The 144179-nt window shown below is 39.3% G+C and overlaps 5 protein-coding genes and 3 long non-coding RNA genes across 11 annotated transcripts in view; 6 read left to right on the top strand and 2 right to left on the bottom strand.

Annotated features, from left to right (window-relative positions):
• LOC124287244 (myogenesis-regulating glycosidase-like) overlaps nt 1-1180 on the bottom strand; it is a 3076-nt gene extending 1896 nt beyond the window's left edge. Inside the window, exons 1-3 of the mRNA XM_046723744.1 lie at nt 1093-1180; nt 586-702; nt 1-78 (exon numbers count right to left, since the gene is read on the bottom strand). The exon at nt 1-78 is cut by the window's left edge and continues 1896 nt beyond it. The gene's annotated coding sequence lies outside the window, so the exon portion shown is untranslated. The remainder of the gene's footprint in view (nt 79-585; nt 703-1092) is intronic.
• Nucleotides 1181-1775: 595 nt separating this feature from the next.
• Nucleotides 1776-4980, top strand: LOC124287242 (myogenesis-regulating glycosidase-like). The gene is made up of 2 exons (XM_046723742.1): nt 1776-1852; nt 2313-4980. The coding sequence occupies exon 2, from the start codon at nt 2330-2332 to the stop codon at nt 4328-4330; it is 2001 nt and encodes a 666-aa protein (XP_046579698.1). The 5' UTR covers nt 1776-1852; nt 2313-2329; the 3' UTR covers nt 4331-4980.
• Nucleotides 4981-25471: 20491 nt separating this feature from the next.
• LOC124287247 lies at nt 25472-48640 on the bottom strand. The gene is made up of 13 exons (XM_046723746.1): nt 48501-48640; nt 46532-46616; nt 44890-44963; nt 44197-44256; nt 42612-42776; nt 39860-40045; nt 38686-38871; nt 35705-35803; nt 33775-33903; nt 33073-33174; nt 31387-31447; nt 27847-27941; nt 25472-26550 (listed from the first exon to the last, which is right to left on the bottom strand). The coding sequence occupies exons 1-13, from the start codon at nt 48636-48638 to the stop codon at nt 26422-26424; spliced, it is 1509 nt and encodes a 502-aa protein (XP_046579702.1). The 5' UTR covers nt 48639-48640; the 3' UTR covers nt 25472-26421.
• On the top strand, nt 27715-47046 carry LOC124287251. The gene is made up of 3 exons (XR_006901236.1): nt 27715-27782; nt 41748-41753; nt 47034-47046. It is a non-coding gene; the product is annotated as an uncharacterized LOC124287251 (long non-coding RNA).
• A 15063-nt stretch (nt 48641-63703) lies between the features above and the next one.
• On the top strand, nt 63704-76832 carry LOC124287250. Its single transcript, XR_006901235.1, has 3 exons — nt 63704-63713; nt 72922-72924; nt 76744-76832. It is a non-coding gene; the product is annotated as an uncharacterized LOC124287250 (long non-coding RNA).
• Nucleotides 76833-80660: 3828 nt separating this feature from the next.
• LOC124287246 (nucleolin-like) lies at nt 80661-90127 on the top strand. The gene is made up of 5 exons (XM_046723745.1): nt 80661-80818; nt 83091-83228; nt 84966-85130; nt 86173-86290; nt 87387-90127. The coding sequence occupies exons 1-5, from the start codon at nt 80762-80764 to the stop codon at nt 87629-87631; spliced, it is 723 nt and encodes a 240-aa protein (XP_046579701.1). The 5' UTR covers nt 80661-80761; the 3' UTR covers nt 87632-90127.
• A 5166-nt stretch (nt 90128-95293) lies between these two features.
• LOC124287241 (phosphatidylinositol 4,5-bisphosphate 3-kinase catalytic subunit delta isoform-like) lies at nt 95294-139103 on the top strand. Its single transcript, XM_046723741.1, is given in 26 exon segments — nt 95294-95385; nt 97132-97279; nt 106112-106207; nt 106749-106881; nt 108159-108259; nt 108956-109081; nt 109904-110080; nt 111278-111347; nt 112436-112596; nt 113326-113406; nt 113408-113512; nt 115273-115405; nt 116252-116355; nt 123858-123911; nt 125156-125347; nt 126391-126515; nt 127515-127664; nt 129013-129184; nt 129670-129788; nt 130743-130846; nt 131523-131601; nt 132432-132596; nt 132754-132871; nt 134404-134549; nt 138525-138717; nt 138719-139103. Coding segments are annotated over 25 exon segments (3108 nt in total). The 5' UTR covers nt 95294-95385; nt 97132-97141; the 3' UTR covers nt 138785-139103.
• A 2088-nt stretch (nt 139104-141191) lies between these two features.
• LOC124287248 lies at nt 141192-143657 on the top strand. 4 transcript variants are annotated; one of them, XR_006901232.1, is made up of 3 exons: nt 141192-142829; nt 143010-143234; nt 143272-143657. It is a non-coding gene; the product is annotated as an uncharacterized LOC124287248 (long non-coding RNA). The 4 variants fall into 4 exon arrangements; XR_006901231.1 differs by having other exon boundaries at nt 141192-142869; XR_006901230.1 differs by having other exon boundaries at nt 141192-143234; nt 143272-143466; nt 143505-143657.
• The last annotated feature ends 522 nt before the right edge of the window (nt 143658-144179 follow it).

Here is a 144179-nt window from a genome sequence, read left to right as displayed (position 1 = left end):
TCCAACGTCAACTGTAATTTTCCCAATATGAAACATTCGATTGTGGACATCAGACCAAGTTGATTCAAATATCTCGCCCTGAAAAAAACCCAAAACATTATGCTTGAATGCTACGTAATAGGTTTTTAGCAAAGACATTCTGTGAATTTATGTCAGTATTGTGTCAAAACAGTGACTGTTTAGCAACTCCACACCTTGGTTGCTGGAGACAAACAGACAATTGCTCTTAAATGCATATGTTATTACCTGCAAGCGTGAAAATGTGTATATACATCGCACTTCTTAAATCTAGAAAGAAGAGACCTTGTCTTGAATTGACATTACTTGTTCATCCTAATGGACCCGTTTTCCCTTGGCAGATCAGAATCCAAATAAATCACATTTGCAAACTGCCATTTACTTGGTGCAAGTCTACTCCAGATTTGTGACATCCTTAACGGACATGACGTCATGTATCCACATATTCATTGTAATACGTTTTTCTATATTCATAATCTTTTCCAATTTTTACTCTGATTTCCAATGCAAGTGGTTCTGTTTTACCATACTTTGCAATGTCCTGCTGTGTTTAAACTACAATTGTACCTTGGTTGCAGGTGAGGTCTCGTGGCCCGTTCCCCAAGCACCTGCTGCTAATGAGGACACAAGGACAAAAAGAATGCTGGGATGTTCAGTGAAGACCATCATGAATGCCAACAGCACCTGGACAAACAAAATAAATTGCAATGACTATCTAAGACATTTGTTTTTAGTTGTTTTATGTGTGTGTGTGTGTGTGCGTGTGCGTGCGTGCGTGCGTGCGTGCGTGTTTGTGTGAATATTAAACATAACTTTGATGCAGTTAAACTGGAAAATAGCTTGTCCCAGTACTTTCACAAAACACCTCAAGGAATGTTAAATGGTATGTACCTTACATTTTCTGACATTTTGACAATTCTTAATGTAAACGTCGTACACGTACAACTGAATCTCAAGATGGTTGTTGAAAAACACAGGTTCAATAGATCCCCATTAATGGAAAATTAATTGTAATTGTGTACTGCTGCATCTCTGTGTGTTAATGGTAATGTAAGTTGTTGGAAATGAACTGACCTTTCTCTGAGAGTTTACCCTTTCAGTTTGAACCAACTGTAGTCGATATATCTGTTGACCAAGCTAACAGTTTCCACCTACAATTTACTTGACTGACAAAGATAATGCTAGAGCACCTGTCAAGTAATCTACAAAGTGGGTTTATCAGAAAATATCCTTGTTAAACCCTGTTAACATTGTTTGCGGCGAAAATTGGATCAGGTGATGATACAAAAAATAATGTTAATTATCCACGCAAATAATTTGATGAATGCAAATATTGATGTTGCCAATTCACCAAAGGTATCCAATATCTTTCACAATGCAAAACCAGATTCTTCCAGAAACAAAAAAAAATGCGTTTTAGTTTTACTCACAGCAGCTTATATGAAAGAGTGGTCACAAATAGAATAATTAAGTAATTTTTTTCCTTGAGAAGAATAGGCTTCTCTTTGGCATCTGAAAAGGGACGTTCCGATCATCATGTATAGGTTATAGGTGTTTTATTTCGTAACATTTGAAATGTTTAAGTGAGATATTTTTCTTTACATGGCATCAACATCTGTCGCACTTCACAACGACGGAGTATAGGTATTTGTCGTTTATTTATCTTGAATGAAAATCTTAAAGGTACGACTTGAATAATTTTGAAGATTAGCAAAAGAGACGGCTTATCTTTGACATATTTGTGTAAAAAATGACCCATTTCTCAGTGACAAAACAGGTGTCACAGCTTGATCCGTTTGTCTTATCTCCTCGGGCGTCCATAAGACATAGGAACGTGAGTATAGCATTAAAGCTTTCATTTTGTGTGTGCTATTTGTGCATTAGACTCAAATAATAGTGAGAGAGTACTATGCCTTTTACGCAGCTCTGAACAATCTTCAAGATATAACTTAAAGAGAGAGACAAGACATCGTTGTCATACTTTGTACTAATGTGTTTGAATGAAACCGATGCTTTCAGCGTGATGATAACCCATAAAATCATTGTCTTGTCAGCTGACAGTTAATACATGTGTGTGTTTACCTTTGTGTACAGAATATAACATTACAAACACCCTATTAAACTCATAATCACACACGCTCAGTTGGCGATAGTGAATTGAAACCATGGCACAATTATATACGGTATCCTACAACCCCTGACTAGAAAGTTGTTTATTTGGCGTACTTTACTTGTTACTTGGCATTTCCTATTCACCATTAAATACCAGTTGGTTTGGGTTGTTTTAATTTCAGGGTAAGGTTGCCGTGATATGGATCGTTTAATGTTTCCCAAGACACCAAGTTTATCGTGCATACTTCTTCTGGCGGCTGCCATCATTCATGGAACCGTGGAATCAAACCAGCAAAGCCGTTTCACCAATCGCGATGACTCAGCCAACCCAGCATACAAATTTGGACATATTACCGTTGACGTTGCCGTTCAGCCTATGGAACTGACGTTGGAAAACACTCATGGCCGCAGTGCCCTTGTGACACAACTTGGAACTGACTTTCTATCAGTATCACCTACAATACAACGTCGTGGAAATGCTCTCAGCATTGAGGTCCCCAAGGCTGCAGATCTGACAATACGAGAATACCATTACAAGAACTCTGACTGTGTGGATGTGACGTGGTCAGCTACTAGCTGCGTCACAGAGGTCCTCACTGATTGCATTCAGCTGGGACAAAGTCACTGGTATGGTGGTTCCGAGCTCAGAGAACAACTCTGGCCACTGGAAAAGGTTGCCATGGCCATGAAACCCTACTTGGCGATGGATCACATCAACGAAGACAAGTACGGTCCTGTTCAGGAACGGATGTTCTTTAACTCAGATGGACATGGAATTTATGTTGAGGAAGACATTCCACTGTTTGTTAGCATCAACGCCACTGGGGACAATAAAATTTGTCTTCAGGCTAAGTATGATGAATATTGGTATTCAAGTGGTGGCGTCAATCTACCAGAGCTGAACTACACAGTGTGTACCGCTCCGGATGTGAGGAGTATCCATAAACTTATGTCAGACAGATACATCAAGAAGCCAGAAGGTACTCCAAGTCCCCTGCTATTTCGTGCACCGATTTGGTCAACGTGGGCAAAATATAAAACAAAAATCAACCAGTCATTAGTAGTGGAATTTGTCGATGATATCAGGAAGCATAACTTTCCTGTATCTCAAATTGAAATTGATGATGTATGGACCCCAAAATACGGTGACCTGGATTTCGACCCAGTTACATTCCCCGATCCAAAGGCCCTTGTGAATGCAATGCACAGTCAGAACATTTCCGTCACTTTGTGGGTTCATCCTTTCATCAACATCAACGCCAAAGCATTCCCCTATCTGGCCAGCAGAGGGTGGATGATCCAGGATCTACTTGAGGAGAGTCCTGCTCTGACATCTTGGTGGAATGGCCAAAATGCTGGGCATATTGACTTCAGTAACTCAGATGCTACACAGTGGTTCCTGAACGAAGTTTCTCATTTAAAGTCATCGTACGGAATTGATTCATTTAAATTTGATGCAGGTGATGTGAATTACTTGCCTCCGATCTTCAAAGCCAAGAAAGATTTTGTGAATCGCAATCACCTAACACGTCTGTATGCTACAGCTGCCTATCAGAGCGACACGACAGAGAAAAGGCAAGAAGTTCGAACAGGTATTAGAACTCAAAACCTCCCCGTCATGGTGAGAATGCTGGATAAGTACTCAACCTGGACATTCATAGCAGGGTTTAGATCCACCATAACGTCAGGCTTGATGTTTGGTTTACTTGGGTATCCATTTGTTCTTGCTGATTACATTGGAGGCAATAGCTACAACGCCTACCCAGACCCTGAGCTTTTTATTAGATGGGTGCAAGCCAATGCCCTCATGCCACTCATGCAGTTCTCTCTGGAACCCTGGGCATACAGCAACAGCACCGTGCTAGAAGTGGCTCAGGACATGGTTAAGCTGCATGGAAAGTATGCTGATAAGATCATAGGTCTAGCGAATGACTCTGTCACCACAGGGTACCCCATAATGAGGCCCCTATGGTGGATAGCGCCCACAGATGAAGCAGCCCTGACTGTGGATGATCAGTTTCTGCTCGGTGATGACGTATTGGTGGCACCTGTTGTGGAACAAGGGGCGACAATGAGAAGAATTTATCTTCCTGCCGGTAGATGGCGCGATGAACTAAAGGGACAGACACAAGATGGAGGGAAATGGATCGACTATCCTGTAACCTTGCGAGACCTTCCGTATTTCACTAAATTGCCTTAATGTTGGTATTCAGTTGTAACATAACAACCACTTTGTAATGAAATGAAAATGAAGCGATTTGTGAAATTCATTCTTAAACATATGGGTTGTCGGCTACCCTGCCAAAATGTCAAATTAATTCAGGAATTTATTAACCTAAATATAAAAATGAAAATGTAAGGTGAGCTCAGTCAAATGGATGGAAATAGAAACGTTGTTGAACCATTACAGCAAGGACATCTGTCTACCTGTGAAAGTCTCATCGTGTCTTCATTGATTAGAGAGAGCAATTCAAGGATACCCATTCTTTCGTAATTCTATAGTTACTTCAGATAATTATCCTTTAGTTTATGAAATAATATGTTGGTATTGTATGGTTTTTTGTTTTGTTTTTTGTCACTTTATTTCTTTTTGATTTGGGTACAGCATATCATGCACATTTAACAAGTCAGCATATTTGTTGCATTATATAGGAGTCAAATTACAAAGTCATTATCTATGTAAATAGATTGTGGTAAGACGACCAAAATGAAACAAAAGTGTCGTATTTGCAGTGAGAGTATGCATTAAATTTGTGTAATTGTAATTTAATTTTGGTTTCAGACCAGCGAGAGAAGGTACAATGTTTGCTACCTTTCTAGAATATACGTATTTTTTAGTTAATATGAAAATGAAATTCAGTACATCATTTCTTCTCTCTATGAATCCGAGAATAATAGTTTCTGTGTTTAATTTCAAATGGGTGTCTGTTTCATTTTCAATCCATTCTAGTAGATCTTGCCACAGCTTTTTGACATGTTTGCATTCATATAATAAATGAATGATAGATTCTATTTCAACATCGCAAAATGTACAAAGTGGTGATTCTATTAGTTTGTATTTATATAAATCTTTATTGGTTGTAAGGATCCTATGGAGAATACGGTATTGAAGCCATCTGTGCCTAGCACTATATGATCCTCGAAAGGGTATAAAATTATGTGTCTTCCATAGATTAAGAGTGATATTCATGTTCAATTCTTTTTCCCACTTACTTTGATAAAGCAGTTTTTGGTTTATAGCTTCCTTGTGAAGAAGCCTGTTGTAAAATATGCTACAACCTTTCTTAGCTTTGAGTAGTATTTCCAAATTAGGAGGAATAAAAGGTAAATCTTTCTGAATATTAATTTTGAACGAACTCTGTTTTGAATATGTTTTCAATGAAGATAATAATCCTGTATATTCAAGGAAATTTGTTTTAACCCCATACAGTTCTACTAATTCTTTATAAGAAAGAAATGTATTGTCATCTTTTAGGAAATCATTTATATATTTTACATTTGACTGTAGGTAGTGGTAATATACTACTGGTTTTCTCCCTATTGTTATCTTATCATTTGCCCATATGTACTGTCTGCTGAGATGGTCATTATCATATTTACTTTGTCCTTGTAATTCAGACCAGGCTTCAAATACGTCTTTCCAGAATGGGCTTATGAGTTTTGGAATATAATGTGTCTTCAGATACAATGGGGGGCGGTGGGGTAGCCTAATGGTTAAAGCGTTGGCTCGTCACGCCGAAGACCCGGTTTCGAATCCCCACATGGGCACAATGTGTGAAGTCCATTTCTGGTGTCCCCAGCCGTGATTTTGCTGGAATATTGCTAAAAGCGGCGTAAAACCAAACTCAGTCAGTCAGTCAGATACAATGGTGCCATTTCTATGGGGTTTTGTTTGCTCACTTATTGTGAAGTATATAAAAGATTATTTAATTTTGAGTCATGTACGAATAATCTTCTGATCCTTGATATTTTCTGGTACTTTTAGACCACCTTCTTGGTATGTTTTCTTGATATCAGACATCGTTTTATTCTATCAGGTTTACCTTTCCAAATAAAGGAAAAACATTTCTTTTGAAGGTTCTCTATTGTTTCTAATTTAGGGTTTGCTAGCGAGCTGAAAAGATGATTAAGTGTAGGTAAAATCAAGCTCATTAGAATAGTTATTCTTCCTAAAGGTGTAAGGTCTCTCAGAGTCCACATTTTCATTACTTTGTCAAAAAAGATTATTTTATCTTTATAATTCTTTTCCACCATTTCTGCTTTATTATGTTGAAATAGAATGCCTAAGAGTACAAATGGCTTTTGAGTCCAGTCAAGGTTGTATTCTCTGCAGTATTGCAAACTTGAATATTGTTTCGAACCTATCCAAATAAGTTTAGTTTTGTCAATATGTATTTTAAGTCCAGAGAAGGATGCGTATGTTTCAAGTACTTGTAATGTTTCCCTAAATGAGCGTCCAGACCCGTCTAAAATTATAGTTGTATCATCGGCAAAATGAGTTAGTGGGTATTCTAAATCAATCATCGTTATTCATTTTATCTTTTTGTTTTGTCGTAACATGTGGGCCAGGATTTCTGCTACTATGAGGAATATATACGGCGAGAGGGGATCACCTTATCTACAACCCCGAGTATTTTGAAAGAATTCCGATGGAAACCCGTTTACAAGAACACTAGAGTTTATGCTATTGTAGAATGTTTTTAGCCAAATTTTGATAGATGGTCCGAAATTAAAGAAGTCAAGACATTTCTCGCGATAAAGGACCATTCCACCGAATCGAATGCTTTTTCGAAGTCAATAAGTATCAAAAGTCCTGGTTTATTCGTATATTCTGTGTAATCCATAATGTCGTTAACCAGTCTTGTATATTTCTGCAATGTATCTGCCTTTCAACAATCCCTTTTAGTCTTCACTTATTATATTAGGAAGTATGTTTTTAATATTTGCTGATATCACGGCTGAGGCTAGTTATATCATATGTTTAATAGTGAAATGGGTCTGAAATTTTTCAGATGTTCCTTGATTTATCTCTTTTGGGGAAACATGTTATGAGCCCTTGTTTTTGACTTATAGATAGCTCACCCTTCCTATATGCTTCATTTAATGAATTGATTAGGTATTTATTGATGTCTTTCCAAAATAGTTTATAGAATTCAGATGTAAAACCAGATGGACCAGGGCTTTTTCATTTGTCATATTTTTCAATGCTGAAAGCACTTCATCGTATTGTATTTCGCCTTCAAGAATGGGCGTCGTTGTCAGATAATCTAGGTATTTCACTATCTTTGAATAAGAATTCTAGATCGACATCTTTGACATGCTTAGTGGTATATAAAGTTTCAAATTAGGTCTTTGCATGGTTGATAATATCCTTTGTTTCGCTTATTTGTCCGTCATCAGTTTCTAGCTTGGTTATTGCCCTGTTAAGAAATTCTGTTTTTCCAGAGATAAGAAGAATTTTGTTGGTTTTTCTCCTTTTTCATACCATTTTGCTTTTGATCTCAACATAATTCCTTCTGTTTTGTATTTATTTCATTCAAGTTGCTAATATTTTATTATATTAATTTCTTGTATCAATTTTGACTTAGTCTGTTCACTGTCAGTACTGTCTAATTTTATTCTTTCTATCTTTTTCTGAGATGAATATTTTATTGTGTGGCCTCGAATATTGCACATAAGTACTTCGAAAAACAATTGTTCATTTAACTTTAGTAATTTATGTCCATCTTCGTCTCGAGTGTGATATTGAAGTACAGTCTCATTAATAATACCTTTGATTTCTCGCACATATTTGGGATCATGTAACAAACTGTTGGTTAAATTTCCAGAAACCCTTTCCTTTCTCAAGAGATGTAAATTCAATATTTAACGATATTACTGAGTGATCTGATCTGTAACTATGTTCAATTTTAGAGCTAATGATAGATTTTTCCATATTTCTACTAACGAGAAAGAAATCTAAACGTGCTTGTTTCAAGGGTTTTCTCCAAGTATATCTTTTTACATCTAAATTTAATTCCCGCCAGGGATCATAACGGTTCAGTTCATCCATCATATCAAGTACAGCTTCTTTTGAATTGTTATTATTTATATGTAAATAATTGAAAGTATCTTTTGATTGATCTTGGACTAGATTGAAGTCACCACATATAATATTAGTTTCAGTTTCTAGACTTAGTATTTTATTTTTAATTTCATGATAAAAGTCGGGCGTATCTACATTTGGACCGTAAACATTTGTAATGCTTAATATCTCTTTCTCTGTTTTTATTTGAAGTATCAAAAAGTTGCCACTATCACTGTCTTGTATTTCTTTAAGAATTCCAAATTCAAAGTTATCTCTAAATAAGATAGCTACTCCTCTCGATTAACTGGTGTGCGAACTAAACCGGGCTTCTGAAGAGCCCCATTCTTATTTGATTTTTTTAGCAATATTTTCAGTAAAATGTGTATCCTGGATACAATAAATGTTACCTTTTCGTTGTTTCATATTTTCGAACACATCAATCCTCTTTTTTTCCATTATTCAAGCCTTGGCAATTTGCAGAGATGATGTCAAGTTTATGTGCCATAACGAGTCATTAAAAGTAAAGTGGCAAGTAACATAAATCTGATCAAAATAGGGTGGCATGCCAATAGCTGACCCAATTTTGGTGTGTCATAGAAACATTTTTTGAGAAATGAAAGTGAACATATATGATTTAACAACATAGATATAAAAAAATGAAAAAAAGACACACTGACCTCTGTCATTGTTCCAAGAAGAAATAGGGCACATTTACCCTCCCACATGATCATTCAAGTTTAAATGGAAATACAATATTCCTGCCATTATTGCAAAAAAAATCAGAAACAAAATTAATTTAAAAAAGAAACCATATTCTGTTGATTTGAGTTCACACATCAAAAGTAAAAAAACAATTCTGTATACAACGGTTTACCATAATATTCCTCAAAATAATAACCAAACCAAAACATGCTCACTGACCAGTGTTTAAAGTCAAAATCTATCTGGCACAGATCGCATAAAGTAACCCGCGGAAGAGCACTAATCGTAATACAACGCTTGCATTGCGTAATGTTCCAGTTACATGTAAAAAAAATGAGAAAAACACATATGGGTGTTTCGTTATATTCACATTATCAGACATGGAGGAGTGCCATGTTATTCGAAATAAAACGGTGGTATTATTCAAAATGATAACCAAACCAAAGCATACTCACTGAACAGAGTTCAAGGTAAAAATCTATCTGGCACAGATCGCATAAAGTAACCCGCGGAAGAGCACCAATCGTAATACAATGCTTGCATTGCGTACTGTTCAAATTACGACATGTCAAAAGTTTTTAAGAAAAACACATATGGGTGTTTCGTTATATTCACATTATCAGACATGGAGGAGTGCCATGTTATTCGAAATAAAACGGTGGTATTATTCAAAATGATAACCAAACCAAAGCATACTCACTGAACAGAGTTCAAGGTGAAAATCTATCTGGCACAGATCGCATAGAGTAACCCGCGAAAGAACACCAGTCGTAGTACAACGCATGCATTGCGTACTGTTCAAGTTACAACATGTCAAAAGTTTTAAGAAAAACACATATGGGTGTTTCGTTATGTTCACATAATTTCAGACATAGATGAGTGCTGTTACATGTTGTATAAAATCATAGTAATTCCAAAACACGTCGAAGTGTTTGAAAAGAAAATCCACACAGCACGGATGACAAAATAGTTCAGAAAGAACACCACTCATAATACAACGATTGCATTGCGTACTGTTCAGGTTACAACATTTCAAAAGTTTTAGAAAAAGAGTTTCGTTATATTCACATTTTTACAGACATAGATGAGTGCTCTACATGTTGTTTCTATTCGAAATAGGTGAGGTGAGGTGAAATTGGGTTTTACGTCGTGCTTGAGAATATTTCGCTCATATCACGACGTGCATGCGTGTGTATGTGTATGTGCGCCTGCTTGTACTAGCCCAGACTTAAGCTGGTTTTATAGTGCTAGCCCACTGAGATACCATGCCGCAGTGAAGCATGAATACCCCACTCAGACACATTATACTGACTCTGAGCCGACTAGTCCTTGTTGTACCCATTAATGCCGTGCGCCAGGCAGGGACCAACAAGTACCATATTTTAACGTCTTTTGGTATGACGCGGTTTGGGATCGAACCCTATTCGAAATAGAACGGCAGTATTTCGAAAGTAGCTATTCCAAAGCATACTCACTGAGTATAGTCCAAGTAGTCCAAGTGAAAATCCACGTATTGGTATTGTATGTTAAAGATTGCTAAAAATGTTTCAGTCAATTCTACTACACTACTGTCTAACCCAATACATGAATCAGGTTTCAAAATAGGTCAAGTCTGACATTTCATGCACTGGTACCTCTGCATCATTTGGTTTGGCTCCAGAACATACCTAAGGAACTCTTTATAACACAACATGCTTGTGTTCCGTGAAAATGGCAATAACTAGAAGTATCTCCTACCTCTCATAAACGTCTCCCAAATAATACTTTTGTTTAAAACAAGGGACATTTAACACTAATAGTACACAATTACAGATAATGCATTAGGATGTTTTTCTCAAAGTCGTCAAAACCTATATGTAAATTCTGTGGCTTTTTGTCGATTGGTTCAAGTGGTTTAGTCACGAAAATTTCAGTGAGTGAGTTTTACGCCGCTTTTAGCGGTATTCCAACAATATCACGGCGGGGGACACCAGAAATTGGCTTCACACATTGTACCCATGTGGGGAATCGAACCCGGGTCTTCAGCGTGACGAGCGAACACTTTAGCCACAAGGCTACCCCACCGCGCCTATATAGTTTTCCCAGAAATTATTGAGAAAATCTTTGTTACTTAATACTGATAATTTTAGCATAATACATTATGTACAAATTTACTCAACATGGGAGGCAAATCTTGTAGGCTTAAGAATGAACCTTACTACATCAAGAGTTATCTCCCATGGTATAGCAGACAGCTCCCTTTGTTGACATGGCAGATATGACAGCAGAAGATAAAAGAAAGCTGGTTCTAGATGATTTTGAAAGGGATGTGACTTCGGCGCGACGAGCGAACGCTTTAAGCACTCGGCTTCCCCACCGCCCCTTCTCACAAAAAAAGTATACTTTCAAAATTGTTATAACGTTGAACGTTACGTAACATTGTCTAGGATAGCATGATACGAACACTACACCCCTTTGCAACATAGCAACATAATATCTACTAATGATAACATCTTGTAACGTTCGCAGTTTTATGGAACCGAACAGAAGTTGGACAGTGAGGCATATTGCATAGATGGAATTATTAAGAAACTGAACACATGTACTTTTCTATGACTAACACAGAGTTCTAGTTATTACATTCACTTCAAGATCTTTATGTGTGTATTACTGAGTGTTTTCAAAACGATGTAAATAACCAATGACTCTTTCACGTTCTGAAGTTCATCAGATTGTCTATTTTCTATATATTATGAAAATCTCTCTGTCAAAAACATATTTTTGTGTTGTAGAATATTATAAAGTCTTCTCAAAATAATATGTCAATCTTTTTGTCTGTCTGTCTGTCTGTCTGTCTTAGTTCTACAACTCAGAACTCAGCAAAATTCTAGCCATATAAGGATGGGTTGTGCATAACCATTTGTGGAAAACTCGATTCAGCCGTTGGTATCATGCGCAACTAATTATGTGATCAACACACGAGTTTAGATTTTTAATATACTTAAATATTAGTTTTGTCACACACAAAAACATTGTTATGTGGACTTTGTTTGAAAAACGGGTCGTTTAGAAATGACAGTAAACCATGACACACAATGCATCATTTTGAAACTTGACATGAACCATATTAAATTCAATCCCATAAATCAGACGTGTGAATGCTAACTCAATTTTTGTTTCATAAAATTCACCATGACAATGAATCACACATTCAAAATATCATTTAATCCCAACTTCTTTTTCAAAATAAGTGCCTTCAGTAACATTGGAGAGACACAACACCTGGATATATTGCCTAACAATCCACAATTTTGTACTGTTGTGTTTTTTGTGTTACATTTCTAGATTCTTGCTGAAACAAGTCTGACTAATATCTGAATATTCCAGTAGAGGCAAATACATTGGAGTGAGGCTTGATGAATTGCTTCATTGACCCCTACCGTGCACCCACGGCGTGGGACGTTGCTAGTTACATTAACCATTGGTGTCTCAAGTCAGGTAGGATAACAGACGCTGTAGAACTAGAATAGTGATGTTTGTTGTTTAACACCGTTCTCGGCAATATTCCAGATATATGCTGGCGTTCTGTAAATAATCAAGTCTGTACCAGACAATCCAGTGATCAACAGCATGAGCATTGAACTACGCAATTGGGATACGATGACATGTGTCAACCAAGTCAGTGAGCCTAACCACCTGAACCCGTTAGTCACCCCTTACGACAAGCCAAAGGTGCGGAAGACCAATTCTACCCCGGATCTTCACGGGTCGGAATATTATGACCGTGGTGAAGAAGAATATCAACTGACCCGCTGGTGTTTATCCATCGTCGTGGTGTATGTCCAAGAAAACCAATTTTAGAAATAAGTCCATATCAACTTCCCAATATGTATTTTCCTGTCAGAACGAATTACTAGATTTCACTAATGCTTAAATAAATATTTAGACTTGTGGTTCGAGAACACCTTAACTTGAAGTACATGTATACGGTAAAGGAAATCGCCAAGAGTGCTGGACCTGCACTATCATTATTGATAACTAAGTATTAAAGATGTGGGGACATGGCTTACGACGTTTTCACAAAACTTTATGAAACAACTGTCCAGCCCATTCTATTCTATAGAGCTCCAATTTGGGGTCTTTACGGTCACCGAGAAATAAACAATATACAGAACAGAGCTTGCAGAATCTTCCTGGGAGTTTCACGTTGTACATCAAACTGCCCTGTTCGAGGAGAAATGGGATGGCAATCCTGTCTCACTAAACAGAGACTGGAAGCTTTAGCTTGGTTTGTGAAGATGAACAGAAATGAGACTAACGGATTATCACGCAGAATTTTAGTAACAAAAGTTACAAAAAGAAGAAAAATTATATTTTTAACATTGTTCTGAAAATCGGCAAGCAACTTGATATCGTCAACATACTTAACATGCCAGAAGCCATACATTGGGTCATGTTAAAGCTGAAGAAAGAAATACAATTACAAGAGGCATTTTTATGGTTAAAGGAGCTTTGGGACGATAAATCAAATCTTACAAATGGAAACAAGCTTCGTTGTTATAGACTTTTTAAAAAGGATCTCATCCCTGAAACACACGTCAGAACTATAATTTCAAGACACCTCAGGAAATACTTATCCAGATTGCGTTGTGGAAGCCTCCCCATCCATATTGAAACTGGACGCTACAACAGACCCTCCTCACCCTTGGAAAAAATAAAATAAAATTGAAAACGAAATTCACTTCCCCTCCAAATGTTCACTAAATGAAGACAACAAATACGACATTAAACAAACATATATTTACAGCAACCCCAAAGACCTATTTGTTAAAACCATGAGTGACAAAAAGTCCAAAAATATCAAAGGCACTGCAGTTAATGTCCGAGATATGTTTTTAGATTCATTTAACTCCCGCCACACCCCCTATATCCCCTTCTCGGGTATTATTTTACCCGTTTTATACCACACCTTTATTTTTTACCTATGTAATATAAATAAGTTTTAAATGCTAGTGTCTCTTAAGCCAGGATAATAATAATACAAACTAATTCTGTCTGTCTGTCATAACTTATGGTCTGTCTGTTTAATCATTGGCTGGTGCATCACATGAACACGCCCACAGCCAGTTAAGAACATTTAACACCATAGATCAAATTTCACCAGTATAAAAGTCAGTTACAGATCCTAATCCTGTTCTATATTCCTTCTGGCTGATGATTTGATTGTAGTGGATACAGATAATTTTTATCATGAGCCTTTCCGCAACAATATGGTCACGGTAAGTAAATGTATAGGGTGTAGGCAAACACATAGAGTATACTTGCCATTGTTATTGTTACCGCTTATGAGGGGCGGTGGCGTAACCTAGTGGTTAAAGCGTTCGCTTGTCACGCCGAAGCTCCGGGTTCGATGCCCCACATTGTTACAATGTGTCAAGCCCATTTCTCGTGTCCCCCGGTGTGATATTGCTGGAATATTGCTAAAAGCGGCGTAAAACCATACTCAAGCAGTCATATACCGCTTATACCAAGTCAGGGCCAATGGGGTAGCTCTGATCTTAAAGTGTTCAATCATCATGCTTAGTGTCTGGGATTTATTCCCGACATTTGCTACAATTCATGCAGACAGTTTCAGAATCCCTAACATCATATGGATGGATAATTGCTAAAAATATGGGAAAACACCCCAATTGTTTGGACATTTGCTCGTTTGATAGGAATCCTTATTGTAAATGCAATGTATATTCCGACAGGTATTTTTGACAAATTTACATTGAATTTGCAAATAGTATGTGGCAGTTTTAATCTACAAAATATGAGCGTTGTCCAGGTTGATTCCTGGACAAAATAGCCACTATCATCACTATTTTTTCTCCCTTTCGGTGCGTGCGTGCGTGCGTGCGTGTGTCTTCGTTTGTTGATGTTTTGGCATGTGTTACCAATTCTTCCGAGCTTTTAGCTATGCAGAGGCGTGTTTGAGGATGCTGCCATTTGCAATTGTTTTTGCGCTTGTTGTCTTGTCTCCCGAGCGCCGCTTATTGCTCAGGCGTTTGAGGATGCTATGTTCGTGGGTTCGAATCCCAAATTTGCTTTGATTTAAGGTTTTTCAACGCTGTAACCGTGCTCATTGAATTACCGAGTAAGTATGCGTTACATTGGACTTTTGTCCTTTTTTCAAGCCTACACGTGCACGACCTGGCTGAAAATACTTATCACAAGAGTCTTTAATCGTTATATTAAAACCTTCAAAATATGTGTCCAGGGTCCAGATCCACAAAGTGTTCGTAACATTACGACATGTCGTAACTCTATGGTTTATCATAGGCTTATGAACGCTTTGTGGATCGGCATCCTGATACTGAAGCTCCTTTCCCTAAGGAACCCGTGAAGATCGGGGTTAGAAGTGGTCTTCAACAACCCATGCTTGTCGTAAGAGGCGACTAACGAGATCGGGTGGTCAGACTCGCTGACTTGGTTGACACATGTCATCGTATCCCAAATTCATAGCTCGATGCTCATGATGTAGATCGCTGGATTGTCCGGTCCAAATTATTTACAGACCGCCGCCATATAGCTGGAATATTGTTGAGTGCGACGTAAAACTAAACTCACTCATTCACTCATGCTGATTATTTATAGACCTCCGCCATGTAGCGGGGCGGTGGGGTAGCCTAGTGGTTAAAGCGTTCGCTCGTCACGCCGAAGACCCGGGTTCGAATCCCCACATGGGCACAATGTGTTAAGCCCATTTCTGGTGTCCCCCGCCGTGATATTGCTGGAATATTGCTAAAAGCGGCGTAAAACTTAACTCAGTCAGTCAGTCAGTCCGCCATGTAGCTGGAATATTACTGAGAGCACCGTTAAACAACAAACAAACTCTCCTGAAGGCACAACGTGGTATTACTATGGTGGATTTCAATTTCTTCCAGGCTTACATCGCAAATACCCATGAGCAGAACTGCCATGTCCAAAACACGGACTGTTATAAAGTTGCCACATGGCTTGGCAAACAATGGTCTCGAACGTCGAACAAGTACGTGCACTTCATGCCACATTGCCTAGAATATACATGTATCTGTTACATACCCATTTACTCTTCCTTATTGCACTCCGATTTCTGCATTGCACGGCTAACGGATCTACTTCTTCCAATGTTCTCGGATCTTTTCTTACAAATGAAATCTTTGAAGATTATAGTTGTTAAATCGAATTTGTTTTAAGTCAGTTTTCTTTTCTTTTGTTGATCAGGTTGATCAGAACCTAGGCAGACAGACAGACAGACAGACAGATAGATAGATAGATACGATTAGATAGATAGACGAAATATCTTGGAGCAAGTACCGTTTGGCGGGGGTTGATTGACGGTGTGGGGGTGCCTCTCACGTGACTGTAAACTTGACCTTTTGACGATCTGACACAAACTGAATGGTCAACGGCACATCACTGACATCTTAGGTAGGAATGCTGTACCCCATTACGATGTCCATCCTCTAGACACAAGGCGTCTTCACTGACGACTTTGCTGATTTGGTTGACATGTGTCATCATATGCCAATTGTGTAGATCGATTCTCATGATGTTGATCACTGGATTGTATGGACTAGACTCGATTATTTACATACCGCCACCACATAGCTGGAATATTGCTTAGTGCAGCGTAAAACTAAACTCAATCGTGCCGTCAAGAGGCGGTAATAACTCTACCTTTGCCAGTCAGAATTCCAGATCTTAGATCCCCAACAGTATGTTGGGACTTTATGGGTCACAGAATACGTCAGAGAAATCCTCCAGTACACAATCTTGATGTACTGGCACAAACCTTCCATCAAAAATGGAAAGCAGTACCTCAACGTCAAATTCAAAGTATGATAGCCAACGAGGAGGGTCAAGGCTGTTTTTGGCCGATGTTACACCAGATATTGACATTGTACTCAAGATTCTTATACCTATATGATTTCTTGAGGACTGACCGCAGTTGCTAACGTCGTGTAACTGTGCGTTTTGAATCAGTGACGAAAAACGATTTAATATCTCCAATAAGAACTCCCACTTAAGCCTAGAAACCAAATTTAATAAAAATATAATATGAAATTATTCGCTCTTTTATTTTCTAGATTTGGTCAACCCTGTCGCAGTCCAAGAGACCATGTATCAAGGGAGAAAATATCTGATACACGAACCAGGAGAAGTAATGTTTTTAAACGTCGAGGAACTTGGAAGGAACAATTATTTGCGTCTTTTAACAGGAGAATTCAGTATCGCGAAAGAAATGTACAACCCAAGTCCCAAGTATCCAGCTGAGATTGAATTCTCACTGGCATCATTTACGAAGTCTTCTGCCATCTTTGATCTCTTGATGAGAACGCCTGGTATTTCCCATCCAATAGCTGTTGTCAAAGACAAGTCTGTACTTGTTTCTGGATCCTTAGCAGAGGTACTCCCTCTACCTGAAATTTGGAAAGAAAGATTTGGATCATTTTACAAGAAAGCAGACATTTGGTTCGAACCACTGTCAACTCCTTCCCCAATGATTTGTAGAGGTGCACAAGTTACACCATTTGTGCTCACAGTGCCAAAGAGAGATGAAGGCACGTACGGATACATTTTGACAACCATGCTCTTGCAGTACTGTCTGGATGCACTGGGGGATCATTTCTACAGGAATCAAATATCTTTTGAAGGAAACACGGAGTCATTCTTTCTGAAACATGCCTCCTACTATGTCCCCTCTTCCGCCAGACCCACAGATGTTCTGACAGTGGAATTATGGGATGACGACATCCATTCTGATGGGGTCTGTTTCAACATCGTCAAATCTGGAAAGAGTGTCTTCCAATCCCGCATTCAGTTCTACAGTTATGGAGATTTACAACTGCAAAGCAGCCAAGCTTAACATTACACATTTTGACGTTTTTTCCAACACCTATTTATGGCGAGCAGTAAAGAAAAGTCGAGGTATCGATACTGTTAAGCACTATGCATTCCTCTATGTTCCATTTATTGACAATATCAATAAATGTCATGCATTCACTTTGCATATGGGGCGGTGGGGTAGCCTAATGGTTAAAGCGTTCGCTCGTCACGCCGAAGACCCGGATTCCATTCACCACATGGGTACACTGTGTGAAGCCCATTTCTGGTGTCCCCAGCCGTGATATTACTGGATTATTGCTGAAAGCGCCGTAAAACACAACTCACTCACTCGCGCACTTTGCATACTTTCTATTTCAACACAATCTACATGTATTTCATGAGAAAGCCCAGACCTCAGGAATAGTATTGCACAACTGCAAGAAATGTTATAAGTTTACGTGCAGAACACTCAGTTCAACATTTCGGCTCAAGAAAAAGCACATTTGGCATTTTTGTGTGTATTGATGAGTCCGAGTGCTTATATCACTCAAAATGTCACTTTTTAAATATAATAGTAAATATATCCCAACTGGAGTTGGGTGATGGTGAAAGATGGATTTTGCAGTAAAGTGCTGATTCGGAGATCATGCTCACGTTGCTGCAAGGGGCCTTGTCTTGTCAATTGGCAGTTGATAAAGTAGTATATTCTCCTTTGCGTTCGGGCGGTGGGGTAGCCTAATGGTTAAAGCGTTTGCTCGTCACGCCAAAGACCCGGGTTCGATTCCCACATTGGTACAATGTGTGAAGACAATTTCTGGTGTCCCCCGTTGTGATGTTGCTGGAAAATTGCTAAAAGCGGCGTAAAACTAAACTCACCCACACACTAACTCACTCGCTTGACATCAAGATCATCGACAAACTCGTATTGTTATACGATGACATTAAGTCAGCGTGCCTGTTGTCCTACTTTGGACAAGCATGGGTTGCTGAAGACCAATTCAAACTGTTGACTCTCATTTACAAAACTATCCATCATCAAGCTCCCGGCTATCTCAACGATCTCATTGCTGTGTATGAACCTGCAAGAGATCTCAGATCTGCTCATCAACTACAGCTTAAATTGCTGCCATACCGTATGAAAACTTTTGGATCACGATCATTCCAAATTGCTGCTGCACGCAAATGGAATTGTCTGCCATTAAACCTCAGGACCGTCCCAACACTTGATGCATTTAAAGCAAGCCTCAAGACTAATTTGTTCGAGAATTAGACTTTTCATCATGATGTATATATATGTTTGTGTTAGCGCTTTGAGCATGATTTGTTGCGTGGAGATTAGCGCATTATAAGACTTCTCATTATTATTATTATTATTAATTCTAACCCGCACTTTCATGGGTCTTTGTCTTGACGGTGAGTGGCAAGGTATTCGTACATGTATTAGGGGAAACGGATAACCAGAACGCAAAAGAGAATAAAACACCGTTATAATGGTCTTACTTTTTGTTTTAGACTTTGTACTATACTTTCGACTTGTACCATACCCTTCGCGTCAGTCAACAAACACTAACTGTTTCAGGGGCGGTGGGTTAGCATTGTGGTTAAAGTGTTCGCTCGTCACGCCGAATAACCGGGTTCTATTCCCAACATGGGTACAATGTGTGAAGCCCATTTCTGGTGTCACCCGCCGTGACATTGCTGTAATATTGCTAAAAGCTAAGTAAAACTAACTAACTCACTCACTATATGTTTGAACGTGTGGGTGTTGGAAGATGTCGGTGGGGCCAGACATATGTACCCTGTTAACACTGATTTAAACTTGCATAGTTGCACAGTTTTTTCTTGCATTTTACACCCAATGGCATGTCCCTTGGCCGATAATCGAGGTTATTTTGACGCTGGTATTTACTTGAACTGTGGGCTGTCGGGTAGCCTTGTGGTTAAAGCGTTCGCTCGTCACGCCGAAGACCCGGGTTCGATTCCCTACATGGGTACAATGTGGTTGAAAAGTCCTCTTGTCACCTCGAAGTCTGGGTTTAATTCACCACTCCACATTGTTACAATATGCTAAACTCATTTCTGCTGTAACCTGCGGTGATCTTGCTGGAATATTGCTAAAAGCGGCATAAAACTAAACGCACTCACTCACTTTCTTGAACTGGGTCGATGTTATTGCCACCTGTACATCACCAGTGTATGAAATAAGGCCCGTCCGACGGCCCGGGCTAGATTTCTGACGGACGGTCTAAATTTACAGCTGTCTGAGTGGGGTATTCATGCTTCACTGCGGTATGGTATCTCAGTGGGCTAGCACCAACATGTGTGGAAACGTGGTTGAAAATCTGGTCTTAGGTCTTGGCTGCATTATCATCATGGCTTTGCTAATTCAAAGAGGGCAAACCTAGAAACACAGTGATAGGATTCTGGCATCCCATTTGGGGATGCAACTCTGGACTCGTTCCCCTTCAGTCAAATTAAAGAAGTGAAATTGGATTTTTAATTGCCAGGTGATGGCGTCAGTAATTCCTAAATCGTCATTCTTAACCTGTTCATTGAATTAATATATTGTATTGAAGTTTAATCCATAAAAATATCTTGGACATCAATGTACAACTTCTAAATGTCACTGAAAGACATGACAAGTAACTTGTTTCAATAGATCTGGTTACTTTAAGGCCACATTCAGCAACATTCTAGCTTTAGAAATGCAGCCTGAAAAAACTGACCAGGCAGTCAAATGATTGACGTCATGAACATTGATCCATGCAAATGGGATACAATGACAATTAACCAAGTCATAAATCCTGATGCCCCTATCCTTTTACATACACAGAGATGCCAACCCTGAATCAAAAGCAATTCCCGAGCCCTGAAGGTGCGTTGGGGGTGAGCGTGAGAGGGGGCTCAGGCCCCTTTTGACAGTGGGGGTCTCGGGGGCGTCCCCTATGAAAATCTTTAGATTTAGCCTGGAAATTTGCAATTTCTGGGCATACGTAACCAGAAAACTCTTAACTCAAACGAACATATTTACTAAAAGTCTTTCAAACATTCTAAATTTATAAAGATGTTTGTATTTTCTAAAAAATCGAAGTTTTTACAGATAAATCGGAGTGTGGATTTTGTATTTGAAAATCGGTGGTTGGCATCTCTGCATACAACATGCCCCCAAACAACATCAACATGATCCACTGGAACTACATTCATACCCAGAATCCCTCTGTGTGTTACCCATGAAGATCCAGGTTAGAACTGATCTTCAGTAACCCATGCTTGTCGTAGGAGGCGACTTACAGGATCAGGTGGTGAGACTCGCTGACTTTGCCAATTGCGTAAATCAATGCTTATGCTGTTGATCACTGGATTGTCTCGTCCAGACTTGATCACTTACAGATGCTGCCAAAATCCTGGCATGCTGCCGAGTTGGTGTTAAACAACAAACAAAATCCTCTGTGTGTATCCATTAAACCATTAACACTCTGCAGTATGCTGCTGCAATGGATATATATAATACTGGAGATTTGAACATGATGTGTCAACACATCACAGATCACAACTTATCACAGACCAAGTTCATATACATGATAAAGGTACCAGCTACACCTAATCTAAGAAATGCCCAGCACTAGTCATCATTTAAAAGACACTAAATCTTTCATAATAAATCGGGGCAGTGGGGCAGCCTAATGGTTAAAGCGTTGGCTCGTCATGCCGAAGACCCGGGTTCGAACCCCCACATGGGTACAATGTGTGAAGCCCATTTCTGGTGTCCCCCGCCATGATGTTGCTGGAATATTGCTAAAAGCGGCGTAAAACCAAACTCAGTCAGTCAGTCATAATAAATCTGGTTCCAGGGATGATAAAATCGAAATTTCGTATTCTGTTATTTTGCCCCCTGATGGGAGTTATATGAACATGAGCATTAATTAAACACCTTTTTTAGAATTTGCACTACAGTAAATAATTAATTGTTTGAAACACAACAAATGAGTAGTATTCAGGTGAAACTAACTACCATCCTACAATTAATAAACCTAACACTAGCAATCAGTACCGATGTATTGACATGATGGTTGAAGTCTAAAATATTTATTTCAACAACACTGAAAAGTATCAACAGTCCACAAATTGGACAGTCTCATTTTGCAATGAAAAGTGATAGTGGTTGACCTAGAAATCAGCATGAGCTCTGACGTCAGTATGTAAAGTATCCCCCTGCATGAATGACATTTACATCATGTCTCTTCATACTGAGTCTAACTGGAATTCAGATCTCATTGTTATCGTTACTGCATGCTTACACCCGTGAAGATCAGAGTTAGAATTGATCTTCAGTAGCCAATCCTTGTTGTAAGAGGCAACTAAGGGGATTGGGTGGTCAGGCTCGCTGACTTGGTTGACACATGTCATCGTAATCCAATTGCATAGATTGATACTCATGCTGTTGATCACTGGATTGTCTGGTCCAGACTCGATTATTTACAGACTGTGGCCATATAGCTGGAGTATTGTTGAGTGAGGCATAAAACGAAACTCACTCACTCACTACTGCATGCTTACTCTGTGTGCCAGACATATAATAATGTCTGATGTGTGTGCACAAGTGAGTTAGTGAGTGAGGTAGTTTAATTTTACGCCGCTTTTAGCAATATTCCAGCAATATCACAGCGGGGTACACCAGAAATGGGCTTAACACATTGTACCCATGTGGGGAATCGAACCCGGGTCTTCAGCTGTCAAGCAAACACTTTAACAACTAGGCTACCCCACCACCCCTATGTCCACAAGTAATTGTTCCATTAATTGTCATTGTTTTTTTAGATTGGATTTTGTATCAGGTGGTGATCAAAAAAGTCTGGGACTTATTAAGGATTCCACAAGCTGTTTGCATATAAATAAGGAAAAAATTGTGAATATGGTTCATTAAAATCAGATCTTAATGAGTGCTTGCTACAGCTCAGAAAGACATTTCACTAACTTTGACTCACCAACGATATAGAAAAGCAAGTTTCTTGAGCTTTATGGTTCCAGTCTCAAAATGGCAACTTCCATTCACAACCACATTTTCAACAAAATATTTCAACAAAATTCTTGATTCAAAATTTGAGAACTGAACTGAGGAATAATCTTGAATGTTTCATAGATGGCCCTAGATTGTTTGCCTCTTCCATTTTAAAAGGCTATCCTGAAATGCCCTGAGCTTGTATGATTTGAAAACACAGTTGTACCTTCTTTCACCTTTCAGCGATGAGGTCAAAGGTGAAGGGCATGAAATGTCAATCTGATGTGACCTGTTATACTATGTGCTGAGATTTCTAATCTTATCAGATTTGAATGAGATTGTCTTCTTTTTGGAGGACTGAATCCAAGACATCAGCAGCCCCTACTTCCTCTTCATAAAGGACATGAAATAGTTGGTCCCTTTAGTTCAGATGTACAAATCACTGTTGAGTGAAGATAGTTCAATATCAAGACTCATCTTGAATACTGTGATCATTTACAAACTTGATTCAATGATTTTATCCACTCATGGGTCTAAGTATATGTATAACCCTTTGAATAGTACAAAAATAGACCTTCAGCCCAAGGAAAAAATGTTCCTTGAAATGTTCTTTGCAGGATGTTCCTTAAAATGTTCCATCTGGATTTAATAATCCGACACAGTTTTTTCTTTACCTAGCTTCTCAGCAGCGAAGACAAGAAGATGGCTGTTGGAGAGTGTCATCTGCTCCCTGTCTCTATCAATTCCGGTTATTCTCCTGGAAGTAAAAACAATATTGCCATTTAATACCACGATGGTTGCCCATTCTGACTTCTGCTCAAGTCTTTCAGGTCAACGCCTAGAAAAATTAAAAAGCGATGATTGGAAAATGATAGAAAAAGAAGGATGGACAGATGATGGACCAAATGATCAATGGATGGACCCAGATCAGATATTGACAACTGGATGATGGATGACACAAAACAATCCTGATGAGACAGATTTTTCATATTTAGGCCAGACCAATTTTATTTCTTGTTTCACGGAGCAATTTCTGGGCATACTTAACCAGAAAACTCTTAACTCAAACGAACATATTTACTAAAAGTCTTTCAAACATTCTAAATTTATAAACATGTTTGTATTTTCTAAAAAAATCGAAGTTTTTACAGACAAATCGGAGTGTGGATTTTGTATTTGAAAATCGGTGGTTGGCATCTCTGCATACAACATGCCCCCAAACAACACCCAACATGATCCATTGGAACTACATTCATACCCAGAGATCCCTCTGTGTGTTACCCATGAAGATCCAGGTTAGAATTGATCTTCAGTAACCCATGCTTGTCGTAGGAGGCGACTTACAGGATCAGGTGGTGAGACTTCGCTGACTTTCCCAATTCTGCGTAAATCAATGCTTATGCTGTTGATCACTGGATTGTCTCGTCCAGACTTTATCACTTACAGATGCTGCCAAAATCCTGGCATGCTGCCGAGTTGGTGTTAAACAACAAACAAAATCCTCTGTGTGTATCCATTAAACCATTAACACTCTGCAGTATGCTGCTGCAATGGATATATATAATACTGGAGATTTGAACATGATGTGTCAACAAATCACAGATCACAACTTATCACAGATCAAGTTTATATACATGATAAAAATACCAGCTACACCTAATCTAAGAAATGCCCAGCACTAGTCATCATTTAAAAGACACTAAATCTTTCATAATAAATCGGGGCGGTGGGGCAGCCTAATGGTTAAAGCGTTGGCTCGTCATGCCGAAGACCCGGGTTCGAATCCCCACATGGGTACAATGTGTGAAGCCAATTTCTGGTGTCCCCGCCATGATGTTGCTGGAATATTGCTAAAAGCGTAAAACCAAACTCAGTCAGTCAGTCATAATAAATCTGGTTCCAGGGATGATAAAATCGAAATTTCGTATTCTGTTATTTTGCCCCCTGATGGGAGTTATATGAACATGAGCATTAATTAAACACCTTTTTTAGAATTTGCACTACAGTAAATAATTAATTGTTTGAAACACAACAAATGAGTAGTATTCAGGTGAAACTAACTACCATCCTACAATTAATAAACCTAACACTAGCAATCAGTACCGATGTATTGACATGATGGTTGAAGTCTAAAATATTTATTTCAACAACACTGAAAAGTATCAACAGTCCACAAATTGGACAGTCTCATTTTGCAATGAAAAGTGATAGTGGTTGACCTAGAAATCAGCATGAGCTCTGACGTCAGTATGTAAAGTATCCCCCTGCATGAATGACATTTACATCATGTCTCTTCATACTGAGTCTAACTGGAATTCAGATCTCATTGTTATCGTTACTGCATGCTTACACCCGTGAAGATCAGAGTTAGAATTGATCTTCAGTAGCCAATCCTTGTTGTAAGAGGCAACTAAGGGGATTGGGTGGTCAGGCTCGCTGACTTGGCTGACACATGTCATCGTAATCCAATTGCATAGATTGATGCTCATGCTGTTGATCACTGGATTGTCTGGTCCAGACTCGATTATTTACAGACCGTGGCCATATAGCTGGAGTATTGTTGAGTGAGGCATAAAACTAAAACTCACTCACTCACTACTGCATGCTTATTTCTGTGTGCCAGACATATAATAATGTCTGATGTGTGTGCACAAGTGAGTTAGTGAGTGAGGTAGTTTAATTTTACGCTACGCTTTTAGCAATATTCCAGCAATATCACAGCGGGTACACCAGAAATGGGCAACACATTGTACCCATGTGGGGAATCGAACCGGGTCTTCAGCTGTCAAGCAAACACTTTAACAACTAGGCTACCCCACCACCCCTATGTCCACAAGTAATGGTTCCATTAATTGTCATTTTTATTTTAGATTGGATTTTTGTATCAGGTGGTGATCAAAAGTCTGGGACTTATCAAGGATTCCACAAGCTGTTTGCATATAAATAAGGAAAAAATTGTGAATATGGTTCATTAAAATCAGATCTTAATGAGTGCCTACTACAGAGATGTGAGGACAGCTCAGAAAGACATTTCACTAACTTTGACTCACCAACGATATAGAAAAGCAAGTTTCTTGAGCTTTATGGTTCCAGTCTCAAAATGGCAACTTCCATTCACAACCACCACACTTACACATTTTTCAACAAAATTCTTGATTCAAAATTTGAGAACTGAACTGAGGAATATTCTTGAATGTTTCATAGATGGCCCTAGATTGTTTGCCTCTTCCATTTTAAAAGGCTATCCTGAAATGCCCTGAGCTTGTATGATTTGAAAACACAGTTGTACCTTCTTTCACCTTTCAGCGATGAGGTCAAAGGTGAAGGGCATGAAATGTCAATCTGATGTGACCTGTTATACTATGTGCTGAGATTTCTAATCTTATCAGATTTGAATGAGATTGTCTTCTTTTTGGAGGACTGAATCCAAGACATCAGCAGCCCCTACTTCCTCTTCATAAAGGACATGAAATAGTTGGTCCCTTTAGTTCAGATGTACAAATCACTGTTGAGTGAAGATAGTTCAATATCAAGACTCATCTTGAATACTGTGATCATTTACAAACTTCGATTCAATGATTTTATCCACTCATGGGTCTAAGTATATGTATAACCCCTTGAATAGTACAAAAATAGACCTTCAGCCCAAGGAAAAAAAAATGTTCCTTGAAATGTTCTTGCAGGATGTTCCTTAAAATGTTCCATCTGGATTTATCGTCACGACACAGTTTTCTTTATGAGCTTTCTCAGCAGCGAAGACAAGAAGATGGCTGTTGAGAGTGTCATCTGCTCCTGTCTCTATCAATTCCGGGTTATTCTCCTGGAAGTAAAACAATATTGCCATTTAATACACGATGGTTGCCCATTCTGACTTCTGCTCAAGTCTTTCAGGTCAACGCCTAGAAAAATTAAAACGATGATTGGAAAATGATAGAAAGAAGGATGGACAGATGATGGACAAATGATCAATGGATGGACAGATCAGATATTGACAACTGGATGATGGATGACAAAAAACAATCCTGATGAGACAGATTTTTCATATTTAGGCCAGACCAATTTTATTTCTTGTTTTACGGATTTTTGTCCTCAGAAAACCTAAAGGCAGGAGCAAAAAATAAATAAAATAAAATCACCAGTCAAAAAGTATTTTACTTTTGGCAATTTATGAAGTGTATATGGGGCAAAAAACATTAAAAAAACATTTTTCTTGTAAGTTTACATTTTTGACCAATAAAAACATCATAATTTTATTTTTTGAGCAGGGAAAATATAATTTTATTTTTTTTCTTATTCTTTAAAAGATATGACAGGTGCATCCGTAAAACAAGAAATAAAATTGGTCTGGCCTTATGAAACACATAAATGGAACAGTCTTACTATGGAATATACAAGAATATCTGGGACACTAGAGCAAGCAACTTTGGTGTTTAAATCCCCATTGAAGAGTAATCAGTTATATCAGGGCTTGTCAGCTCAAAGCAGGGGAAAATTAAAGCGAAAAGGTCAACTATGTATACAATCTGCTGAAACCCTTTCACCCTGGTATGGGTGCTGTAGCACAAATGAGGGAAATCCTTATGTTCAAACCCATGACCAGAAGTACTTGAATGGCTGAAACAGTAACCCACGGCAACTCAGACCATGTGGACCAGAGATGCCTACCCTGAATCTAAGGAAAACGGAGTCACGACTGAAAACCAGGCCTGAGCACCAAAGGTGCGAGTTGGGGGTGAGCACGTGGTCAGCTCTGCCATTTTGTTTCACTTTCATACAGACTATGACATGCATTCAGGAAAAACTTTGTGAAACTTCATCGTCAATAACACACAATGTACACAATCGACACCCAAAGGATCACAAGCTAAAGTTCTGAATGCTTTACCAGTGTTCACTCAAATAAATCACCAGTGACTTACAAAATTGTATACCGTAAAAATAAATTCAGATTTTTTTCTAAAAAATCAGTATTTTAAAGAGAAATCGGAGAGCAGATTTTGTATTTGAAAATCGGAGTAACTCCGCCAAAATCAGAGTGGTTGGCATTTCTGTGTGGCCTTGCATGCCTGCTGGATGCCTGTCTACTGCCTACTCATGACAATTATTTGAAAGTTACCTTGATGGCTGTGACGAAGGTGTGAATGAGGTGATAGTCCGCTCCTCCATGGCCCCATCGCCGGGCGAACTCATCCACCTTTAGACTTTCTGTGGCTGAAAGATTGAAATCAAGTGTTAATCACCTACAGTAATCTCACCTGATTGAGCCGAAGGCAATTATTGACAAATGAACTTTAAATATTGTAAAATGAAAATCAATTACATCATTTACATGGGAACAGCATTGTGGAGGGAGACAGTTCAACATGGGAACAGCATCATGGAGGGGGGCAGTTCAACATGGGAATAGCATTGGGGAGGGGGGCAGATCACATGGGAAAAGCATCTGAGATGGGGAAGATCAGCATGGAAATAGCATCCGGGAGGGGGCAGATCAGCATGGAAATAGCATATGGGAGTGGGGTAGTTCAACATGGGAATAGCATCTGGGAGGGGCAGATCAGCATGGAAATAGCATCCGGGGAGGGGGCAGATCAGCATGGAAATAGCATCCAGGAGGGGGCAGATCAGCATGGAAATAGCATCCGGGAGGAGGGCAGTTCAGCATGGAAATAGCATCTGGGAGGGGGCAGATCAGCATGGAAATAGCATCCGGGAGGGGGCAGATCAGCATGGAAATAGCATATGGGAGTCAGCATGGGTAGTTCAACATCAGGGAATAGCATCCGGGAGGGGGCAGATCAGCATGGAAATAGCATCCGGGAGGGCAGATCAAATGGAAATAGCATCCGGGAGGGCAGATCAGCGAAATAGGGGAGGGCAGATCAGCATGGAAATAGCATCCGGGAGGGGCAGATCAGCATGGAAATAGCATCTGGGAGGGGCAGATCAAATGGAAATAGCATCTGGGAGGGCAGATCAGCATGGGAATAGCATATGGGAGGGGGGCAGATCAAATGGAAATAGCATCTGGGAGGGGCAGATCAGCATGGAAATAGCATCCGGGAGAGGGCAGATCAGCATGGAAATAGCATCCGGGGAGGGGCAGATCAAAATGGAAATAGCATCCTGGAGGGGGCAGATCAGCATGGAAATAGCATCCGGGAGGGGCAGTTCAGCATCCAGGGAAATAGCATGGAAATAGCATCCGAGAGGGGCAGATCAAAATGGGAATAGCATCTGGGAGAGGGCAGATCAGCACGGAAATAGCATCCGGAGAGGGCAGATCAGCATTGAAATAGCATCTGGGAGGGGGCAGATCAGCATGGAAATAGCATCCGGGAGGGCAGATCAAAATGGAAATAGCATCCGGGGAGGGCAGATCAGCATGGAAATAGCATCTGGGAGGGGGGCAGATCAGCATGGAAATAGCATCCGGGAGGGGGCAGATCAAAATGGGAATAGCATCTGGGAGGGGGGTAGTTCAACATGGGAATAGTATCTGGGAGGGGGTCAGTTCAACATGGGAATAACAGCAGGGAACAGCATTGTAATGGTCAAAATGTTAATTTCCTGTTATTTCATTTATACTGGCTCAGTTGGTTAAGGTAGTAAAACAAATTGTTAATAATATTTCCACCACTTTTCTTTTTCATATGACACCAGAATTCTACAATATTAAGTAATCATAATGGTTAAAAGGTTTATTCATTTGCTAGTTTTGAACACATTTCACTTTTTATGAGGTGCCAATTTTAAGTCAACCTTAATAAGAAGGGAGATAACTTCTAATTGGGGTGTTCAAAATCACCATGTGGTTTCTGCTGCATGCACATGGAGTCAGGAAAGAATGTTTTGAGGTCTGAAGTAATGGTAAGGCAATTTTATTCACTTATTGGACAATTCATTAGAAGGAATTTATTTGTAAATGCATTTTCTGTATTTGTACCATACATAATAACATAATTTTTCATAACTTAGGTTTTATACCTGTTTTGGACTTGACATATGGAAAAAGGCCAAGATTTCAAATTTTGTTCACTTTTGGCTTAAAAGTTGGTATGGAAGATATCTGAAATATTAAGCTTCCTGTTTATTTTGTGCAAATAAGATATTGGTTTTGCATTTGTGTAATGTCCAAGTTTGTGCTGTAATCTACATTGTCAAATGTACATGCCATTATGCAGTTGTGGTAAAATGGGTTTTTCAGCAAGCTCAATTTGTCGGTACTTATTAGGAGTTGCAGCTCGTATATTTCCCGATTGTCAGTGAGTGCTTTGAATTTGTCATAGGTCGGTCAGTCGGTCAATCCGTCGCCATGTTTCAGTTATCCAATCTAGAGCGTTCACTTTGATTGGAGAGGTATAAGCCAATCGCTGATAGATTTACTTTCATTATCCATGTATTCACTGGGATTGGGTAGCAATATAAGCACTGTAGCACTTGTCAGTAGTCAGTCCATACCAGCAGCTGGTTCAGAAGTGAGAGCTCCGTAGCACCATTACGGTCTGTTTAAGAACTAACTCCCCTTTTCCCACACCCATAGTTATGATAGGTTAATAATAAAGTAATAATATGGAGTAAGTAGGGTTAGACAGGGTGGGTAAATAGGATATTTTTGGATTATAGATTTTCGTGGGTGGGTGAGTTTCGTTTTACACTGCACTCAGAAATATTCTTGCTATATGGCAGCAGTCTGTAAAAAATCAGGTCTGGACCAGACAATCCAGTGATCAACAGCATGAACAAGCATGGGTTACTGAAGATCAATTCTAACCCGGATCTTCACGGGTTATAGATCCTAGGTTGCAGCAACATTACATAACAGGCAAGACAAACATGCTCAATAGTTTCATAGCAGCTGATGACATAGCAGACAGTCATGCCCATTATCAAATTATCTCTTATTACAGTTATGTGGTCTTTTTAATGCCCATGTTAGCATTTTCACAATGTCTGCAAATCAAACAACAATTCAAAATATCACTGATATGTATAATCATTGTTTACGATAAGTTGCTGAGTGACCAAAAATACATTAAATCATATTTGGCAAAATAATAAACACAAAGTGAGTGAGTGAGTGAGTCAAAATTTATCGTCACATCGGCAATATTTCAGCCATATCGTGACGAGAACAATTAATTTTATACATAGTAATTAATGGTAAATTGTAAAAACCTGTCAACGAAGGACAGTAGGCACTGTGTCATCTCAGCAATCACACGTGTACAGTTTGAAGGTGGATCATCTGACATTGTTTTAATCACTAGTCTAATATGACTAATCTAGTCATATTGAGTAATTTGTGTCTTTATAAGAAACCAAAAAAATTCATTAGAAGGGCAAGAATTCACACAGCATCCATACATTAAAATCCTGTGAACCTAGTCAAATCAATTCAATTCTTTATTGCATGAAAGGCCATAGGCCCACATACAAAAGAGATACATCTTAACAATGGCATATATATAATCAACTTCTAACTAACCAATTCTTTTCTTAACAAAAATGCATTGCACTTCTACTGACGAGCAGAGGTTACTGGGTTCCAGTTCTAAAATAAAACTCTAATTTGTTTCCAGCTGATCTTAGCTATACAGGATGCATTTGTACATGAATAAAGGAACTAATTTGACAATAAATGTACAGGTCTTACTTGTCTGTCCACTTAAGAAGTCAAACACTCTGATGCCATCATCAACACATGAGATTTCTCCCTGTCAAACAAAGCAAAACATGTCAGATCATTTGGTAATAATATGTGTGGGTTTAGAAGCTTTTTCAATGGACAAAACATTGTATAATTGCCATTAATAATAATGAGGGTACTTATACTGCACAATACTCCACACCACAGACGGGCATACTCAAAGAGCGCACAATCAGCACATTACCCCCGATAACCCAAGCTGCCTGTTAGGTGATTGAAGGTTCTAGTCATATGACTTATCCCACCAGGTACCCATTTGCTGCTGGGGGAACAGAGGCAATTTATGAACAAACTCACTTACCTAAGGTGAGACCACATGTATCACATGTGTTTTGTAGTGAAACTGACCTTTAAATATCCCCAGGTATTTGTCTAGGATTCCAAACTAAGTGCCTTATACAAATCATATTTTTCATAACTGTGACTTTCACAAAGTTTGTATTTTCTCAAATTTGACAATAAATTTGGATAATTCAGCATGTGTTTGTGCAAAGCCATTGTTGAAAAAAGTAAAATCTCATTCACACAGAATGCAGTGTCAATACTGCTGAGCTCCAGATAAGATTTAGCTCATGTAGGTACTGTACCCACTGTATTTTTTTGGAGTGGGTATTATGAATGTTGAGTGGGTATTTCATTTTCCGTTACCCACTGCTTTCAAATATGTGAGTATTTCAGTGATTTTACTCACCTAAGTATATGTCATTGAGTGCGTTTATTAAGCAGGTATGCACTGCCTTATGTCATATCTCATCGAAAACCAACTTAAATATAATGAAAAATATTTACTAAATAATCACTCATTTACAATCAAGTTGACTGTGTTAGCATTTCCACATAACTTAAACTTAGTCTGTAACTTAAACAACAGATCAAAATATCACTGATATGTTTAATCATTGTTCATAAGTTGCTGAGAGACCAAAAATACATTAAGTCATCTTTGACAAGATAATAAAAACAAAGTGAGTATCGCTGACTTCAGATCGTGTGTCAAAATGTAAAAGCTGCATTCTCGCGATTACTATTCAATGCGTTATTGGAAATTTTCGATGCGTATTTTACCCAGATATGCAGCTTATCGGCCGCAGAGTTTACCCGGATACGCAGGTTATCAGCCTCGGAATACTTCACAGATAAGTGCCCTTAGCCCGCAAACCAAGACAAACTGGAATTTTTATTAAAGTTCCTATTTTTCACATTTTATAATTAATTTAAATAATTTGATATTTATTTGTTATAGTGACTGACAGAATGAACTCGGTCACACAGAATGCATGTCAGTACTTCAGTATATGAATGTATTCACAGGGAACAGGACCATACAGCAATACAATGCGATGTAGTATTGAACCAGCATTCAGTTTTGCCATATTGTTTGTCATGTATGTCAGAAGCCCACAATTTCCAAGTGAAGGAACAAAAAAATGGTTAGTCACTAATCTGGACATGTCTGACAACTATGGCAACCAATATTTCAAAATTGTCGGCAAATTCAAAATTAAACACTTCCGCTGGGCAAAAAATAGCTTTTATCCTTGACCTTCCTTAAATAATTTGCAAACACCAATAAAATATTCGGAAAGTTGCAGATTCCATGTTACACTCATCAGTGACGTGAAATAAACTCACCCTGGTCCCATAGACCTTCACCTCACGTTGGCACACTTTCTTCGTAAAGGCCACCATTGTCAGGCTCGCTGTTGAGCCGCCTTCAAACTGGAAATTTACGACCTGCAAAGATATTTACTGATGCAGTCACTTTCCCTATCTGGTCAGCTAGATCTGTGTAATGAAAAAGAAATTTAAACAAATCAAACATTGATTACAATTTATGACTTATCAGATATGTTCTGATGAGTAAATATTGACATTTGTTTCTTTCCAACATATGCATATAGAAAGAAGCCATCTCTGTGAATATTCAAAATCTTTTGTGCAAAAAATACAAGAGAATATCTTATCTCACATTGGGTCATAAGTAGACTTTCTACAAATATAATTTAACTCGTTGACTCATAAGCCATATTTGAGTCCCTCGCTATACTACAGTGAAAATAACAAAAGTGCAGCAAAATTGACAAGTTTAGTGAAAATGGCAACAATAGAGTGAAAATGTTTATAACGTTCAGAAATATATTTCATATCTTTTTGAAACTTTAGTATTTCACATTTCATATATTCCTATTGCCCAAAAGGCCATATCCTGATACTTCAACTTTATGTCACAAATAGCAATTATTACAATCTGCAATCAACCCCACACGGACTAACATGACACTTTCAGACTAATTTTCAAGGCCTTGACCTCATTTTAATTTGACCTTGACCCACCTGGTGTGACATTACGTCATTATCACACTCATACACACATCTTCCATATGGTCCAGTCTTGAGGGCCTCTGTCACACTTTCAATGTCAGGGACATCTGCGATGACAGAAACTGGCCAGCCTCGGTTACCCTGGCAACCAAATAAAAATATCAGCCATGCTATCGAAAACATAGTGATATAATTGTGTCATGAAATGAATATCCTGATCTATGCCATGGTAAAGAAACAAATGCCAAATCGTACATTATATCAGTAATCTTTGATTTAGGTAATGAGAAAAAAGAAATGGGATTTCTCGTATTTAATTCCTGGGCTTAGTAACGGAAAATGACCCCTCTTGTTAACGAATAGAAAACCAATAATTAAGCCAAGGGCTTAAATTTTGGCAATGCTTGCAACTGAACAAAGTTATTCTAACACACGATAAAAGGGAATGAACGTTAATTTAAAAGGAATAAAACAGAACGCCTGAAGCATAAACAGTCATTAAAGAACTATCATAAACCTGAACTTGAATGACACCCCTTCTTTTTGATGAAATATTTACATACTTTACTCTGTTCTTTGGGAAGTGTCCTATGATACTATCATATTTTCTTGCGATTGAGTGTGAGTCATATGGATTGAGATTGTCTATTTGAGTACAGAGTACCTCCTTTTCTTGGGACTCCCAAAAGTTACGTATACATGAAAACCTCTAACTGCACTACAAACGTGCACTACAAGCGTTATGTATTCTGAAGTTTGCCATGTGCTTTTGCAAAGGGACGTCACACTAAACAATAAAATTTGAAATCGTAATTTAGCCCCATGGGCTTAATAACAGGAAAATATCCAGTTTCTAAGCCCATTGGCGTAATGACGAATGGGCTTAAATACGGAAAATCCTGGTAGTTCTTCTGTCAATGATGCCTCAATGTGTCAGGTTAATGTTAGACAAAAGTGGGGCAGGCCTCATACATTCAGTTTGTTGCAGAATTCCATGAACACAGGAACTTGCTGCCACACTGAGAAACACACCTGGGACAAATCTGGGACTCAAACCAAGGGACATAACTCTGCGTAGTGCCTCCTAATATGGCTGCTCACTGAACCTCTAGCAATCAATATGCAAAGTTCTTCTAACTTATTGGAAAGATTAAGTAATATATCGCCTTGTTCACAGTTGAGAACAATATAGTATGATATCACCTGCTGTTCTTGTCATACAACGAACAAAATGTTGATATCTGTAGATCTGACATTTTATATGATATCATGACTCATAACCAACCTGCAATTTGCAAATAATGGAACAACTCTTTGATTTATACACAAATTATTGTGACGTTTTGTGTACCATTTTCTGGCACACTATATTAAACAACACAAAGAATTCATTTTCTGTATAAATTTATAATCAAGTAACTGTTCATGTTGGAAAAATTAACTGAGCTTTTATGCATTAAAAAGAAAAAGCTGATCTCAAACCAAATTACCGTCTGACGAAACCTGAAAGTGAAATGGTAGCAACCTAAGGATTATGTCTCTCATGAATGAATGTCTCTGCAATGGCTCACACAAGACATTCACTCATGGGAGATAATCCTTAATACCACTGTAGTCTCGTGATGATCCGTGTTAGAATTTATCTTCAGCAACCCAAGCTTGTCGTAAGAGGCGACTAACGGGATCGAGTGCTCAGACTCGCTGACTTGGTTGACACATGTCATTGTGTCCCAATTTCTTAGATCGATCATGATGTTGATCACTGGATTGTGTGATCCAGACTGATTATTTACAGACCGCCGCCATACAGCTGGAATATTGCTGAGTGCAGCATTAAACAACCAGTCAATAAGTATAATTCCTCTGTATCTCATAGCCTGGTATCTAAATGTCCACACAAATGTCTTGCTAAGCAAAGACAACTCTGTTGATAAGAACTCACAGATTTGACTTCATCAAGGTAATATCTTTTCGCTGAGTATGGACAAGAGGTCTCTATCTTCTGTGGACAGTCCATGCAACGAGATGCTGCCCCCTTTGGCTGAAAACATATTACATTGTTTAATCTATGTCACATGATCATAACGGGTTCGGGTATTGAGACGGGTAGCCGGGTCCAACTCATTACCCACCCGTCCCGGGTATCCGGGCTACCCATCCCTGCCCTAGTGGAGACCGATATTTTGAAAGGATTGTATGTCTGAATTAAGAGAGCAGAGATAATAGCATTTAAACAAATTATGGAGCTGTCTATGTTCAAACACTGTTTTTTCACATTGATATACTTTGTGCATATGACGGGCATTAAAATATGCCTATTATCCTCTGCAGTTCTGCTGACATCAAATGAGCTGTTTCAGTCAATAGTGGTTAGTCATCTTCCTGAAGCAAAGGGGTTGACTGACTACAAAAGTCCCATTTCCATCCTTGTTGAGCAAGGCTGGAATTCTATGGCCTGATTGTAGTGCCACCAGTGGCCGTAAGGAGTCATGTCCCTTCTATTGACCAATCAAAGTCCACCCATCATATTAGTTTGAATTTGCTTCTGACAAAATGATGACACTCAGATGATCTGATTGAAAATCAAGATCTATATTCAGTGTATGAAATAAGCCAAAAACCCAGCCAGACATCAGGGCGGGTAACTTCAAAATGTTACCAGCACAAAATGGATTTATCCAGACCAGACAATCCAAAGAGAATAACTCCATTTTCAGTTACAATGAAAAATTAAAGATACGGTGAATTTACTCAGATGTATGGAACATGATATCTAAAATTTTTACCAGACCATCGGGCTGGCGAGCTGTAAATGTATACCGGCCGTCTGAAATCTAACCCGTCTCGGGCAGTTGGACGGGTCTTATTTCATACACTGCTATATTGTAATGAAACTGGTGATACCTTGCAAAGTGCATCCACGTACTTGCGCAACATCATGAAAATATTTTGAAATTATCTGTCCATGCCCTTTTGACTATAAGATTGCTTTGCAAATCTTGCAGTCGACTGAAATCCAATTTCATTACATGGCTTTGTCTGCACAGGCTCATTAGTCAAACCAAACAATAAACTGACTATCTGAAATTCCAGCCAAGAAAGTTATCTCCCTTGCTTCAAGAAGATGTGGTTATTGTGATTTGACTCTGTTTGACCAATCAGAATCAAATAATGACCAAATTTATACTAGAATACCACATAATGCCCATGCATTGTGTATAGCAGTGCAGTGAACTTACCTTGCTATCATAGGCAAAACAATGTTGTCTTTTTCCCATATACAGAGTTAGTTACTTGTCAGAACTTCCATATGACTTCACCAATTGTAGTGAATGAGTGAGTTGAGTTTTACGCCAATTTTAGCAATATTCCATCAATATCACTGCGGGGGGGCACTAGATATGGGCTTCATACAATGTGCCCATATTGGGAATCAAACCCGGGTCTTCAGCGAGGCAAGCAAACACCTTAACCACTAGGCTACCAATCCGCCCCCTCACTAGTTGCAGCCTTGAGGAAGTTATTGTAATGTTTGTATTGCACTGTAAGCTATAGTATGCATATTTTCACTGTTTACAATATTACATGAGAATACAAAGTGTGTCTGTAAATGTCTCTTTCAGTTATTTCTAATCCATTTTCATAAATTTCCTAATCCCAGGCCAAATACCTGCAGTGAGGTGAATCCTTATTGTTAAGTCCTGATTCATCCTCGGTTTAATACAACATATAAATGGGAGTCCAGGACACAGAAACAAAAAAGGTTTGGGCAAACTTAAAAATTAATTACTATAAGAATGATTAAAAAAGCTTGCGTTTCTTATAAGTGCTAATGTTAATAATGGTTATCACCTACGTAAGTAATACAAACATAACCATAACTCGAATCAGGGTCTTGTTTCACATAGCGATCTTAGCACTACAACTGCCGTAAGTCTATCAGGGATTTACAGGACGCAAATTCCTGCATCCTATATGTATAAAAATTGACAACGGACGTAACGAAATTTATAAGCGCATCCATACAGATGCAGAAAAAGTCCAAACATTTTTTGTAACAATTTCGATGAAGTAACAATAAGTCATCACTGAGTCTGCTACTAACCGGGTATAATTTGCAATTTAATTACTGTAACAATGTGATGAACATGATACACAATATAATAACAGTAACTGAAACACAACAATATTACAACATAGTATTAATAATATTCAGTCCAGGACATCTGAAAATTAAGAGTATGAGTCCCAGGGACCCTCACATAAAGGACTCAATGTATATCCCTGAGTCTATGTTAAACTATAGGAGTTACCGACAGTCACGACTAACGCTTTGTCTCTGAATACATATAACTTTAATTTTTCAAGTACTTTTAAATTCAAAAGGAGCCCCAGTGAGATGGAAGATACATTTTTGCCCGAAGTTACTTTTCTGATACTTATTGATAATCAATCGATATCCATTTAACGATGATCTATCTCTGCAAGCTATATTGATAGTCAGCATACTCAGCATTATTTAGGGCAGAAAGGGCTGGTCGTAAAGGAACATAATGTAGTGCAGGGACTGTGTGAAGACTACTGACAGTCGGGGCCCTGATAACAGTTGTAAAATATTAGAACCTGTGAAGATCCGGGTTAGAATTTGTCTTCAGCAACCCAAGCTTGTCATAAGAGGCAACTAACGGGATCGGGTGGTCAGGCTCGCTGACTTGGTTTAACACATATTATCGTATCCCAATTGTGTAGATTGATGCTCATGCTGTTGATCACTGGATTGTCTGGCCACTTGATTATTTACAGACCGCCGCCATATAGATGGAATATTGCTGAGTGCAGCATTAAACAACAAACCAACCAACCAGCCCCAGTTTAACAGACATGGATATAACCTGCATCCCTGAGGTATGACAAAATTTCCACCTTATCCCCTTTCCGGAAATGGCTGACATTTCCAAATGATGATATACGCTGACATTTCTTCTCCCCCATCCAACACTTGATGAGGTCCACATCATGGCAACACTTTCCCAGCAGAGAATTACAACTCTCTTCTTCATTCCTCCAGTTCCCTCTGACGAAGGCATGTGGAAAGTGCCAGAAACCAACCTGAATTGGAATTTCCGTCGACATATTTTTTTAAATATTGATATTTCACTACCTTGTGTTTAGATGCCATCAAAAACTATCCAAGACGGTTCCTCAAAACCATCTAAGCAGTCAGCTGTCAGACGGCTACATTAAAGTCTGTGAGTCACGATCACCCAGAAAGAGGTAAACAGGTTTGCTATCTACAACTTCCACAACAAACAAATGCAAATAGGGGGCAAAAACATCAAAATTTCAATATGTTGGGGGGTTTTTAACACAGAATTTTTGTTCTGTAATTATCTTTTATTTCAGAAACCCCTGTTACAAATTCCCTGGGCTGGAGCCCCAATTTGTAACAGGAGTTTCTGAAATAAAAAGATAATTAAAAAAAATATCTGTGTTAAAGAAAAATGCACATGAAAAAAACTGATCAACCATATTATTGCCCACTCAAGCTGAAAGTCTAAAGGTAGCTGCCTAAGAACTATCTCTCTCTCATGAATGCCTGTCCTTCTGCAAAGGTTCAAACAAAGCATTCATGAATGACAGATAATCCTTATTTTCACTGAATCTCACCGGCTATTATTTGAATTATTTCACAGATTTCACAAAGGAACCTCAGTCCTCTGCTGTAGTGAGTGAGTGAGTATGGTTTTACCCTGCTTTTAGCAATATCACGGCAGGGGACACCAGAAATGGGCTTCACTCATTGCACCCGTGTGCTGAATCGAATGCTTTAACCATTAGGCTACCCCACCACCCCTCAGCTATTGTTAGCATGTTTAAGTATGTGTTACAATCACCAAGCACCTGTGCAAACTACCACTTCTACAACTAGCACACACAAAAGGGTGCAAAAAAGCAAAAGATCCGGTTTGAATACATATGTGCAAAGGAAACAAACACCGCAAAGAAAAGAAAAATTGCAGTCAAAGCAAATGTCCAGATCTAAATATTCAAACCGTTTGGACGTTGGCAAGCAAAGACAATATCTTGGCTGCAATACCTTATCAGCTTTTGTAAAGTGTGTTAGATTCCCAAACGATGCTACTTTGAGACATCTAGTCTCCCCGAACCAGTATTTGATGAGGTCGACGTCATGGCAACACTTGGCAAGCAGAGAGTTGGAACTCTCACTTGCATTGCGCCAGTTTCCGCGAACAAACGAATGAGCAAAATGCCAGAAACCGACCTGGTTAAAAACAAACGTATACATTCATTAAATATTGGAAAGCAGTAATATTTACAGAAACCATTTTTTAGGAACCATGATGTTTTTGTATGGCAACTAAACACTATTTATCATACTTCACAAAAAATAGATGAAAATATGACAATTCTATGTTGCATAAAGAAAACTGCAAACACAGTTTTTACTCTTAAGCATATCAAACATGAAAGTGTAAAACAACAAACAGTAAACATTTCTGTAGACATTATCACACAAACTGGACTGAACTGCATTTGACTTCCCTCTCAAACACACGAACAAGTTGTCAACACGATTACAAGAGTTATCTCCCTTTGTCCACAGAGCTCAAAGAATAAAAATATTTTTGTTCTTATTTTTTTTCTCCAATGATCATCCAAACAAATACTTCACAAATAGGACCGAAACTTAATTTTGATCAAAATCAGTTCTTTTACCATCTTAATCTTGTACATGTGGCAACTGACTGCAGCAGGGCTGGGACGGGTAGGAAAAAATTGAATCGAGTACCCGCATGTACTTACCCGAATCAGAATCGAGTACCCGGAAATGTATGGAATACAACACTTCTGTCAACTTTCTGAATATTCAATCACGATTTGACAGAGATTATTATAGAAACTTGAAAGGATGGCAATAAGACATTGAAACTGATTTTAGACTATTTAATTTACGTCTGTTTAACTAAAAGAGTAACACCATTACTTACATTCCACGGCACTTTTCGTTCCTGCTGTTACCGTGACTTGACAACTCATTGCTCATGTGCAGATAAATTACAGTCGTTAATAATAACCTTCATTAACTGGACAATACCAAAGATGTAAACGTGTGTTACGTCAATGAAAAAGAAAAGTTATTTTGTCAACTAGTAAACAACTACCTTCAGATGTGATATTGTAACTGAACCTATAATGTTTTACATGTAGACTTTATGTATTTACATAGAATAAAATTTGATTGATGTAATTACTGACTGCAGAATTCTATACAAGATTTTTTTTCAGACCGGCAAACTGTAATGCAACTGAGTTCAGCAGCATCGCAAAATGCTTCGCTGGAAAGACTGGTCATGTTGTTCTGTTGCACAACTCAGTTGCATTACAGTTTGTCTATTATACATTACAGAGTACAGGCTAATACAGGGCCGTGAATAACTCATTGGCCGTATATGAAATATTTGTAGTGAGTAAATGTTTATCCTTCCAGAAGATTATTAAAAGTCGCATTGAAATACTTTTGTTTGAATGTAGGGATAAAGAAATGTATCTAAATGCTATTTTTTCACGTTTAAATAAAAAAGCCACAAAAACTGTTGTTATTTAAATATTTCTAAATTTGTATCTAAGTGAACAATACGTATCTTCATTGGAATAACTGTATGCTGATTATTATTTGTTAAACTATAAAATGTATAGTAACTGAATGGCATTATATGTGCTCTACGTGAATTGTGCTTCTATATATATTTCTTCCTATTGTCATGATAATCAGTCGAACATTATATCTGCAAATCAGAATGTGCTCTCTCAATAAACGTTCGTTTTATCATGTTAATTCATTAGTTTTAATTGAAATTCCCAACACATACAATCATTTAATTACAATCTCTCTTATGGTGAATGTATTAGAGTTACACAATGTAATGAACACCTTCATGTTCTACGTTGTGTTTTAGAGCAAGATGTTTGTGCATTGAACTTGTACTGCTTCCGCAATAAATAACATGGTACTATAGTCAGCATTTGGTTCTCTTGCCATTTGCATCAAGCTCAAAATGAGCCCAAACACTCAACTTAGTACGCGTGTCGTCCATTTTGCTCTAGGTTAGAATTACATGCCCTTGAAATTAGAGTTCTCTCCCTTTCCGGGTACTCGATTCTTTGAAATAGGACTCGATTCCAGCTGTACCCGACCCGGATTCGAGTACCCGAGTACCCGTCCCAGCCCTAGACTGCAGTGGGTGTAAGTTCAAAGTTGGTCAACGTGGAAAGGAAGGTAACTCATTAAATGAAAACAACCAAAAGGAGCTTTTGAAAAATGTCACATTTACACAATAAACCTTGATGTTTTTAGAAAAATATATACAAGCCAAATAATCTACCAACTGGTGTCTATCCATAATATAAATCAAATAAAGAATTGAATCAATTCATAAATACATACAGTATTCAACATATTTAGCACCCCAGGTGTTAAGTTAATAAAACTCCAAAAGGGGTGCTTATTAGGATATGAAAAGAAACAGGGGCACAAACTAGGAAGAGGTCTAAAATCAAATAAAACAGTCAGTCAACAGGAATTGCCACACATCGCAAACACATCCTTTCCATCTCACCTCAGTAACCTATATTACTTCTTTCAGTTGTTGATCACAATACAATTCAGTAAAAAAATTTGATTGTCAAAATTGGTTGAGGGGGCTGGAGGTGAAAGAACACTCAACATGCTTCATATTTCTAATAGGGAGCGTTTATTAGGGAGGCGACATTAAATACGTCAAATACAGTACACATACATACAAGAGCATAGCCCTGGAACTACTTACCGGCTCTGTGTGGTGAATATTGACCACTTCCCCTATCCTGCCGCTAGCGATAACCTCTTTAATCTTCCTGGCCCACGGAACATACCGGAGCACATGACAGACAGCCAAGCAAACATTGTGCTGCTTGCATGTCTTCACGATCTCACGACAGTCAGCCTCCGTAACCTGATGTTGGCCGCAACAAACATATAAAATTGGTACAAACAACAACATTATTTGCATATTTACTTCTGTAAAACTAATTCATATAGGGTCCATAAGAAGGTCACGGCACTTTGCGAGACAAGATCTCGTAGAGACAAGGTTTCATACCTTTTCGAATGGCCTCATGATTGACAGTTGACAGTAAGGAACCGATAATCCTTGCAGGGATAACAAATTTCCAATCTAACCATCCCGAAATTATGACTGTCAACAGCTGTGACAGCCAAGCATGGTTGTACACTTGGTCAGGTAGTAAAGTTATATTTGGCAGTCACGCAATTTGAACCAGAACTCGTTCTTGAATATACGCTTGTCACCGGAAATCTGCTTCCGGAAATTAGCTGGTCCCCGTCTCGCATATAGCAAGTTGGTATGCACAAAGGGAGCCTGGAACCTGCTTAGTACCTGAAGTAGCACCTTGTGAGATTTAAACAGGAACAACATTCAAGTGCCTCTGCTATTGCTTTTAAAGGTGAGGTGAGGTGAAATTGGGTTTAACGTCGTTCTTGAGAATATTTCGCTCATATGACGACGTGCATGCATGTGTATGTGAAGGTGCGGCTGCTTGTACTAGCCCAGACTGAAGCTGGTTTTATAGTGCTAGCCCACTGAGATACCATGCCGCAGTGAAGCATGAATACCCCACTTAGACACTTTATACTGACTCCGAGCCGACCAGTCCTTGACGTACCCATTAATGCCGAGCGCCAGGCAGGGACCAACAAGTACCATATTTTAACGTCTTTTGGTATGACGCGGTCGGGGATCGAACCCGTAACCTTCCGCTCTCCGGGCGGACGCTCTAACCACTACACCACGGAGGCGGTCTGCTTTTAAAGTAAAAGTAAATTCAAACTGCCTGTCTGTAATACGGTTCCAATCCTTTCCTAAACATGATAATCCCACTCCCAACACCCAAATATTCAACATAACGCCCCATATACTCAACAAAAATCCATCTTGTTTGATCTGAGAGAAATGATTTTGTCATAATTCTTGTACGTTCCTTGATATACAGTGAGTCAATAAGAAAGATGGCAATATATGGATGAACAACTTCTTAATTACAGTGACAGCGATGTTTCGATGAAGGTTCTAAGTGACTTATTGCTACCTTACTGATCCAACTTCTAAATGCCTCTCAAAGTCAATGAGAAGGTTTTCATATTGGTTTCAGCACTATTCCAGCAATGGGCTTCCAACATTATGCCAGCATGAGGAATCTGAACTGAAAAGCTGTACTAAACAAGTATGACATATTGGACACATAATTTGTCAGAAAATTAAGAATGATTAATTTTCATATTTTCTCAAATGAATCCTATCAACAAAGTATTTCTGACAGAACTACCTGAGCAATGTTTGAATCGTACACACTTACAGCCATTGGCTTCTCCAGCAGAATGTTATAGCCCTTCTTGGCAAAGGCTACAGCAGGATCCTGAAAGTAAAAGAAAGTCTTATGCCACTTTTAGCAATATTCCAGCAATATCACGGCAGGGGACACCACAAATGGGCATCACACATTTAACCCATGTGGGGAATCGAACCCAGGACGAGCGGATGCTTTAACCACTAGGCTACCCCACTGCCCCTATACATTTGAAGGAAAACTAGTGGTTGATGTTATGAGCAGCGATCGCGAGAGTAACACACATGTACGATGGTTTGGTGTGGTTGTTGTTTGACATCGATTGCAGCAATATTTCAGCTATATGTCTATGATCTGTAAATAATCGAGTCTGAACCAGACAATCCAGTGATCAACAATATGAGCATTGATCTTCGTTACTGGGATACGATGACATGTGTCAACCAAGTTGGCGACCCGACCTACCGATTCTGTTAGTTGCCTCTTATGACAAGCATTGGTTACTGAAGATCAATTCTAACCTGGAATTTCATGTCCCATGTTAGATGGTCAAGCACTGTAATAATTGTTCTCTACTACAATGCTGTCTGGAGAAAACATGCTCAAGTTGAATTTGCCGACATTGGAACAAAACCATTGCAAAATTTCAAGAAAAAGCTGGATAAGTCCAGATTGGATGATGCTGACATAAGGGTAACAAACCTTGTGGTCTCGGTCCACTGTTGTGATGATGACGCAGTCGGCAAACTTGTCTCTCTCGACTGCTTCATGCCAGTCTGTCAGGATAAAGTAATATGAAAATACAGCAACATTGTCCTGATATTTTAACACATGTGCTTTCTTGTGAGTATGGTTTTACTCCACTTTTAGCGATTATAAAGAAGAAATGGGCTTCCCAAATTGTACCCGGGTCATAGGCATGATGAGTGAACGCTTTAACCTCTAGGCTACCCCACCACCCCTACAGTGTAATGAACGAACACTTTAACCTCTAGGCTACCCCACCACCCCTACAGTGTAATGAACGAACGCTTTAACCTCTTGGCTACCCCACCACCCCTACTGTGTGATGAGTGAACACTTTAACCTCTTGGCTACCCCACCACCCCTACGGTGTGATGAGTGAACACTTTAACCTCTTGGCTACCCCACCACCCCCCACGTGTGTGATGAGCTTAACACTTTAACCTCTTATTACCCCACCACCCCTACGGTGTGATGAGCGAACACTTTAACCTCTTGGCTACCCCACCACCCCTACGGTGTGATGAGTGAACGCTTTAACCTCTTGGCTACCCCACCACCCCTACTGTGTGATGAGTGAACACTTTAACCTCTTGGCTACCCCACCACCCCTACGGTGTGATGAGTGAACGCTTTAACCTCTTGGCTACCCCACCACCCCTACGGTGTGATGATGGAACGCTTTAACCTCTTGGCTACCCCACCACCCCTACGGTGTAATGATGGAATGCTCTTAACCTCTTGGCTACCCCACCACCCCTACGGTGTAATGATGTGAACGCTTTAACCTCTTGGCTACCCCACCACCCTACGGTGTGATGAGTGAACGCTTTAACCTCTTGGCTACCCCACCACCCCTACGGTGTGATGAACGAACGCTTTAACCTCTTGGCTACCCCACCAACCCTACGGTGTGATGAGTGAACGCTTTAACCTCTTGGCTACCCCACTGCCCCTACGGTGTGATGAGTGAACGCTTTAACGTCTTGGCTACCACACCACCCCTACAGTGTAATGATGGAACGCTCTAACCTCTTGGCTACCCCACCACCCCTACGGTGTAATGATGGAACGCTCTAACCTCTTGGCTACCCCACCACCCCAGGCTTGCTTGCACTAGTCTGGACTAATTCTGGTTCGATAAAGCTTTTCCACTAGTTAACCTTGAATACTCTACTCAGACACTGATGCCAAGACCTCCATCATTGTGGTCAAAATGGTCAGTTATGGAAGGGGCTGCAGGGAAGGGGATCCGTTTGCCAAACTTGTTTGTTCCTAAATGCCACACTGAGCAATATTTCATCTACATTGCCCAGTCTTTAACTAATCGAGTCTGGACCAGACAGTTCTAACTCATATCTTCACAAGTCTCTCATCTTCTTGTTCAGGAAGATCAGACTCGGTTACATCAAAAACCATCCTTTAACGTTTTTTAAAAAGACAAAGTCTGGGTTCAAACAACCAACTTTCTACTCTCCTGGCACACACTTTGTCTACTAAACCAAGGAGGCTACCAAATAACTGAAAAAGGTTATACTTGACAGAAAATGCCTTCAGATGTTGTATATTCTGTGTTCCACAATTGTAATTGTTCTCTTACCTGTGAAGACATTGCTTGATGGGACGTTGTTCCTTTCTTTGATTTGATTTCTCTGATATTCTCTGGGTTCAGCTAATCCCACCACCTGGACAAAAATATCCTCAATCAATCCTATAAAGTAACATATGTTATATGTGGGATAACACTTTCTAAATGGCATTGTGAATTCACTCTATAAAGTATTCAACTGGACATATGTATTATATCAAAAAAGCAGCTAACTTCATCAATATATTAAATGAAATAATTTCACAAAATATTTGATCATCAAAAATATGAACAATTCAATCCATGCTTTTGACTACAATGCATTTCCTCCTCTCTGGAACCTCCTTCAGTCTTTGACAGGGGTGGTGGGGTAGTCTAATTGTTAAAGTGTTCACTTGTCATGACGAAGATATTGCTGGGAACATTGAAGCCCAAAGGTGTCCCCTGCCGTGATATTGCTGGAACATTGCTAAAAGCGGCCTCAACCATACTCACTCACTTTATTTGAGGTTAGTACATGCATATCTTTGACTAACAACGTCTCTCTCCCTAAGCCCTCCAAGTCTTTGAGGATAGTACAAGCATATCTTAGACTAACATCTAGTCTCTGAAATGAACATATATTACAGAAAAACCTAAATATAATCATAATGTATAATATAAAGAAGCCCAGAGATTTTCTTCATTTTAAAAACCTGAATCTTGACTTGCCACAGTTTCTTGACTTACATGGGCTGTATTTCATATATTTGTTTCTTTGTTCAGGGTCTGTATGCAAGATCAATCCATAACTCTGCCCTCATATGCATCATACAAGTTTGATCTGTGTGCAGGCCTGACACATTAGCTATCCAAGTTACAAGACCAGTTTTACAATAAGTGAATGAATATATTATTTTACTTTGTTTAGGCAATATGGCAGGAGACACCGGACATGAGTTTCACATATCGTACCCATGTGGGGAATCAAACCCGAGTCTTCAGCGTGATGAGCGAAAACTTTTACCATTGGGCTACCTCATGGCCCTAGGTGTACAGTAACTCCTGACTTCAGACTGTGACTGCCTAGGTCTGCCCCACCCCCGTCAACTCACCCTCATTCTATCAGGGTAGTGCTGTGCATAAGCTGCGTACGTGCCTCCTCGACTGCCTGCTCCAACCACAATACAGGTCACCGCACCAGTCTGTTGCTAGGTCTGCCCCACCCCCGTCAACTCACCCTCATTCTATCAGGGTAGTGCTGTGCATAAGCTGCGTACGTGCCTCCTCGACTGCCTGCTCCAACCACAATACAGGTCACCGCACCAGTCTGTTGCTAGGTCTGCCCCACCCCGTCAACTCACCCTCATTCTATCAGGGTAGTGCTGTGCATAAGCTGCGTACGTGCCTCCTAGACTGCCTGCTCCAACCACAATACAGGTCACCGCACCAGTCTGTTGCTAGGTCTGCCCCACCCCGTCAACTCACCCTCATTCTATCAGGGTAGTGCTGTGCATAAGCTGCGTAGTGCTGTGCATAAGCGTGCCTCCTCGACTGCCTGCTCCAACCACAATACAGGTCACCGCACCAGTCTGTTGCTAGGTCTGCCCCACCCCGTCAACTCACCCTCATTCTATCAGGGTAGTGCTGTGCATAAGCTGCGTACGTGCCTCCTCGACTGCCTGCTCCAACCACAATACAGGTCACCGCACCAGTCTGTTGCTAGGTCTGCCCCACCCCGCCAACTCACCCTCATTCTATCAGGGTAGTGCTGTGCATAAGCTGCGACGTGCGTGCCTCCTCGACTGCCTGCTCCAACCACAATACAGGTCACCGCACCAGTCTGTTGCTAGGTCTGCCCCACCCCGTCAACTCACCCTCATTCTATCAGGGTAGTGCTGTGCATAAGCTGCGTACGTGCCTCCTCGACTGCCTGCCCCAACCACAATACAGGTCACCGCACCAGTCTGTTGCTAGGTCTGTCCCACCCCCGTCAACTCACCCTCATTCTATCAGGGTAGTGCTGTGCATAAGCTGCGTACGTGCCTCCTCGACTGCCTGCCCCAACCACAATACAGGTCACCGCACCAGTCTGTTGCTCTGGGTTCTTTTTCTTCAGCATGTTGATGATTTTAGACATCGCTGCAAGGGTAGAAAATTAAAAATCAACAATAAAAAACTTCAAAATTAATATATTTCTCCTGAGGCCAGACCAATTTTATTTCTTGTTCTTTGGATCTGTTGGTCATATTTTTTCAAGAATAAGAAAAAAAATAATTTTCCCCACTCACAAAATAAAATCTTAATGTAAATGTGATATAAGTGTAATACCCTTGAAATCAGTGTGAAACCTAAACTCACTCATCTTATTTTTAGTTGTTGTTTTTTGTTTTTTTTTATTTCCATCCATTTCATAACAACAATACATACACATGCATATATATGTGCATATAGATGTACACAGGATTGTGGTTCATTTAACTGTCATCTCTAAGACATTACACAGGATTGCTGAAAGGTATATGTGGAGTCGACCAAAGGTGTCATAGATGTACACAGGATTGTGATTCTTTAAATGTCATATCTAAGACATTACACAGGGTTGCTGAAAGCATATGTAGAGACGATCAAGGCATCATAGACGTACACAGGATTGTGGTTCATTTAAATGTCATATCTAAGACATTACACAGGGTTGCTGAAAGCATATGTAGAGACGATCAAGGCATCATAGACGTACACAGGATTGTGGTTCATTTAAATGTCATATCTAAGACATTACACAGGGTTGCTGAAAGCATATGTAGAGACGATCAAGGCATCATAGACGTACACAGGATTGTGGTTCATTTAAATGTCATATCTAAGACATTACACTGGATTGCTGAAAGGTATATGTGGAGTCGACCAAAGGTGTCATAGATGTACACAGGATTGTGGTTCATTTAAATGTCATATCTAAGACATTACACAGGGTTGCTGAAAGCATATGTAGAGATCGCATCAAGGCATCATAGACATTACACAGGATTGTGGTTCATTTAAATGTCATATCTAAGACATTACACAGGGTTGCTGAAAGCATATGTAGAGACGATCAAGGCATCATAGACGTACACAGGATTGTGGTTCATTTAAATGTCATATCTAAGACATTACACAGGGTTGCTGAAAGCATATGTAGAGACGATCAAGGCATCATAGACGTACACAGGATTGTGGTTCATTTAACTGTCATCTCTAAGACATTACACTGGATTGCTGAAAGGTATATGTGGAGTCGACCAAAGGTGTCATAGATGTACACAGGATTGTGATTCATTTAAATGTCATATCTAAGACATTACACAGGGTTGCTGAAAGCATATGTAGAGACGATCAAGGCATCATAGACGTACACAGGATTGTGGTTCATTTAAATGTCATATCTAAGACATTACACAGGGTTGCTGAAAGCATATGTAGAGATTGTCGATCAAGGCATCATAGACATTACACAGGATTGTGGTTCATTTAAATGTCATATCTAAGACATTACACAGGGTTGCTGAAAGCATATGTATCTAAGACATTACACAGGGTTGCGATCAAAGGCATCATAGGCGTACACAGGATTGTGGTTCATTTAAATGTCATATCTAAGACATTACACAGGGTTGCTGAAAGCATATGTAGAGACGATCAAGGCATCATAGAGCGTACACAGTACACAGGATTGTAAATGTCATTCATTTAAATGTCATATCTAAGACATTACATAGGGTTGATTGTGAAAGTTATGTAGATCTAAGACATTACACATCTGAAGGCATCAGCGATCAAGGCATCATAGTACACAGGATTGTGGTTCATTTAAATGTCATATCTAAGACATTACACAGGGTTGCTGAAAGCATATGTAGAGATCGATGTACACAGGATTGTGGTTCATTTAACATCATAGACATTACACAGGGTTGCGCATATCAAGGATTGTGGTTCATTTAAATGTCATATCTAAGACATTACACAGGGTTGCTGAAACAGAGGTTGCTGTACAAGGAGCATTTAATGTAGAGATTATTACGATCAAGGCATCGATCAAGGCATCATAGATGTACACAGGATTGTGGTTCATTTAACTGTCATCTCTAAGACATTACACAGGGTTGCTGAAAGCATATGTAGAGACGATCAAGGCATCATAGACGTACACAGGATTGTGGTTCATTTAACTGTCATGTCTAATATTACACTGGGGTTACTGACAGGATTGTAGAGTTCAAATTTAAATGTCAGGATTGTGGTTCTTTAAAGATATCTACACAGGGTTGCTGAAAGCATATGTAGAGACGATCATCAAGGCATCATAGACGCACACAGGATTGTGGTTCATTTAAATGTCATATCTAAGACATTACACAGGGTTGCTGAAAGCATATGATCAAGGCATCATAGAGAGATTGTGGTTCATTTAAATGATCAAGGCATCATAGAGGCTGAAAGCATATGTAGAGCGATCAAGGCATCATAGGACACAGGATTGTGGTTCATTTAAATGTCATATCTAAGACATTACACAGGGTTGCTGAAAGCATATGTAGAGACGATCAAGGCATCATAGACGCATACACACAGGATTGTGGTTCATTTAAATGTCATATCTAAGACATTACACAGGGGCTTGCTAGAGAAAGGCATCATATGTACACAGGATTGTGGAGTCATATCTAAGACATTACACAGGGTTGCTGAAAGCATGTACATCAGGATTGTACACAGGATTGTGGTTCATTTAAATGTCATATCTAAGACATTACACAGGGTTGCTGAAAGCATATGTAGAGACGATCAAGGCATCATAGACGTACACAGGATTGTGGTTCATTTAAATGTCATATCTAAGACATTACACAGGGTTGCTGAAAGCATATGTAGGATTTAACGATCAAGGCATCATAGACGACATACACAGGATTGTGGTTCATTTAAATGTCATATCTAAGACATTACACAGGGTTGCTGAAAGCATATGTAGAGACGATCAAGGCATCATAGACGTACACAGGATTGTGGTTCATTTAAATGTCATATCTAAGACATTACACAGGGTTGCTGAAAGCATATGTAGAGACGATCAAGGCATCATAGACGTACACAGGATTGTGGTTCATTTAAATGTCATATCTAAGACATTACACAGGGTTGCTGAGAAGCATATGTAGAGATCTAAGATCAAGGCATCATAGATGTACACAGGATTGTGGTTCATTTAAATGTCATATCTAAGACATTACACAGGGTTGCTGAAAGCATATGTAGAGAGACGATCAAGGCATCATAGAGGGTTGCGTACACAGGATTGTGGTTCATTTAAATGTCATATCTAAGACATTACACAGGGTTGCTGAAAGCATATGTAGAGACGATCAAGGCATCATAGACGTACACAGGATTGTGGTTCATTTAAATGTCATATCTAAGACATTACACAGGGTTGCTGAAAGCATATGTAGAGACGAGGCATCATAGATACACAGGATTGTGGTTCATTTAACTGTCATCTAAGACATTAGAGCATATGTAGAGACACAGGATTGTGGTTCATTTAAATGTCATATCTAAGACATTACACATGTACACAGGATTGTGGTTCATTTAACTGTCATATCTAAGACATTACACAGGGTTGCTGAAAGCATATGTAGAGACGATCAAGGCATCATAGATGTACACAGGATTGTGATTCTTTAAATGTCATATCTAAGACATTACACAGGGTTGCTGAAAGCATATGTAGAGACGATCAAGGCATCATAGATGTACACAGGATTGTGGTTCATTTAACTGTCATATCTAAGACATTACACAGGGTTGCTGAAAGCATATGTAGAGACGATCAAGGCATCATAGACGTACACAGGATTGTGGTTCATTTAACTGTCATATCTAAGACATTACACAGGGTTGCTGAAAGCATATGTAGAGACGATCAAGGCATCATAGACGTACACAGGATTGTGGTTCATTTAAATGTCATATCTAAGACATTACACAGGGTTGCTGAAAGCATATGTAGAGACGATCAAGGCATCATAGACGTACACAGGATTGTGGTTCATTTAAATGTCATATCTAAGACATTACACAGGGTTGCTGAAAGCATATGTAGAGACGATCAAGGCATCATAGACGTACACAGGATTGTGGTTCATTTAAATGGCATCATGTAGAGGCGATCACGCATACACAGGATTGTGGTTCATTTAAATGTCATATCTAAGACATTACACAGGGTTGCTGAAAGCATATGTAGAGACGATCAAGGCATCATAGACGTACACAGGATTGTGGTTCATTTAAATGTCATATCTAAGACATTACACAGGGTTGCTGAAAGCATATGTAGAGACGATCAAGGCATCAAGGCATCATAGTCATATCTAAGACATTACACACAAGGATTGTGGTTCATTTAAATGTCATATCTAAGACATTACACAGGGTTGCTGAAAGCATATGTAGAGACGATCAAGGCATCATAGACATACACAGGATTGTGGTTCATTTAAATGTCATATCTAAGACATTACACAGGGTTGCTGAAAGCATATGTAGAGACGATCAAGGCATCATAGACAGTACACAGGATTGTGGTTCATTTAAATGTCATATCTAAGACATTACACAGGGTTGCTGAAAGCATATGTAGAGACGATCAAGGCATCATAGACGTACACAGGATTGTGGTTCATTTAAATGTCATATCTAAGACATTACACAGGGTTGCTGAAAGCATATGTAGAGACGATCAAGGCATCATAGACGTACACAGGATTGTGGTTCATTTAAATGTCATATCTAAGACATTACACTGGGTTGCTGAAAGCATATGTAGAGAAAAGCATATGTAGAGATGACCAAAAGGCATGAAAGCTTGCTTGTTTACAGTTTGAGAATGCTGTAAATTTTGCTGCTTGGTAGTATCTATATATTTCTTGTTGTAAAGGTTTGAAATTTGGTTTGATTTTCCTAATAGTACATCTGTAAAGCATAGATTTTGTTATAAGAATAATTACATTCAAAGGATTATTATTTATACCCTTAAACCCAAATAACACATGCTCTTCATTGAATTCGATATTTCCTTCAGTATATTTTGCAAGCCATATGATTTTAGCACATTGACAGGTATATAAAACATGTACAATGGTTTCAAGTGGGTCATTTAACATGCTGGGGATTCAACGTATCCCATCTTAAATAACAAGTTATTGGTTCTCAATATATTATGACTGATTTTAAATTGAAACTATCTTAATTCACTATTTTGTGTACATTGTTTTTCCACTCTGTATCAGTGTACTGTTTTTGCAAATGATCTTCCCATTTCAACAGTGTTTTGAACTTTGTAAAAGTTGGGTCTAATAAACTCATATACAAAGCTGAACAGCCTTGTTCATTGCTTATTATTGACATGTTATAAGGCAGAATGGGTCTAGAACTGGGTTCAACACAGGGATTGGTGCTGTATAAAAAGGACAGGGCTCGATTTAAGAGATGTTAACCTACTTGCACCAGGTGCAACCTAAGATAAAAACCTAGTTGCACCAGCCAAATTCCAGTTGCACTGATTTTATGGTGAAATGAAAGAAATGTAATGAAAGAAATATTCTATTGAGTTATTTAGATGTTTTATTCAGAAGTTTACCCACTCAAAAATTGACCTGCACCTGGTGCATGTTAGAATAATAACTACGTTGCACTTTGTAATAGTGGCAAGCATCAGTGCAAGTAACAAAGCACTAAATCGAGCCCTGAAGGATGACACTGATTTCTTGACTCCCTCATAAGTCAGAAAGCCTGTTTTGATATTATATCTTTTTACAAAGTTTTTATGATCATATATTTTTCCATCATCATCAATCATATCTCTAAAATATGTGACACCCTTTTTATGCCATTGCTGTAGATAAATAGGTTCACTCCCAATTCTAATAGCATTGTCATACCAAATAGATTTTGACATTTTCTTTGTTCATCATTTCTGTTTTCACCATTATCACAGCTGTGCAAGTATTTTGAATGTGGGGAGTACTCTTCTCTGTAATGTAATTGGAATCTGCTAAATAAAGTACATTTAAATCTATGACATATTCAGAGACCAGCTTTGTCCAGATAGCATTGCTATAGATTAATCTCCTAATCTAACTCAGTTTTTGTGCTGCAATAACAGTTTTTACACCAGGAACACTGCTACCACCATATTTAGGTGGTAGTTGCATAATATTTCTTTGGATTTTATCAATTTTACCCTTCCAAATGAATTGGTAACACTTCTTTTGAATACTATTTTTAGTTGATATAAACAAACCTAAAGAGTTAACCTGGAAACTCATATGGGTTTTTGCTTTGATGGTGAATTTTTTTTCCCCTCCTGCCCGTAAGTTTCCTGAGGACAAAATCCGTAAAACAAGAAATAAAATTGGTCTGGCCTAAAAAGCAAATCTACAGTTCTGCCACAGCTTATTAGAATGAAACACATACCATTATGGCCTGATATCAGGTGTGCAATGACTTGTTATGTTAGTACATGCAAGACATCATATGCTGTTTAAACTGATCAGTGCTCATGATGTCAGTCACCAGATTGTCTACAACAGAGTCTGTAGACACAGGTCACACTCTATGAGCCGCAGGTGCTAGAGGCCCATCAAACACTATGGGTGGGTGTTGCAGGGAATTTTTTGTATTGCGATATATTGCGACGCGAAAGCGTGTATTGCGATATGTATTGCAATATATTGAAAGAATTATTTTTAACAAAAAAACTACTTATAATCGAGTAAATGCTTGATTTGTAAAGCAAAATCAAAACAAAATCACAATGCTTGATTAGGCTTTAAAAAAAGTTTAATCATGGCAAAATGTAATTGTAAATAATGTTTGGGACAAATGAAACAAGGAAAGGAACAATTTGAAAAACGGAAATATCCGAAGATTTCCGAGTGTTACGAAGTTTTCCCAATGCATGTCAAAAGACCGTTTTTCGATCAGCGTATCGCAATACGTATCGTTTTCATGTCTGAACCGGTAAATACCGGTAAACCGGTTATATTGCGCAGCCCCATCAAACACCATGATGAATAAATTAAAAAAGACACACAACTTTTTTGGATGACAATCTCTGGTTCATTGATACAATGTATCAGATCCCGTCTGCCTATGTAGATCTAAGCGATCAACGTGTAACAGTGACACTTTTCATGTTCTTAATAAATTAGTTTGGTTTGTTTGAATATAACTATTTTATAATTATTGAATATGAAATGGTGTTGTAGTGTTTTATTGTTTACAAGTAAAATAAGAATAAAAATATTATATACGTCATAAAAAGGTCACTAAAAATATTGAAGATGATCTTGGTGAATAAGTCTCAGCCATGTTAGAATGATAAAATTTTCCAAGGAAGGGGATAATTCTTCATCTTCATCGGGGAGCTGTCCATGATGAGTGATGCCACCTTCGTGCTTTAACAAGTTGTCTTCTGCAAACGCCATTAACGTTGGTACAAATCTTCTGGTCTTTCATCACACTCAAGCTTGAAATCGACAAAATCGATGAAATGAGCACCAGTTGACTGGAACCCTGAGTGTAAACGTATGGCGTGCCATATAAAGTTCAACGAGGTGCTTGATTTTATTATTGTGTTACGGGAAATGATGGGAGAGAAGGTTGCAATTTGTCCAAGCATTAACTCCAACTAGTTCACCTTCTGCCTTGCGGTATGTCTAGCTGCCTCTTCGATGTCATAATTGTCGTTAACAAAGCCCCTCAAAGGTGCATTTCTGCCTTTCTTCTCCCATGTCACACCTTCAGCGAGGTAAGGAGCGAATTTGGTGTCCAAAGATAAGGTGTATAATAAATTTTGTCGCCAGTTTTCGAAGGAATTTATTGTTTCTGTGATCACTGTTTGGGGGCACGCTGTGTACTAAAGTACTGTCAGAAATAGAAAAAAACTGTATTTTCTCATTTATCTCTACAATTTATGTAGTTGATATGTGAAAGTGTGAAATATCTGTTAAACTAAGTTCGGCCTAACTACAGTCTCAGTGGTAGAGAGATAGAAAACGGAGAAAAAGGACTTTACTGGGGGCAAATTAGTGCAGAAATGAGCAATGCGGTTTTTTTCTAAGTCCAAAAAGACTCATTTGGAACAGACCATGGCTTTATGCAAATTAGTGTGCGACGATATTGTATTACAAAGGACACTTTTTAAATGCCCAATTTGAAATTGAACGTAGATTCATTATAAGCGATAGCTGACGTAAAAAATAATAACTTTTACGCCGAAACTATTGAGGATGTAGCTACCATGCAGTCTCACTGTCACTATAAAAAGAAACAGATAGGAGGGGTCGCCTCAAAAGCAATACCTGGGGTCGGGCTTGGGGATAGAGATATCAGCTAAGATAAGATAATCCTTGAGGGCAATTATACTGGGGAGGTACACGGCACGTCATAACAATTTACAAATAATATCCAGTCCTGTTGATCTTCGGGTGGTCATGCCACCTATATACTACGATGCGTTTCTATGGTTTTCGGGTAACATACTCTCTGACATATCTCAACATAAACTTTATGAAAGAAAGACACGTAAGATGTTAATTCGTAGATGAGACATAGTCAACACACATGAAAAAGCACAAAATATCTTTGAGATGACCCCTTGTGCCTGTAGGCAGCACGTGCATTTCATGCCAGGTGAGTCGACGGTCCGTCGTCAAACCTGGCTGAGCGACCTAATTGCCATCTATAGTCTGATCTATTGTTTTCAGCAGCTATTCGTATTTATTCTAAGTTTTGCCCGATTTTACGAGTAAACATGCTTTTCTGGATATCGTAATACGCATCCCACTGAACGCCCAGTTAGGCCGAAGTGGGTTATTTCGACATATGCTTTTTGCAATTGTGTCAATTTTAGGGATACAGAGTACTAGCCTAAAAACAGTTTTTTTCTATTTCCGACAGTACTTTAGTCATGTTTGCTTGAATTGGAATGAAAAGGTGTTATCCAGAGTCAAAATGGCGATCTGACCTGTTTGACCTTGAGAGAGCTACAACACTAAAAATTACGTAAAAGTTCGTTAGATTCATTAAACGAGGGTTCTAGTCGTCGCTGCCACTAAGGTAGAAATGTCACCTTTTGTGTATTGCACTTCTCACACGCACAGGACACCGAATGTCTTCTCAAACGATTTTATTCAGGACCGTACACAACGCACGCCACTCTACAGAGATGGGGTCACTGGAGCAAGAGTGAACTAAGGGACATAACTCTACACGTCTCCACACATGGATAAAGGGACGTAACTATGTATGTCTTAACTAATATGATACAATATAGTGCTAATGCATTGGCGCATGGTTTGTTGTTCGGATATATCTTGATGGTCTTTGTTGGCAAGAGTTTCCACACAAAAGTTAACATAGTCTGTTATTGTGTTAGTTCACTCGTCTGGGTCTGAACAGTCATTAAAGAAAACCTCCCAATCTGTACACTCAAAGTATCCCTGCAGATGTTCTATCGAATTAGAATTCCATATTTTCACTGTTTTCGTCTTGTGGGTTTTAAGCTTTTGGCAGTAGGCTGGTAGAAGAAGAACTGAGTTGTGATCTGAGCCACCTAACGGAGCTTTACTGGTTGCTGTGTACGCATGCTTTACGTTACCGTAACACAAATCAATTGTCTTAGTTTTCCGTGTTGGACATGACACATATTGTTGGTAGTGGGGTAGAGCAGCAATCAGAGTGCAACCGTTAAAGTCGCCTAGCACGAGTTTAGGGGCTTCTGGTGAGATGGATTCTAGTCTCTAAACGTGATTGAATATTATGTCAGAAGCTTTTCTATTGTTTGCACTTGGTGGTATGTAAACGAAAACAACAAAAACTTGTCCAAATTCACGTGGAAGATATACTGGCCTGAAAGATACGGACAAAAGTTCGATATCAGTTGCTGATAGGGTTTCCCGTTTCACAAAGTTTTTACACCACATTTCATTTATGTACATACACAGTAGGGGTGAAACGGTACGCTCTTACCACGGTACAGTACGTATTGCGGTACAAGGCCTTCGGTTTGGTCCGTTTCGGTTCGGTATTTGAGATGTGATCATAATGCAAAAAACTGACAATAAGAGCTTAACCTTACATTGTTTATATAACATGGAAATAATAATCATAATCTTTGCTACTTTGAATGAACAAACTTGTCATGTCATGACTAGATAGAAGAAGTGAAGTATCACTGGAGCATAGGAGCTCACAGATGTGTGACAAAATAGCAAGTAGCCAAGTATGATTAAAAGTCACTAACATTACATCAACACTTACTGCAATGAAATCACTACTATGTCCAAGAAATATTCATGTTTCAAAAACACGATACGCAAATCAGATCTTGATATATCACATATGACATATCACAGATAAAGAAATTAAAGAAATTAACACAACACAGTTGTCATAAGACAGTTACAGTCTGTGTGACAGATCACTGTCCTTTCTTTAAATCATTGTCTCCTGTTTCAGTCTGTTAAACATTTAGAGACTTTCCACCCTCCTTGGGAAGTACTGATACACAATCTTGGCACATTCCAGAATTTTGATTTATTCAGTTTTCATTCAAAATGTCTTTCAAAGTTCACTCAGAAATGTCATTCTCCTTTTTTAACAAATATGTTTTGGCTGCCTCCTTTTGTTACTGGTCTTTAAATGTTCATTGTCCTGATACTGCTTGTAATGAGTTCAGTTCAGATATTTGTGTTGTGGTAACAACAACTAACAAACATAAGGCTTAGAACTGTAATGGGAAAGCCACCAGATCCATACCCATAATTGCAGTCATCCCTCGCCTCCCTCGTTATACATAACACAGAATAAAGTAAAATCGTATTGTCCATACTGTACTGTACTGTAGACATAACAGAACTGCTATTTCGTGCATTGTGCCCCGTCGAAACTGTATCGTATCGTCTTAAGTGAAGATTTTAATCTGCGATATCCATTAATCTTTAAAGCATGTAATGAAATTCTGAATTTACATAAACTTCTTCTTAAGGATTTATCATTTATGTTTAACAGGTAGTACTCAGGTTGTAACACAGATTTAACACTTGCATAAAATGTCAGATATCTGGATGAAGAAATATCATCATGCCAAAATAGTTTTTCATCCCCTACATCTTGGCAAAAATATACGAATGAGAAACCACAATTAAACAATAAAGAGCGAATGTGCAAACCCAGTTATGCTTACCACTTTCATCCATTGACTTAAGCATTATATAACACTGATATCGATACCTAGATGGACACATATGTAAATGTTTTATCCAGTATTTAACAGCTCGTATTTTACTACTTACAAACATATTACAACGACCGGTTTCTCAAAGCACTGCCTTATTTTAAGCATATTTACCAATCGAAAGAAAACGTTTAAAGTAATTGGTTTGAACTTTTTCAATGTCACTGTGGTTTTCTAATCCCCATACCTCAGCTCCATATAATAATATTGGGGCTATTGTTGTGTCAAATATATTACATGCAGTTTTGAAAGACATATATGGAGTTTTCTAAATAGATTGAAAATAGAATGTAATGCTTTACTTGCTTGAGATGCTAATACTTTACAAGCCATAAACCAGTTCAATCTAGATGAATACATGATACTTTAGTATTTATAATAAGTAACTGACTTCAAATGAGAACCCCCACAGTACCATTTTTCATTACGCTTCAATACACCACCATTTCGAAATACAATAATATTTATCTTTTTCAAATTGACATGAAGTCCCCATTTGTTACAAAAGTTATACAATGCATCAAGTTGCTGTATAGGAGAACATATTCACATCATCTGCAAACAATAACATCATAATGTCGTCGATATCTTGAGTAACAAATACGCCATGTTTACATGACCTAAATACATCTGTAATAAGTTCATTAATAAAAAGTATAAACAGAAGCGGACTTAAAATGCATCCTTGTCTGACTCCCGATGATGTCAAAACTCTCCATTCTCATACCGTCAATCTTCAAACAAGCTTTCACAGATGAGTACAAACTGGCTAGAATATTATATGTTTTACCGTTGCAACCCTTCTTTAACAAAATATAAAGCAGCAAATTCAACAAAATGAAACGCTTTCTGGAAATCTATAAAGGTGCAGTAGAATCTTCCTTTAGCTCGAGAAAGGTACTTTGTTACTAGAGCCTGTAGAGTAAAGATATTGTCAGTAGTTGTGTAATTACACCTAAATCCAGCTTGTGCCTCCAAAGTAGTTCATTCATGTCCATCCATTTACGCAAGCGATTCTCCATGACAGCAATGAAGAGTTTTCCAGTCACATTAAGAAGCGTTATTCCCCGATAGTCATTAGGGTCGGTCAATGAGCCGCTCTTGAATATAGGCAGTATCATACCAATGTTCCATGTTTCTGGGAAAACACCAGTGTCAAATATTTTATTAAACACAGGTTTCAGGTACTTTATTAAATACAAATTTGATAATTTGAAAAGTTCTGGGGGAATGCCGTCTTCACCAGGTGCTTTTCCACTTTTTAACTTTCTTAGAACGTTCGCTATTTCATCTTCACTAATTTCTCCTGAAAAGATATCACCATCTGAGGGAGCTGGACTACAACTGTCACAGTTATGGTTTTCTATAAAAGTTAGTACAGTGTTATCAAACAGTTCATCACTATTTTCTTTTGTAGGATTTAATAGTTTCGTAAAATAGTCCTGTAGGACATCAACTGGCACTTGACACCTGGGTTTACTGTTATGAAGTATACGTCTAACAGTTCTCCAAAAGCTCTTATAGTCCCCCAATTTGGCTGCATCAATTTCACCTCCTCTGCGAGTTTTCTGTTATATAGTTCTTTCTAATGTTAGAACAGCACTTCTTAAAATTCTGTTTTGTCTGTATATAACTTTGTAGATTTTATCCACACCTATATCGTTTGAAACGATTTAAATGATTATAGTTTTCCATTTTCATAATAACACATTCCTGGTCAAACCACGGCGGCTGGCAGTAGGTCAGCAGTAGGTCAGTTTAGCACATGATGTCATAACATCTCTCAGAACTGATAGAGCTGCGTTCACACATGGGTACAATGTGAGAAGGCCATTTCTGGGATATTGCTGGAATATTGCTGAAAGACATTCTCAACTACTCAGATCTGAATTCCTCCAATTATCTATGTCCCAATTGTTATCTAGGGTATAAGTGTCACATGAACGACAATTGCTTCACCTTGGTCCAAAATCAAGGGGGAAAAGAATGCTCGGTCGTGACTGGTAATTGTTTTCACTGATTTTATTTTCTCAGCAGCGACAAAAGGGAGACACAGGGAATGTTTAAGAAGTAAGACAGAAGCATGCTATGGGCAAACGGAATGTACGTGAAGGCAGATAACAATCACACTTACAAGGATGACATTTAACATTTCTCAACTTTCAGGACTGCATGTAATCTGCCTAATCCTGCACTTGCAGTTTTAATGGATTTAACATTTGTCAGCTTTTTGTAGTTAGTAATATTGTTCTTCATATTGGTTACAGTAAAAATTTTTAGTCAGAATCAGCTTATGACTTGTATCCCATTTCAATCAAACTTCACTTTCAGAAGGCAAGATATTTCATAACTTCTTTCAAAGGCATTTAGAAGTTGGAGCAGTAAGGAAGGATAACAATATATGGATGAACAACTTCTTTATTGCTGTGAGAGCGACGTTTCGGTGTAGGTTCTAACACCATTATCAAAGTGAAAGTCATTATTCTTATATTCTTAGTCATATGGGCCATTTTACAAATGTTTTTCATTTTTTTATTGCCATATATAGCATTAAAACATAAGAACAATAATAAAATAGTAATTGCCAAGCATGTTTTTGCATTAAATGGCAGTACATATACTTCATAAGACTGGCATCTTTGTGAAGAGCGGGAATCAACTTGTACAGGCCCAATTATTGATCTGATGTCCTTACATTCATCCAGCGATGCCAACCTACAATTTTTAAAATATTGCAGCCTTCTTCACTAATGACAAGGTTAATTGATCTAATGAAGAATCAATTCGATTCGTTAATATCTCCAATTAACAATTAAGGAAGTTCAATTAACAGTTCATTAACAGTTCTGGTCCAATGAACTAATTAGGAATCAATCAATAGGAAGTACTACTCACCTGAGCTCTTACTTGGACTGAGGCAAGTTTGTCTGCCTCTGCAGCTTCAGTGGCTGTTGTCTTGCATAAGTGACACAAGAAATTAAATTCCTCGTCAATTCTTCATAAGTCAAAGCAGGGAGACTATATAACGGGGAGTGGTCACTCCTCGAAAAGCCCCTTAGCGTATGCCTCGGCTCGTCACGTGACCAGTGTAGCCAATATGGCGTCAGTGTAGTTTTTAAGATTGAGCTTGGTGAAACAGCTGATTACATTCGCTGAGTGTTGTGACAACTGAAAACCTACATGCAGAAGATAGTTACCTATTCTGTCACTTCATTTTAAGTCAAATAATTGTTATTAGTGTCAGTATTAGTACAGTAGATTTGTAGTAAAGTTTCAAGTCGGCATGTTGAAGCTCACTGGCTTCAGTTTTCGGTACACAGCGAAGAAAGACTAAATTCTATCGTTAAAAACTCTTTCACATATTCCTTTAATTTTTAGAAGGGAAATATACCTCAGTTGAAAGTTGTTTACAAGTAATAGTGATAGTTTTATAACTAAAAAAAATTGTTAGGGTGTATTTGAGGTGTGTGAAAAATATGACATATCACCGATCTGCCATTGAAATACTACAGAGCGTTGTTTGAGTGTTTCTAGTTATTGTTCTAAAACATCTTTCACATACACCTTTAATTTTTATGAGGGGAATATACCATCAGGTGAAAGGTGTTTGCAAGTAATAGTGATAGTTTTATAATTTTATAAAAATTGTTAGGGTGTATTTGAGGTGTGTCAAAAATATGACATATCGCCGATCTGTTCTGATCCGCCATTGATGCTTGTGATGCTTGAGTGTTATAGTTCTAAAACTGCTTTCTTTCTTGTTGATCTTAATATTTGACAAAACTGGAAAAGTGCTTACAACGCTTTGTGATAGTTCTAAACTTTCTGTTTTTGAGTCTGTGTGACAGTGTCACTTAACATTCTGTCAATGTCCATGCCATTCCACACATGCAATAAGATATCTGAATTAATTACCAAAGTAAAAAAATGTCTCAAAGTAGATTTTTTTTTAAAAAGGACAGCTGATGTTAACACGTGTTCCAGAGATAGTTGTGCGTTCTTTAACATATTTGGGGAGGGATGGCCGTGGTGTATCATTTATTCTTTCATTCATTCACATATGTATTTCTTTGTTTTGTTCTTTTTCTTTATTTCTTTCATTCATTCACATATAACTCTTGCTCTTCATTCATTCATAGTAAAATTCCAACTGATACAATAAACTGGCTGAAGTACTGTTAAACACAGCAGAAGTCACTGTGTGCGTTGGAGCATGACGAGGCACACGCTAATTAGTACAAATGGTACAGCAAGCAAGTAGTAGATTATCCGTGGTCAAAGTAGTCTTCATGAGTCATCCCTGTGCCACAAACCTAGTCTGTCTCACAGTCCTTGAACCACATTATTTCCCCTACTGCCCAGCCCTCTCTGCAGTGCTAAAGCCCTAAATAAAGCAAGTCTAGATTTCCTCAGGTTCTGAATCTCTGGTCTCCCTAGGGCTCCTTTTCAATATAAATGTTTGTTACTATCAAAATTATATATATTCAGAGACTAAGCCTTAGTCTACCACAAACCCTGTGTGTCCATGACTGACATTGATCACACTCTATGGCGTGCTGGTTCCTTCTTACAGTCTTGGAACACTGCACATACTGGACAGCCATGGTTAGTGCTGTGAATGTTATGTGTTGGAAAGCAGGTAATCATATTGTCAGTTAAAGTGAGTTCATTAGTTAAAGGTCACATGCAACGCAAAACTTTGCAGATTCTGTTACCTTTCGGTATGGACTTACCATAACAAATTATCACAGGCGCGAGGTTCTTATATGTTATGACAGTAGATTACCGATTTCACTGTAAATACATTTTCATTTGAATTTTTCACCACATGTTCTTCTTACCAAGTGACTTTCTCGGTTCGATACTTAAAAGCAACCTCATTATTTAGCATTGTCAGAATTTCTAACTGTGTTATATAGATATGCCTCTGTCACAGACAACTCAATGTCTGTTTTTATTGACACCTATGTGTCTGCCTGATCTGCTACAACAACAAACATCCTATACAGATTAGTCATGAAAAACATTTTGATGTGAGGATTATTATTCTGTGTTGATCTCACACAAAACGAAATAAATCGTGACTGACATCTACAACATGTGAGGAAAACATTGTCAGACATTGTTTACAGACTTACCTTTACACCGCAAACACCGTGTACGTCAATGCCTTGGCGATCACAGTTGACAAATGATGTATATTTAGTCCTACGCTCATTTAATACCGGTCTCGTGTGATTATTTACGTGTCGCACGTCCTGGTTCTCCTCCAGCCAATCGGTTACCGACGCCAAGTCACGTGGATGACACTCATACTAGCAGTTGTATCTTTTATGCGCGTGCTCCTCTAAAGGAATCCAGTAATGATCAAAATGAACAGTTCCCAGTCTCTAAAGAGGACGTTCCGCTGTCTCAAATATCCATTGTAAACTGGTTTCCGACATGAGGCAAATTCTGGTGTGCGACAGAATGCGGAGTGGTCGGTAACCAGTTTAAGTGTCCTGCAGATCATTCTCCAAAAGCGTATTAAATATTCTGTGACTGCTACAATTATGAAATAAAAGAATTGCGACGATTCAAGTAATTTTGATAAGCCTGGAATTGCTAATGCAACACATGGTTCACCACCCATTCAATGTAGACGTCTGTGGCATGTTCATGCATGTGACAAGATCAGGTTTTCTGCTGTCCCTGAGGTCAACAAGAATTTAAAAGACGGAGTTTCGTTGAAAATGTATCAGTTATCCAGCAAAATAAAGCATCAACATAATAAGGATGTTAATTTCTGTCGGGGACCATGCCAGACTGTTTTGTGACAACTGAGTGTACAGCTAGATTATAGTAGATATAAAAATGCTAAGAGTGGAGTGAGTTGGGTTTTACGCCGCTTTTAGCAATATTCCAGCAATATCACGGCGGGGGACACCAGAAATGGGCTTCACACATTGTACCCATGTGGGGAATCGAACCCGGATCTTCGGCGGGACGAGCAGACGCTTTAACCACTAGGCTACGCCACCGCCCCTTGATATTTGGATCAGTGAAACACTGACCGAAGAACGCTTTGACAACTAGCTAGGCTACCCCACCGCAACGCCCAATAATGTTAAGAAAGTAAGATAAGAAAGTATATAATAGTGCGTCATTATGAAACACGGCGCCCTCACAAACAACGTCAAAGATCAATGGAGCGTAATGTAGTATAAAGATATGATACGCCGAATTCTCGCCATAAGGAGTGATTGAGTATGGTTTTACGCCGCTTTTAGCAATATTCCAGCAATATCACGGCGGGGGACACCAGAAATGGGCTTCACACGTTGTACCCATGTGGGAAATCGAACCCGGGTCTACGGCGTGACGAGCGAACTCTTTAACCACTAGGCTACCCCACCACCCCATCTCTTTTGACAAGCACTAAACTCACTCACTCACTCAAAGTTCGAATCAGCAGGGTTCGACTGTAAAGGTGGTAAAAATAATACCCATTTGACACAGTTTTACGTGTTACTGCTGCGAAGATCCGGTTTAGAATTGGTTTTCAGTAACCCATGCTTGTCGGAATTTAAGCGGCGACTAACGGGATCGGGTGGTCAGGCTCGCTGATTTGGTTGGCACATATCATCGTATACCAATTACGTAGATCGATGCTTATGCTGTTGATCACTGGATTGTCTGGTCCAGACTCGATTATTTACAGACCACCGTTGGAATGTTGCTGAGTGTGGCGTTAAACAACAAGCGATAAACAAAACAAAACGTGCTGGGCTGGTAAATTGTTTAACATTTTTTTTAAAACGATAAGCGTGGTGTCTACTTAATGCACCGGCATTCGACTTGTAGTTGTCACTGGCATATGACACAGGAACTAACATATTTTTTTATCTGTCTTGTCTCTGTAAGAAACGAAATATATACACGGCAGGTCTCCAAATTATGGGACCTAGAATCTTCACACGGTTTATAACACACACTATAGTTTGGCATGAAATGCATGTGGACCCGTTTTTTTGTAAATATCTCTTCATCCAATGACCCAATCGATCTCAAACTGTGCAAGTGGATGTTTTGTCAGACAACCTAATCACATTGTAAATCACCGATTTTATGCATTTGTATTAAAGAATCTGTCTATGTAACTGTCAACAAAATAAACTTTGATCTGCAAAGTTTGAGATCGATTGGATCATTGGATGAAGAGATATTTACAAAAAACCGGGTCCACATGCATTTCATGCCAACCTATAGGCACCTTCAATTGAAGATATAACGGAATGTGCTTTCAAACAACAGGTGAATGGGTGTTTTTTGGTTTGTTGGTTGGGTTTGTGGGGTTTGGTTTGTTTGTTTGTTGTTGTTGTTTTTTTGTTTTGTTTTTGTTTTTTGTTTTGTTTTGTTTTTTTGTTTTTGGGGGTCTTTGGGGTTTTATTTATATTGTGTTTTGTTTTGTTGTTGTTTTTTGTTTTGTTGTTTTTTGGGGTTTGTTTGTTTTGGGGGAGGGGGGGCGGTCTTTGGGTGTTTTTTTCACTTTGCTTGGTTACAATTGAACATGGTACATGTATATGGGTAGAGCAAAATAGTTCAGATTAAATATGGAAAAGCAGACAGATGCTGGTTATTGTAGGCTTACGTGTCAGATACAAAGCCTGGGCTCTCGAACATATGGTCAATAACTATTGTCAGTGTTTCTTGACCTACTAGTATATGATCCACAAAAACCTCACTGAATTCAACAGCGATAAACCCACAAATACCAAGGATCCCTGACCTATATACCGTACACAAACCTCCGGGTCCCTGACATAGACCACAGAATCTCGAACTATTCTGTCTTTACTGACTTCAGTCAGTGTTTCACTGATCCAAATATCGTGGGGCGGTGGCGTAGCCTAGTGGTTAAAGTGTCCGCTCGTCACGCCGTAGACCCGGGTTCGATTCCCCACATGAGTACAATGTGTGAATCCCATTTCTGGTGTCCCCTGCCTTGATATTGCCGGAATGTTGCTAAAAGCGGCGTAAAACTAAACTCACTCACTCTTACCACTAACAGCACTGCGTTACAGGATCAAATCTGCTGCTGTTATCATCAAAGAATTTCGTAAAAAATACCGAAGGGGATTTCAACATCTGTCCTTAAAACCGGTTCTTTGCATTCCACTTGAAATTCTGGGAAGTGTGTGGCCCTAACAGTAAATCATAAACGGCAAATACTGGGGTGGGAAAGGCAACAACAACGACAAGCAGCGAGTCAATGGCTTTACACAATGTACAAATGAATCAAACTTTTACCGTCGATTCACGAGGGACGATTAAAGCGTTCGCTCGTCACGCCGAAGACCTGGGTTCAATTCCCACATGGATACAATGTGTGAAGCAATCTTGCTAAAAGGGACGTAAAACCACACTCACTTACTCACTCTCTCACTTACGATTCACGTATAGCAGAATTCGTTGGCGACGTACAAAATTGTACAAAGCGGCCTTAGCGTTAAGGTGACCGTAATCCATGTGCCTTAACACATAGAGTGAGTGAGTGAGTTAAGTCTTACGCCGCACTCAGCACTATTCCAGCTATATGGCGGCGGTCTGTAAATAATCGAGTCTGGACCAGACAATCCAGTGATCAACAACATGAGCATCGATCTGCGCAATTGGGAACCGATGACATGTGTCAACTCAGTCAGCGAGCCTGACCACCCGATCCCGTTAGTCGCCTCTTACAACAAGCATGGATTACTGAAGGTTCATTCTAACCCGGACCTTCACGGATTCCTTAACACGTAGACTTACAAATGTGAGGTGAGGTGAGGTGAAATTGGGTTTAACGTCGTGCTTGAGAATATTTCGCTCATATGACGACGTGCATGCGTGTGTATGTGTAGGTGCGGCTGCTTGTACTAGCCCAGACTTAAGCTGGTTTTATAGTGCGAGCCCACTGAGATACCATGCCGCAGTGAAGCATGAATACCCCACTCAGACATATTATACTGACTCCGAGCCGACCAGTCCTTGTTGTACCCATTAATGCCGAGCGCCAGACAGGGACCAACAAGTACCATATTTTAACGTCTTTTGGTATGACGCAGTCGGGGATCGAACCCGCGACCTTCTGCTCTCCAGGCGGACGCTCTAACCACTACATCACGGAGGCGGTCACTTACAAAAGTGTTCCCAGGGCAACAATTCTTGCCCTTCACCGCGTCCCGGGCGGTATCACATATGACAGACAGACAGAGGAGTGCGCATGCGCGAGAATAGCAAGTCGATGTCATCACGGCTCTGACGAAAAAGTCTTTTAACATCATAAATTGGCAAGTACGTTTGTTGAGAAAATATTGATTTATACATAAGGATATCTGTTGATCAAGCTGTGTTAAAGTGTCTAATGAAAATGACTCGCAAGTCCAAGGAAAAAAACGAAAGATAATGCGGCCAAGTCTAAGATGTGCCAACTGCCAGACGACGTTATGGATATGCATTGTGACGTTATCATAACGGCACCGACTGTTCACCAAATGGCGGATCGTTGTGCAACTAATTACGCCCTGAATAAGTCGAACTTACTTCAAAAGAAGCTATCAGCGGCTGCAAGAAGACACAACGTGGTGGTGGAACTCAAAAAAGGTAACGACCTAATTCTTACGCTATCCGCGGGTAGCTTTGAAGTCATCAAAGACTCTATCGTAACATTTTATGCAGATGCTGAAGCCCGTACGATTCTCTCTACAAACCAAAAAGTTGACAAAGCTGGTCTGATTGAATCTGAAACGTTGAGACGAAGTTCTGGGAGCAGCACACGCTCAGCGTTCACAATTAACTTGTTCAGGACAACTTCAAAAATCTTAATCAACGGTCCACAGTTAATGCTATTTGTGAAGGAAGACCAACAGTGTTTGAAATCAATCTTGGACAAAAATGTGTCTTTCATTGACAATATTAATGACTATGTGAAAAATGTGTGTTCTGACCTAAACGGGAAGTCACGATATGGCTGCAATATTGCCGATGTGACGTTAAATATTAACTCACTCACCTAAACGGGAAAGATGTGAATGAAGAATATTCACATTGCGAGCGACACTGCAAGACACGCGCAGTCATTTGCAGTGGAGGCAAGCACTGGGTACATTATAAATGTGAAAAACTTACTCCCGTGAAAATCTACAACCTAGATTCGTATCCTGACCTACCATACGCCTGTACACAGTGTAGCAGGGCTGATGATTTCAAGGCGATAACGATGACGGAAAAACCACAGGACAGTGCTCAGTGCAGCAAGAATGAGGATACAATCCAGAAAACATCGGATGAAGATAGCATCAATAGAAGTATTGATAACATCATAAAGCAAAAGGATAATGTGATTCGCGGCCTGTTGTTAGAGAAGGAAAACCTGCTTCAACAGTTACACAAATGCCAAAATGAAATTCTTAAACTCAAAAGCTCGGGTGCCGACAATAAACCTACATCTACTAAAAATGATGAATCATCTGCAGATACCGCCCAGCTTCAACTACCCTCTACCGCTCCACCCCAACCGGACTAGTCTACTCAATCTTCCGGTATTGACACATCCAGATCGTACGGCAGATTGTACGCTGACACAGTACGCATAGATAGAATGATGTCAAAACAAGGTCCCCGAGGAATCGAAGAAGCACAAACTCTTATTGTGGGTAGCTCTCTGTTGAAGAACATGAGCAACAGAATCCTCTCAAACAAGCTCAACCAAAGATGCGTAGTTGATGCGTAGAGGAGCTCATCTGAGGGACATTCACGAGAGATTGCCAACTCTTCTAAACAAGACTAGAAAACTGCGTAACATTGTTCTTGTTGCGGGTGGCAATGACACTGCCGACCAATCAACATCTGTGCGAAAGATCGTTCAACAATATGAAGAAATATTAACAGAAATAAAAGCCACCAAAGACGTCTCTGTCTACGTTTCGTCAGTACTTCCTCGCCAAACCCCGACGTGGCACAACTCGAAATCCAAAGAGGTAAACAAAAACTTGCAAAGGATCTGTAAAACACACGACTGGGCGTTTTTGGACACTTTCGAGGAGATGATGCACTTCAAGCCACGTGATGTGCTCGTTCAGGATGGCATCCACCTGTCAAGGAACGGAGTGAAAGTGATCAGCAACTTACTAGTGGAGTCAATATCCCTAAAATCTCAGTGCGAACCACACGTCAACAGGAATCTTCGGGCCCCTCCGGCACAGAACCTCTTCTCATACCCTGATGATACAGCATTCTCCATGAGATATGCGCGACCTAACCCTCAGCTCATGTTCAATGCGAATCAGATGCCTTTCATGCCATCTCCATCTATCCAAATATGCCTCATCAAGTACCAAGTCCAATGTGGTCTCACCCCCGTTTATTTTCAGAAATTAATAATGACTGACATAGCAACATACAGAGCTTGTATAGGTCTTTTCTATAATGCAGTTCATTTATCATGTTTTAAAAGTGAGATCATATTTTCAGACAGCTTTCTCTTTAATTTCCTTAATTGGTTCTTCTTTATTTGTAAATGGATGCGCAATTCATTAGCATCTTGTTACTTTTACTTCTTTCGGGCGATGTTGAATTAAATCCAGGCCCCACAAAATCTGCAACTGAGTTATCAATATTTCACTTAAATGTCAGAAGCATCCGTCATAAATTGTCAAATGTTCTTCATGATATATCTGACTTTGATATCTTGTGTTTTACTGAGTCACATTTAGATAGTAAAATCCAGACTAAAAAGCTACTCATTGACCACTATCAACCCCCTTTCAGAAGGGATACAAATTGTTTTGGTGGAGGTATAATAGTATATTTTTCTGATTTATTACATGTTAAAAGAAGACAGGATTTAGAAACAGCTATGTGTGAAATGATATGTTTCCAGATATTTTTGCCTAATAAATGTTTAATGTTATGGGGGCGGTGGGGTAGCCTAATGGTTAAAGCGTTGGCTCGTCACGCCGAAGACCCGGGTTCGAATCCCCACATGGGTACAATGTGTGAAGCCCATTTCTGGTGTTCCCCGCCGTGATGTTGCTGGAATATTGCTAAAAGCGGCGTAAAACCAAACTCAGTCAGTCAGTCAGTTTAATGTTATGTGTGTCATATCGTCCACCTAACACTGGGTCATGTTTTTTTTTTGGAATTCACTGGATAATTCAATTAGTTCTGCTCTTGATATATCCAAACACATGGTTTTGCTGGGAGATTTTAATCAAGATCTTTTATGTATACTCATTTTCACAACGTACGTGACCTGATTATTCACTACAACCTACAAAATGTTATTACTGAACCAACAAGAGTAACGCCCGTTTCATCCTCCATGATTGATCCAATTATTTTATCTGAGGATTGTTTATACAAAGACGCAGGGGTCGTTGAATTCACATCAGATATTAGAGATCACAAGGGAACCTATGTCTATCTTTCAAGCTTTGTAAATGTCAACAGTGCATACAAGAAGCAAGTTTGGTTGTATAACAACGGTAATTATGATACTTTAAATAATCTGATTAGGGAAACTAATTGGGAGAGTATTTTTTTCTAAAACTCCAAATGTTAACGACGCTTGTATAATATTTACTTCTCTGCTCAAGGAATATATGGTTAGATGTATCCCAACCCAGACCATTACAGTCAGACCTAAAGACAAACCTTGATTTGACAGTGAAAAAAGAGACCGTTTAAGGAAGAGAGCATTTCGAACACTGAATACCTCTGATGTATATAAATTCAAAAAGCAGAGGAATAAAGTAAACAATGTTAAAAATTAGCCAAGGAAACTTTTTATTCGAATTTCGGTAGTTTTTTATCTTCTCATTCTACTCAATCAGCAGATTACTGGAAGGTTTTTAATTATTTGTTGAAAGGTTCTACTTCATCGGGACCCATTCCCGCTCTCGTAACTGATGATTCCGGAATACCTTCAGCATTTACAGACATTAAATAATATGTTGTATCTGTTTCCAATATCAGTGATGAGAGCAAGACTTTGCCACCTGTTAGCCATCGCTGTCCTAACAGCATTACAAGCGTTAGTGTAACTGAAAAGGAAGTAGCGGACATGATTAAGACTTTACCAGCAAACAAAGCTAGTGGACCTGATGGTATTAACATGAGGATGTTAAAACGAATTTGTACATCAATAGCTGAACCTCATTGTTTACTGTATAATATTTCTTTGAGTCAGTGTGTTTTTCCTTCAGTTTGGAAAACAGGCAATATTACCCCTATTTTCAAAAAAGGAGATAAATCCCTCCCTACTAATTACAGACCCATAAGTTTATTATCTATCCTCGGAAAAAATGTGAAAACATAATGTTAAAGCATTTACATAACCATTTCAATAAACATAGCATTTTAAGTAAATTTCAATCAGGTTTTACTACAAACCACTCTACCACATCTCAACTCATTGAAATCTATCACGTTATATGTTCAGCTCTAGATACTCATCACCTTTATTGTATGATTTTTGTGACATTTCAAAAGCCTTTGACAGGGTGTGGCATAAAGGGCTATTGCACAAATTAGAAAAATATGGTATTTGTGGCCATTTACTTAGTTGGTTAAAAAACTATTTATCAGATAGACGACAGAGTGTTTCCATCAATGGTACATTATCAAAAGAATTAAATGTTACTGCAGGGGTTCCTCAAGGATCTGTCCTTGGTCCATTTTTGTTCCTTGTGTACATCAATGATTTACTCTAACAAATGTCACAAGACTATTTGCCGACGACACTTCAATTGGTGTTGCAGGAAAAGATGTAAAAACCATAGAAGCTACTCTTAGCTATGATTTAGAAATTGAAAGAATGGGCTGACAAATGGTTAGTTAAGTTTAACCCGAACAAGACCAAATTCATGCTTTTTTTAAAATCCTGACTTGATTTTCAATAATGAACATTTGGAACGTGTACATCAACATAAACACCTCGGTGTCATGTTTTCAGATAATACAAAATGGTCTCATCATGTATCTGCTGTAATAGAAAAGGCCTCAATCTGCTCGCGCTCCCTGATCACAAACTGATGATTTGTTTCATGCAAGCTGGCACTAACCTGGACAGACAGAGGACCGGCAAACCACCACTGACCAGTCCCAACAGGAACCACTACCTTCTACCTGCAAGCTGGCACTAACCTGGACAGACAGAGGAGCGGCAAACCACCACTGACCAGCCCCAACAGGAACCACTACCTTCTACCTGCAAGCTGGCACTAACCTGGACAGACAGAGGACCGGCAAACCACCACTGACCAGTCCCAACAGGAACCACTACCTTCTACCTGCAAGCTGGCACTAACCTGGACAGACAGAGGACCGGCAAACCACCACTGACCAGTCCCAACAGGAACCACTACCTTCTACCTGCAAGCTGGCACTAACCTGGACAGACAGAGGACCGGCAAACCACCACTGACCAGTCCCAACAGGAACCACTACCTTCTACCTGCAAGCTGCAAGCACTAACCTGGAGCCCCTGAGACAGAGACCAGCGGCAAACCACCACTGACCAGTCCCAACAGGAACCACTACCTTCTACCTGCAAGCTGGCACTAACCTGGACAGACAGAGGAGCGGCAAACCACCACTGACCAGTCCCAACAGGAACCACTACCTTCTACATGCAAGCTGGCACTAACCTGGACAGACAGAGGAGCGGCAAACCACCACTGACCAGTCCCAACAGGAACCACTACCTTCTACCTGCAACCACCACTGACCAGTCCCAACGAGAACCACTACCTTCTACCTGCAACCACCACTGACCAGTCCCAACAGGAACCACTACCTTCTAGCTGCAACCACCACTGACCAGCCCCAACGAGAACCACTACCTTCTAGCTGCAACCACCATTGACCAGCCTCAACGAGAAACACTACCTCTGTCGTTGATAAAGCTTCAGGCTCTTGGTTTTTACTAACAACTGGCGCTCCCAGTGGTCATTTTTAATCTGCCCATTAACCACAGCAGCATGTGTGAGACAGAAAACCAGCTTTCGGCATCAGTATACCAACTATGAACACCATCATCAGAAACTAAGACGACTAATCAGTTTGTGCACCGTCGTGCGTTATCATGCAACAAACAAACACTTCCTTTTTGCAGATTACGTGAATAATTGGTGCTTCCGATGGGCCGGACATGCTTATACATTTAGCTAGCCCTTGGTTGCTTTGTTTTTCTACGATCAATTCGCTTTAAATGTTCACCCTTGGTTTGCCTTTGGGCGCCCAGTGGCGATGATGTTTGTTCTCTGGCATTTCCGTTTTATATTATTGACCCCTTTTGAAAATCGCATAGAGACACAAATGACATGATAAATACAGCTTTGTATTCATAGATCAGTATCCGATAAGTATTTCGCTTCCCTTTCGTCTGACTTTAAGATTTGGATCCCAGCTTATATAGGATGGAACCTTTAATATTAGGCTGTCAAATAAACAGTTCAATCGATGACATACTTCTGTCACTTTTGCTGTAGAGGTTTATTGTTCGTACCGGTTGACATTGTTATGCATATGGTGGAACATAAGTTACGTAATATTTTCAATACGTGCACATATCACGCTCTAGCTCGGGCAATACAAAATTTCACACTCGTTTCGTATAAGTCGTATGACATGCTTGCTCGTGTAATAATCTCTATATATTCACTATATACGAACTGTAATAGTGTATGACGTATGTCATGCCCTCAGTATTTCATTAAGAATGTCCTTTACGAACACAAATCCTAAAACAAGCGAATGCTTCATCCATCGCTATCCATCCACTCTGAGCAAGTTTGCCTTCTTGTCAGTGACCATCGAGAACGGTTTACGCCGCCTACCAATGTTTCAGCCAAATCACACCAACGGAGACCCATATATGGCTTCACAAAGTTTACCCTCGTGGAACTATGGTCTTCAGTCGAAATATGAAAATCAAGACTATTACTGAACCCAACCGCCTATTGCTGTTGTATAAATGACACCATCCAGCAAATGGTTGTGGTGATGTTTGATCTTGGGTTGTCTGTCCATGTGCTATTGAGGTCTTCTACGGGTATCATGTATCACGTATTCAAACTTTATCTTGTTTAGAACTTCCTGCCATCGTTTACCTATAGAAATAGGTAGGTGGCACAAAATTCAACTCGAAGAAAGAATGTGTAACCTCTGCGACTCTGCGATGAATTTCATTACATTTAATACTTATATCCCAAAACCATTATGTTAAAAAAAACCAATGTTTTAAGATTTAACGAAATGTAAACTGTAAACGAATTAGTGTTTTGAAAAAAACTGTGTTATACTAGTATATATTTTTAGTACTATCATGAAAACTGTACAATCTTCCTTGTAAACCATCCCGCCATGCTATGTACTCTTAACTGTATATGTGTGCCTTTTATGCCGAGTTTCCCGGCCTGAGCGTAATAAAACTTCTGTTCTGTTCTGAAGACATAGATTATTGCCTTTAGCTCTACCATAGTCTGTAGCTTACATTAACTTGGGGTTTTCCTGAAGACATGATACTGACAGTAACTATTACCGCCGTCCTGAATCTTCGCATCTTCTCACGCGTTCTGATATGGCCTGTAATGAATATGTTATGACTACAATGTCGTATGTGAGGACACGTGTTCCAGAAATAGAACGATTGTGATTTGTTTGTAAATTGTTTTCAAAGCGGTCAATGATAATGAACCATATCCATGTTTTGTGACAAAACCGACATGACGTCGCATTCGTTTGTCGCTTCAATTACCACAACCTAAGGGGAATCTGTGGTCTTTCAGGGCCCCGTTTCACAAACTCTCGTAAGCCTAAGATCTCGTACCTTTTCTCATAGCATTGGTACCTGCTTTACTGTAACATAAAGCCCTAAGAATTCATAACTTTGATCGAAGGCAATGTGTTAAGAATGGGCTTAAGAAGTTCGTAGGGCTACGAACGTTTCGAGAATAGATAGCCAGGACCCCGATCCACAAAGCGTTCGTAACGTTACGACTTGTCGTAACTCTATAGTTTATCATAGGTTTACGAATGTCGTAGCGCTACGAACTCTTTTTGGATCGGGGCCCTGATCTCGTAACTTTTCTCGTAGCAATCGTACCTCATATACTGTAACATAGACTTACGACAGTCGTAGCGCTACGATAGCTTTGTGAAATGGAGCCCTGTATCCACCTTAGCGCTACAATGATTGTAAGTCTATGTTAAAGTAAGGGAGTTACAATCACCTTAGCACTAAGATCGCTTTGTGCAAGTGGACCCTGTACGAATATGCACGAGGAAAGAACGCAGCAGCATATCAGACAAAATCGTTGCTTGGATTGCAAGACATACGCAGTAGTGTACGTATGTATACATTGTATACTGAACATAAAAACTAAACTTACACAGTACTCGTGTTTTACATTTTTGCGTGGAATATAGTTTGTTTGTTTATTTCTTAACGCCACACTCAGCAATATTCCAGATATGGCGGCGGTCTGTAAACCAGACAATCCAGTGATCATAGCATGAGCATCGATCTGCGCAATTGGGATACGATGACATGTGTCAGCCAAGTCAGCGAGCCTGACCACCCTGTCCCGTTAGTCGCCTCTTGCGACAAGCATGGGTTGCTGAAGACCAATTCTAACCCGAATCTTCACGGGTCGAAATATTTAGGAGAAACAGACTCGTGCTGTTTTCTCCTTTGCACATCATGGCCTAAACATCAAAACCAAACTTTTCCGGCGCGCATCGAAATGTTCCAGTTATGTAAATACGGAATTCCATCTAGTGGTAAATGCCTTAACTCACTCAAAAGGTCTCAGAGTTACAACATTCAAGACTTAATAAATGTTTTGTGGATGACACATTGAGGGCATTCCCTATTGTGATTTGTACAATATGTTCCAGGTGTTTTTGTTCCAGGCGAAGAATTGACTTGCTGCAAGATACGCTGGCTTTTTGAACACCGTGTGGTTATAACACCAAACTGATTAAAACACCCCTGCACAAGTCTCTAAGGTAATAATTCATGGTTTAATGATAATTTCTACAAAATATAAATATCCCTCAAACAGTCTCAGGTAATAATTTATAGAGTAAATGAAAAATTCTAATAAAAATATCAATATCCTTCAGACTTCAGGCGTCCTTACAGAGTATACTGTCCGCTTATCTAGACTTGCCTCTTTAAGGATAGAAGTACATTGTACATGTACTATATATCCACAGGCTTAGCATTCAGTACAGCCTTGGAGCAAGGCTACTACCAAGGTTGCCAGAACGGATTTTCTACTGTTAAATGTGCCAGACTCAGGATGTGCCAATGGATACCGACTCAGCTATTTACAGACGCTTCCATACAGCTGTAATATTGCAATGTGCGGCGTTAAACATCAAACCGACATTCCCTGGATACGATGCCATATACTGGCCATAACGACACAGCCAGCCTAAATCCCCGGTTAAAACGTTAGTTTCATTGTTGGTCAGCTTCAGTACACCTGCTTCTATGATTAAATGAGTATTCTTTAAGCGTGCAGAGTTAATTGAGTTAAATCTTTCCTTAAGCTGATTTGGGAGTAAATTCTTCGTGTTTCAATGGTGATAAGTTTTCGAACCATTGACCTGTCTCATAGGGAAACTGAAACTAATTGCTCTCAAATATTGTTTTTTTACGTATGACTGACATGACTCAAACTGAGAGACTAATCTCACTGAAGAATCCTAAAACATTAAAATGAGTGATGATATTATATACACACTTACTCCCTTGTCACCTTCAAAGGGACATTTTGTTTTCCTTCAAACCTACATACCCGTCAACATCTGAGTTAGAATTGGTCTTCAGTTACCCTTGTTTGTCCTGAGAGGCGACTAATGGGATCGGGTGGTAAGCTCACTGATTTGATTGACACATGTCATCGCGGTTGATCACTGGATTGTCTGGTCCATACTCGAGTATTTACAGACCATCGATATAGAGCTGGAATATTGCTGAGTACATGTTAGACAACAAACAAAAGCCTCTGTGTGTAACTATTAAAGCTCTGAAATCTTCTGCTGCAATGGATATATGATGCTGGAAATTGTAAAACAATACGTCAACAAATAACAGAATACAACTTATCACAGATCAAGTTCACGACTCAGTTATATGGCGGCGGTCTGTATATACTAGTAATCGAGTTTGGACCAGTCAATCCAGTGATCAACAGCATGAGCACCGATCTACGCAATGGAGATTCGATGGCAGGTGTCAACCAGATCAGCGAGTCTGGCCACCTCTCTGTTATAGTCGCTTCTTTCGACAAGCATGGGTTACTGAAGACCAGTTCTAACCCAGATCTAGACGGGTAAGGAATATTGCTCGAAATTCGGTTTCATTCTCCATGCTGTATTAAGCAGAAACCTATTGAAATAAGAGAGATACCACTGGTGAATATCAATACAATGTTACATTGACTAACAAACTTTAAATAACCATGGTAAAATATTTAATTAAACATGCATTTCCAATTCATGTTTTAATTCGAGATGGATAGCATACAACTGACTGACTGACTGAGTTTAGTTTTACGCCGCTTTTAGCAATATTCCAGCAATATCACGGCGGGGGACACCAGAAATGGGCTTAACACATTGTGCCCATGTGGGGAATCGAACCCGGGATAGCATACAATGTATCACAAGTTGATAAACACAACGGAGCACAAAATCGACACTTTTTTAAAGACAGATGTTGTCGCAGCATGTAAAGCATGAGATAATATGTAAGAAAAAATGTTGATTATCGTAGCTCTTTTGAACAAATTATCACTCTATACAGATCTGTAATATCAATAACATTTGGGTGGATGAGTGAATATGGTTTTACGCCGCTTTTAGCGGTATTCCATCAATATCACGGCGGGGGACACCAGGAGTTGGCTTCACACGTTGTACCCATGTTTGGAATCGAACCCGGGTCTTCGGCGGGTAGAGTGTTGGGACACTTCTTCACCCTCCCCAACCCTCTTCCTTGTATTCGGTTCCAAGTTATTTGTAAGCGCTTAATACAGTTTATTCCACGTTAGCAATTAACTGTAATTTTATATTGGTAATTTCTGACACATGATTTAACAACAAAGTGACTTTTACAACAAATTTAGTTAAAAATTGAGTTATCAGTGAGTGTAAAATTAAACAATTATTATGACGCAATCTGATTCCTAAAACTTGCTAAGACTTATGTTTCGTGTGTTTAACTTATACTAAAACAGTTCGTTTTAATATTCCATGAACACAATTCACAGATAGCAATATAGTTTGGTTTAAAAGAAAACGTCGGTCTAAACAATTGTATAAATACATATTTAAGGATTATTCAGAAATTATACAAAGAAAACCATTGACACTCGGCATTCACAATGAAAGTTCGAATTGTATATTTAAGGAAAAGTAACTTTAGAACAGCAAAAATGTCATTTTTGCACCAAACAAACATGTTACTGCAAGCTTGGTTACAAACAGAGACGAGATGGTGAAATCCAGTTCAGGTTTACAAAGCAAAACATTGGCTTTGATACGACTGTTTTCTGTGAAAATCGCGTTTAAAGAGCTAGAGTTTTGTTGATATGTCTTCACAAATCATCAGTAGAAAAATTCCCATACATGGTGTTTCTCGGATATATCTATTTTATTCAAAACTTTCCAATTTGCTGAGTGATGTCGATTATCATAGTCGGTTTGTGTTTTTACATTCCCGCTTCCGGGTTGCTCTCGATCCTTCTAACCAATCAAGAAGCTGGTTGCCTGACACGTGACCACGCCTTCCTGACTTGGTTGCGGCTCTCCTCGTGGAAATCGAGCATATTTCGTGCTGTATTCGGCATCTGTTTTTTGCAAAAAGACGTCTCAAAATGACCGACGCAAAGCCCTCGCTTGCTCGTGATGGAACAATGCAAGTGACTGCAAAGGTGGGTTAAAGATTTCGACCGGGAATGTCCCAAAATCGGCGTCCAAAATCGGGTGCTTTTGTTCCTTGAGACGCCATAGATTTCGACATGTTTGAGAAACCTAGTGGTGACCTACATACCCGCATTTGGCCGTCAAATCCCGAAAATTAAGAAATCAATTTGCAATATTATGATTCTTGAATAAATCATCTTTATTTCTGCAGAGTTTTGTTTCTTAGTTTTCATTCCGAGGGGTAATTTTGCTTGGACGAATTCGCAAGTTGTCAAAATTCCAATATGGCGTCTTATATGTGCAAGGTCATGTTTGTTGGTCATGTACTATCTTGCCCGGCTGTGTATTATAAAGGAAGAGCGCTGTTTTCGAAAAGTGGCTTGAAAACATTGTGCTATCACTGTTTAGACAAATGGATACGCTTGTATCCGCTGTCAACTCCCATACCAACATAAATCTATCTGAAACCAGAGTGGTCGTCATTTCAGAAATTTCTAACAGTTTTAAAAAGTAATTAGATATATATGACGACGACATTATTATATCGTGTCAAATGTTAAAGTCTGTTTTAATTAACATCTGCTACCATATAATTTAGATTGAAAACGTGCATTCGAACATCAGTGGAATATATATCTACTATGTGAAGAATACTTTTCACATAAGAGGTGGTGTTATTTATGTGATTGTAATTTGGATTTTCGACTTAAATATAGAAAATGTAGTGACTTAAGTTTCATAAAATCTATGATCTGACAAGCATACACAAAGGAATCACTTCTGTTGCAGTTAAAGTACCAATATAAGTACAACAGCTTCAAGTGAAAACATGTACTGTCAACATTAATCATTACCTCACAATTTTATTATATTTTTTGAGCATTTAGTAAAATATGTCTTTCCTCTATTTATCTTCTGATCAAATATTTGGTGTGGAAGAAGCAACAATAATACGTTTGTAAATCTTTTCATGATTTAACATAATTATTTGCACTTCAAAAGCAGGAGACACCATATGGACATAACTTGGTTGGTAAATCATTGTCACAGACTTTAGGTGTCTACAATTGAATGGCTCTTGGAAGCTTTATAAACATTTTTTGTAAGTCAGTCCCACAAATATAAAATTCTTTATGCACGATACTAGTTTTATTTTAATTAACCACAAGATTATGCATATTCTGAAGATGTTAAGTCTTCATCTGAATTTTACAACTTGACTTGTGGACAAGAGAAATCTGAATGGTGATATTTTTTCTAATGTCTTGCCTATCATTTAAATATGGGCACAAAATGTATTTTGGGGTATATTGGTTTGAACAATACTTTACTTCATAAGAGTGATTCAGCAGAAAGTAACCGCATATGAAAATAGCGTAAAACACTCGATTACCCCAATTCCTGTTCTCAGTAATTTATTCACCAAAATCCAATTAGCACTCTTATGATGTGTATTCAGTGACGTTTGTACCAGGTGTCCGGTTGGCTTTTTTTAAAGGTTTTGTGTACATTAAGATTAGAGCAAATTTTATACCAGATGTACGGGGGAAGGGCAGAGCTCTCATGGCCCCTGGTTTGTTGTCTTAGGGGTGTGGCTCAGCTTCCACAATAGACCATGGTGCATTGTGGCTATTTTTACTAAAGAGAAATGTTTTTGCCCTTGGTGAAGAAGCGTTACGCATCAGAACTTGAACGAATTGATACATGTAGTTGGCATTGTCGCTGGGAAGTACTTTTTTCGGATAACTCTTTGTTAAAGTAGGTTTGAAAGATTTTTTGTTTTGTTGTGAAACAGGTTGATGTGTTCAAATAGTGACCAGATTACTGTTTTGACTGAGCTAAGCTGAATCAGCACTTTTGTGCTTACTCGCTGGGTGTTTGAAAACACTTGACATTTTTCTATTTGAATAGGATCATACTTTGTATTGTAAAGTAAGGTTTTTTTTGTCAGTATTTTCATTTGAAACCAATTGTATTGAGAAAATAATAGTGGGCAGACTTTTCTTGCATGTCAGGGATTTATCTTGGGATATATATTTTTTCAAACTTGGTATATTTTAATGCATATATAAGCACGAAGCCTTTGTGAGACTCAAGAATACTCCAGTTCAGAGAAATATTAGTCACCACTGATGCATCTAGAGTTATAACTATAACTATAACATCAGTTTGAAAATGTTTGGTTCCAATAAGGGAATTGTATCTCGCATTGTCTTCAAAATCTTAGAAAATGGAAAATTATCAATTGTTTTCTGAAGATGATAATTGTACACATTTTAGGAAGGTATTGAATTCCTTGAGTCAGCCGGCCACGAAAAACTGCTAAAGCTTCAGGGACTGAAGGAGGACGACGACAGTGCATCTGGCTCCAACAAACCTGGGCTTCCTCGAGATAGCACCATGGCAGTGACAGCAAAGGTGAGTCTGGGGGATGGTGTGGAAGCCTTGTGGTTGAAACTTTGCTCATTACACCGAAGACCCGGGTTCAATTCCCCACATGGGTACAATATGTGAAGTTCATTTCTGGTGTCCCCAGCTGTGATATTGCTAGAATATTGCTGAAAATGGCATAAATCTAAATCTGGGAGATTTGGTGGCACAGCTTGCACCATTCATTTGAGATAACCCTAAAAAAATCATGCTAGTTTCTTGCCAACTATGGCTAAGTTGATAGGTTGATCAGCATTCTGGAGAAAATTAAAAAGCTTACAGCTACTTCTTGTTTATTGCAAACAGAGCAACATTGAAAACATTGCTTTATGCAGTAAGTAAGACGTTATCCATAAAGATGTTTACTTCGTAAGAGAATTTTTGCTTTATGCCTAGGACAAGTCAATATCCAATTATCATCCTGATGAATGGCCTGATGAATGTTGGGTCATTAGCTTTCAGAAATGAACTGTTCCCCAACTGTGCCAAAAAGACAATTGCTGCTTGTGCCTGTGCCATGTGAAACTTGTTTCAAAATACCATTGATGTAGCTACTAGCTACGAGATAACTCTTAGTGGCAAATTCAGCCAAAATTGATACTCGTATAGGCAGTCAACGTGTTAAGATGGGCTGAAATATTTTAAGTGTCATTAGAGGCCTGTGCACTGGAGCCTTCTTTGCTACATGTGCTGGTTGAAAGAGGTGAATAAATGGATGTTTAGAAAACAGCAGATTGTGCATTATCGTACCCTGATGACACAGATCGCTGAATAGTCGGGCCTTGGCTAGATTATTTTGATCACTAGATGTGCCTTTTGGGGGTTAGACCCAATTTAATTTTTGCTGTTTCCATGGAAACATGACTATGACAATGTTGTCTTGTCCAGAGCAGATCTTCCAAACTATACATGCTAGGTTCATCAAACTTGGTACATATGTCAAGCATGATCCATAGATGAAATGCCTTTTGATGGTTAGACCCAGATACAAATTTTAGTTTTTGTGGTTTCCGTGGAAACGTGACTGAGGATGAGGATGTCATCTTGTTGCATTTCCATGACAAGTTAGGCTTCAACTGAATTTTGTGGTAGTGCTCCTTTTTGGAGCAGATCTTAAAAACCTTACAATACTCCACTTCCACTTTGCTATATACACTCCAAAACATTTGACATAATCATAACTAGTAGACATATTCATAAAGAGTATTTTGCCGTTGAGGGGGATATTGATGACAAGGCCTGGAAAAAATGGGGTTCTGATTACCCGACCAACCCTTGAAATCTGGTGTCGACCCTATTTCTTTTAGTTTGTCTGAATAAAAAAAGCTCTCAGATACCATTCTTTTTTCCTCAGCACTGACAGATATTGGTCATTCTAATAGAGAAAGTCAACATGATGGCTGCATGCTTGATTGAATCAACAGTTACACATATAGATAAATGTGTTATTAGTTTGTACTTTACTTCTAAAATGTTTAAAAAATAATCCTACTTACCTACCCTAAATTTTAAAGAGGTGTAATCGGAACCACATGTTTTTTTATTTGGCTCAAGTCGGGGAAGGGAATTCGAAGAATATCCAGTTGTAAGGAAAATAGCCTCAGTGAAGCCATGAGTCAAGACAAAACAAATTACATTGTGACCTCATTATGTAATTAGTGTTGGTAGAACTGCAGGCAGTTGATGTGATGCAAGTTGTTAACTTTCTACAATGTTTTCTATCAGGAGGGTGAGCAGTTTCTGGAAGCAGCTGGGGGGACCGTTGATGCAGATGCTTTAACTCGAAGCCAGCAGAAGAAAATTGAAGAGATCCAGAGTGAAACGTCTGAAGAGCCATCCCCAAAGAAACCTAAAATTTCAAAGGAAGGAACCATGGCAGTTACAGCTAAGGTAGGAGGAACATTTTGTCTAACAAGAATGATGGCGAAAGAACATAAGGGGAGATAATTAGCAAATTATCTCCCTTGATCATAGGTCTGTGTGTGATTATGGTCATATCGGTTTCCGTGATGGAATCCTCATTGGTTTGTAAGAAAAAGAGAAATCTTTTCTAGGTTGTCAGTTCTTCGCTTAAATTCCTGTTACTCAGTATTTTCAATTGTCAAGAGAAATATTTTCTTAAACATTATCGCATGATATAAATAAACCCCCCAAAAAATGATGGAAAGGTCTTGGCAGAAATAATTCCCTTACATCTGTGGAGTTAATGATTTATCAAACTGTTAATGAATTACAACTATAATTCACAGTTGTACATTATCGATTGTGATCTATAAATGCTCGTATCATTCCAAAAATTAAAAACCTTAATTATACGTCAGAACACTTTCAAATTTCAGACTTGCCAGAAAGAATGGCCTTGTTGGCAATACTTTATTCCTTTCTAGTACATTGATTTTTATGATGATCAAGCTTAAAACTATCGCAGTATTGTTACGACAGTGCCTTGTAGTTTTGTGATAGTGAAAAGCGATCCAACATTCTATGGCTAAATAACATATTGCAGATTACAAGCTTCAGGGCTCCAGATAATTTTGCAACTTCAGGAGTATGTACTCCTTATTTAGAGTACTGAATGGAATTTAATGGTGTATCAGTAATCTTGTTTCGTTTCATGTATGTACTACAACATTGCTACTCTTGTGTAAACAGGTCAATAAACAATTAAACAAAACCTTTTCAGATAAATGTGTCTAAATGATTCCAAGACCGTACTCAATTGCTGTGGTGCGTATCTGCTATATTTTCTAAATTATTTCCTACCGTATCATGCATATTATTATCTGTACATACGCCGATACAGCCCTTATCTGGAGCCCTGAATCTTGCTATGTATGGTACGTATGTATGGGTGGATGGTAAATGTTTTCGTGAATATCTTGCTAAGTTTATCCGTGATTTAAGACATTAAGTAATCTATTTTTCATATCAGGAGGCCAAGGAACTACTAAACAATGAAAAACTCGGTGATACAAGACAAGAGACCAAGGCACGGAAAGGGCGAACACCACCCAAGAGAGAAGGCACAATGGCGAAAACAATGCAGGAAGGTTTGTCAATTTGTCGAGTGGCTCAGGGTTCTAAACCAATTCACAGTGTATTCCTATGAAAAAGTTATTTGTGCTAAAAATATAAATGTAATCTATGACATAGTAAGCAGATAAAAAGCTGTTTTGGGTAATAGATTGACAGAAATTTAGAATATTTTGAAGGCGGAGGAAAAAGTGATGAAGTGAGACCCAGTGGTTAAAGTGTTTTCTCGCCACGAAAAAGGCTGTTTTGATTCCCTATACGAGTTCAATGTGTGAAGACCATTTCTGGTGTATAGCTAAAAGTGGCATAAAACTATATTCACTCACTCCATACAATATCCTCTGATATCTGGCTTGCATTTTGGTTGACTTACACTGACCCTGGATTAATTCCTGTGGTTTCTCATGACCTCAAATTTCCTTCTCTTGAGATTTGCCGTGTTAACCTGTCTGCAGTGTGTGAAATAGTTTCAAACTTTTGCTGGCCAGTTGATCAAGCTATGCCTGAAAGTTGCCAGCCCACAAAATAATTCACTTGTCCGAAATTTGAATGTAGACAGGGTTTCATCATTAAGCTGCTACCGGGTAATACATTTTTATCAGGCCAAAATCTTGCATGATTTCAAAGTGTGTTATAACCTAACAAGTCAGAGTTATATATTTACATAATGACCCCATGAAAATTCACTGGCCAGTAACTGTGGAGATTTCCTGGCCCGCCTGGATTTCTACTAGCCACAGACTAGTGGGTTACAAACAAGCTGCAATGTAGGTATGCAATGTCAACACCATGGTGACCAGCCTGATAATGATATGTTACAAAAGAGTTTTAAGTTCTGCATTGAAAAACTGACCGGAAAACTAGACAAGTCATTCTAATGGGATGCCTTCATGGCCGTTTTAACAATCAGTGACAATTCAGTGTAGGTTAAGGGAATTGCAAGACCTGCTGGTATGGAGGATGAACACGCACATGTACAATATTCCACACAACAACTTGCACTGACGTTCTCTAATACATATTTATGGTTTGTTACAGAGAATCGTAAAATATTTGATGACATAATTGATAAAGAAAATCCAAAGTATTCAGTGTTCCGAATTTTGGTTTCAGCGAAATCATTGCTAGGCGAAGATGACCTCAGTGGTGGACGAAGGACAAGGTCAAGTGCACGAGGGGCTGCTCCATCTCCTAAACCACCAGTGAAACGGGCTGGAACGATGCAGAAGACCGCTAAAGATGGAAAGGAATTTCTGAACAGGTCAAAAAAGAGCAAGAAGGAAGATGAGGAGGAAGAAGACAAAGATGAGGAGGAGGAAGAAGACGAAGAGGAGGAGGAAGAGGAGAAGAATGAGTGAGAAGTGAAGTTAATCATTACGCAAGACATCAATCCCAGTTATCATTTTCATCAGACTGAAGAGAGCGAAAGAGAGAGAGAGACATGTGAATCATTTTATTAACAGAGCAGCCAATTTAGATGTAAACTTGAATAGATGAAGAATGTTTGTCTTTGTTTTTAGCATATTTGATCATCGTAAGTGCGAAATTCTTATTGATCGCTATTGAAAATAGAGATTTCTTAACAAATGAAAGATTTTTAGGTCTTGGTATGGATCATTTCAACCACTTTGACAAATGATTCATTTTGGAAACAAAAGTTATTGAACAAATGTACCATCTCTACATATTCCCTTATCTAGTTTCCATTGGTTCAACAGGTGAGATGCCATCTTCATACATTGTCAGAATGTATATTTAACTCATTAATGTCTGTTCTGTTTGTAAAATGAGTATTTCTCGTACAATGGTTTAACGGCAGCAATTTATAATAGATGAATATAATAATGGTATCTGTTAACGGCTTGTAGATAATGTTATCACTAATAAATCACTACACCAATGTACACAGAAACTTGTTTATTTCAATTTTTGACATGTCAATCAAATACAATGTATATGTCATCAGTCCCTGCTATGTAGATATGCATCATTCATATTGGCAGTGAGTGAAAATGGTGGCTGTAAAGCCATGGCATGTCAATTTCGATAGACACCAGTTTGAAATGAACGCCAGCATCACTGTTACCATGGTTACCATTTGTTATCATTGACTTTTTATTAGAGCATCAATGCATAAGAAATGTTCATGTGTTCCAAAATCTGCATTTGTTTCGCAAGTACAACTTGTTGACATTACCAACATGTCCTTGATGGCATTATGTACACTCATACATAAATAGGTATTTCCTTTCTAGAAAAAAAATAATTTCTCTGCTTGGGAAAAAAATTGAATTTACCCAAAGGCAGGTTAAATGAATATTTATGGATTGATGAGTTAATCGACTTTACGAATGCATAATCAAGCTCTAACTGGTTTGCATCCTGTGTTCATTGTTTGGACATTCACAGCCTCTGCCATCTTGTATTCATCCAAACTCATGGCCATTTTTACAAGCTAACATTGCTCGCAAGTTGAAAACTCTCGAACATTTAAACGATTTGTGTTGTCACAATCTTTGTATATGGATTGTTACATAGGAGTGTTAGTCTTTTATGTAGAGGAATTTGTTAATGATATAGAATAGGCAAGACTTGTATGAGCGTTGATAGATTTTGTCGAACGTTTGTGATTTTTCTTTTTTGAGGGAGGTGACTAATAGCTATCCTTTGCTTAATTTGAGCCTTTTTAGTGGTATTTATGTAATTTTCCTATGCTGATAACACAACCTGATAAAGATGGTGTTTTATTCTGATACGATACGATACCCATCTGCATGAAGATCTTGGGACAACTCCACAAGACCTTCAGTCAAGGTCATGGCTCCTATATTTTTTGTACTTGATAAATGAACTGAAACAAGAAGTTCCAAATGTTAATGAATATGGCAGCCTCAATATATTGTTGTGGATGTTTCACTCACCCCATATCCCATGGGATATTGGGCTTTTTTTCTTTCTTTGTTTCAAATCAATTTTACTCAAATCAATATGATTAGAAATAAGCGGAATCATTTCTTTAAGTCGATGTGTTAAAGGCTCATCCACCCCCACCCACCTGACATGAGAGCTGTGGGGGTTTCCTGGAATCATCCTAGCGGGATCGTTATCAGAGTAAAACATCTCTTGTCAGATTGAATAATAACCCCATGTAGTACAAGGCAACTAGAATGTGGTTTCTTTATACGAATACGAGGGGATATACTTGGTATATTTTGATGTGCAGCTGCAGTGAATTTTAACTACCAAAGACTGGAATACGAGTGATAATAACTAGAAATCATTGTTACATTGTAATACAAAATTACAATGTTGTGATCGCAAGGATTCACTTTTCCTGCAAGTGAAATAAATTTTATTTAAATTGTTGATTGTTTTCTAATTTATTCCTGCTCTATTGAGCATGACATTTCTGTAGCTTGCTGAAAATTTATGAAGTTTGTTGTGAAAATGGTCTTCTAGAAATTTTTATCAAATCAATTGAGTTAGGTATATACAAATGTTCTATCTATTGAGCAAATTTGTCATTATCAAAGCTGTGGAAAATGGCAGTTTTGTTATCTGACCTGTGTTTCTGTGGTAAATATATCTTGCATATTTTAGATTCTGCGTTTACACATTTTACTAAAGTGTTATCTATATATGCTTAAAACTTTCCTTTACTTCAATGTGATTCTTTTATCATAAGTCCATGACTGCCAATATGATCCAACTAGGACAATTCTTTAGGGTAATATGTCATCCCAGTCATAATGTCTGTGACAGCTGTCGGCCATAAGGAGGTGTTCTACTTTTGTATCAAGATGTGTATGTTTTGTGACTGAGAGCTTTGGAAATAAACATTTCTTATGTCAGTACTGGGTGTGTTTGTACTGTTTTTTTATTTCTTTTTTTGAATGGCTGATGGGATAGCATGACTGTTACAGTGCCAGCACAAGCTAATGGCACCCCTGAAGTTCCCTGTTTGAATTGGTCTTCAGCAACTCGTGCTTGTCAAGAGGCGACTGACCGGTCAAGTTTTCAGGCTCACATGACATGGTATCCCAATGGCATAGATCGATGCTCATACTGTTGATCACTGGATTGTCTCGATTATTTACAGACCGCCATCATATAGCTGGGATATTGCGGAGTGCAGCGTTAAACAACAAACAAGCTGACAAAAGTTTCAGGCACTTCTTTACACATGTGTCAAACTCCCTTCAAGGGGACTATGTGTGAAGAAGCCCTCATGTGATGTGCGATTTGGTGGTACTCAAGGAATGTGGTGTAAAGCCAAACCCTTTCTATTATACACTTATTAAATCACATTTAAGTGAGAAATGATCAAATTTACATGGATAAAAATATATCCCACCCGACCCACGCCCTCCAGACGCCTCAATGGATGACGGGTCTCATTTTTTAGCCTTCCTCAATGTATCTTTTTTTAATGAAGCTATCTTTCAGTTGTAAGATACGAGTTACACAAGACATCCCATCAATTAGTAATAGCTTTCTCCACGTGTCTTCTCGGTACCTTAAAGGGGTGGAAAGATTTATTTACATGTATATGTAATTATGTATATAGGGACATGAAGGTCAGACAAGCATGTAGCCCGTGAAGATTCGGGTTAGAATTGGTCTTCAGCAGCCCATGCTTGTAAGAGACGACTAACGGGATCGGGTGGTCAGGCTCGCTGACTTTAACACATCATGTCATCCCAACTGCGTAGGTTGATGCTCATGTTGTTGATCACTGGATTGTCTGGTGCAGACTCGATGATTTACAGACCGCCGTCATATAGCTGGAACATTGCTGAGTGTGGTGTAAAACAACAAACCAAACCAAAACCAGACAAGTGTGGTGCCACAGTGACTGGTACTCAACAGTCGCTGTCCATTCTCCCCCCACAGGATTTTCCAACTTGGGGTCAGGCTAACAGTGGCGGGGGTTCAACATATCTCTCTCTCTCTCTCTCTCTCTCTCTCTCCCCCCCCCCCCCTTTTTTTTTCCCCTTGAAAATGACGACTAAAGACCATATTGAAGTTAATGTTTTGCAAAGGCGGAGCCAAGGTGGGGTTCAGGGGATTCGAACCCCCTGACCACCCCCACCCCCTTGGAAAATTCTGGATCCGCCTATGGTTAACACTTTGGTGTAAATTGAAGCCAGGTTTGAATCCAGTTCAAGAGAGAGAAACTAAACTGTCGGGTGGAAGAAAGTATGCGCCCATGATTGGTTGCTAAATGAACAAGGAAATATAGTGAATTTAGTTTACCGCCGCTTTGAGCAATTTTCCAGCAATAGATGGCCCACATGGGCTTCACCCATGTTTCTAACAATAGGTGCCATGCTTCAGCAAGACATTTAAAGGCGACTGACGGGCCGGATCAGGTGGCAGAAGTCCGAGAGATTCCTTTCAATTAATGCCCTTAAACAAACATAACCTCTTCTTCATTATGGGCCACGACAGACACTTGTTATTAACGGCGTAAAACCAAAACTCAGTCAGTCAGTGTTATTAACTTTCACAAAGCCCGTGTGTAAACTTAATTATCTCGTTTTCGAATAAACATTGAAAAACGCTGGTGCAATTTGACGAAATACTTTAAAATGGTTTTGTTTTATAGTTGGTGTTAGAATTAAAGATTTTAGTATCGTGGTACGTATCCTATCGCCACCCTTGTGTCGGGATTCGTATCGTATCGCAGCTTCAGTGCACAATACTTTGGCAATATATCGTCGTGACTACAATTTTAGTATCGTGATGTATCGTATCGCAGCTTGTATGCCAATACCAGCACTAATGACCTCCCTTATATCTGGTTGTACCTACTGGATTGGTTGGTTGGTTGTTTAACGCCGCACTCAGCAATATTCCAGCTATATGATCAAGAGGCGACTAACGGGATTGGGTGGTCAGGCTCGCTGACTTGAGTGACACATGACGTATACCATTGCGTAGGTCGATGCTCATGATGTTGAACACTGGATTGTCTGGTCCAGATTCTATTATTTACAGACCGCCGCCATGTAGCTGGACTATTGCTGAATGCGGCGTAAAACTAAACTCACTCACTCATGCTGATTATTTACAGACCGCCGCCATATTTTGCTGAAATATTGCTGAGTGCAGCGTCAAAAACCAAACAACCAATCACAGCATCACGGTCCCAGTAACGAGAAGCACGATTATAACACCGTTGGTGACTATATCCCTCATACATCAGTTACATAGGTGAAAGTAACATCCGCGTAGATGTAAATATCATCGACGTATATGTAAGTGTCTTCAACGAAGATATGCAAGTGTAACTTACATTGATGTTACTTTTTAGACTGTGGCAGAAACACGCTTTTTACACTTGTCAGAGGGGTACACAAAGTCCGTGGTCAAGGCTACCACTACGTAGACTAACAACTAGTCTCTGAAATGAACATATTTTACTGAAAAAAGTTCATAGTAAAAAAATATATATATATAATGAAAAGGAGCCCTGAGACTGAAGCTGAGGAAATCTAGACTTGCGTGGGCTTTCTTGGATATATTTGCTTCAGGGTCTTTACGACAGACTAGGCTACCACGTTTGCCGAATTCAATTTTTGTGGAAGCTGCGGTGGCTGAGTGGGTTAGACGGCTGACTTTGTGTGCTGGCGATTAGGTGCCTGACTCTGAGGGTGTCATCCTCGATAAGCTCCAGGGTATACGTTCCGATAAATCTTTACTAGTGGAGATTTATTGGGACGTATACCCTGGAGATTATCGAGGATGTGAGGGTGAGTGTGAATTCGAAATACGGATGGGGCTCAACCCAACAAGAGTATACTGGAATCTGTACTTCACTGAGAATTGTTATCCCAAATATTACGAATGATCAGGATCTTAATTTCACAATCCCAGAGAGACGGTGAAGGATTTCCTAGATTCAAGACTTCCCGCGTAGGAAGTAGGATTTCCAGTCTAAATATGTACATTGTGGGATTCTATCCATTCTCTCAATTCTACTTATCTATTCTATAACTCTGGTTTGATATCGATATACCCTGTTTTTCAGTGCAAAATGAACAATCTTATCAGTACATCAGTGCATTTTGTTATGTAAAGCCATGCCGTGATTTAGACTGGACGAAAGTATGAAATCTTATAAAATATGATAATACCCATTCACATGGAACCCTACGCAGAATAATTAATGAATATTATTTTACGCCGCATCGGCAATGTTCAAGATTCTATCCAAATGACGTGAGCGTATATTATTTACAGACAACATATTGTGCTGGAAGGTCAAAATCTGGTCTGTGTCATTGCAACTCTACAAAAATGCCTTGCAATCGCACATCAGTGAATGATTTTTATTTACATTTTCAGGGACCGCCTCCGTGGTGTAGTGGTTAGAGCGTCCGCCCGCAGAGCGGAAGGTCGCGGGTTCGATCCCCGACCGCATCATATCAAAAGACTTTAAAATATGGTACTTGTTGGTCCCTGCCAGGCGCTTGGCATTAATGGGTACAACAAGGAGTGGTCGGCTCGGAGTCAGTCTAATGTGTCTGAGTTGGGTATTCATGCTTCACTGCGGCATGGTATCTCAGTGGGCTAGCACTATAAAACCAGCTTCAGTCTGGGCTAGTACAAGCAGCCGCACATACACATACACACTCATGTATGTCGTCACATGAGCGAAATATTCTCAAGCACGACGTTAAACCCAATTTCACCTCACCTCACATTTTCAGGTTTTACAATTTTCGCATTAACATGCTAGCGCCAGTATACATGCAGTGACCACGAATTACATATAATGAAATATTGAATATATTGTTATTAGAGATATCCTCATATCAATTTATTATCAAAATTTAAGAAAATTCTGTCTCTTCTTTGGGGCTAAGGGGGCGATATCCTCATATCAATTTATTATCAAAATTTAAGAAAATTCTGTCTCTTCTTTGGGGCTAAGGGGGCGATATCCTCATATCAATTTATTATCAAAATTTAAGAAAATTCTGTCTCTTCTTTGGGGCTAAGGGGGCGATTCGGTAACCGAGTGGTTAAAGCGTTCGCTTGTCACGCCGAAGACCCGGGTTCGATTCCCCACATGGCTGCAATGTGTAAGCCCGAGCTTTTTAAATAATGGTAGCTACGCCCCTGACTCACTCACTCACAAACTAGAATATTTACCAAGTGCATCAGAATACAGCTGTTTTCAATATCGATATACCTATAACATAAACTTCCTTTTATTTTCCACAAACTGAGTTTCCCATACATTTCCCAATACATAACTAAATCGTGTGTGTGCGTGTGTGTGTGTGTGTGTGTGTGTGTGTGTGTGTGTGTTTGTTTGTTTGTTTGTTTGTTTGTTTGTTTGTTTGTGGTGGTTCAGGGGGTTAGAACCCCCCCTTTTGAAAATGACTTAAAACCACATTGAAGAGTTTTTATTTGCCGGGTGTGTTTGTTTGTTGTTGTTAATAACCTTTTCACTCTTAATGACTAAAACTCTATTCTTCTTTTGGTTCAGACTCCATTATTTACAGACCGCCGCCATGTGATATAGCTGGAATATTGCTGAGTGCGGGGTAAATCTAAACTCACTCACTCTACTCCCCTTTTTATACAAATAGATATGCTCGAGAATATAAACATCACTCTGGGATAATATTCTTATCCAATATTTCATAATTTTGACATACTGACTGACTTTAAATCAATATCACCAATTGCTCTTAGTTGTCATATCTTTGTTGTAACAACATGTAAAGCAAATATATTGTCTGCGCGATGTCAGCTGTTTGTTCTACATTTTGAACTGAAGTTCTTTCCGCGGTCTGCAAATCGCCAAGTGCTCGTATGCGTAGGGATATATATAAATACGTTCTAACCGAATGATACTTTGAAACATGCTTAAATTTTAAAACAGATGTGAAATATCTTCTTCCAGTCCTCAACTTCTACATTCAGTTTAAAGAATTTGCGGTTAATACAAGTTCCAGTAAGGGGACTATGTTTTTGTGTGCGGAGTGAGGTATGACACGGTGAGTTGTCACGTCCAGGAAGTAAATGGCAATCCGCTCAAGTCGTTATCAACAAATATGTCAGCAACTGTGGGTAGAAAGGGGTGGTACTCTCGTTGGTAAGTGTTCACTTTGCTCCAGCTAATCTCTTCTGGCAGTCTTGGCATGCTTTGCAACGATAACTACATTGCTGTCAACCGGGTCTCCTCACAATTGTTTTTTATCCCCTCAGAATATTGAAATTTAAAACGGTGTTCGTGAAGTTTTACATGTCACTTTACTAAGGAAGCATGCAGCGTTTCTACTTCCCGATTTGAACAAAACTGAAAATGCCTGTACTTGAACTGACATCATGGAATTACAGTTTTGTTGCGTATGATGGTATATTATTAATTTGTATAATTGTCAGCTGATTAGAGAATCCAATTAACTGTACTTATGTCAATTTAACTTTTATTATCAATAATTTAAATATTATTCTCAATGAAAAAGTTATGTAATATATAGGGGAGATTATTAGCGCAATATTACTCTTGAAAACATAGTAGATAGATGCACAGGGGTATAGATTCTTATACCGAAACACCGCCATTGTTAAATAAAGAAGTTGATCATCCATACAGTTAATCATCACTTTGAGTAGTTTGACAGTATATTTACAACAGAGTTTAATGAAAATGAAAGCCCTAAATGACTTATAGCTGATATATTTATCTCTTTGTTGACCTCCCTGCTCAGTATAGTATATAGTAGTATAGGATATTTATATAGCGCACATATCCACGCAACTCAAGGCGCTGGTATTTTTTTCCCTCGATCATTGGATGTCAGTCTCAATGGCACATCGTATTATCAATCTCAACTCCCTGGGGAGTACACAACTCTTGCAGCCACTATATGGACCCTAATGTTGAATACATGTTTCTGACTCAACATCCCATTCTGCTTAGTCATCCCAGGTGAATTATTTTTAAAAATTCTCTGCCCTTGTACTAATTGACAGATTAAAAAAACGGTAAGACTTTATTCAGAATATAGGGACAGTGTTTTATACAATTACAGATGCCTTTCATTAGTTTTACATTCTTTATTTTCCAAAACATTATAAGAGCCCTGTGCGCTTAGAAAACTGAAAGATGGTGTCACATGTTAAATCCAAACACCAGATAAACTTGTATTTCAAGATCAAGCTTAAAAGCACAAACCTGTGTCAGACAGGTACAAGATAATTATGTAACCCTTGTTCACTACTGTTTTCTGTAAAAGATCTGAATTATTTACAAGACAGTCAGGAGTGTCATGTAATTTTTTGTTATCGCACTTGTTGAAGGGTAAGAAGCACTTTTAAGCGGTTAAATTTCTGAAACTTCTCACCTAACTCTCCGCTTTGCTGTACTTGTATAAGTATTTTGTAATGTATCACTGTGTATGGACCATGTTGTACACAGGACCGATGACCCACACCACTGTAGCGAAATAAAGGACATCAACATCAACTGCTACGGGGGGGCGGGCGGGGTAGCCTAGTGGTTAAAGCGTTGGCTCGTCACGCCGAAGACCCAGGTTCGAATTCCCACATGGGTACAACATGTGAAGCCCATATCTGGTGTCCCCCGCCGTGATGTTGCTGGAATATTGCTAAAAGCGGCGTAAAGCCAAACTCAGTCAGTCAGTCCGTCAGTCAACTGCTACAGATGTTACTCGTGATATCAACCACAGGTTTGTCTGCACAAAGATGCGATGATCTACAAGTTGCTATGATGCAGCTTGACTTTTGACAAATATTGAATTAAACAACACTCACTTGATCATTATCATATGTAGTGTATGCACACTAATGATCGGTTTTGATTATCTCCCTTTAGATTTACCATAATGGCACCTATTGTGGTGCTGGCGGACATCAGTTCAAACCTAACGGATGACTGCCTGGGCATCGACTATCTCCTCCCAAATGGAATTCTCATTCCTATCAAAACAAGTTTCTACAAGCCGTTTGAAATCATCAAACAGGTAAGCATGTTACTCAAATGCAAGTTTATCATATGTTTTCATGCCATCAGATACCTGTTACAATTAAAAAAGAATATATATATAAGTACATATATTTACAAAAGAGTTATGCAATAGATGTTTGTATAATGTTTGAGGGAAATATCGACAAGGGATGTTTGTATAATGTTTGACTGAGGGAAATATCGGCAAGGGATGTTTGTATAATGTTTGATTGAGGCAGATATATGCAATAGATGTTTATTTAATGTTTGGCTGGTGTCCTCCCATTACGCAGAAAGCCAGTTCCCAGACACCTTAAAACAACAACATTTACGGTTCAGTGAACAGATGATCTACTACCTGTTACCTACACATTATAATGGAATAATCCAAATAAAAACACAGGAACACACTGAAGCTATATTATTTATTTTGAAAGATGGACGAAAACACAGTAATTTGAATTTTTATTGCTGCAATATAAAAACAGTTTATTTTCATAAACAAATGTAAACCTAAATATTATTCACATGGAATAAAGAAGTTATATGTTTTGCACACAATATTAAGATATATGACGAGTGCACTTAATTACGATTTATTTAGAATAAATGTTTAAAATATGACGCATCATGTGAATGTGGCCATGGATGAGAGAATGTTTATCATTACTTCCTTGAATGTCCATTGTATACTACTCAAAGACATAAACTGTTACAATCTTTAGAAAGAATTGTTAAAATTAGAACACTGATTTGTATTAATCATATCTTACATGGCAATGCAGGTGTCTCATTTACTGCAAATCAGAATGTCTTCAAATATGTACATATCTACATCTCTCCAACAAAACGTTTTCTCAGTTAACTTCTATTGTACATATGCTATTATAGGGAGGGGACTTTTCTGTCAATAAACACAATCAAACCTCTCAGTGACAAACCTGTTTTTATATTCGATAGTAATTGATAGTAAAAACAATTTTGAGAAGAGAAATCATTTATCATTTAAACACAACAAAGTTCTGTTTACCTACAATCAAACTTCTCAGTAACGAACCTGTTTCAGGCTCACCCTGCCCTACTCACTAGACAGTGGACTGTTCCATTATACCCGTAGGTGTTACCCTAATTAACCTTCTAGTTCAGTGTCTGTCAAATGGGTGTCTGTCAAATGGGAGATAACCGTTTGGCTGAGGAAGATATATGCAATAGACATTTGCATAATATTTGGCTGAGGAAAATATTTGGCACTATTTCAGAATAGGTGTCAGACAGGTTTATAATTATGTCAGCTGTTGTATTTACTTGTAGGCAAAGTGAGCCACTTGAATGTTTTAACATAAAATCATGAACTTTTGATGAGAACTATAGTAAAGGAACTGTTAAGTGTTTACTATATCAATTAATTGATTAGCAGCGACAAACTGATTCGATTTATAAAAATCAATTTTCATATTATCTCATAATTTTGTACAGGGCTCAATTTAGTACTTTGTTACTTGCACTGGTGCAACCCAATATTACAAAATGCAACCTTGTTATTAGTCAAACTAGCACCAGGTGCTAGTCAATGTTTGAATGGGTAAACATCTACATAATTCAAAAGCATATTTCTTTCATTACATATTGCAGTAAATGCAGTGCAAATGGAATTATCTGGTGCAACTAGGGTTTTTTCTTAGGTTGCAAGGGCAGTGGGGTAGTGATCTAATGGTTAAACTCTACAAACGAGAAAAAGAAAGAAATGTATGCCACCCGACAAGCAGTCAAAACCGTTGTGTTGAACTTTGAACTTTCACCCCTTATCAAGGTGAAAGGTTACTCCCTACATGTGTGTAAACTTGGATAACTTTGTGAGGTGTGAAGCCCCTTCTAGTTTTTCAGTATCTTAACCATGTATTATATTCAACTCTAAATCTTCAAAGGCAATACAGCCTTTTATCATGAAAAGATGTTGCTGGAATATTGCTAAAAGCCGGGCGTCCCAGGTAAATCAAACTCAGTCAATGTTCTCGGTGCCATTATGGCTCGCCTAAGTTTGGGAAACTCACCTTTAGTCATTTAATCCTCAAAACAATTATATTTTTGCCAAATTGTCAGTCAGACATACTCCCGTGGTTATGATTATTGAGGGGTCTAAAAGAACTATTATGAACATGATCTGTTTGAAAGCAGGCGACAACCGACGAAGTTAGATTTGGTGAAAGTCTATTGCAACATACCATTGTAATAGTGATAGTCTGTTGCGATAATTAACTATTGCAATAGTTTGTTTTCACCTTGAATTGTCTCATTTGAAGTCATTTCCTAAATGAATTTAGTTTATATGAAATATAAAGAAATTGAAGTAGTTTCAGTCTCTTTTAATAACTTGCAAGAAACTTGAAACCCAGATCAAGTAAACAATTAAAACATAAACTCTATGAAACTGCAAGTCTGCACCCAAACAAAAAAAAACTCAGAATGAACGAATCTGGTACTGCCTGTATTTTGCGCTGTGCATTTATCAACGGTAGTCAGTTGCTAAATTATCTGAGAGAGTTTATTCCGATAAAAGGGCCACCAGCCCATTATACATTAGTGCTACAACACGTTGACGAAGTGCCACATCATTCACATATACAGGTGTTATGTTTAATACAATATTATAATGGACATTAATAGCAACAACATGATGGAAAATATTTGTTTCGTTTCTTCTGAGCTTAAGTATACAAATATATTTAGCAAGGTTGTTTATAATAACATTGTTTTTTGATGTGAATAATAAGATAACCTTGCTGCAAGATAGAAACATATAATAAAATCTGATTGCAGGTCGTGGTAAAATTGACATTCAAGACAGAAGTGTAATTCAGATTTAACAGTAGGTCTAACATAGAATAGGCAGAGACAGTGCATCGATAGTTTTTCGTTTCTACCATCGAATAATTGCTATCGGAGACTCAACAATTGCAATCCATTGAAAGTTCGACGCATCGTTACAGCCCCAGTACACACTGTCAGTGGGAAGTACACATGTCGTGTACCAAGTCTCCATTATCTGTGTCAAGGGAGATTAACACTTTGTCACACTTTCGTAACCCATGACGATCCGGGTTATAATTGATCTTCAGTAAGGGCTTAAAAAAAAGTTGTGGTTCCGATTACCCGACCGACCCTTGAATTCTGGTGGCGACCCTATTTTTTCAAGCGGTATAAATAAAATAAGCGTTCAGATACCATTGTTTTTCCCAGCACCAACGGACATCGGTCATTCTGATAGAAAAAGTCAACATGATGGCGGCAAGCTTGATTAAATAAACAATTACACATTGATAAATGTGTTATTAGTTTGTACTTTACTTCTAAAAAGAAAGGTAAATAACAAATATTCCTACCTACCTACCCTAAATTTTAAAAGAGCTGTAATCGAGACCACAAATTTTTTTTAATTTGGCCTAATCCATATTACAGGATCTGGTGGTCAGGCTCGCTGACTGGGTTGACACTATGTCATCGTGATAAATTTTGAAGATCATGCTGTTGATCCCTGGACTGTCTGGCCTAGATCTGATTATTTACAGATCACTGCCATTTAGCTGGAATATTGCTGAGTGCGGCATAAAACTAAACTCACTCGCCACTCACACTTTTCAGGGCTCGATTTAGTGCTTTGTTACTGGCACTGATGCAACCCAATATTACAAAGTGCAACCTAGTTATTTGTCTAACTTGCACCAGGTGCAAGTCAATTTTGAGAAATATATCAACAATAAATCTAACATTTACAAGCATAATTATGTCATCTCATTTGTCTTCTAAACTTTGAATAATTCAATAGCATATTTCTTTCATTACATATTGCAATAAAGGCAGTGCAACTGGAATTTTGGCGGGTGCAACTAGGTTCTTATCTTAGGTTGCACCTGGTGCAAGTAGGTTAACGTCTCTTAAATCGAGCCCTGCTTTTGTTAAGTTGTGATTGATGTATTTTCAATTGCCATATCCCATATTTTCCACTACGCCATAAACATGAAATTGGTTACAGTTTAAAATTAAATCATAAAAATTTGTCAATATCTACAAAATTATGGTTCTTCTTTTATTGATATATTGAGGATATTTGCTAAGTATGTTGTTGGTTACATATGTGTCATTGTAGTCTTTTTAACCTCCTTTAGTTTCATGGGATTCGATGGATTTTCACATAGCATTGAGTGAGTGAGGTTAGTTTTACATCCAGATTCGATTCCCCACATGGGTACAATGTGTGAAGCCTATTTCTGGTGGCCCCAGCCGTGATATTGCTGGAATATTTCTAATATGTCAGCGCTTTGAGCATGCAATGTGCATGGATAAATGCGTAATATAAATGGAATATTATTATTATTATTATAAAAGTAGTGTGAATGTAAACTAACTCTCTCACTGTGTATTGAGGTGACTCAACTTAGAATGTGTAAATAAGCCCTGACCTTCTTCAACTGTTTTCATGGATGCTGATTATGAAAATATTTGTTGGTAGGCCTCTGAGAATGATTTCGAACTTTAACTGCATTGTAATGTTGATATCCCATCATCTGTTGATTGAGGCAGGAAGGATGCTATTCAAGGAGCTTGACAAGTTGTAAGATGAGGATCTGAAAATGTTCCCTCCATGCAGGACTCAGTGACCTAGCATGAGGAAATAAACCACTAGTTCCTGTTTTTCTACAGATAATATTAGAAACTTAATCCCGTTGTGAAAACAAGTCCTGATCGGAGCAGATAGGAAAGAATACAGTGGTGTACACGGATGTTGTTGACTAGACTTCAGATTATCATGGAAATAATAGAACTAGAGATGGGGATGACAAATTGAACTTGAGTGTGCTAATACTGAATACTTATGTCGCATGTGTGTATTGATTGTCTAGAAACCTCTTCAGAGTTTTGTAAGTGGTCAGCAGCCTGTTAGTTGGTCAACCAGTCTGCTCCTGTCCCAGTCAACTCCAGTCTACTGGTCAAAACCTGTCTGCACCTTTCACTGTCAACCCCTATCGACCAGTCTGTTCCGATCTCATTCAACCTTTGAGTCAGCCGGATTGCTCCTGTCTCTGCTCCTGTCTCTGTCAACCTCTGTCAACCAGTCTGATCCAGTCCCAGTCAATCAGTTACTCATTTCCATGTCAAATAGTCTGCTCATGTTGCCGGAAACCCCTGTCAATCAGTCTGCTACTATCTCGTTCAACCCTTGTATGTTTTCCCAGTCAACTGGTTTGTTTCTGTCCCAGTCAACCCCTGTCAACCAGTCTGCACCTGCCCCAGTGAACCTAAAAAAGCAAGTCTACACCTGCTACAATAAATCCCTCTCAACTGGTTTGTTTCTGTCCCAGTCAACCCCTTTCTGCTTCTGTCCCAGTGAACCCATGTCAGCCAGTCTGCACCTGCTACAATAAACCCCTGTCAACTCACTTGGTCCTGCCCCAGTCAACCCCTGTCAACCAGTCTGCTTCTGTCCCAGTGAACCACTGTCAACTCACTTGGTCCTGCCCCAGTCAAATGGTTTGTTTCTGTCCCTTCAACCCTTGTCAACCAGTCTACTTCTGTCCCTGTCAACCAGTCTGCTCCTGTCCCAGTCGACCCTCTTCAGCCAGTCTGCTCCTGTCCCAGTCAACCCTCTTCAGCCAGTCTGCTCCTGTCCCAGTCAACCCTCTTCAGCCAGTCTGCTCCTGTCCCAGTCAACCCTCTTCAGCCAGTCTGCTCCTGTCCCAGTCAACCCTCTTCAGCCAGTCTGCTCCTGTCATAGTTCATGTGTGTTAAGAAGTCTGCTCCTTATCCTCTCAACCCCTGTCAACCCAAGAAACTGAACAAAACTGACAAACCCAAGGTCACCATAGATTTCAACAGATGAAGATGGATTCAGGTATTTGTACAGACTACCATGTACCTGGTTGATAAAACAACATCACAACCTGACAGCCTGTTCTTGTTACAAGACAACTTGTCAAGCAGGAAGGAAATTATATCCTTGCCGGCAACATCCTGGATAGAAATGTCTCGACGACCTTTCAGATGTCACAGTCTTACAAATAGGCCAGCATTTTTTATTTCCTGTGTTTCTCATCGCCCAATAACCCAAGTTTGATTTGATAATTTGTGGCGGGGGATTATGTCCCCTTAGTGACGATGCTTGTTTCCATTCCAACACCACCGACTTGAATCTAGAACCTACTGACTCATCATGTAAAATGTTACCACACACAAAAAATCAGCAAAATGTCCCTTTAAAACAGACCAGCCATTATGTCTGCTACTGGCACATCAGGTGAAAACGAAAACAATTGTTTGTCTTTTTTTCAGTCATTGACACAAGTTTTAGTACAGAGAACTCAAGAAATTGTCATAAGAATTACAATAAATGAGAATCAAGAACACTATTCAGATAATTTGTCTTTATTAAGTTTGTTTGTTTGGTTGGTTGTTGGGTTTTTTTTGGGGGGGGAGGTGCTGACCAACCCATGTTCAGAATTTGGTGGCTATGTATAACACACACACGCAAGAATGATGCCCCTTATGTGGTGGTCATGAATCTGTTGAAAAATAAAATATAGGATTATGCAAGCATAAAACCTGTTTATGTTGCTAGTATATGACAAAGGTGATAAATTTGTTTCTTTTATGTGTAACTCTAAATTTCATTCAATGAATTTCGAAATTAACTTGTAACAGGGTTCGCAATGGCTGGCAATGAAATCACTTTCTGTGAGTGAGTTAGTTTTACACCAATTTTAGCAATATTCCAGCAATATCCTGGCGGGGGACACCAGAAATGGGCTTCACACATTGTATCCATGTGGGGAATCGAACCCGGTTCTTCAGTGTGACGAGCAAACGCTTTAACCACTAGGCTATCCACCGTCCCAACTTTCTGTGAAATGTTACAACAAAAACCTGACACGTATTTGTCATTTCCTTCAAGATGATTATTGATCATGTGCTTCAGTCCAGTTGCTGAAACTGTTTGAAGGGAGACATCTGTTCTCTGATACGAGTTGGGAAAAGTATATATTATCTAGCAATCTTGCTGTCCTATTGTAAAAATACAAACATGAGCAGCTTGTATGAATGTTATGTTTTTACGTCATTAATTATAGTTATACTCAGTAACCAATTTGTGACTAACTGATATGGACGTCATTTTTCACTCAGCAGGCAGACTTATGAAACCATTTTAAAAACTTGGTTAATGATATTATGTGACACTGTACAGTCTGTTTGCAGTGAAAACGTACCAATGAATTTCACTTTAAACAAAAACGTAAATCGAATAAAGTGAAATTCATATTGCGAATCCTCATAGTTTTACATTGCCATTTGAACATTTAAATCTCAGGATTTTAATCAACTTAGGATAAAAGTTGTTTAAGAAATGATCATAGTTTCAAATCGCTATTATTGGTTGTAGTACAAGGGGGTATGCATATTAAATGAAACACCGAGATCAAGTAGGGTTGGTCTAAGTTAACGCTCATCACGTACCGCACGTGCATTTGTTGCATTGTTTCAACTACTTTTATCCTAAGTTGAATAAAATTCAGAGATTTAAATGTTCAGTTGGCAAGGTAAAATAATGAGGATTCTCAATCTTAATTTCACTTTATATGATACACTTTTTTTGTTTAAAGTGGTGAAATTCATCAGTACGTTTTCACCACAAACAAACTGTAGCTTAAAACAGATAGATTCAGAAAGTGTTTTATGAAATAAATGAACGAATGGGAGAATTAATGAAGGAATAAATAAATCAAGGAATTTATTTTGTCTTTTTCCCATTTTGACTCCTTCAACACATTTGATTGGGGTAAAAAGTGGAACCATGAAAGTGGTAGACATAATATGAAGATGCCTCTGTCTCACATGAAGTCTTCCAAGATAAGTTGATGACATGTGACTAGTAGGGTGTGCAGGTTTTAGTGAAGTGAAGATCTGTGTATGACCTTCACCTTTCATGTAATGTACAGGTTGTAATATCACGTGTGACTATATACATTACATACACTCAGTTCTAATTATCTGCAGGCTATGATGATGTCACAGGTATTTTAACAGGTGCATAAAACAGCATTCACTCTTTGTAGACTGTTCACTATGAAACGACCTCCTGATTGTTATAATAATAATAATAATAGTGGGTATTTGTAACCGCGCCTATATCCGTGCATTCAGTGCTCGCTCAAGGCGCTACAGCACACATATTATTACCCCGGATAACCCAAGCTGCCTGTTAGGCGTTTGAAGGTTATAGTCACATGACTTATCCCACCGGGTACCCATTTTCCTGCTGGGTGAACAGAGACAATGTTGAACAAACTCACTTGCCTAAGGTGAGACCACATGTGTCACATGTGCTTCGTTGTGGGGCAGGACTGAAGTCCTAGAAACTCTCAGGAGCCAAGCTGCCAAGCACGGTCACCCATCCAAGGACTCTCCGAGCTCGATGGTGCTTAACTTCACCGATTTGTGACCTGAGCTTTGAGCACATGGGTAGTATTAAGGGGAAATGTTTACACTCATGCCTTACTTTTAGCTTATGTCCCCACCACTCTTTGTCACTCAATCAAATCCCCCACCCACCCCTCTCGCTGTATCTCTGTTACTCTCCCACTCACTCAAACCCATCCATGACTCGCTCACTTCAAATGATTTGACGATTCTTTGTATACTAAACAGGGTTTATTAGCAGCGAGGTTCATGCAGTAGTGCCATGTTTGGGACTACATATGTATGTGTATCACTACGCAAGTACAGATTGCAGCTTGCAGTGGAAGTCATTACATTTCTGTCAAGAAAGTAGTTCTCTTACCAATGACTTCACTATTTCCAGGAGTTATGGAATGAGGCAGAGAAGTTTCCCCTGTTCAGGCTGTTGAAGAGGTCAGACAACTACTGCTTTGTGTGTGTCAACATCAGTGGAGAGCGGGTGGGTACACCATTTTGCTCATTGGAGACATTTTGGTGCTTGTCCCTCATCATATATCAACATTTCTGACTTAAGTTTGTTTGTTTGTTGTTTGTCTGACCAGCTGACCTGACTCTCCACTCATAGCAAGCTTGGCATGACGTAACCACCATTGATGTTCCAAATTTAAAAAACAAATGTTAATAGCTTTATCTGTAATTAAAAGTGAGCTGTATTGGTTATAGTTTTTCACATTTGTTTTCAAGAAATATATATATTTTGAAAATCCATTGAATACATCTAAATATCAACCAATGATAACTCTGCTGTTGGAAAACTATTTTATTATCTTCTGTTTCTTATTGTGAAAAATAGTCACCTGTAACCTAGCTGTAAGGGCCTCTATAAATTACTACTACCTGAGTTGGTCTCTTCCTGCCACAAGTCTACAGACAGGTGCTTGTTTTTGTTTGGTAGTGCTAAAGGAAGAGATGAAATACTACAATTTGTCATAGCCTTGCATGTCCATCCTAACCATGTTGACGTGTTTCGTATTGCTCAGGAGGAAATACTGGATGAGAGTCAGTGTCTGCATGATATACGTCCATACAGCGCCTTCCTGAAACTGGTAGAGAGAGAGGGTGATGAGAGACACAAGACCCTCGTCAGAAACATCAACAGTCTCATTGGGAAAGGTCAGTTGAGGATAACTATGATTGTTTTCATATTGTAAATATGACTTAGCAATAAAAATTGGAAATTGCAAGCATTAAGGCACTGTCACACAATGGCGATTTAGCCAGCATATGTCGATGTATCAAAATCTTTCTAAGACTCTGGTACACACTGAACTATTGATGTTTTTTATCAATTCTGGGGGTATACATAGCGTATCCATAACGAGTTGGATGTATACATAACGCATTAGTAACCAGGGCTGTAACGATGCATCGAACTATCGATAGATTGCAGTTGTTGAGTCTTCGATAGCAATTAATCGATGGTAGAAACAAAAAGCTATTGATGCTATCGATAGTTTAGTAATTGACTTCTGTTGATAAATGCGCAGTGCAAAATGCAGGAAGTACCAGATTCGTTCACTTTGATTTTGAGTTATCTGCCCCAGTTACCTCCTAAACAAACTTGAACTGGGTTTCAAGTTTCTTGTCAGTTATTAAAAGAGACTGAAACTACTTTAGCTTGTTTATATTGCATACAAACTACACATCCATTTGGGAAATGACTTCAAATGAGACAATTCAAGGAGAGAAAAAACTATTGCAATAGTTGGTCGCAATAGACTATCACTAGCGCAATAGTTCTTCCCCCCTCAATATTGACCCCTATTAGTAACATATGTAGAATGTTTCGATAACTTACAGATAACTTATACCAAGAAATGCTTAGCATGTTGCCAGCGTTCACAACCTATGCCCAACGATAGTTTCATTAACATCACTGTCACGGTATCCACATTTGTATCTTCCAATTCGCCCTAAACGCTGCCAATATGCCATCATACGGTAAATTGTCAAGGTGTGACAAGGCTTTAAAACCTGTTTACATTGCTAGTATATGACACAAAGGTCATGATTTGTTATCATATGTCAAGTCAATCTTAATTGGGTTGGCATATTATCAGTCCATGAATTTAGGAAATAATATAGAAACTTGTTGTATTTTATTTACTCAGTATACCAGAACAGGGAAGCCATTATACATCATTGATGGCAATGTTTCTTGTTTGAAAAGGTGACGATGGAGTAGCCTACTGGTTAAAGCATTAACTTGTCATGAAGAAGACCCGGGTTGCATTCTCCACATGGATACATTGTGTGAAGTCCTTTTCTGGTGTCCCCCGCTGTGATATTGCAGGAATTTTGATACAAACTGCATAAAAACCACACTCGCTCGCTCACTCCTGGATGGTATTTCGTCCATGTGATTTATGGAAGTGCATTGTTTATTGCAGATCCACAGAATGTGGAGGCATGGCAATCGGCGGAAGTGGCAGACTTTCGGTCCACGATGAGACAGATGTGTGAGAAGATTGTTCAAGACAGGAATGATATGGTTAGAAATGTTCCAGTGTGCAATTTCTTTATTTTTTTGCTGACCAGTTAGCATGGGCCTTTGAAATACAATCAAATACATTTGTGAAGATATATAATTTGAAAGGATTGGGGCCATGCAGTTGTTTTGGTCAGAAGGTTGAGTATGTTTTTACAGTAAAGGAATGTGTATTTGAAATTAGTGTTCAATAAGTTGGTTAAACGCAATATTCAATGTATTTCAGCAATGAATATTTAAAGATTTACTTGAATTTTGTATTGTTTTGATACGTGCACTTAATGTTTTCGTGTCTAATTTGGTTGCAAAATTTTAGTGGAATAGATAAATACAGCTTGCACCCTCTAGATTTATTGAAGCTGCCTGCCATTTCAAAGGTCACCCAATTGTTCCTTTGTTAAGGTCCTCATTTATTCAGTAGCTAAGCTACCCGTGAAGGTCCGGGTTAGAATTGATCTTCAGAAACCCATGCTTGTCGTAAGAGGCAACTAACAGGATCGGGTGGTCATGCTCGCCAATTTGGTTGACACATGTCATTGGTTCTCGATGCTCATGCTGTTGATCACTTGATTGTCAGGTCCAGACTCGATTATTTACAGACTGCCGCCATATAACTGGAATATTGCTAAGTGCAGCTTAAAACTAACCTCTCTCACTCACTCACTCACTCACTCAGTAGCTAAGCTTGGCATGTTTCAGGGATGGTTTCAAGCACTGATGTACAAGTTCCCTCCTCGTCTGCGGAGCAGAGCAGACCTGCCAGGAAAGATCGACGAAAAACTCAACAACAATATCATGGTAGAAGTCAACATTGAAGAGTCCAAGGTAATACGCTTAAGTTGGAGCACCTGCAGGCGAGCAAATTTGTGTCGGACTCTGATGACTCGATACCTCGGTTGTCTCGTGACATATCATAATTTATCATTATTCAAGCTCTTTTAACACGATACGAATGTCTCGATATTTTGGATATCTCAATATAATTTCATGGTCCCAACCAGCAAAATTACCCTTTTAACTCGATATTTACAAAGAAACTCGATATTCACCTATCTTTCATGGGCAAGTATCCCTCTGAACTGAGGTTGTTTCCACACATTTACACACGGTGCGGCATGAATCAAAGGGATGCGGTAGTGTAAACTAATTAGGGCTAATTGAGTTGACAGCATCACTTGTTTGTTATTTAATTAGGATCAATTAAGAAGTATTTAATTAGGAAGTACTCACTGTTATGACTAAACACTTGACTGTGATTCATGGTTTGCTTGGCTGTTTCACATCTTTCGTTTCAAGATGTTTCCCTCATATTTAATTCTTGACAACTGCGTTTGATCTTGAGGACCGTGCCTCATGTTTTATTAGCCTGTTTTGTGTTTTACTGTTGAATCTAGTGTTCTTTGGATAACAAGGGGTTTACATGTTTTGCTTATGTTTTATTCGAGACAACTGCATTTCATCTTGTAGACTGTACCTCATGGTTTTGTTGGCTGTTTGGGGTTTTCCTGTTGAATCGAGTGTTGGATATCGAGGGGTTTACATGTTTCTCAGATGTAGGATTGTTCTTGCAGACTGTTACTGGGTGGACTTGTCTGTTTTGGGTTTTCTGTGTAAGACAAACTCTGATCTATGATCATGATGTTTCAGAGCACATTCACAATCCGTCTGTCTGGCATGTGTAAACCTTCCGAACTGATCCAATTGGTGCTGGTGAAGCTGTCTCGCTCCGGGAACCTTGTGGATGAACCGGAACAATACCTCCTCAAGTCTTTCGGTATTGAGGAGTACATATATGGCAGGAAGTTTCCACTTCAACAATATAAGGTGAGAAGAATGGACGACTTTGAAGACCTTTTTTATTTGAGAGAAATCTGTTAATAATGATAAGTTCTGGAAATAGTTGTATTGTTTTAACTCCTTGATATTTTGATAAATACCCACGACACATTTACCATTATGGCATTGACTGGAAGAGTCTTCAACATAGCCATTTCTTGTATCACATGGGGCGGTGGGGTAGCCAAGTGGTTCAAGCATTTGCTTGTCACACCGAAGGCCAAGGTTCAATTCCCCACATGGGTACAGTGGTGTCCCCCACTGTATTATTGCTGGAATATTGCTAAAAGCGGCGTAAAAGCATACTCATTCCCTCACTATATCATAAGGGGCGGTGGGATAGCCTTGTGGTGAAACCATTTGAGCATAACAAAACCTGGGTTTGATTTCAAATATGGGTACAATGTGTGAAGCCCATGTTGGGTGTCTCTTGGAATATTACCAAAAGCAGCTTAAAAGCTCACTTACCCTCTCATATCCTCACTCACTCACTCGCTCACTCACTTGTGTATCTTAAACTTGACTTAGAATGCTTCCTGCTCCTGAGTGTAGTTTCATTGTAAGGAGGTTTCTGGCATAATGTCAATCAAATCAAGCTCGAAATGACTGGAGGCAAAATATCCTTGATAACTAACTGTTATCCTGTGGTCCAGGCTTTATTGATAACAGAACACCTAGATTCAACTGGTACATGAAGATTTACTGGCCCAACTGGATTTTTACTAGCCAGGGGCTAGCAGGCCAGTGGCTATTTTGCACACTGAAGAGGACACTTTGATTCAACTGGAATATGGACTGGACATTGGGTGCAAGCAACTGGACTAAAACAATGAAATTTGAACGAAAATTAATCCATGGGTTATCAAGTGTCTGTGATGATGAACCTCGCTAAGCAAGACATGTTCAAACTGGTAACCAAGGATTGACTAAATGTAAGAGGGGCAGTGGTGTAGCCAATTGTTAAAGAGTCCCCTCATCACGCTGAAGATCCAGGTTGACTCCCCACATGGGTACAAAGTGTGAAGCCCATTTCTAGTGTCCCCCGCTGTGATATTGCTAGAGTATTGCTAAAAGCGGCGTAAAACCATACTCACTCACTCACTTAATGCAAGAAATAACAAAAAGAATAAGATGACGTCTGTTTTTGCAGACCACTATAAAAGGCTCACTGTTTTATTTTTTCAGTATGTGTACCAGTGCCTCGTGAAGAACACTGCCCCCCAGTTCATGCTGGTTGCCAGGGAAACTGTGATAGGTGATGTACTGATTTATGGACTTTGATCCTTCCTCATACTTTTCTTGTGGACACCAGCTTGAAATTGTAGTTAAAACATTTTCTGGAGATGATAAGACCAGGACTTGTCAGCCTGGAGTCAGGTACTGTGGACTCATGATGCGGGTCAGAATTTGTCTGTAGCAACCCATACTGGTGCTGAAGGACTCATTGTTGGCACAGGTACAACAGATACCCCACATGTAACATGTACCCCAGGTACGTTTCTGTATACAGAAAGGTACGCTTACCAAAGTCTAAATGGGGATTAATCCATATTCTGCAACCAAAAATAAAAACCATATGTAAGTTGTTCCCATTTAACTTATTGCGTGTGGTCTTGTGCACCGCAAAATATTCATTACTGTGTATCCTCGTTTCTTATGTACAATCAAATGCATCTCACACAACAGTACAACTGTTCCTATCAAGAAAACGACAATGCGGAATAGAATTGTCTAGGGTACGTTTCTGTATTCTGATTATGGCTAGGGTACGATTCTGTATCAGAAACGTACCTGGGGTACACATCTGTAGTACCCATGCCGTCAGCGACCTCTTCAGCTTGTCATAAGAGGTGACCAAAGGCATCTCGGATGGTCAAGAACAATCCAATACCAGACTTGCCTATCCTTACGATTTTGGCGTAAGGCTTGCTATTTATGGTGCTAAATTACGACCATACGATCATACTGAAATTCCTTACAACTCCTACAAATATATGGTAGAATACTAGATAAAACATGCCCATGCTATTTACAGAGTCATTTACGGTACATAAAGTACTGATAAACAGTTGGATCTTAAACATTATAAATAAATAATCTTTGGATCTTACAGTGCTGGTAAAGTTTATGTCAAAGTGAAAGACTTTTAAAAACGTTAATTAGATGGGCACCACATTTGACTATTAAACACTATATTAACCAGCTATGTTTTTCCTTTATTTCTTGACATTAACATGCCTTACTATCAAATGCACCTGCCTTACTATCTTATTTAGCTGATCTTACTAATTTTTTTTAAAGGGGGTAGGCAAGTCTGCAATACTGACCACATTTCTTTAACAGATCCAAAACCTGCTGTTCCTCCTCGTAAAGGTAGCATAGCTAGCTACTCCCAGATTCCCTCCGACCGTCGTGGCGACGACATCTGTGTGTGGGACTTGAAGGAGAGGTACTATTTCACTGTCCGGGGCATCAGCAAAGTCCAACTCCCTGATGGCGCCAAGGTAAAATGAAACCCCCGCTGTGATATTACTGGAATATTGCTAAATTTCTCCAATATTTTGGCCAAAGATTTAGTAATTTTACAATCTATTTTCACTTGTGAACGATTGTCAGACACAGTATGGTCATTACAAGGAAACAAATTCTGGTTTTTTGATTCCATCTGCTATAAAAAACGTACATGAAAACACAAGCTGTATCCCTTTAGATTTCACACATTGACCGGACACACTGTGATGCAGCTCAAATGCATCTTGAATTTGTGTTAGTTTCAGACCATGAAGATCCGGGTTAGAATTGGTCTTCAGCAACCCATGCTTGTCGTAAGAGGTGACTAACGGGATCGAGTGGTCAGGTTCGCTGACTTGGTTTCACACATGTCATTTTATCCAATTGCGTAGATCAATGCTCATCCTGTTGATCCCTGGATTGTATGGTCCAGACTCGAATATTTACAGACCCCCGTCATATAGCTGGAATATTGTTGAGAGCGGCGTAAAACAAGCAGTAGTCAATCAGTGTGTTAGGATCAATAGAGTGCCTGTCTGTTTCAGGTGAGGGGTGGTGGGGTAGCCTAGTAGTTAAAGCGTTTGCTCGTCACGCCGAAGACCTGGGTTTGATTCCCCACATGGGTACAATGTATGAAGCCCATTTCTGGTGTCCCCCGCCGTGATATTTTGGGATTATTGCTAAAAGCTGCATAAAACTAACTTACTCACTCACTGTTTCAGGTGAAGCTCTTCATGGGCCTGTATCATGGAAGCGAGGCTCTGTGCAGCATCAAGACCACAGAAGAGATGGTTGTACAAGAGGGGCGTGTGTAACATGAAGCTTGATGTGACCTTTGACATCCCTGCCCGAGACATTCCCCAGATGGCTCGTGTCTGCTTCACACTGTGTGCTACGGGGAAGAAGAAGGTGACACATTATTCAGCGTTACCAGTCAGGATAATTTAGAATAAGGATTATTTCCATGATGTAAATTGGACAGCAGTTGTGAGGTACCATATCGCCACGTATAAAGTGACCCCACGTTTTAGGCAACTCCCTTGAGCTAACCTTCAAAAGCAATTCTAATTCGTATACCCATCTAATCTAGCGACCCTGAATGAAGCAAATCATCAGAGCGTACACAATCCCTAAATATAACTAAAAACGTGTTTGTGTGACAGTATTTTCTTGTACGATGCTTGGTCGCGTAGAACATCAGCGCGCATGACACCATTTTGCGTGTTGTAATTCACATTTAATGGAAGCTTACATGCAGAAAAAGTTCTTGGAGCAGTCAATTTTAATGAAGTGTGAAATTTACTATCAAACAACATTAGTGGACACCAGTCAGAAAAATAATGTGAGATCTCTTCCCCACAAATATGGTCATTCCCTTTCCAACCCTGATCATTATATGACTAACTTGCCTTATACCCAGCGATATATGGTATATGGAATTGAAATCAAGGTATTATTTTCTATATGTTATTGTGACTTGATTATGTTCTGTTGTGACCTAGTGATAGTTGTGAAAATGTGATGCTGGTATTCTTGAAATCTTGTTGAATCTTAAGACCTCTTGTAGACAACAATAAGTATTGGAATTTATGTCTTTACAGACACACAGACTGCATATGTACATCTGTAAAGATGACAACCAAACATCCAGTGATGTCATATGTGTAGCTGTTATGTAGACTTGTATAGTCCGTTTGGCTCAAAAGCGGACCGATGAATTGCAATCTAACTCGAAAACTAATAACCATAAAATACTCAATGAAACACTGATCATAATGAAAACGTCACACCAACTCTGAGAGGTGTTTGCAGAATTTATGTCCTAAAAATAAAAAAGTTGTTTAACAAACTATCATTAAAATATTGACACAGTTCACAATTTGTTACGAGGGAGGAGTGCAGAGAAAGGGACAGCCGGGTGTGCGAGAAAGGATGGAGACGGCACAGCACAGGTTAATGAATCAATAACTTTGTCGGCACTTGTGCACGTGCTTCTCTAACACCTGGCTGTCCCTTTCTCTGCACTCCTCCCTCGTAACAAATTGTGAACTGTGTCAATATTTTAATGATAGTTTGTTAAACAACTTTTTTAATTTTAGAACATAAATTCTGCAAACAAATCACAGAGTTGGTCTGATATTTTGATTATGATCAGTGTTTCATTGAGTATTATATGTTTATTAGTTTTGAGTTAGATTGCAATTCATCGGTCCGCTTTTGAGCCAAACGCACTATAGACAGGGCAATGAAATTAGACAAGATTTCCGACCTGTGAAGATCCAGGTTAGAATTGGTCTTCAGCAACCCATGCTTGTTGTAAGAGGCGACTAATGGGATCGGGTGGCCAGTCTCTCTGACTTGGTTGACACATGTCATCATATCTCAGTTGTGTAGATCGATGTTCATGAGGTTAGTCACTGGATTGTCTGGTCCAGACTTGATTATTTACAGACCGCCTCCATACAGTTGTAACATTGCTGACTGCGGCATTAAAGAACAAACCAGCCAACCAAGACCAGACATACACACAGCTGGTAAAACGGTTTGGAATCAGTATCAAATGATACTCAGGTTCTCAGTTTTGATATGTTTCACAGAGCTCCAGATAAGATTTAGCTCATGTGGGTACTGTACCCAGTCTAGATTTCACTGCTATTATATTTGTTCAGGACCAAACAGCTGTTGCGTGGGTGAATGTGGCTGTGTTTGACTTCCGCTCACGGCTGACCCGAGGTGACCGGAACCTCCCGATGTGGCCATGGACAGATGAGATGCAGACTGAAGAATTCTTGTACCCCATTGGTAGGTTCTTGCAGCTTCCAAAATAAGCAATACAAAGGAAGGGTTGCCTTTGCCTGACTATTTAAGATTTAGTACCTCCAATTTGGAATATTGCTGAGTGCGGCGTAAAACTAAACTCACTCACTGGATTATTTACAGACAGCTGCCATATAGCTGGAATATTCCTGAGTGTGGCTTAAAACTAAACCCACTCACTCACCTCCAATTTAGCTTGATACCATTGCAGGATGTTTTAATTTGACTGGACTGCTGCTGACAGTGAACACAAATTTACTCATTTGTGCATATAAATGAATTAAAATGACACTTGTCCCATGGGGTTCTAAATGACGAGAAGGGATGATTCCAAATTTACTTCCCTGGTACGTGTTCCCAGGGCTGTGGAGCTACATTTGTTCTCATTACTCAGAGCATAGACTGTATCATCATCAAATCCAGTGGCCTACCAAGAAGGTTGTTGCCCAAAGTGCTAAGATACCCTGATGAAATGAGGCCTTGGGGTCCTTGTTATTACTTTAGCATTGAAAATTAAGGGGTCCCTATATTAAGATACTACAGCAAAATGCTTCATGGACCAAATGGCCACATTCAGTGAAGTTCCGGATTAGAATTGGTCTTCAGTAACCCATGCTTGTCGTAAGAGGCGATCAGGTGGTCAGGGTCGCTAACTTGGTTGACATATGTCATCATATCCCAATTGAGTAGGTCAATGCTCATGGTGTTGATCACTGGATTGTCTGGTCCACACTTGATTAATTACAGAGCCGAACCAAACTGCATCTATTGTTATCACTGCCTGGTCTGTGACTTCCATGAAACTAACACTCACTCACTCACTCACTTCAGGGTCTGTCACCCCCAATGCCCAGGGCAACGAGGCTACAACACTTCTCATCAAGTTCCCTGACTTCAACATGAAAAACAACATTCGCTACCCAGCATTCGACAAGGTAAGGATCCAGAAAAGACATTGCCATGGTGATAGTTTAGAAAAACAGTAAACTAACAAATCTGACTTTGGAATGTTTAGAAAATTTGGAAAATAACATTTTTTACATAGTGAAGTGATTAGCTGCAACATCAATTTGTTCCAATTTCTCATCCGCTAGTTCATCTTCCATTCTTTTTGGAATCTCAAGATTAGGTATCCCAGTTGATGCGATTTTGTGTCATTCATACTGTCGGTTTGAATTTGTTTTTAAATGGTTGATGTCCAGGTTGGAAATGTTTTACTATTGTTAAACATCATTGTCAACAATGAATATTTTCTTAACTAATGTTCATGCAGTATTTTGCAAGAATTTTTCACATTTTTATATGATATGAGAATATTGCTGTAAGTGTTGATACCCAGGGGTCAGATCAATATTTTAAAATTTGGGCATTTAATAATTTCTCATCCCTTTGCATGCCCTCGATTTCTGTGTTTGTGACAGTCTGATAGTTGTTTTAGTAAAGATCGTATTGTACCTATGGGAATGAACATAATATTTTCAATGGGATTATGTAATGGAAAAATCAGGCAAACTCTTAATTCTTTTTCTGGAATCAACAGATTCAAGTGATTTTGCTAACTTAAACCTGGGTGAAATATAATTCCTCAATTTTACATAAAGACCAACAGTTGTTTAAGAATTACTTGTTAAAAGCATGTTTGGGATGGCCAGTGAATTTAAGGTACAGAATCGGGGCAGTGGGGTACCTTTGTGGTTAAAGCGTTCGATCATCACACCGAGGACCCAGGTTCGATTCCCTTACATGGGTACAATGTGTGAAGCCCATTTCTGGTGTCCCCCGCCGTGATATTGCTGAAATATCGCTGAAAGCGGCATAAAACCAAACTCACTCACTCACTCCAGGTACAGAATCAACTGCAATGGAATTATTGTGACATCATCTTAATGGTTTAACAATGGAGGAAAACATCCCCACAACTTTAAATATGCTAAATTGTCATGGTTTTCATGGAGAGATGGGTGGTAGCTTATAGCACATAGAATAGTCTTAGAACACTCAAAGCAAGAGTGGAGTAAGTTCAGTTTGTCTTTCTGCATGAAACAACTGTGGTCGCAGGAGGCCCATTCCCAGAGTTACTCTCAAGTCACTGTGCAGAGTTATGTCCATTAGGCATGCTAGGAATCTATGGCTGGTGTTTGAATCACAGATTTGCCTTGAATATATTTCTAGTTATGTGAGAACATTACCTGTGTTCATGGGTCTAAAAAGTGGTAAACATATGATATCCATCACTTTTGACTTTCATCACAGACCGGTAAGATTACTGAAGTGCTGTGGCAGTAGTCGAAAGTCAATCACTCAACATATTGCTCAACTTCTGCTAGATCCTGTGTAAATGTTTATGCACTGACATAATATGATAGGTATGAATTTTATGAATAAAACAAGAAATCGTGATAGTAGCAACTTAATGTCACAGTTAGCTGTTGTGACACATAGTTAGGCCAATTTGAAGCTTGGGCCCCATTTCAGAAAGCTGTCGTAACGCTATGACCACCATTAGTCTATGTTACAGTATAGGAGGTACGACAACCGTAGGGCTACAACAGCATTGTGAAACGGGGCCCTGGAAACCATGTATACTAGTCACTAGTAGCGCTACAACAGCTTTGTGAAACGGGGCCCTGGAAACCATGTAATACTAGTCACTAGTAGCGCTACAACAGCTTTGTGAAACGGGGCCCTGGAAACCATGTAATACTAGTCACTAGTAGCGCTACAACAGCTTTGTGAAACGGGGCCCTGGAAACCATGTAATACTAGTCACTAGTAGCACTACAACAGCTTTGTGAAACGGGGCCCTGGAAACCATGTAATACTAGTCACTAGTAGCGCTACAACAGCTTTGTGAAACGGGGCCCTGGAAACCCACTAGTCATTAGTAGTCAGAGTATGAATTCTAATGTTTTTGTTGAAGGGCAAAGGGTCACAACACATTCCAAGAGCAGATACAGCTTTTTGAGAAAGGGGGGTTGGGGGTGCACAATCTTGAGAAAGGGGGGTGCACTTCATTTTCACCCGTTTTTCACGAGTGTTTTGATGGTCGTTTAATAAACTTTCGGGGGGGCAACCAACTCTTGATCTGCTTATGCATTCCTACTCACAAGATTTGTCTTCAAGAATCAAGAATGATGTTCAAATAATACAGTTGTTCACACCAATTTTCAAAACAACATGTTTGGTTTTAGAGCTTTCTAAGTATGTCATCATCATTTGGAATGGGTAATAACAAGATATGTGTGACTCATTTTGTGCATTGTTTATTTCCCTGCACCCAGGCAGACCAGAGAGTAAGTAGTTTACAATAACAAAGCTGTTTAAGTATTGTCATTTCTTTTGTATGTTGTGGAAAAGTATTATTTCTTTTCTTCCTCATTAACCTCTTTTAACTTGTAAAATTTAAGTGTTTTAAGCTTTGAAATAAAATATACTCTGCCAAGAAAGAAATGCAAAAGTGTTTTTTAGATGCATGCTTTTTGTATTATATAAATAGTCGACAGATTTGATAAATTGTTCAAATGTAGCACAAGTCATTGTCGCTGACCGAGACATGCATGAAACAACTGAATGTGAAGGTGAAGCCATTAGTTCTCAATATGGCCTCCACGAGAGCCCAGAACTACCTGGTATCATCTCTCCATTGAACCAATCCGATTAGTAATTGTGGCCATGGGAATGTTGACTAACTCTACCTACAGTGCTTGTGCCAACTGATCGAGGTACTGTGGCAGTTGGGGGTGGTGTGGTAGCCTAATGGTTAAAGCGTCCACTCGTCACGCTGAAGACCCAGGTTCGATTTCTCACATGGGTACAGTGTGTGAAGCCCATTTCTGGTGTCCCCCGCCATGATATTGCTGGAATATTGCTAAAAGCTAAAAGCGGCACTCACTCACTCTGTTGATCAAGAGCATCTTATAAAAGTGGTTAAGTTCTTTAGATCTTTATGGCCATTTAATGCTGCGATACTGTGATTCATCAAAACACCATTGTTAGTCTTGCTGTGTGAGGTCAGGCATGTTGCAAAATAACATTTGCTTGTTGCATTACGGGAAATACTGTGTGTCCAACTATGCTGATCAGGCAGAATGATGCCTCAAATTAGTAGTCTCGGGCATATACCTTGCTTTCGAGGTGTAGACAGGTGTAGACAGTTTCTCACTGTCTGGTGCTGACTGAAATCCTCCACAAATCTGGTATTGCTGCATATAAAGTTTCTCACTGTCTGGGCTGCACAAATGATGCTGAGTCTATCGGCGTGAAGTGATCAACATGCCCTGTCCTGCATCTGTATTCATTTTGTATGAATACCAGCAAAACTCTGAGAATATTGAACAAACTTTATGGATAACAACTACAGATTCTTTCGTTCCCAAGCAGGAATACACCAGTACATTTTGATACAGATTCTTATATCGAGTCTCAAGCAGGAACCTACAAAGGGACATCCATAAAGTTTGTTCAATATTATACACCCCAACTTCCAAAATATCACTCAAACAAGTTAAAATGCTGAGATATTTACAATTTTCTACTTTTGCATTTCTTTTTTTGCAGAGTATAACTTCTATGTAGGTTTATGCCATGTAATAGAAAATGTGTAAGAACTGATCCTTACACCAATAGAGGATGTGCATATTTACTGCATTTCCCCCATAAAGCACCCAGCTCAATAAGCTTCCATATTTCAAATATTTTTACCAAGCACCCGAAGCACATGTTATGGCTATTTCAGTATACAACAATGCATTTATCTTTCAGTAGTAAAAAGCATGAATTGGAAATAAATAAATCAATAAATAAAAAATATATATAAAAATCTTTCTGTAGTAATGCCAGATTCAGTTGCTAGTGGTTTTGTCAGCATCAGTTGATTGTGTTTTTTGGGTAGTATATATTAATATTAAGTGTATTTTCTGCATTTACGTTACTTTACCACATTGATAGGGCAAAGAGATTCTTTTTAATGATCATGTGATATGTCACTTAATCCATGTCTTGACCTAAGCAGAAAGATATAGTGTTCATGTGGAATGATAGTTTTGACCAGACCGTCTAAGCAATACTCTCCCTAATACTTACCTAATTCTTATGATGCTTATTGCACAACTCATGTACACATATTTGTCATTCCAGAATTGTTTTTCCATTTGATTTTATGTTTATTTTATTCTTAGTAATGAACAGTCTTAGTAAACTTAGGCTCATTATTATCCGTTACACTGCCATACTGAGCCTAACAAACCCTAGTAGAAGGTCGCGTCAGCTAATCTTTGAGCGACCTATGACCATCCAATCAAACGCGAGACGGCCAAACGGATTTAACCAATCAGACAACGACTACTTGTTAGGGTTCGGCGGTACTTACAAAACGTTTTTTGGATTTTCTCTTCCCTGGTCGCTGACACTGATCTATCAACAAACGAAGATCCGCGTAAAACACAGATATTTAGGTTTTCCAGTAATCACTGACATAACCATGGAAACATTTTGTTTTTGTTTAGGTCATCAGCCATGTCTGACAACTGAATGTGATTAAAACTATCATTTGAAAAAACAACAACTAAAAAGAAGAAAAAAATGAAAAGAAATCTATTATATAGCAGTGTAAAAATATAAACTGTGGGCGCTTTGTGCTTGAGGTAAAATACCCACTGTTTCTGTCACAATTAAATAATGCTTGGTCTTTTTAGTAAGTTGCTTGTGTGACTAAAAAGCATCTCTATGTTTGCCATGCAAAGTATATATTTTGTAAGCTAATTTAGCTCTCTCTGCTTTCAGCGTTTGTTGTGATAAGTGACTTGTTTGATGTGAGATGTAGTGATAGATTACTGATGGAAGGATTATATATATATATATACACAAGACTGATTTTTCATGCAACCCTGGATAAGTCACATGACCCCATGATTGTTGTGAGAGGCAACTTTTATTTGTTTGTTCTGGTGTCCCCTGCGTGATGTTGCTGGAATATTGCTAAAAGCGTAAAAATCAAACTCAGTAATATTCCAGCTGTGTGGCAACAATTTGTAAGTAATCGAGTCTGGACCAGACAATCCAGTGAATAACAAAATGAGCATCTATCTGCAATTGGGATAGGATGGCATGTCAAAAATGTCAGCGAGCCTGACCACCTGATCCTGTTAGTTGCCTCTTACAACAAGCATGGGTTGCTGAAGACAAATTCTAGTCTGCATCTCTCATTGGTAGTAAGAGTAGTAAGGCGACTGGGTGCTCAGACTCAGTGACTGATTGGCTAGTCATCTTTCCCTGGGAGCATGAAATGGTGCTCATTTTATCAACACCTGGTTTCTTTACAGTTGATAATTTACAGACCACCGTGATAGAGTTGGAAATACGCGTCACTGAATAACATTTAATTCACACTAATAATGCAGACATTATGGTTATTACTGAGCAGTGAAAATCCTGGCTTAGTTAGGAGGCAGGGAATTCCTTGACATCAAAAACATGACATTTTCATTCTTGCAACCTCATTTCATATTCCCGTCACACTTGATTTAACCTGACCTTATTTAACCACTTTGCTTTATCAGGTATCGTTTGAGATGTTTTATGTTAATTTCATGAAAATAGACATACAACAATATACTCTTGATTCACAAGAGGTTAAAGGTCACATGCAACATAAAACACAACTTTGCAGATTCTGATACCTTTCGGTATGGACTTACCGAAACAAATCGTCAAAAATGCAAATTCAACTTATAAAGTTGAAAAATAACGCTGATGAAAAAAAACCCCACGAAATTGGAGTTCAAACGTTTCACTAATTTTCCCCCGACTTTCTGGGGAAAACTGGTTTCAACAGCTGGGCTGCGCTCATAGCACATGCGCAGTTAAATAGGTTCGCGCAGCTTGGAAACAGGTTGTCCGGTGAATACTCGGCGAAGGCTTTGGTGTGAGCTATTTTTCTAATATTTTGTTGATATCTCACAGGCGCGAGCTTTTTATATGTTATGACAGTAAATTAACTGTTTATATAATTTCATTTGTCTATTTCACCACACGTTCTTCTTAGTTCGATACTTGAAAGCAGTGTTATTATTTAGCGTTGACAGAATGTCGTCACAGACAAAACTCAATGTCTTGTTTTATTGACACCTGTGTGTCTGCCTGCCTGTCTGCTAATGACATTATTCAATACACAACCGCGATCACTGACCACATGCAATTTGAACTTAACACCAATCAGGCTATACACCATAAACAAAATGCATTGATTTATGGCCGAGTTCGGTCTCTGTCACATTATGTAATTACACAGACAGGCAGGTGTGATACTTGAACACATGACATGTTATGATGTCTGTTGATTGTAAATGTTATACACCAAAAATGAGCATGTATTTACAAAACCCAACATATCTATATACACACAATGAGCCGTGAGGGCATCTGCAAATGAACCAGCCGTTACACTTGAGTGCACACCCACCCGTTCTGACTGGGTTTGGTATCCCGGCTGCTTCGTTTCTTGGGAAGTGAACCCAAGTACACAATATTGCACTTTTGATTTGCGATTGTACGCTTATAATTTTGTTTATATGTTTTTTCATAACCAGCAATGTATATTTATGTCATCAATAAGTGATAATTGTGTTTTAATTATGTTTGATTTTTTGGTTGCATGTGACCTTTAACAATTTTTGTTTGAAAGTGTATTTTTACTATTTAAAGTACTGAGAAGAAATACATTAAAAAGATGTGATTAATTTCTTTCATTCACCCTTGTGTGCCTTGCTGTTGGTGGAAGCAAATGCTAAATTTTGTAATTATGAAAATTAATTCAAAATCTTATTGCATATATTGTTATAGACACATAAATGCTTTGGTGAATCATTGCATTCCTATAAAATACAACTGAAAAGGAGTGAGTGAGTGAGTGAGTTTAGTTTTACGCCGCACTCAGCAATATTCCAGCTATATGGCGGTGGTCTGTAAATAATCAAGTCTGGACCAGACAATCCAGTAATCAACAGCCTGAACATCGATCTGCTCAATTGCGAACCGATGACATGTGTCAATCAATTCCGCAAGCCTGACCACCCGCTCCCGTAATCGCCTCTTACGACAAGCATGGGTTACTGAAGGCCAATATTCTAACCCGGACCTTCACAGGTTGTAATGGAACAAAAATAATTATATAATATGGAGAACTATTTTTTGTCTGGAAATCCTAGAAAAATCCCTGATTGTCCACATCAAATGATGAATAGTAACCAAAATAATGATAAAAGTAATTTTTCATTCAGTTGCGGGGATATTGTCACTTTCAAAAATCTTAAAAATAGCCATTTGTGATGTCACAGTTTCTGGATAGTAATAAGGGTTTTATCACCTCACTGAAAAACCTCTGAGGATTATGAAGATGATGATGGATTGTTTCCTGATATATAGTAAATCTGTGTTGCAGGTGCTTGAATGTGCTGCCAAAAACATGGAGCCAAGCGGAGCCCCAGGATCAGCTGTAAGTTAATGATAATAATGTATCCATTTATATAGCGCCAAACTCCACACCGTGCTCATAGCTCACATGCTCGTTATTACCCAAGCTGCCTGTTAGGAGCTAGAAGGTTATAGTCACATGTCTCATCCCACCGGGTACCCATTTTCTGCTGGGTGAACAGAGGCAATTTTGAACAAGCTCACATACCTAAGGTGAGACCACATGTATCACATGTGCTTTGTTGTGGGGCAAGACTGAAGTCTTAGAATTTCTCAGGGAGTCAAGCTGCCAAACACAGTCGCCCATCATTGTTTAACTTCACCTGATTTGTCACCTGAGCTCTATGCACCAGACCACACCGCCACAGCTCTTAGTATTACACATGCCTGTGACAAACTGATTATCAGACAAAGTATTTGGATGTACGAGAAATATTAGAAATGTTTATTGCATATCTGGATGTCCTGGCCTAACTTCTCAGCTGCTGGGACCTTGAGCTTCACAGTGTAACTGTCAAGTCTTTGAAGAGTGTTGTCTCACGATATGAACCATTGGCCCAATGTATCGAGACAGTGTTTTTCAATTACTTTTTCCGAGATTTGCAATAATTGTAGGCTGGCAAGTAGACCCGTGAGTTTCCTTCTGCGTTCAACCTCCCTTATGATTGAAATACTCATTTACGCCGAAGACCCGGATTCGAATCCCCACATGGGTACCATGTGTGAAGCCCATTTCTGGTGTCCCCCGCCGTGATGTTGCTGGAATATTGCTAAAAGCGGCGTAAAACCAAACTCAGTCAGTCAGTTATGCTAAGATAGCCAACAAAGTCATCATTATTCTTGGACTTTAGCTTGTACTGCATTGTGGAATAGGGGCCATGGGTGCTTAAGTGTCTAAAAGGCTGCAACTTATTGTGAAGAGTAATGTCCCTTTAGCATATCAGGATACAAATATTTTAGGTTGAGTTCCCTGATCCGGTCCATGGTTTCTGATCCCTGATTCTGACCCACAGCATGTGATCAGTATCTGGGAAGCCTTTACATTGGTCTTTTCTTAGACATTAATTTGAAAAGATGTAAATGTGTGGAATAAAGTTCCAGGAACCTAGACTGAAGAATTTGGTCAGATTCACTCACTCACTCACCCATCCACTCACTCACTCACTCAGTCACCCAACCCACTCACTTACCCAACCCACTCACTCATCCACTCACTTACCCACTCACTCACTCACTGTTACATAGCCTCTCTTTCACTGACTGCAGATGATGAAGGTGAGCAAGTCCCACCTGGAGCAGCTGATGATGATTGTCCAGAGAGACTCCCTCAGCCCACTGTTTGAACAAGACAAGGAGCTGCTGTGGATGATGAGGTACGAGTGCTGCCACAAGTTTCCCCATGCCCTGCCCAAGGTGCTCAGCTCTGTCAAGTGGAACAGTCACATCGATGTGGCCAAGGTAGGCGGTCTAGTTGTAGTAGAAGTGCACTCTCTTCAGATCTGGGTTATAATTGGACTTCTGCAACCCATGCTTGTCGTAAAAGGCGACTAACGGGATCAGGTGGTCAGACTCGTATCCCGGAAATGGATGCTCATGCTGTTGATCACTGGATTGTCTAATCCAGACTTGATCATTTTACAGACCGCAGCCATATAGCTGGAATATTGCTGACTGGCATTTAACCAGGGCCAGCATTTGTAAGCTGTAGTCACAGATTCATTTTCAGGATCCTTGGTTCTTTTTTTTGATGATGCAGGTTTAATATTATTAAAAACAGTTTTTGGATGAGTTAGGTGTAATAATAATAATAATAATAATAATGTCCATTTATATGGCGCCAAACTCCACTGGGGCGTGCTCATAGAGCATACAAGAGTCAAGGAAAAGAAGTAAAAACTAGTAGCAGTACAAGGTCACTTTAAAAGTACAAATGGAACAGATGAGTCTTTAGGAGACACTTAAATTGTTCCAACGACTGGGCGTCTTTGAGAAAATCTGGCAGTGAGTTCCATTTAGTGGCAGCTGCAACACTAAAGGACTTGTAACCAAAGGACATTTTCTTCCATGATGGCACTATGAGTCTCTGTTGATTCTCAGACCTGAGGGAATGTGGTGGAATGTACATACATACAATGTCACACAGGTATGATGGGGCTAGATTGTGAACGCACTGATATGCCAGGATGATGATTTTAAAGTCCACTCTCGCCGCTACTGGGAGCCAATGTAACGCCTTAAGCACTGGTGTTATGTGCATTCTTGAGGGAGATCTGGTGACTATCCTCGTCGCTTGATGTAGGTGTACAGAATTACGTCCTTTAGCTGTGGTAGGATGAAAGAGCTATGAGCTTGACTTTTTTGTGGTATGTTTTGTGTTTATTTTCCATTCAAGATTTAGCAGTTGGGCGAAGAAAACATTTCATTTTATGATTCTCTTATCAGTTGAATCCATAAATATATATAAATGTAAAAAGCATCTGTTGATGTCCTCCGGTTGTCAGATGATCGCAGTGCTCCAGACCTGGCCTAAACTGGATGTGGACTTTGCACTTCAACTCCTGGACTTCAATTACCCAGACAAAAACATTCGCAAGTTCGCTGTTAGTTGTCTCGATAACAAAGACACGTGAGTTTCAATCATTATCAAACACATGTTTTGATGTGGGACTTGGTTGGGGCAGTTTGGAGTCCTAGCTGTGCATTCAAACACCATTTTGTATCAAATTATTTCCTCTGAAAATGAGAGTCTGAGTTAAGAATTATCTGTTTGTTTCTCATATTGCTGCAATTAATCGGTCATACCATGATATTTAACACATACACAGAAGTATTTGAAGAAAATTGCTTAATATTTTTTTACTTTTCTGTTATTACTGTTCAGTTTTAATTTGTGGTGAAATCGATGCATGACTCACAATTAGCATCTGAAATGCTGCTTGATGCAATTTTCACTGTATTTTCACTAGACTAACGCTTAGTCTCTGAATATATATAATTTTGAAAGTGAAAACAAACCCATTTAAATTGAAAAGGAGCCTCAGGGAGACCAGAGATTCAGAACCTGGGGAAATCTAGACTTGCTTCATTTAGGGCTAGCACTGCAGATAGGGCTTGGCAGTAGGGAAAATAATGTGGTTCAGGGACTGTGAGACAGACTACCTAACAAGTAGTCGTTGTCTGATTGGTTAAATCTGTTCAGCCATCTCGATTTTGATTGGATGGTCATAGGTCGCTCAAAGGTTAGCTGACGTGACCTTCTACTAGGGTTTGTTAGACACAGTATAGCAGTGTGATGAATAATAATGAGCCTAAGACAGACTAGATTTTCACTAATCCTCAGCAAGCCTGGGGGTGATGGAGTACTAGTGTTTAAAACATTTGCTTGTCCATCAGAGGGAGACCCAGGTTTGATTCCCCACATGGGTACAGTGTGTGAAGCCCAATGTGATATTGCTGGAAAATTGCTAAAAGTGGCATAAAACCAAACTCACTCACTCAGCAAGTGTGGAGCTTGTTACTTGCAAGAATTCAAAGGCAGCCTAAACACATGGTTTGAAAGACCCTCAGATGTCCTGTAACAATGTGCTCTGTTAGTGTGTTATGTTGGTAATGACCTTGTTGACAGGTTCAGTGATGATGAGTTGTCCCGCTACCTGCTGCAGCTGGTGCAGGCGTTGAAGTACGAGACTCACCTGTGCTGCCCCCTGGTGGAGTTCCTACTCACTAGAGCACTTGGCAACCAGCACATTGGACATCAACTCTTCTGGCTGCTCAAGTATGCTGTTCACATTGTCTTCTGTTGATCTCTTTATTTGGGGTTTTGTTGCAGCTTGCAAGGACAAATTCTGTTTCTTTTCATTTGGTAGTGGACTAGGGCTGGCTTAAAAGATCGATAAGCGGAAATATTGTTGATAAGGAAAATAATTAAGGACTATTGATTGTGAAAATAGTGTCATTGATTGTATCGTATATAAACTTTTGTGAAGGAATAACGATTTAATTTACTCGCACAATACACAAAGTTAGTTCTTTTTCAGAAGAAGTCCTCCTTGGGGTACATATAAGCTTTTAAATGTCCATTTTAAATCCTACGACAGTTGTAACTATATTTTTCAATAAAATATTTACAAAACAAAAAACTCGTAACGAACACCATGCACATCTATTCAACAGAACGACAGCATGAAAAGTGAGGTACGAGGTAGATGGCGAGAGTTACCTGCTCTTGGCTGTAGGGGGGTCCGGTGGGGCCCTGTACAGGTGGTCTCATAAGACAAAACGAGTTTTTTGTTTTGTAAATATTTTATTAAAAAATATAGTTACAACTGTCGTCGGATTTAAAATGGACATTTAAATGCTTATATATACCCCAAGGAGCACTTTCTTCAAAGAATTCATAACCTCTACAGGTTTGTATAAGTTTTTATTCATGGACTGCTTCCAAATGTTCAGGATTCTGTTTTGTTAGTAATCCATGCATAAACATGAGTTGTGTTAAATATATTCATTTCTTTCAGATTTTGTTTTGGCATTTGTGCTCAAAGTTACTTCTCTGATCAATGATAGATCGATGTTGAGTTAACGATTAGCATGATCTTTATCAATAGCCAGCCCTATAGTGTGCTGGTGACCCAGTCATTTAAAGAATAGTAATTTGATGTGCAGAGTTGTGTCCCCTTGCTGATTTTCCATGACTATGGTTACACCACAGCCTTTGATTTTAGGATTCAGACCTAGGCAAAATATTTTGTGTGTTGTTTTTTTCCTTTTTCCTTAATTTCAGAGTTATCTTAACAGTTGTGTTACAGCAATGCTTTTATTGTGACAATGAGAAGCTATGACAAAAGCCTCTTCACCTTTATTGTTTCTGTTGTCAATTAAAGTTACGACTTCTAACAGATAATGACAAAACTACACGTGTATATGAACTTTTCAATCAGGGATTTATTTCTGACATTTGCTGCAGACTTAGGAGCTGAATATTGACTATTGACAGACCGCCACCATATAGCTGGAATATTACTGAGTGCGGCATAAAACTAAACTCACTTACTCACTATGATGGGGAGACACATGCAGGAAGTATTATCAGTTGTCTGACTCCCCAACTATCATGTTGTCAGGTCGGAGATGAACAACCCGTACGTGAGCGTACAGTACCGGCTGATCCTGGAAGTGTACCTGGTGGCGAGCGGCGAACACATGATGGCGCTACACAAGCAGCAGGAAGCCCTCGGCAAACTGGACATCGTCAACGGGTTGATCAAGAGTGAGCGATACAACATGGGCGACCAGGTCAGTCAGAGATAGCTGATGACAGCCTTCAGTATCCTAACTGCATGTGGGGCGGTGGAGTAGCCTAGTGGTTAAAGTGTTCACTTGTTACACCAAAGACCCGGGTTCAATTCCCCACATGGGTACAGAGTGTGAAGCCCATTCTGGTGTCCCTGGCATGCTGGAATATTGCTCAATGCGGCGTTACACTAAACTAGCTCACTCACTCACTCACTTACTGCATGAGTGTCAATCCCAGATATTTTTTGTCAGATTTTCAGTATTCTGCTGGTTCTTTCAGCAACCTTGCTGTTTCAATATCTGTCATAGCTGTCAAAATTTTCAAAATGGTTGCACAAGAGTCCATTTTGGAAGTTATATACAATCAGACTGGGATACAAAATGTAAAAGTTACAAATACAATTTCCACTATGATAAATGAAATTATACAAACTCACTTTCTCACTCTCTCACTCACCCACTCACTCTCTCACTTGCTGTTTCAGAAGTCCCATGAGCAAGCAAAGAAGGACATGCAAGCTGTACTCCAACAAAAGACCTACCAGGACATCCTCTCCAATCTGTGCAGCCCTCTGTCTCCACTCTTCAGGCTCAGAAGTCTGGCGTAAGTCACTCCTTATTCTGATGCTAATCCAGTGGTTATCATGGGTAAATATTGATCCCAAGCAGCCTATGCTTGTCTCCCTGTAGGGATTCCTGGTTAGAAAAGACCCCCAACTTCCCGGGCTTGTCTCTCTGTAGAGATTCCTGGTTAGAAAAGACCCCCAGCATCCCGGGCTTGTCTCCCTGTAGAGATTCCTGGTTAGAAAAGACCCCCAACTTCCCAGGCTTGTCTCTCTGTAGAGATTCCTGGTTAGAAAAGACCCCCAACTTCCCAGGCTTGTCTCCATGTAGGGATTCCTGGTTAGAAAAGACCCCAGCATCCCAGGCTTGTCTCCCTGTAGGGATTCCTGGTTAGAAAAGACCCCAGCATCCCAGGCTCGTCCCCTGTAGAGATTCCTGGTAAGAAAAGTCCCCAGGCTTGTCTCCCTGTAGGGATTCCTGGTTAGAAAAGAAGATCCCAGCATAGAAAAGACCCCCAACTTCCCGGGCTTGTCTCCCTGTAGAGATTCCTGGTTAGAAAGACCCCAGGCTTGCATCCCAGGCTTGTCCATGTAGAGATTCCTGGTTAGAAAAGACCCCCAACTTCCCAGGCTTGTCTCCATGTAGGGATTCCTGGTTAGAAAAGATCCCAGCATCCCAGGCTCGTCTCCCTGTAGAGATTCCTGGTTAGAAAAGACCCCAGCATCCCAGGCTTGTCTCCCTGTAGGGATTCCTGGTTAGAAAAGACCCCAGCATCCCAGGCTCGTCTCCCTGTAGAGATTCCTGGTTAGAAAAGACCCCCAACTTCAGTTGTTCAGTCAAAGCACATTAAAAGATGGTACCGGTACCGGTTCAGGACCTTGAACTAGTCACACCGCTGGTTCTTTGTCCACATTGGTATAATGTGTGAAGCCCATTTTTGCTGCTAAGAGTGGCTGAAATCATAGTTTTAATCAGTTGTAACGTTTATTTTCAGCATAGACAAGTGCAAGTTCATGAAGTCAAAGAAGCGGCCGCTGTGGTTGGTGTGGAAGGATGACCTGGGTCAAGACGTGTCCCTGATATACAAGAACGGAGATGGTAAGTTAGCTGGAGATCTTGTATATTTTGGATATCTTTGTCCTGTGCTAATACTGTTCTGCTTGGACATCTGTGTTCTCTGACTCTATGATAATATTTTCTGTCATATGTTCTCCATGAATCCATGTTTAAGTTTTCTTTGGGGGCGGTGGGGTAGCCGAATGGTTAAAGCGTTCGCTCGTCATGCCAAAGACCAGGGTTCAATTCCCCACATGGGTACGCTGTACGAAGCCCATTTCTGGTGTCCCCCGTTGTGATATTGCTGGAATATCGCAAAAAGTGGCATAAATCTAAACTCACTCATTCAACTTTGTTGACACACATGTCATCGTATCCCAGTTGCATAGATCAATGCTCATATTGTCGATCACTAGATTGTGTGGCCCAGACATGATTACGTATGTACAGACTGCTGCCATATAGCTGGAATATTGCTAAGTGTGCGGAGTTGACCACCAAACAGCAAACCAACCAACAAACTGGGTGTAGATCAGTGAGCATGTCCCATTTGCTGTGTGTTGAGGTATAGCTGGTCAGTGATAAGTTTTCAGGTTTGTGTCACCATGAAATAAAACAAAAAACCTTTTGTGTTAGAGTTGCAACAGTTAGAATTTTCAAGGTGACAGTAAACAGTGACTATGTAAGTTGATGCCCTACGTGATGATGTTTTATACAGATCTCCGACAGGACATGTTGACGCTGCAGATGCTGGAGATCATGGACAACATTTGGCAGTCAGAAGGCCTTGACCTCAGGTAACCTTGACCTTAATCTGTCCTTGAACTCTTCCAGTGGTGACCACCTTCGTGTTGTAGTGGTTAGAGCGTCCGCCCGGAGAGCAAGTTGCGGGTTCGATCCCTGACCGCGTCATACCAAAAGAACGTTAAAATATGGTACTTGTTGGTCCCTGCCTGGCGCTCGGCATTAATGGGTACAACAAGAACTGGTCGGCTTGGAGTCAGTATACTGTGTCTGAGAGGGATATTCATGCTTCACTGCGGCATGGTATCTCAGTGAGCTAGCACTATAAAACCAGCTTAAGCCTGGGCTAGTACAAGCAGCCGCACATACACATACACACGCATGCAAGTCGTCATATGAGCGAAATATTCTCAAGCACGACGTTAAACCCAATTTCACCTCACCTCACCTCTTCCAGTGGTATAGACATTGCAAGTGATTCTGTGGCTTTGGATGAGCTAATGAAGCAGTATTATTTTCGTTCATATTTTTTTACATTTTGTGGGCGATGGGGTAGTGTTGTGGTTAATGCTTTCACTCATCGCACCTAAGACCTGGGTTTGCTTCCCCATGTGGATACAATGTGTGAAGCCCATTCTGGTGTCCCCTGCCGTGATATTGCTGGACTATTGCTAAAAGCGGCATAAAACTAAACTCACTCACTTTACATTTAAAACAATTTTGCCCACACTCACTGATGGAATGTTGTTTCCTGATTGGAAAGACCTCCAGAAACTGAAAACATATTGAAGTCAGTTCTTCGGTATTATATTCAGAATATAAAACTGTATTTAGTTTATTTATTTACTCTTTTATTCACATGTAATGCATTTTCTTTGCGCAGGATGAATGTATACCGTTGCTTAGCAACAGGTCAAGAACAGGGCGTGATTGAGGCAGTGGGCCAATCTCAGACAATCGCCAATATACAGAAATGGTTCAACAGAGGAGCGTTTGACAAGAAAGCAGTATTTGAATGGCTCAAACATCATCATAAGACTCAAGAATCGTAAGTCTCATTTGTTTGATTCTGGGAGGTCAGTTGTGCAGAGGTGTACGACACAACCATCACCATTATCATTTCGTTTTCTATTTAAAGGTACCTGTGCAGATCGGGGTTAGAATTGATTTTTGAGAAGTCACTGACAGCGTTGTGTTTGTTTCAGACTGGACGAAGCTGTGGAGGAGTTCATCCTCTCGTGTGCAGGGTACTGTGTCGCCACTTATGTCCTGGGCATCGGGGACAGACACAACGACAACATCATGCTCAAACAGTCAGGACAGGTAGGAAGCAAGCCTCATCTCCAACCATCAGGGAGCTTGGTTTAGGTCCAGTTTCTGGTGCTTGTAAGAGCAGATTCATGTAGGTCCTGAAGCAATTCTGAGTTTGAATAGGTCCTAAGAAACCTACCTGTGAAGGTCCAGGTTAGAATGAGCGTTCAGTAACCGATGCTTGCCGTAAGAGCCGACTAACGGGATCGGGTTGTCAGGCTCACTGACTTGGTTGACACGTGTCTTTGTATCTCAGTTGCATAGATCGATACTCATGCTGGTGATCACTGGATTGTCTGGTCCAGACTCGATTATTTATAGACCGCAGCCATATAGCTGGAATATTGCTGAGTGCGGTGTAAAACTAAATTCACTCACTCCTAAGAAACCTGTGGCTGCACGTCTCAGAGGGGTATGCACAGTATATGATCTAAACGACCAGTTGTCTGACTTCCATTTTTGTAGAAGCCATGGTGGCTGAGTGGGTTAGATTGCTGAGTTTTTGTGTTGGCAATTAGGTGCTTGATTCTGAGTGAGGGTTCAAATTCCGGATGGGTCTCAGCCTAACAACAGTACTAGACTGTACTTTACTGAGAAAGTGTAATCCCAAATGTAACATATGTTACATTTTGATGGTGAGAGGTGACCAAATGTATTGGTAGTGTGAATTAATGATAGTGTCTTATCGCACCCCGACAGCATGGATCACTATCCATCACTGGTTTGTCTGGTCCGAGCTCAACTACAGGTAGCCATAATATACCAGGGCCGAGATTTTCGAAGCTCTCTTAGCGCTAAGATAGTCGAAAGTTAATGATAATGTATGGCACTTACGACTGTACGAGACCTTCGAAAATCTAGGCCCTGGAGTATTGTACTGTTAAAAAGAAAAAAAGGTTTCCTTAGCATCACGTTATCAGGCTCAGAGACCTGGGTGCAGTTGAAAAACACAAGCTTAACACTATGACTGTTGTAAGCCTGTGTTAAGGTATGGGAGTTACAGTCACCTTAGCACTAAGATCGCTTTGTACAACAGCACCCTGGCTCATAGCATGGTACGCTCTTACCACGGTACAGTACGTATTGCGGTACAAGGCCTTCCACGGGTGGATGCACACTATTGAGAAAAGGGGGGGATGTACACTTCATTTTCACCCGAGTTTCAATGGTCATTGAACAAACTTTCAGGACAAAATGGTGAGGTGCACACCCCTACACACACACACGCATGCACGCACGCACGCACACACGACACACACACACACACAAAACAAAAAATACTGAATTTTTGGATTGCCGGTATACCGAACCGGAGGCAAAATACAGCAGTATATCATTTCACCCCTAGTGCACAGGTCCTAACACAGTCAACACTGGGTGAAGATCATGATGATGTGGAGATTTAAGGTCAATATTATGCGTATTTCGCACATGGAATCTTTGGTTTTGAGTCCAATCTTTATGTACAGGCAGCTACGATATCCAAGACATTGCTTACCACCCTCCTGTCTGACAAAATAATTGATGCTTAATTTTTCTTTCAGTTATTCCACATTGATTTTGGCCATTTCTTGGGCAACTTCAAGAGCAAGTTTGGCGTGAAGCGAGAGCGTGTCCCCTTCGTCCTTACAACACATTTCGTATATGTCATTCAGAAAGGCAAGAGCAACAACTCTGAAAACTTCAAAAGGTAAGATCGGTTGTGTGTGACATATGTCCCCAGCTATGCACCATGACCTCTCATGAGGTGACCTTGGGAATGTGCTGTCTGAAGGTGGAATAGGTCCTTGAGCTTGTCAGAACGATTAGCTGGTTGTAACTTATGACCTGACTTACTGTGGTCTGATCCTAACAAAATAGATTGCTACTCATGCTATCACTGGTTTAGAGGGAGAACAATCTGTATCAGACATTTGCTATGTGTATTACTGTATGTTATTACCTCTTGGTGACCTCCTTACACATGACGGCTGCCTCCGTGGTGTAGTGGTTAGAGCGTCCGCCCAGAGAGCGGAAGGTCGCGGGTTCGATCCCCGACTGCGTCATACCAAAAGACGTAAAAGTATGGTACTTGTTGGTCCCTGCCTGGCGCTCGGCATTAATGGGTACAACAAGGACTGGTCGGCTCAGAGTCAGTATACTGTGTCTGAGTGGGGTATTCATGCTTCACTGCGGCATGGTATTTCAGTGGGCTAGCACTATAAAACCAGCTTAAGTCTGAGCTAGTACAAGCAGCCACACATACTTATACACACGCATGCACGTCTTCATATGAGCGAAATATACTCAAGCACAACGTTAAACCCAATTTCACCTCACCTCACCTCACCTTACACATGACAGTCTCTCTAGTCCAGTGGATGGAGTGTCTGCCTGGAGCAGAAGTTCAGGGTTTTGATCCCAGACCGCATTAAACCAAACGACATCCCATTATAGCTGGAACTTTGAACTCAACATTATACACCGTATGACCTATCCCACCGCCCTTCAGCTAGTGGTACACATGAAACATGGCTTTCCCAGATGTATCTCTGTGTTTTTTCTTTTGAATGGGATATGTTTAAAGTCATTGTTAGTGAGTGAGTGAGTTGTTTTACACCTCTGTTAACTATATCCCAGCAATATCATAGCAGGGGATACTAGAAACATGCTTTACACATTGTACCCATGTGGGGGATGGAACCTGGGTCTTAAGTATAACAGGCAAACATGTTAGCCACTAGGCCACCCCACCTCCCACGAGTGAAGACAAATACTTCCTCTCTGATTCTTTCAGTATTGGACATAATATATTCCGCATGTATACAGTCATCCCTTGCAATAATGCTCTTCACGATACCACGGATTCATTTAAACCGTTGGGTTATCCGTGGCTCCCATAAAAAAAGTTGCCCAGTGATCACACATATTCACGTCATCGAAAATAGCACATCAACAAATCCGCTGTTGAGCTCTGGTTAATCACATTGTAAACTAGTGAAATTCAGTGCGGATTGCAATTAATACATGCTTAATACATGCAGTTTTTTTTCAATAATAATAGATGAACAGCGAAACATCGTAATAACTTTATCATAAAGAAATACCATCAGCCGAGTACTTACAACGTTTGCTGTGATGCAACACACCGCATAAATGCGTGGGTAAACACCGCCATCCGAGAATGTATGATGTCAGAAAACACATTTTATTTGATTAAATTCAATCCCATTTTCCTTCATTAAAACTGTTTACAGTAACAACGGAGAAACCGTGAGTGAAATGGCATTACCTCATTCCATACAACGTCCGCTTACCACATTCATGAGGGTCTGTTCTTCACGCCTACCACAATAGCACCAATTTCACATTTTTGTCAGCAATCATGAACAGATTACAGCCTCGTCATCCATTGACCCCAAGACCCGCGTTATTGACTCATTGAAGTCATATTTGACAATTAATTGCCAACATTTTGTTTTTACAATCAAAGTGGCACGAACCGCGTGAAGTCAGCGGCGACTTGTCAAACTGTCTCCTACGTAACATGTATCCAGCCAAGTAACCCAAAGTGCTTAGCAATGACAATTATTATGTCAAATATGTTCATAGAAAACATGCATTATATAGTATGACCAGAAATTATTGAGAATTTTAGGAATATGTTTAATTGGATTTCTAGTATATCAATTGCTTGGTATCATTCAAGAGAGACAACTCTGTTAATCCTTTTTCATTAGTTTGTGAAGAATTATCCCCCTTTGTTTACTTGCAAGCAGACGACATTTTCAGTGATCCTCAGTATGGATGATTTAGAGAAGAGGAAGTTGATTTTAGAGTATTATAACAAGGACATCAGATCAGCTAAAGTGATTTCAAGTAGAACAGGCATCCCTTTGTCCACTGTTTATCGTGTTCTGAAAAATATTGCAAATGGATATGGCATTGAGCACCAGGGAGGCGCAGGTAGGGCCATAAAATTGACTGTCGGTGACAGGGGGCGGCTTGGTATTCTTGTTTCTGAAAACAAACGAAGGAGTTTAGAAAACTTAAGGCTGGATATGATTGATAGAGGAACTGTGGCTGTCTTTAAGGAGACAATTAGAACTGAGCTGCATGCAATGGGTTGGCAGAAAAGTTGAGGAATTCCATCACCGATCATGAAATCTGAACAAAAGGAGTGAAGGTTGAACTGGTGCTTACAGCATAGAAATTTTAACTGGGACAATGTGATTTTCTCAGATGAAAGTTCTGTGTGGCTGTTTCCTAATACACTGAAATTCTGGACCAAACAAACTGAAAAACCTTTGTATCAGCTCCCAAAGTACAGTCCGAAATTTAACGTGTGGGGTGGCATATCTGTGTTAGGGGCAACGCCCCTCTGTGTATTTGAAGGGAATATGAACAGTGAGCGGTGCACAGATATTCTTGAGGGACATTTACTGCCATCTGCTCACGTGTTCTATGGAAATGTTTGGATTTTCCAGCAGGACAACGACCCAAAACATCGTTCAAAGCATTCACAGGCCTGGTTTCGGACCCAAAATATGACATTATTAGATTGGCCAAGCTATAGCCCTGACCTTAATCCAATAGAAAATGTTTGGGGACTTATGAAGGAAAGTGTCAATAAGAAAAATCTGACAAATATTGCTGAAATGAAAGAAGAGGTGGTCCGATATTGGGACAGCATGGACCACGACTTTCTAACTTCTTTGATCAGTAGTATGCCCCGCCGCATTGAAGCCTGCATTGCTGCCCATGGTGACTTGACAAAATACTAACTGTTCACCTGTCTTTGAATCTGGAGTTATGTTCTGCTTATATTCACAATAAACTTGAGTAATGAGTGAAAAAAATATAAAAAGTTACAATCTTTAAATTCTCAATAATTTCTGGTTGTAAGGTACTTATACAATAGCAATATATAATATCTCTGTTAGAATAACTGCTTGACATATAAATTATTCTGATTATGGAATAGAAATTATTTGATGTCATATTTTCGGATCGTTTTTAACTGAATCACCGGTACATTGGACCAAAACATTGATCTGCACCCAGCTGATTGCTATTTCCGGCTTAGTTGAATAACAGGTAGCATTACAGGAACAACAATCATGTCTTGTGATGTTTGATTGCAAGGTTCCTGTACATACCGGTACATCTATTGTCATTTACAAAGTTTGGGTTTTTTTCACCTCCAAACAATACGATATAGTTTTGACTGGGCACAATACACAAAATAGCAGTTTTGTTATGTCCATGGAAAATACGATTTTACTTGGCCTTTGTTCTGCGTTATGTAATAGTTACTATAACGCAGGTGTCTAATAACGCGGGGGGTGATCCATGGACCCCAAGACCCGCGTTATGGCGAGGGATGACTGTACTATCTTTAGTATTTCGAATATAATAATAAATTCCTTTGTAGTTTGTTTGTTTATTGTTTAATGCCCTGCTCAGCAATATTCCAGCTATATGGCGGCTATCTGTAAATAATCGAGTCTGGACCACACAATCCAGTGATCAACAGCATGAGCATCAATCTACGCAATTGGAATTCGAAGACGTGCACAGGTTACTGAAGACCAGTTCTAACCAAGATCTTAGTGGTATCCTTTGAAGAAATAGCTGATGTGTATTACGTGAAAAAGAATAATTTCCTCGTTGTGCACTTTTCCAGGTTCCAGAGCACCTGTGAGAAAGCATATCTGATCCTCAGGAAGAAAGCTCCCCTCCTCTTCTCCCTCTTCCTCATGATGCTGTCGTCAGGGATACCGCAGCTCACCTGCACCAAAGACGTGGACTACCTGCGGGAAACTCTCAAACCAGATCTCACCGACGAGGAAGCAAAGGCCCACTTCCAGACCAAATTCCCGAGAAGCTTTGGAAAAGAGTTGGACAACGAGCATCAACTTTTACATTCATCTCATGGCGAACTAGATGCTGCTAATTGACAGACTATCAGTAGTGGTGCTGGTCGTTCTTTGTGAGGATTCCAGTATTACAGACTTTTGATTCCAGTTTTGACATTATTTTCTTCTGGTAATGTCAAGATAGACTGAATTATCACAGGCCGCAAGTCTCACCAAAAATGTATATCTCCCCTCAAAAATATGCTGTATATTTTTGGAATGTCACATTCCTATGAGAATATAGGTGCCCTGTTCATGAGGTTTCAGTATCTACACACATTCCCTGATAATTGTTGTTATATCCAAGTAAGGATGTTGGGACCACAAAGAGCACAGATTTCACTACTGAAAAGATGTATCCAATTAGATATTCTTAGTGACATGTAGAAGCTGGCATGATGGAGCGGCACAATTTTTATGGATAGACAACTTCTTTATTACAATAGATATGACGTTTCAGTGTAGATGCTAATACTGTTTTCAAGCAAAAGCTCACTTGCATCTGTTGCAATGAAGAAATTGCTCCATAAATATTGTTCTTTCTACTAAGATTAACCTTGCCGGATACGAAATCATGTTCCTTATCATTGTTTTCACAAGGGAAAGATTCTGTTATCATCCGGAATAATGATCTAAGTTTTAAAATTCGTAACTAATAATGGGCAGTGTCTAAGTGTCAAGAGAACAGCTACCGTCAAGCAGCTCAAGGCTCAATGTACGCAAGCTCATATTTACACCAACTTGCACCCATAATAATATTGTTTCTAAACCACCAATACCAAAACTCAAGCATTGTATGTAATTTATATTGAGAAGCAGGTGCTGTCTGTTTTTGTGTGGTGCAAGAAGGTTATTATCTAAGGTTGCACAAGGTGCAAGTCGTTTTATTTCCTTATATCAAGCCCTGCAGCGTCAGTGGCAGAGAGATTAGTGATGTCATTTGATTGTGATGTGATTGCAACTGGTAATGTCACAAAGGTCTCCAATGCATTATGATGCAATTTCATGACAGTGTTAACACCTGGAAGAGGCCACATTTGATGTCACAAAATCCATTTCACCTGTGGAAAGCTGTTTCACAAAATCCATTTCAAAGCTGTTTTGGATGATAAATCTTTTCCTTGACACGAAAATCCTGCACTGAGTTAAACTGTTATTTTGAGATTCTGTTTTTCAAGAGATTTTGAATATTCAAATATTTGAATATTATATGTCTGTAGATATATGTACATGTTATATCTTAGGGATGCCTGTTGACTTATTTCCAGAAAAAATATTTTGATTTTGGTTTATCGTACTGATAATATGAACAAGGTGAATATACTTTCAAACAGGTGTGTGTTCATTTCCGAGTGATTAGGAATGAGAAATCAAATATGTATTTTCCAATATTTGTTTCATATGTGTCCTCAACTTAACAGAAACTGCTGAATCATCATCAGATTGAAATTCTGTTGAATCAGTTTCTGTCTTAAATCTAATACTTACAAATGTTAAATAGGTTATTTTTATAGAATACTTTTGTATATGTCTGTTTTTCCTATTGGACACGAAATGTTAGTTTTATAACAAATATTACGTCTTATTTTGGTCATAAATGACAGATTATCTGTAAAGTCAGTCAACCGCTAGATTATATCTTTATTCTTGACTTACCTCTCATCTTTAATCTGGATTCACCAGCCGTCATTAATCTTATGTCTATATTTACCGAACATATTAATCTATATTTACCAATCATCTTATATGAAGATTTACCACCTATTTTTATCTATATTTACCGCCAACAAATACAGGTTGCTGTGTTTTCAGCTATAGGTCACAAATTAAGTTAATAGATGTTGGTCTCGTCGTAAGGGAAGCCTAAAGGGATCTGGTGGTCAGGCTCACTGACTTGGTTGACACATGTCATCGTATCCCAATTGCGTAGATCGATACTGTCGATTACTGGATTGTTTGGTTGAGATTCAATTATCTACCGACTGCCATATAGCTGGAGTGTTGTTTTCCCCACGGCATGTAATGTGGGGGGATATAGTCGACGCCTTGTCCGTCTGTCCTTCCGTAATCATTTTGTTTCCGGAGCATAACTCAAAAAACTTTCAATATTTTTCAACAAAAATTGGTAGATATATCAAACAGAACCTACAGTGGTGCCTTTTGCTATTTACAGATTTTCGTCATTTTTATTTTTCTCGGTTTCCATAAAAACGTTTTGGACTTAGTCTTAAAGGGAGGGGTGGGCTTCGTTTCCGGAGCATAACTCAAAAACCGTTCAATATTTTTCTGCAAAACTTTGTAGATATAATATACCGAACCTAAAGTGGTGCCTTTTGCTACTTACAGATTTTTGAGTTATTATTTTCTCGGTTTTCATGGAAACGATTCGGACTTAGGCTCAAAAGGGAGGGGTGACCTTCGTTTCCGGAGCACAACTCATAAACTTCTTAATATCTCTTAGCAAAACTTGGCAGATATGTGAGGCAGATCCCAAAGTGGTGCATTTTGCTATTTACAGATTTATGTCATTTTTATTTTTCTTGGTTTCCATGGTAACGTTTCGGACATAGTCTCAAAAGAGAGGGGTGAGCTTCGTTTCCGGAGCACAACTCGGAAACCGTTCAATATCTTTCTGCAAGACTTGGTAGATATATGAAACAGAACCTAAAGTGGCGCCTTTTTCTATTTGCAGATTTTTTGTCATTTTTATTTTTATGGAAACGATTTGAACTTAGTCTCAAAAGGGAATGGTGGTTTTCGTTCCGGATCACAATTCAAAAACCGTTCAGTATCTTTCTACAAGACATGACAGATATATCAAACAGATCTTGAACTATTGCCTTTTGCTATTTGGAGATTTTTGGCATTTTTATATTTCATAACTTTCATGGAAACAATTTAGACTTAGTCAAAAAAAATCAAGTTGGACTTTAAGTAACTGTCAGTTGATTTGCCGGGGGGATTTGTCATCTTCTGATGACTCTTGTTTAGTTCTGCAAAAGGCATATGTAGTACTTATGGTACTAGTATCTCCTTAGATACAACAAGTGACTGTTACAATTATATCTCTCTGTACCCAGCAGAGAGTGGGTACCCTGAAGGATGAGATGATTATATAACTCCCAATATTAATGATGTTGTTTATTTAAAAAATTAACAAGAAAATCAGCCGGTATAGAGGAACAATTATCAGGGCAAGTGATTTTGCATGTGCCACTGTAACAGTGTACACAAGCAATTTTATTTCCACCCCTGAAACTGTTCTTAATCTGAACAAAATTGTTTATATTTATGTTTTGAAGAAACTTAGAAAACATGATTTAATAGAACAAACTTGAAAATCCATGAAAAAGAGAAACACAACTCATATTCCTCTCCAAAATAAAATTCACGATAATGGACCACTTATCTACGGTCAGTGTTGTCAAAGAAATACATCTAGCGGTTGACAGTGATTTTTCCTGATAATCCTCTTGCATAATGACGCAAACTGTCTCACCTCATAGGTATGAGTAGGTTATTTCTTTAAAGGATTTATTTAGACAACGAAAACTTGCGGAATCGATAATCATGACAGCTACTCAATATACTATGCAATAATCATTCAACTATATTTTGTATCTTATATATAAATGTTGAAACAGGTTGAAATATTTTTTACTATGCCTTTGTGTTGATATGGTGCACATTTTTATGAGAAGTATTTTTAATGTTTATATGATACACTTTTGAATATTTTGCAAATTAATCATCGTTCATGTACTGGACGATCTGTCACATCTGTGAGCATGTTGTTGATGGTGAAGCTCTGTTTAACAGACCCCCATTTGTCTGAAGTCATCGTCTGAGTTCAGGATCGTGGTTATGGACATGTATAAACACACGCCAATCGTCATTGTTTCAACAATTGCATTCCGTATACAACTTGCAAAAGGTCATTACGCAAGTCATGTCACCACTGCCTTAAATTGCATAAAAAAATTATGTCTGACATAGTGTCCAAGACAGAGATCGTGTGTCTTACGTGGATAGGGTGTGTCTGACATAGAGAAGGTGTGTCTTACATGGATAGGGTGTGTCTTACATGGATAGGGTGTGTCTGACATGGAGAAGGTGTGTCTTACTTGAATAGGGTGTGTCTGACATGGAGAGGGTGTGTCTGACAAAAAGAGGGTGTGTCTGACATGGAGAAAGTGTGTTTGACATGGAGAGGGTGTGTCTGATGTAGAGAGGGTGTTTCTGGCCTTGAGAAGGTGTGTCTGACATGGAGAAGGTGTGTCTTACATAGAGAAGGTGTGTCCAACATAAAGTAAGTGTGTCTGACATGGAGAAGGTGTGTCCAACATGGAGGTGTGTCTGATGTAGAGAAGGTGTGTCCAACATGGAGAAGGTGTGTCCGACATGGATGTGTGTCTGATGTAGAGAAGGTGTGTCCAACATGAAGGTGTGTCTGACATAGAGGTGTGTCCAATATGGAGGTGTGTCCGACATGGAGGTTTTTCTGATGTAGAGAAGGTGTGTCTGACATGGAGAAGGTGTGTCCGACATGGAGGTGTCTGATGTAGAGAAGGTGTGTCCAACATGGAAAAGGTGTGTCCAACATAGAGAAGGTGTGTCTGACATGGAGAAGGTGTGTCTGACATAGAGAAGGTGTGTCCAACATGGAGAAGGTGTGTCTGACATAGAGAAGGTGTGTCTGGCATAGAGAAAGTGTGTCTGACAGAGAAGGAATGTCCAACATTGAGAAGGTATGTCCAACATGGAGGCAGTGTGTATGAAACGGAGACGATGTGTCTGACATGGAGACAATGTGTATGACGTGGAGACAATGTGCATGACGTGGAGACAATGTGTCTGACATGGAGACAATATGTCTGACGTGGAGACAATGTGCATGACGTGGAGACAATGTGTCTGACATGGAGACAATGTGTCTGACATGGAGACAATGTGCATGACATGGAGACAATGTGTCTGACATGGAGACAATGTGCATGACGTGGAGACAATGTCTACGACGTGGAGATAATAGGTACGACGTGGAGAAGGTGCGTACAACACGGAGTGCGAGGACATGGAAATGATGTATCAGACATAGAGATGTTGTGACCAACCAAGAATGTGGAAAGGTTGTCTATGTCATTGAGACGGTGTGACAGACATGGAGATTGTGTTTCAAACATCCAAGGAAATCTGAGACTCTCATTTAGGGAATGCATGGTTTGTCATAGCTATTATTCTAGTCCTGGACACGAGATACTTTCCATGTGTTTACCCAGTTTGTTTGTACCTTTGAGTGTAGAATGTTCTCGAGCTTCTGTTGCCTGTCAAATAACAAGGTTTGATTGGGTGGTCAAGCTCTGTGGCTTTGTTGCTTGCTTGTCAAACTCTGTTGGTCTGCTCCATGCTTGTTTCTGTTAATA

Source organism: Haliotis rubra, unplaced genomic scaffold (genome assembly GCF_003918875.1).
Source record: "Haliotis rubra isolate DU_JTF1 unplaced genomic scaffold, ASM391887v1 Scf4, whole genome shotgun sequence".
In the NCBI taxonomy this organism is placed as follows: domain Eukaryota; kingdom Metazoa; phylum Mollusca; class Gastropoda; order Lepetellida; family Haliotidae; genus Haliotis; species Haliotis rubra.
This window is presented reverse-complemented; position numbering and strand designations above follow the sequence as displayed.

What these genes read in the sequence shown, in the direction of transcription:
- LOC124287246 (XM_046723745.1), top strand. Translation starts at nt 80,762, where the DNA reads ATGACCGACGCAAAGCCCTCGCTTGCTCGTGATGGAACAATGCAAGTG. An exon ending in CCATGGCAGTGACAGCAAAG is followed by an intron (nt 83,229 to 84,965) that starts GTGAGTCTGGGG and finishes GTTTTCTATCAG; the next exon opens with GAGGGTGAGCAGTTTCTGGA. An exon ending in CCATGGCAGTTACAGCTAAG is followed by an intron (nt 85,131 to 86,172) that starts GTAGGAGGAACA and finishes TTTTCATATCAG; the next exon opens with GAGGCCAAGGAACTACTAAA.
- LOC124287247 (XM_046723746.1), bottom strand. Translation starts at nt 48,638, where the DNA reads ATGTCTAAAATCATCAACATGCTGAAGAAAAAGAACCCAGAGCAACAG. An exon ending in CTTCTTAAGTGGACAGACAA is followed by an intron (nt 27,942 to 31,386) that starts GTAAGACCTGTA and finishes TCAATCTTTCAG; the next exon opens with CCACAGAAAGTCTAAAGGTG. An exon ending in CCTTCGTCACAGCCATCAAG is followed by an intron (nt 26,551 to 27,846) that starts GTAACTTTCAAA and finishes TTTTACTTCCAG; the next exon opens with GAGAATAACCCGGAATTGAT.
- LOC124287242 (XM_046723742.1), top strand. Translation starts at nt 2,330, where the DNA reads ATGGATCGTTTAATGTTTCCCAAGACACCAAGTTTATCGTGCATACTT.